General features: G+C 33.6%; 11 protein-coding genes across 14 annotated transcripts; 7 read left to right on the forward strand and 4 right to left on the reverse strand.

Annotated features, from left to right (window-relative positions):
• Positions 1-3,423: 3,423 nt before the first annotated feature.
• LOC121249381 (E3 ubiquitin-protein ligase MBR2-like) lies at positions 3,424-12,682 on the forward strand. Of its 3 annotated transcripts, XM_041148094.1 has the most exons (7): positions 3,424-3,885; positions 8,054-8,240; positions 8,682-10,452; positions 11,361-11,411; positions 11,689-11,793; positions 11,989-12,132; positions 12,394-12,682. In XM_041148094.1, the coding sequence occupies exons 3-7, from the start codon at positions 8,758-8,760 to the stop codon at positions 12,529-12,531; spliced, it is 2,133 nt and encodes a 710-aa protein (XP_041004028.1). In that variant the 5' UTR covers positions 3,424-3,885; positions 8,054-8,240; positions 8,682-8,757; the 3' UTR covers positions 12,532-12,682. The 3 variants fall into 3 exon arrangements, with proteins under 3 accessions (XP_041004028.1, XP_041004024.1, XP_041004033.1); XM_041148090.1 differs by lacking the exon at positions 8,054-8,240; XM_041148099.1 differs by lacking the exon at positions 8,054-8,240 and having other exon boundaries at positions 3,424-3,837.
• Positions 12,683-22,091: 9,409 nt separating this feature from the next.
• LOC121249601 (transcription factor SPATULA-like) lies at positions 22,092-26,741 on the forward strand. 2 transcript variants are annotated; one of them, XM_041148330.1, is made up of 9 exons: positions 22,092-22,639; positions 23,118-23,222; positions 24,037-24,102; positions 24,193-24,258; positions 25,636-25,729; positions 25,910-25,953; positions 26,030-26,099; positions 26,261-26,426; positions 26,506-26,741. In XM_041148330.1, the coding sequence occupies exons 1-9, from the start codon at positions 22,253-22,255 to the stop codon at positions 26,564-26,566; spliced, it is 1,059 nt and encodes a 352-aa protein (XP_041004264.1). In that variant the 5' UTR covers positions 22,092-22,252; the 3' UTR covers positions 26,567-26,741. The 2 variants fall into 2 exon arrangements, with proteins under 2 accessions (XP_041004264.1, XP_041004256.1); XM_041148322.1 differs by having other exon boundaries at positions 22,096-22,639; positions 25,636-25,953; positions 26,506-26,688.
• A 1,879-nt stretch (positions 26,742-28,620) lies between these two features.
• LOC121249452 (nicotinate phosphoribosyltransferase 1) lies at positions 28,621-37,618 on the forward strand. The gene is made up of 15 exons (XM_041148164.1): positions 28,621-29,101; positions 29,664-29,811; positions 30,627-30,746; positions 30,976-31,110; positions 31,191-31,252; positions 31,993-32,068; positions 32,243-32,344; positions 32,904-33,020; positions 33,773-33,831; positions 33,943-34,117; positions 34,901-35,035; positions 35,110-35,208; positions 36,717-36,825; positions 36,909-37,021; positions 37,140-37,618. Exons 1-15 carry the CDS (start codon positions 28,941-28,943, stop codon positions 37,215-37,217), a joined length of 1,689 nt encoding a protein of 562 aa, XP_041004098.1. The 5' UTR covers positions 28,621-28,940; the 3' UTR covers positions 37,218-37,618.
• A 467-nt stretch (positions 37,619-38,085) lies between these two features.
• On the reverse strand, positions 38,086-50,176 carry LOC121249237 (DNA polymerase alpha catalytic subunit). The gene is given in 32 exon segments (XM_041147955.1): positions 38,086-38,442; positions 38,544-38,618; positions 38,851-38,970; positions 39,065-39,118; positions 39,262-39,481; positions 39,726-39,799; positions 39,903-39,992; positions 40,094-40,207; positions 40,341-40,424; positions 40,533-40,646; positions 41,096-41,141; positions 41,277-41,374; positions 41,466-41,588; positions 41,885-41,977; positions 42,127-42,183; positions 42,306-42,378; positions 42,492-42,610; positions 43,109-43,201; positions 43,355-43,678; positions 43,778-43,897; positions 44,423-44,536; positions 44,604-44,783; positions 45,527-45,641; positions 45,755-45,833; positions 45,836-45,917; positions 46,395-46,583; positions 46,717-46,807; positions 47,061-47,125; positions 47,314-47,388; positions 47,532-47,615; positions 48,027-48,197; positions 48,912-50,176. Coding segments are annotated over 32 exon segments (4,674 nt in total). The 5' UTR covers positions 50,103-50,176; the 3' UTR covers positions 38,086-38,295.
• Positions 50,177-52,879: 2,703 nt separating this feature from the next.
• Positions 52,880-56,221, forward strand: LOC121249477 (probable serine/threonine-protein kinase At1g01540). Its single transcript, XM_041148186.1, has 7 exons — positions 52,880-53,681; positions 53,841-53,945; positions 54,130-54,252; positions 54,383-54,553; positions 54,637-54,766; positions 54,889-55,098; positions 55,846-56,221. Exons 1-7 carry the CDS (start codon positions 53,011-53,013, stop codon positions 56,002-56,004), a joined length of 1,569 nt encoding a protein of 522 aa, XP_041004120.1. The 5' UTR covers positions 52,880-53,010; the 3' UTR covers positions 56,005-56,221.
• Positions 56,222-56,390: 169 nt separating this feature from the next.
• LOC121249590 (PI-PLC X domain-containing protein At5g67130) lies at positions 56,391-59,940 on the reverse strand. Its single transcript, XM_041148313.1, has 9 exons — positions 59,796-59,940; positions 59,587-59,667; positions 59,327-59,449; positions 59,110-59,247; positions 58,097-58,195; positions 57,653-57,956; positions 57,110-57,333; positions 56,921-57,007; positions 56,391-56,765 (listed from the first exon to the last, which is right to left on the reverse strand). The coding sequence occupies exons 1-9, from the start codon at positions 59,799-59,801 to the stop codon at positions 56,577-56,579; spliced, it is 1,251 nt and encodes a 416-aa protein (XP_041004247.1). The 5' UTR covers positions 59,802-59,940; the 3' UTR covers positions 56,391-56,576.
• Positions 59,941-62,980: 3,040 nt separating this feature from the next.
• On the forward strand, positions 62,981-65,619 carry LOC121249327 (subtilisin-like protease SBT1.9). Its single transcript, XM_041148037.1, has one exon. The coding sequence runs from the start codon at positions 63,140-63,142 to the stop codon at positions 65,570-65,572; it is 2,433 nt and encodes an 810-aa protein (XP_041003971.1). The 5' UTR covers positions 62,981-63,139; the 3' UTR covers positions 65,573-65,619.
• Positions 65,620-67,910: 2,291 nt separating this feature from the next.
• Positions 67,911-69,433, forward strand: LOC121249822. The gene is made up of 3 exons (XM_041148631.1): positions 67,911-68,688; positions 68,823-69,008; positions 69,109-69,433. The coding sequence occupies exons 1-3, from the start codon at positions 68,203-68,205 to the stop codon at positions 69,391-69,393; spliced, it is 957 nt and encodes a 318-aa protein (XP_041004565.1). The 5' UTR covers positions 67,911-68,202; the 3' UTR covers positions 69,394-69,433.
• A 3,828-nt stretch (positions 69,434-73,261) lies between these two features.
• LOC121249645 (mitogen-activated protein kinase kinase kinase 20-like) lies at positions 73,262-74,684 on the reverse strand. Its single transcript, XM_041148375.1, has one exon. It carries the CDS (start codon positions 74,570-74,572, stop codon positions 73,394-73,396), a length of 1,179 nt encoding a protein of 392 aa, XP_041004309.1. The 5' UTR covers positions 74,573-74,684; the 3' UTR covers positions 73,262-73,393.
• An 11,995-nt stretch (positions 74,685-86,679) lies between these two features.
• LOC121249972 (protein RALF-like 34) lies at positions 86,680-87,614 on the reverse strand. The gene is given in 2 exon segments (XM_041148862.1): positions 86,680-87,206; positions 87,209-87,614. Coding segments are annotated over 2 exon segments (393 nt in total). The 5' UTR covers positions 87,378-87,614; the 3' UTR covers positions 86,680-86,982.
• Positions 87,615-93,458: 5,844 nt separating this feature from the next.
• Positions 93,459-94,682, forward strand: LOC121249847 (transcription factor HEC1). The gene is made up of 2 exons (XM_041148665.1): positions 93,459-93,657; positions 93,690-94,682. The coding sequence occupies exon 2, from the start codon at positions 93,739-93,741 to the stop codon at positions 94,579-94,581; it is 843 nt and encodes a 280-aa protein (XP_041004599.1). The 5' UTR covers positions 93,459-93,657; positions 93,690-93,738; the 3' UTR covers positions 94,582-94,682.
• The last annotated feature ends 10,369 nt before the right edge of the window (positions 94,683-105,051 follow it).

The following is a 105,051-nucleotide window of genomic DNA, read 5'->3' on the forward strand; positions in this document are numbered from 1 at the left end:
ATTCAGCGGGCTCGTTCAATGGACCCGATTAAGTTTTCATCTTTTGGGGTGTGCTTTGGGCCAGTGTTTAATATAGTTTGGCACTAAATTCAGCCGAATTGACGCATCTTCTATTTATTATTTTCTTACCTTTTCGTTTCTCCTAACTAAGCATCTTGGGAAAGAGGTATTAAAAGTCTCTTGCAATCGGTCCAAACCAATAAAATATAGTACAAATCACTTTACTGTGACTTTCAGTCGTAGTATTATAGTTTATTTATCGGACTGTATAATCTTCTTTTTGTAGAATATGGATGAGGGTCAAGTCATTGGCTTTAGATTTTTTTTTTTGTTTTGTTACCTTTGTTGATTTGAGATGAATATTGAAGCCTCTCAACCTGTAATCTATTATATCATGTAATTATTAAAAATATTTATAATATGCTTACTTAAAATAATAATAAAAACAAAAAAAAAAAGGGCGTATAGAGGAGTATGCTAGCCATCATCACGACTCATGGGAATTAATTGTCTAGGGTGTCAACAGGCTAAACTTTGATTGGTACAAGTCCCACCACGTGGCTGCTTCCCCCCACCGCAACCTCTACTACATTCAATCAAGACTTTTTCTACACAGCACTATTACATCGATTTTTATTTTTTATTTATTTATTTTTCAAGTGTGTGATATAAAATTGTTGAATAGAATTCTTTTTCATCAAAATCGGTATTGATGTTGATGTAATTATAAAATAATGTATTTATTAAAATATTAATAATTATAAAATGTTTATTTAAACTTTTAAATGAAACTGTAGATAGATTAATAAAATCGAAACTGATTTTCATAAGCTTCATAAATAGATCCGTAAATAGAGCATTTGGATCAGAAAATTTTAGAGAATATGGAGATCCTTAAGATATGTTTGTGTAATCACTTTACTATTATTTAATATTTTATTATTATTATTTTTTTATTTTTAACCTTTTTATTATTATTTAATATTTTATTGTTATTTTATCACTACTGTTCACAGACTCAATACAGCAAGTTAAATTACTTGAGTTTGGATGTTGTCGCCACGCTCTTGTAACGTATTCATCTTAGAACTGACACCTCACACTTGTAACCCTCCTCTCTTTTCTCGAGAAACTGCCTCTGTCCCCAAAGCAGCCAAACACAATCTAAAATCATTCTCGAGAAAATCACACCTAAGGATTATGCGTTACGAGAGCGTGGCAACAAGACAAAAGTAAATAATCGAAAATGATTTTAACTCATTTTAATTGGACTTTTTTTAAAAAAAATATTTGTTTACATATATATTTTTTTAATATCTTAAGTACATTTTCAATATTAAATATTTATAAAAATAATATCATTTTTACATAAATACATTCGATTTAAAATATGGATATATAGTTGCATAAAATGTTGTACATATATCTATCACTCTTCTATTATTCCTATTCCGTAAAGTGTGGCATAAATTCCGTAAGAAATTAAAAGGTAAATGGTCACACGTTTTAACTGATTATTGTTACTTGATATAAATAAAAAGAAGATGAATTTTGAAAAGAAGGGGGTGACATTCATCATTAATGCTAGCAGGCCTCGTTTATTTTCAGAAAACATCTCATCTCATCTCATCTCATCATTACAATTTTTCCAAATCCCTATACAAAATAAAATAAACAATTCAACCTTTTCAAATTCCAAAACAAAAATAATATTAAAAAATATATTCAAACAATATTTTATTCAACTTTTTAACTTTAATCTCATTTCATCTCATCTCATCTCTGAAAACAAACGAGCCCTTAATTACTTGAGTTTTGACAGAGTTTTAATTGATTATTTATTTGTTTGAATTTGAAAATAACTGTCTCGATGAGATAAGATAATATAAAATAAAAAATAAAAAATAAAATTAAATAAAATATTGTTAGAATATATTTTTTTAATATTATTTTTATTTTAAAATTTAAAAAAATTGAATTGTTTATTTTATTTTATATAAAAATTTGATAAAATTATAATAATTAGATGAAATTAAACAAAATGAATTGAAAAGTTTTATAAAAAAAAACGATATTCTAAAATAGGTCTTTAAATATTGGCTACACAAGTACTTCAATAAATTAGTGGAATGTAATCATAGGGAATTAGTAATGTGAATGCTTTTTATGGAGGGTTATTTTTTTAACTTGATGATGGTATGGAAACTTATTGGTTTTTATAAATTGACATAGAAGACAGACAGTCTATACAACATATAACCACTTTAAGGAATAAGATCCAATAGATTTAGTATAGAGTTGATATTTTAAACCAATCGAAATTGTTGAATAACAAAAGAAAGAAAGATAATACTCATGATTTTATTAATAAACTTTCAGTTATGACGGATGAATACCGTACTTACATTATTTAATAACAACCATAGTTAGACTAAAATAGAGGCACGACCTTAAACTAGAACAACATAGTAACATCCATTTTATCATCGAGTAGAAATATCCTTATAACATATTGAATAACTGTCATCTTCGAGTGATTAGATAACGGTCATCTTTAAATAATAATTTAACTGTCAACTATAAGAGAAATGTTACATACAATTATTTAGTGTACAAGCATCGCATAATCATTTTGAAAAAGAGTGATATATACTATTAAAAAAAATAATACTACGACGTTCCTTCATTTTGTCTCTTTATTTTGATCGCTCATGCATTTTAATTTTTTTTTAATTTTTTTGTATTTACTGATTAAAGAAATGACTATTAGTGTATTGATATTTTAAAAAAAATATTCAAAATATTAAAAAAATATAAATTAAAAAATTAAAAAAAAGAATTTTGCCTATGGGGTATGCCCAGCTGTCACGGCTGGGTGGCACCCTAACAACACTCATTAAAAAATTAATTTTTTATACGAGTCTCATATTTATTATTATTTTTAAATAGATTACGTGACGCTTGTACATTCTACGACCATAAATATCATTTCTTCGACTTAGAATATCATATCATAATCGTCTAATAATCAGGATACTTAATTTGAAACGATATGACAGAGTGTTAAATTCCAACTTATTGGAATAGACCATGAATAATATTTTTGGCACTTAAATTAGTCTAAAGTTATATTTTTTTATTTTCAAGTAAATTTGATTACCCAAAGTTATATCCTACAAGTCTTCAAGGAGAATTTTCTTCGACTGTTTTCAGGCATAAATCACTTTCGATGTTTTATGTATAAATAATATTTATTTCCTGAATCCTAATCCTTTATTTTCCAACATGCAAGTTCAGAAAACCATTCAAGTTTTTAAGGGAAATAAAAACAACAGAATGAAGGAAAAAATAACTTATTAATAATAATCGGACACACGTGTCAGCATACACAAGCGTGTGGAAAGGTTTCCTAAGGGAAGTAAACCCAGATCGGAGTGCAGAGGGAAAGAAACCAAGCAGGAGACACAACTGGGTGTACCAGCAAAATAACGGGGCTGGCTGGAGGCCTGAGTTGTTTCCCATATATTTCACTTTGAGAGAGAGAGAGAGAGTCATGCAGAGCGAAGTGACACGAGGCTTTCTGAATGAGGGTCTGAAATTGAATTTACAACCAATTGGTTTGCAGCCAACAATGCCACCTTACTATCAGAGTTGTCTGTTCTTGAACGAAATAAAGATTCCAGTCTATCCTTGCAGTTTCCGTTTCTCCCTGATTACTATCCCTTTACATATCTCCAAATCCTGCCATTATTGCCCCACCCCATTTCACTCTATATAGCTGCCCTCTTTCTCTTATTTTGTTCATATCGAACCGCGAGGGAAAGACATTGTTTTGAGGTAGCATAGGCTTCAATTATTGCATTCATCAATCCTCATTTCTCTTTGGTATAACCCCTTTCCTTTATAATATCTATATGCGAGATATATGGATGCTAGTATCGTCCATATGCATTTTTTTAACCTCTGCTTGATTTTCAACTTATGGAACTGTTTATTTGGGTCAATCAATTTGATCCGATTATCCTTTCCTGTCTGTTTAAATTCAATTGGCATAAACTGCAATTTATATGTATATAATCACAATTTATATGAATAAAACACAATTTATGTGCACGAATGTGTGTGTGTGTGTGCGCGCGTGTGTGTGCATGTATATAGGGCTGAGTATGTGGATTGAAGATAGTAGTTTATGTCCGGTGACCTTGGGATAAAACTGGTTCTCTGCGGATTCTTCTAATGCAAGATATAATATTTCTTGACTAATTTAACATATTTCTGTTTCAAAGTCGTGAATTACTATAGGGAAAAGCTAGAGCATTGAAACTTCCTTGAAATTTTATTTATAATCTAGGTGTCTTTGTGATCTATGGCCTCTGGGTTCACATGTTACACAGATTACTGGAGTCCTCTCTCTTTAAGAAATTTTCTAATATCTTATCAATTTCATGAATTTTTCAGTTCTGTTGCTTCAATTTAAATACTGCAAATAATTCTCTATACATGCATCAACGGATCTAGTTTCATGCTTTTTTATAGCTTTCTTGTCATGCATGCATCAGTAGTTGTGAGCTACATCTTTTAAAACTAAATGTATAAATTCTCTCTCTCAATGTAACCTCAATTTTGGGACTCTTGTTTTGTAACTCTCCTGGGGCCTATTCACTGATACTACGTATTCTTTTTGAATTGTAGTTTGGTTAGAGGGGTTCCGTTCTTCTTCAATCGTCTCTCTCTCTCTCTCTCTCTCTCTCTCTCTTTAAGTGGCTCTTTTTCTAGGATTTTATTTTCTCCTTAAACAGTATCATATCATTGCAGTTATAAAAAAATGCATTATTGTCTGCATATGTTAGTGGTTTATGGCTAGATCTTTGGATTGATGAGGATTCTACATGATTTATGTCACCTTGATGAATAACCGCCGAGTATCCTTGTTGCATCTATTTAGATCGAGACCAATAGCAGGGAGGTTGATTTATTTATTTGATTTGAAGAGTTTTCTTTGATTTTTTTTTTTTATAAGTAAGAAGTAAGTTTCATTGATATGAATGAAAATAGGTATAGCCCATGTACACAGGAAGTATATAGAAGAAAACACCTAAATACATTCTAAAAGCGCTAAATTAAATATAAGAAATCATGCACATTGTTTCCATTAAGGACAATGGCTGAAAACCATAGGAGTAAAGTGTGTAGAAAAAAATTCTGAAGCTCCGCCATTGTTCTTTCCCTATCTTCGAAGCACTGTGCATTCCTTTCCATCCAAATACACCACATAATGCACAACGGGATCATCTTCCATGTTGCTGCCACCTGGGGACAGCCTTGGATACCCTTCCAGCAAGCAAGCAGGTCAGCCACCTTTGACGGCATAACCCAAGCAACATGAAACTGTTGGATACCCTTCCATCTGCTGTGTAGGGTTGCATACATGAAACTGTTGTATTGACCTTTATGGTATATTTTCTGTTGTAAAATTTGTCTAACGTAGTTATTGTCAATGTCGTTAAATGGCTGCAATAGGCTTTATGTTTGTGATTCATTTTTGATTTCATGATTTTTATTTATTTCATATAATCCCAATCTCCAAGTATTTATAGTTTCATTAACATCAATCACCACCCTTTGTTCTTGCATAATTTAAAGAGTGTAGGGGTTTGATCATGTTTGGACTGATGATTTTGTGGCCAAATTGTTATTGCCCCCGGTTTTCATAAACTTTTGAAGAAAACTTTCCTACTCGTTAGTTAGGGCTGACATCGGGAAAATACTTTTTTCCCTTCCACTCCATTTGATGTAAGTACTTTACAATCTCTTCCTGAGCCTGATGGTCATGACATTTTAGATTCTAGTGTCTAATTGGATGTTTCTCTTTCTCTATTTATGAAAGTGATACAAGTAATTAAATTTATTTGTGCACTTACCCTCAGGGCTGGGAGCATATATATTCCTGCACGTGCATGAGTCTTTTTTGTGATGACTGGTAATTCCTTGGAGATGCTTGTTTTACAGGCAAGAGTTAGATAGTGTTCATCTTTGAAAGTACCATTATTTATTTTTGAGTTGTCCAGTTATCATTTTATGTTTTTTTTTCAGAATATTTTGAATGGGTAGCAGCTTATACTTATTTAACTACCAAGTATAAGTTTGTTTAGCTTTTAATCCTTTTATCTAGATATTATTTTTGCATTTGGTTCAGATCCTTTTGTTTTTTTCTGCTTGTGGAAGTCTTTAGTCTCTTCAACCATCTTCCATTTCTTATATCCCTGATTATACACTTGATTTTGTTCTCCTTTAATACACACTTTTGGTCACAAAAATTGCTAACAATAAAATTGACCTAACTACTGCTACTGCAGTTTTGGGCAGAATGCATTGGATTAGCAGGTTTTGTAGTGGCTTGGCATATTGCATGAAAAATTATTATTACATTTGAACACAGTTGTAGTTGCTGGTGCTCCTGGTTTAATTATTATCAATAACTCACAATTTTCTGCTTTGAATTTATATAATCTTCTTCTAAATTTTTCTTTGTAAATCATTTGGGCATCCTTTCTGAAAATTTAGTCCTCTTTTATTTAGTCTTCTGATATTAATTTCTTGTGTTCCGTATATAACATGCAATTATGTAACTGAATATATTTTCCCCACATTGAGTTAGGCCATGGCTGGATTACGGAAGAAATTGTAGGTGAGGGGCATAAAAAATATTACAAGTGTTGCTTTAGGCTTTTGAGATGTGTATCTTCAATTCTTAATTGTCAGATATTGTACAACGTATAGTGCTATTGCAATCCACTGGTAGTTTCTTGATGTACTTATTGTGAGAACACATATAAAGTCGCCTATAAATGGAAGGTTGATCAAAATACGTCAAGAATGGAATAGAGGGTAACCTTAGTTCATCACATCCTTATATCATTTATGTTAGAAAATATAATTAATTGGTTAATTATAATTTAATGTTATGGTATTTTAGCCACTTTAGCTAATGTGATTTTAATTGTCTGAGGAATTTAATGCATATTACTGTTGATAATGCTGGACTTGAATAAAACGTGTTTTAAGTAATTTGGTCAACATATAGCATGCCATCTTTCTTTAACTCATAGTCCCTAGTCCCATTCATTTTCTACGCTTTTGCTTGAAGTCTAAGGTCCTAGACTTCAATTGGCACATTTAGAGGATACTAGAGCCCTAGTAAGGGAGGGAGGGTACTTCACAACTATTAACTTTCAACTGGGATCCTATTTTAGTTTTATTGGGTGAATATCTGTAAGAAACTGATTTCTTGGTTTAGTTGTGTAAATTTATTATTAATTTTTTTAAAAGAAAAAGAAAAACAGAGCTACATGCTTGGAAGGGAAAAAGTGGTCAATTATAGCTATATTTGGGAACAAATGAGAAAGTTAGTGTTGAATAGCTTGTATCTGAGGCTTGGAAGCTTCAAGCATTCCTTGTGAGAGGAGATGCTCCTAGTCACCAAGTGGTTAGTTCAATTGGTGATTCGAACTGGTTATGGGGAATGAATCTCCATATACTTTTCCATATAGCATAATTATTCTAGGGAAAGAAGATAGAAGGGTTTGTAAGGAGACATCTGCAAGTGAGACTACGTCTTTAGATTATTGATATATAGTGTAGAAAGGGATCTCCACATGGTCCCTATTAATCTAAAAACACCTAATATTGAGATTTATGGATACTAAGGAGTTGAGAACATAAACAAATTTTACGGGATAGTTAAGGGGAGATGCCTGTTGGTGAGTTGACAGACTATCGTTGAGTTAATCTCTACAAGGTGAGACTTCATAGTGGTAACATAGCCTTGTTTGGTTACGCAGTTCAAATTAAATGAGATGAGATGTTTTGTTGAAAGTTGAATAAAATATTATTATAATATTATTTTTGTTTTGGGATTTGAAAAAGTTGAATTGTTTATTATATTTTGTGTGGGAGTTTGAGAAAATTGTAATGATTATATGAGATGAGATGAGATGGGATAGTTTGGTTTTGTGTAACCAGACCAGCCAACCTCTACTATAATTTGGACCAGGAAAGATTGATGACAATGCTACTTTAGTAGGAACACGAAATAAGGTGGCTGGTCACAAGACTAGTAACTTGAAGATCTTCACTTTAGAGAGATCTCTTTCTTGTGCCTTGGTGCAATCCTCCTTGGGTAGAGATAAATAAATAAAGGGATCGGTAGGGCCCAGGGGAAGCAGAAGTGCACTTTGAAGGTTTACTTAACTATTGTGTATTGCTGAGATGAAAGGAAAATAGATTTATTGTTAGCAACTCCAGCTATGATTGAATTTTAAATTGTAGAAAATGGTAGAACACTAACAAACAATATGTTCATATCTAAAGTTAGTTCAAATTTAGATTTGCGGAATATTTCGACGAATGACTAGAGAAATAGTTAGATATCGTTTAAAATGAGTGAATGCAGAAAGTCTTGAAAAATATTATGGTAGGCATTGTTTGTTTCTTGAGTTGCTCTTGACATTTATGAGAAAATTCTCTCTCTCTCTCTCTCTCTCTCTCCAGTTTTATGAATGCGATGCTGTTGCATTAAAATTCTGCTGCTGATATTTTCGTTTTTAGGAAGCTTTGCCGATATGAAAATATTGAATCAAATTATGCCAGATCTTATTATATCAAAGCTGGTGTCATTTCAGGTCTGCCGAGAACTTTTCTGTTTGAATTCCCTCTGGCAAATCTTTTAACCTCTGAAGTGAATATATCTTGGCCAAGATGAACGTTCAAGGTAGCAGCTCCAACTCATTTCCTGAGACCTTTCATGTTGACCATGGGCACAATGTCAACAATCCTGGGTTTTTGCAGAATAATGGAGTTCCAACTAATTCTGCAGTTGATTTTGGCCCTACAGTTATAAGCTGGATGGGTCAATCTAGTTCCTGTGTGAATACCCACAATCAGGCCAATCCTGAGGAGTTATTAGGTGGGCATCGATGGCTTTCTTCCATTGGCGCCCCTGATGGAACTGGTCATATGTTTGAAGTAAGCCATTCTGAGCCAAATATTGCTCCTTTTCAAGAGAACGCTAAGGCAATCCCGATTGATGGTCAAGTCACAAATGGGACATCAATCTTGCATGGGTCCAGTTCTGGTGCTCACAACATAGACTTCAATGCCTTGCATGAGATCGGTAATAGTGATGCCAATCAGGATATGGGGGCAGGTCTAAGCTTGCGTCTATTTAATCCCGATGGACTAGAAGCTAAACAAAATCCACCTACCAGCAATTCTTCTATACGAGTCATGATATCTTCTGGAATAGCAGGATATGAGTTGGAAGAAAATGATGGCAGAGAGGGTCCGTCATCTGATGGTAGGCGGATATCCTGCAAAAGAAGAGCACCTGAAGATGCTCCTGGACTACTGTATCTGGGTGAAAGCTCTAGCACTGGTCAAGAATCTGGAAATTCTGAATGGCAAGCTGTTCTTGCTCAAGAAAAGGTCAATAGCAGCTTGAATTTATCAACTCTGAGTATTCCTCCAAGTGTAAGTCATCCTGATCAGTTGGGGGATAGAATTGGCGTTGGCATGATGGGGGCAGTTTCTAGAATGCACCAAACTTCTAGTGGGGCAGGAGAAGTTGAATGTTCGCAAAGAAATATTCGGCCTAGGAGAGCTACAAATCCACAAGATGTTATACAACTTAGTATGTTGCCAAGTGGGGCCACAAGGAATTCTTATTTACAGTCGCCCATTCAAACAAATATGTTCTCTCCATTTGCTCAATTTCCAAATTCAAGCTTAGCAGAAACATTACCGGTTAATGGAACTGCTCCAGTGCAGGTTTTTTCACAGGTTCAAGATGATTTGCAAAATCTTCGGCCTTCACCATGGTATCATTTGACATGGTCAAGAGCCGGTGGATCTTCTCTTCCTCATGACTCTACTCCTGATCATGCTGTCAATGGTGGCAGTACTTTGCAGCAAGAACAGAATTCAAGGAACACACTGCTTGTTCCCGAAACTGATAGGGAAAATGTGGCACGGTATCCTACAACCTTTAACTTTGTCAATGGGAATTCAAACTCTCCTGGAAACATTTCTTCTAGCTCTCAAGATGGCACTCTTTCGTGTGGTCATTTCATATCTGCTCCTACTCGGGTTTCCGAACCCAACATGACCGAACTATATGGACAGAGATTTTCAGATTTTATCAATCGCTCTATGACCGCATTTAGTGGCTTTGAGTGCAGAGGGTGGGGTACTTACTGCCCACTACATGCAAGGACTTCCGCCGCAGCACGAGAAATGGATCTTTCGGTTAGGGGCGGTATTGTAAGACCCTTTCAGGTATATCCGACGTCGGGATGGATGATAAGTCCTGAGAGACAAGATGGCGGTCATCCTGAAAATCCCTTTGCGTTGGAGTCCATTGTTGCAACTCAGTGGACAAACAGACTGATATCTGAGGTATGCTCAATAGAATACTAACTTCTAATTGTTTACCCACTTCCGTACATGAGTTTATTATTGAAGGCAATCTGATCAAAATCCAGTATTTTTTCAATGTGATCATATGGACAAGATCACATAAAAAAGAAATCGATTAGCATGTAGTAATGGGTAAAGCGAACCCAATTGTAGTTTCTCTGTTTTGATGGGTGTTGGGGAAGCACAAACTTTGCCACCAGAATGTGGTGGTTATATGTGGGAGCTTTGTTTCCTTAGATCTTGCTTAGAAGTAGGGTACTTGCTACCTTTGATTGTCTACCAGTGAACAGCAATGGTTGACAGTGTCTCTAGCTGTTCAAACATTTGCAGTTCAGTTTTTATGGAAGAAGATATTTAATGGCTACGTCTAAGAGTACTTTTTTCTTGTTGTCCTCAATGACAAGGAATCCACAACCTCCTTCTAGAGGGCCTTTTAAATCCTGGATGCACGATGCCACCCATGTTGATAGGCTATTTAAGAAAGCATGAAGCTGTGAGTGAAGGTTTTTGAGAGAAGTGGGTAAAAGTTTATCTGCTGCCTCTCCCACTTATTTCCAAACTACTTATAAACTGTAAACGCATATTTTGTGCAGGAAGACTGGCTTTGCAGTTTATTCTGATAGAAAATTGGTTTTTAAATCAGGGACTGGTCTTATCACGTTCAATACTTTACAAAAAAAAAAAAGTCATTTGACAAATACTTCCCCTCTGCATTTGTCTTGCTGTTTTGATAATTTTGTTTGTGCTTGCACCTACAAGCTTTAGAAATATTTGTTTCTGGTCAGAAGAAAGAAAATATATACACGTAACCCCTAGTCACATTTTATTTGTGATTAGTATGCTATCTCTTCATCAGATGTTTAAGTTTCTTATTTTTTACATAATAGGTCAGAGATGCTGTGGCACTTGTTCGTAGGGGTGGTACTTTACAAATTGAGGTACACTTTAGCTTGATCTTTGCATGTTGCTGTGGAGTTCCATCTCTGCTGTTATAAGCTAAACATCTTTTTTAACTTCCACTTTGAGAATACTAAAATCATTACTGGTGTTTAAAAAAAAAAAAAAAAAAAACTTGATGGGAAAATTGTCATATCTGTGCACTTCCTGAAAATAATTATCTTCGAGTTCTTGCAATAATGGTGTTCAACTATACAAAACAAGCTCCCTTTTGCTTTATTCTCATTAAGATCCTATCTCACTGATGTGGTATTCCAGGATGTTTTGGTTATGGATCCTTCAGTTTTATATGAAATATCTGAGGATGATGAAGTTGAAGTTCCCGACGACATGCACTTTGATGTAGATAGCATGTCTTATGAGGTGCTTTCTTAAACACTTCATAAAAATAGTATGTTGTGTGCTTAGTATTTTTGAAGTGCTTTCTTGCATGTTCTTACAAGTACAGAACTAAAAAATCACTAACCTGAAAGTATCCTAGTGTAAACTATTTTACTTGCCGTTTACTTTTGATCATTCATTATGAAAATTGTTTGAAAATAAAAATTTTGGGCATAGCAATTACTGGCTTTGGAAGAGCACGTAGGGGATGTGTGCATCGGATTGAGTGAAGAAGCTATTGTGGCAAATTTGAGGCAGCAGAAATATAAGCCCCTCATGATAGGATCTCCAGTGAAGGATGAATCGTGCTGCATTTGTCTGGTAAGAGCCATTCTATTTTTTTCCTTCCTACCATAGCCATAATATATAATACTATTATACAGTGTCTTCCATGAAGTTGATATCGAAATTTCTTTTGTGAACAATACATTGTTTTCCTAGTCTGTTATTGTTTTCCTAGTCTGTTATTTCGGTAGCCTGCAACCAAGATTCTTCCATGCAGCTGTTCATTCTATCTCAGTTTTAGTTTCTTTGCTTTAAATGGTCTTTAATCTATCCATTTCTGGAAACACTTATTTGCAGGACGAATACATCGATGGAGATGATCTTGGGAAGCTGGATTGTGGACATAACTTTCACTTCACCTGCATAAAACAGTGGCTAGTGCAGAAGAACTTCTGCCCCATTTGCAAAATGAAGGCCCTGGCTGATAGGGACTGAGGAAATTAGTTTCAGTGCTCCTTTCCAAAATTCTAATTAGATCTGAAACCAGAAAAGTGCTTTCCTTCCCTTGCAGTATCCTCCAGCTAGATGAGATGTGGTATAATTTATGACTTCCAGACCATACTGAGGTTTTGCAACTCTTCTTAAATTTTTTTTTTTTTTTTAAACTCTTTTTAAAATGGCAACTTTTTTCATATCAAGGCTGCTTTGTTGGCTTGTCTCTTATCTATATGTCGGAATGAAACCTTTTGAACTTATTCCTTCAATGATGCAACATAGTTCTTTGGCTAAATTATCTGGTTATGCTGTCTTGCATCCTTTTCTGAGGTTAATTAGTATTTGGTGGGTTGGTAGAGTGATTTTCACATTCTCAGCTTCTCAGAACCTTGATATTCAGATAATTTATTTCCAAACAAATAGGCTAATAGTTATAAAATGGGAATGGTTTTTTCCCTCGGTCTTTATAAAGAAGGTAATGCTTTGTTACTAGGATATTTGTTCCATTCTGTGCTACAAACTTTTATTTAAAACATAGTTACACAAGTAATATTATCATTTTCAATTACGTCTGTTGTTGACATGACATATTTTAAGCGACTTCATTGGAATGGATGTCAAAATCTAAGATGAAAACCACCCAACATTTTTCTTTACCTTATTAACCAGACAGACAGATGTGCATTTAGCTGCATCTCGGCAGCCATTGGAATGGATACAAACTGAGAAACATGTTCTTTTTCCATATTACCGTACCCATAAGAAAAATGTATTGTTTTCTAGAAAATCTAGTTTCTTGATCTATTCATTTCTCCTATACTATTTCTACCCTTGAGCACATGGCCTTGTGTGTGTGTGTGGACCATTGCTGGTTTAACAGTTTGAACCCATTCTTGTGTTTATTACCTTTCACTCTCGTGTACGTTTCTTCATTCCACTATGTTTTACTTGTCTCCCTAAATCACTTCCTTTTCTCGTATCTTCACTGCACAGTGGACAACCCAGAAAAAACATCTCGGTTTGAAACTTCCTTTTATGTGATGCATTGATGTCTCTTATCCTTTTGTCTCTGTTAAAATACGATGAAATGACTGTTACCAAATTATTTGCGGACGGAATGGTATTTTACGTATGAAATCTTACCAAACTTATATGAGGCCCAAAATATTGAAATGATTGTGAACAAATAAAGTAATGTTAGATACAGTCGTTGAGTACGTAAGCGTTACGTAATTTTTTTAAAAAAGAGTGGGATTTACTATTAAAAAATTAATTTTTTATCATATAAGTCTCATATTTACTCATTTTTTTCAAAAGAATTACGCAATACCTGAGCTAATTTTTGGACATTTTCTAAGATTGAAGTTACGTTGAATAGAGGTGACAATTAATTTTGGTTAAAAAAAGCTGTTGTTTGTTGGTTACAAACATCTAAAACCAACGATTTGTTTGAAAATCAAATATTAAAGTTGACCTTATACTTATCCAAAAATTATAGTTGTCAAAAATCGGTTCGTGTTAATGTCACCAAATCAACCAACGTATAAAAAATAAATAATTTAGCCAGATACGCAAAAATAAATATACAAATTGACGTGATTTGATGTAATACGTCCGATTATAAAGTAGATCTAATAGATAATATGAAGTCACATTAATTTATAAAATCTATTTATATCTATATCATTTCTCGATTTAAAATATCTAAAATATTCTTAATTATGGATCTATATGTAATTTGGTTTGATAATTAGTCACAAACACTATTTATCTTCTATTATTAGACATGTCATAGCTTGACGTAGACCTAACCACCTTTACAAAGTGATTAAATCCCCGAGCTAATGTTGAGATGGAGAGATAAGCCAACTTAACCTTTACTAAAACTATCCTCTAGGTGGTTCTTTAGAGGGCAACGGAACAAATCAACCACCTATCCACTTTTGAAATAGTCTCCTCACAAATGATCGGGAAGGTTTGGACAGTGAGTTAAATTAAGATGAAATGATATGAGAGTTAGAAGTTGAATAAAATATTATTAGAATATTTTGTTAATATTATTTTTTGTCTAAGATTTAAAAATATTGAATTGTTTATTACATTTTTATTGAAAGTTTGAAAAAAATTGTAATCATTAGATAATATGAATTGATATAGTTTTTTAATTCAAACAATCAATGAAATGGGGAATAAGAATCTGCCACCTCTTCACTTGTGTGAATATTTGTTAATCTAAAATTTTAAATTGACAAGAATAATTAGATTTTATTATTTATATTTTTAGCAGTTCCTCTCATGTATAGATTAGACTTATCTTAAAAGAGCAAGTTTAATATGTGAAATATTCAATAAATAGGTGAAGAATACAATCAAGATTCAAACTTAGGTTGTTTCTACAGTTTATTTCATTTCATATTATATAATCATTATAACTTTTTTAAATTCTCACACAAAATAAAATAAATAATTTAACTTTTTCAGATCTCAAAATAAAAATAATATTAAAAAAATATATTCTAACAATATTTTATTAAACTTTTTAACTTTAATCTCAATATATCTCATCTCATTTGCGAAAACAAACAGGGCTGCTCTTATTTTCAACACTTAGGTTGGTTTGGTTACATAAAACCAAACTATCTCATCTCATCTTATATAATCATTACAAATTTCTTAAACTCACACATAAAATATAATAAATAATACAAATTTATTAAATTATAAAACAAAAATAATATTAATATTTTATATTATAATAATATTTTATTTAATTTTTAACAAAATATCTAAATTGTGTAACTAAACAATGCCTTGGTTCACTGATAATTTTTTTAGCATTATTAGTTCACAGTTTTTTTTTTTTTTAAATACTTCCCAAGTACTTTAACGAAGCTTAAACGGCTCGGGGGAAAAAAATTAAGGAGACTTGGGACGAAAAAACCTGAAGGAATAAAGTACAAAAAATAAAGATAGATTACATTTTTCTTAAAGGAATAAAAAAATTAGTTCAGAGGTGCTTTTGAATTTAATCATTTAAAAATAAAAAATAAAAATCCACGCGCGCCTGCAACGTCTCAATGGTTCTATATCCCTCGTGACAGTCGGAGTCAAAAGCTATAGAGGGAGGGCCTATAGCCTGTACGCTGAGCGTACGTCCTCCCCTTCTGCTTTTGCCTTTTTTTTGGTTTTTCCCCTCGGGAATATATCTTCATTTTCCTAAAATTCACGGCCCACCAATCAAATCCCTCCCATCAGATTTGACTTTAGAACAATCCTAGACCGTCTGATCAGACATAGGATTTGAAATAAAACGGGGCACATCTCGAGAAAACCAATCATCCTATCCCGTTTCCAGTCCTCCTGTGTATATTACTTGCCGTGTGTGGTCGTTGATGGACGTATGAATGACGTGCGATGATGTTGACACGGATACTATGGTGGTCCCGTCCGTAGGTTGGACAGAAGGAGGGTTGGATACTGAGATCTTATAAACCAATGGGACGGGGACACGTGACTGTACTGATGAAGAACGGTGACCAGAAGATATAATTAATAAATGTGTGTTGGGGAAGACATTAATATTTGGTGTCTGGTTAAGGTGACGTTTTGGTCGGACAAGACAGTGATGGGGTGTGTTGAAGGAAAAAGAGATGATAGATAGGAAGATGGTGAGAGGTCTGATTCTGTCTGACCAATCTTCATCCATTCATAGGGAGTAACTCTAGGGCCCAAGAATAATCACCAGTCCAACCAGAACTTTAACCGGATGTTTGGATCATGATTTTACATTAAAAATAAATAAATAAATAATTAAATATTATTAAAATATATTTTTTTATATTATTATTATTTTGATGTTTAAAAAAGTTAAATTATTTATTATATTTTATGTAAAAATTTGTAAAAAATATAATGATGAAATGAGATAGATTGAGATGGTTTTAATTTACAAACTGAGCCTAAACATTATTTAGATATATTTTTTTAATTTTAAATTTTTTATCTAATTATTACAATTTTTTAAAATCTTTAAACAAAATAAAAAAACAATTCAATTGCTTTAAATTCTAAAGCCAAATTAATATTAAAAAAATTATATTATAAGAAGATTTAAACTTTAGAGTATTTTTATTCAACTTTTTTTTTCTTTTTCAAAATCACATAAAATATATTAACTTAAATTATTTTACTACTATTTACATATTTATCATATCATCTAATCTAATTTGTGTAACCAAATGAGACTTTATTCGTACCCTCACTTAATTTCAAAGATTATTAACTATTGTTGTATTACCATTTAGGATTATTTTAAAATACATACATATATATATATATATATATATATTTATAAGCCTTATTTTTATATACCTTACACACCGTTAATTGAAAATATTAAAAAGATGTTGATGTTTTGACATTTTTTAGGTTGTAATTGATCCCACTATAAATAAGGGATATCTTATTCTGATAAGTGATAAAGGTATATGATGTATGTGATCCCATATCGATTGTGAAAGAAAAATTCATGCTTTTTATAATCTTTTAATAGAGTTCTAATTATATAATTGATTAATTATTTTAAAGTATACACCAATTTGTGTGTAGTAAATCTCTTAATTTTATGGTCTCGTATCGTTTAAGGCTTCATTTGGATCCTTAATTATTCTCAATTCATCTCAAATCATCATTATAATTTTTTCAAATTCCAATACAAAATTTAATAAACAATTCAACTTTTTCAAATCTCAAAATAATAATAATATTAAAAAATAATACTCTAACAATATTTTATCTTCTCAACTCAACTCACTTCAATATCTAAACGCAATTTATAACTTGTACTTTGAGAATTTTTTTATTTTTTTATTTTTAAACTACATGATTGATTTAAAAACCAAAAAAAAAACAAAAAACAAAACAAAAGAGCGTGGTGTATATAATTTTATTTAGTGAATAAATATGGACTCGTCTAATCTATAACAATACATACAGTCAAAAAAAAAAAACAATACATGTGCAAACATCACATCGAAGAGATGGACAAGAGACAGGGGAAGGCGGTCTTATGACTCGGGGAGGTCTACTATTTATTATCATATTTATTTATACATGACAGTTGGCTGGCATTGATGTACAAAAATAATTGGACATAGCAGGTTTGGCAACTAAGATAAAATATAAAATTTTTATCATGTTATTATATTTTTTTTAAATTTTTATATAAAATATAATAAATAATTTAAATTTTTTAAATTTTAATTCAATTTTTTTAAATCTTAAAATAATAGTAATATTAAAAATATTATTTTAAACTTTCATCTAAAATTAAAACTTTTGATCTTACTCTTGTTTGTTTTTATTATGAGATAAGATGATATAATTGAGATTAAAATTAAAAATTAAATAAAATATCATTAGAATATATTTTTTTAATATTATTTTTATTTTAAGATTTGAAAAAAACTGAATTTTTATTTTATTTTATGTAGAAATTTAAAAAAATTATAATAATTAGATGAAATAAGATAAAATGAGTTAAGAAGTTTTGTGAAAACAACTAGGCAAATTATTCTTGGAGAGTGGAATGTGATAAAAATTGTTTATGCCGCTATTTATTTTTAATGCTGATTATGAATATTATTATTTATAATTAAAAATGGAAGATTTTTTTAAAATGATAAAATGAGAAAAAAAATAACTTTCCTTAATTTCTATATAAAATATAATAAATAATTTAATTTTTTCAAATCTTAAAATAAAAATAATATTATAATAATATTTTATTTAACTTTTAATAATATATTCAACTTTATTTAATCTCATCTAAATTACATAAATAAACGAAGTATTTTTCTACTAGACAGGACCAGAATAAAGCCAATTTTTCAGTAATCACAAAAATCTGGGACAGAAATCCCTTTAAGCAATTTGTTGAGAGGGTCAAACCTCGAATATGTTAAAATTACGGACAGGAGAGTAAAAAAGAAAAAGAATAGAAAAGAAAATGTTTAATTGTGCCTCACGTGCGAGGTGGGAGTGGAGGTCACCTGACACAAAAAGAAAAAGCTTTTGATTACTATGCCTGTTTTCCTTTCCTTTTTCTAACATTTTGACAGTCCTCACCATTCCGTAAAAGAGAAATTGTCAGACCTCGGTTATAGATCCGACCAACAATTAAAAAGAAAATAGAGTATTTCTTATAATATTTATCTTATTTATTTTTTCTATTCACTCCGCGTGCAAGGTTGTGAATTTTTTTTATAAAAGTAAATTTTTATATTACAGTCTAACATGGTATATCAAAATAGGTAGATTTATAGATTTATTTTTATATAATTTCATTTATAACCGCTTGGCTTTTATCATTTGTTTTTGGGTATTTGTGTTGTTATTTTCAGTGCACAAGATATTGTTTATATAGAGATGCTATCTAGTATAATCGGTCCGGTTTAATTTTAGATAAAATTTAAGATTGAATTGGTATGTATCGATTTTATATTTTTTAAAATTAATTACGTATCAATTATATTTCTAAATTGGTACTTTCAATTTTATCAATTTCTGATCCAATTCGATTCTATTTTTTTTATTTTTTTAATAAACTCTAGACGTAATGTCTAAAATATGTCAAGTATGGTGAATAAGGAATGCTTGGTTTTCTATGTTTTTTTAATAGCAATTATCTACTTATGCTTTAAGGTGAAGAGCTATAGGTTGAATTCGGATGGTGCTGATGTGGTTTTCCATATGATCGACAGCTATCTTCTCTAGTCCCTCTACATGTTTGGGTCGATGATCTGATGACGGGTTATGTCGCATCTATATTTTGAGTACCGAACATTGTCACACCTGGGAGATATTGTCGTGTATATTTCATTTCAATTTGCATGAAAACCGTAGTGGTGGACATAGGAATCATGCATCTTATTTAAGATTAACATTTTATATTATAATTTATAAATTATAAAATGAATACTCTATAATCAAACATTACTAATATATATAATGTTTGCTGCACTGATATATGATATATAATTATATATTATATATAAAACTTATATATATAATATTTTATATAATATATAAAATTAATTTATATATATATTTTTTTTTCTCTCAACCGGTCTGGTCTAATCCCAAAAACTACGGAATTAAAACTGGACTAAGTCCGGCTAGTTTTCATAATACAGGAACCGGTTTCAGATCGGACCGGTTCAAAACCGAACTAAGGCTAGTTTTCCAGTTTAAATTTATAGTCCTACACACCACACAATTTACATATTTTAAAATTATATTTTATTATGTTATTTTATTTTTATTAAACTAATTGAGTCATTCTGCTTATCATCTATTCACTGCATATTTTTTATAGAAAAAAAAACTTAAAATATATGTGATGTGTAAAGATGATGAGTAAAATTATTCTTTATTTATACAAGCACACAAGTAGTAAAGGATAATGGAGGCATGTCCAGAGATTTGAGGTTATTCTCTAGATCTCTCAGTTGGGACGTTCCCCGCGTGCCATCTTGAGTTTGACTTATTTGTTGTGGGCTTTTGCCTCGAGTTAATTTGTTAGACTTGTTAGTTTGCACTGGATATCACCACTTTCTAATTAGTAAGTGTTAAATTGAAATCCTTGACACTAATTTATGAGTAATATACCATAGGTACCATAGGTCCATAAGATCTGCTATATAGGTTTTGCAAATTGACGTGTCACTGATCACGCTAACTGCAAACTCGATTTGCAAGACTACTAAGTTTAGCATTATCCTTAACTTACATATATAAAAATTATTACATGAGTAAATTGTGATCATGATATATAATTGCATTTCGTATACCTTTGGTGACTTGGATAAAAATTTTAAGGTGTGATTGAGAACAGGTGAATGATGTTTAGAAGTAATTTGTTCCAAAGGTAAAAAATAAATAAAAAAAAATGTCAAAGATAAATGGGCCAAGTTAAACAATGATAAGAGTTCGAGCATTAACGGTTCTCGGTATTATTATTAAAAGACAAATTATATTTGTAATTTTAGAATGTGCAAGTTTCACGTACTCCTTTTAAAAAAAATGAATAAAACATAATTCACGTAAAAATTATTTTTTTAATAATAGATTTCAATTTTTTTCAAATGAATTGCGTAAGGTTTACATATCTTAAGATTGTATCTAACATTACTTTAATTAGAATTGTAAGATAAAGATTTAGGACAATATTGAGTTCTACAACATTTTTGAAACGTTATGTACTATTCTTTAGGTGCCCAACATTTTTGAATCCTCGAACTATGTTTAGATCTTCAAAACATTTGCTCTAAAATTGGACTACAAGAATCTCCATCTCTAATATTCGTTACGAAACTAAAGTAAAAAATAATTGTATTCCTAAAAAGCTCCAAAAAGAGAGGCTTGGGAAAATCATAAGGCTTATTTTGTAAAGAGCAATACAAGTCTTTTTGTTGGGGGCTCTCGTTAGGATTATTTATTTATTTACTTTATAATTAAAAAATATTTTTTAATGATGTTGTAAATTTTTTTATTTTTTAAAAATATTTGAAAATATTAAAAAATGCATGTAAAAAAAGAACAAAAAAAACACATTAAATATACTAGCGGGAGCTTTCGACAGTGGTTCTGTTGTTACTCTTTTGTAAAACCAAATCATTAAATTTTTATCCAATGATAATTTAGGTACTGTTTGGATAGTGAGTTGAGATGAAAATTGAATAAAATAATATTCTAATATTATTTTTTAATATTATTATTATTTTGAGATTTGAAAATTTTGAATTGTTTATTATATTTTGTATAAAAAATTAGAAAAATTATAATAATCAGATGAGATAAAATGAAATAATTCTTATATCCAAACGGAGCCCTAGGCCCTGTTTAGATGTTGAGCCGAGTTTAGATTAGTTGAGTTCTTTATAAACAACAGTAAGTTGAGATGATCGAGTGAGTTTTATAGAGCTCAACTAAGATAAGTTTAGATGTGTTTGGATATTAAGATGAATTTAAATGTATTTATGAAAAATTAAAAAATATTATAGGTCTCGTGTGTAAAGAAGTTTTGAGTTGAGATAAATTTAATAATTTGAGAGTTGGATATATAAATATTAAATCGATCTCGTTTGGATTTAAAACTCATCTCAACTCAACTCATCTTATCTCATTCTTATAATTTTATCAAATTTTCATATAAAATATAATAAATAATTTAATTTTTTCAAATTTTAAAATAATAATAATAATATTAACAAAAAAAATAATATTATTATATTCAACTAATCTAAAATCATCTTAACTGATCTAAATACGGAGTCAGTCCAAATTCCAAACCGACTTAAGTCTCATCATTGTTCATCCAATTGTCGTAGAATAAAGTTCAACGCCATAAAAAAAAACAAAAACAAAAGTTTCGTTAGAATCTTAAAACACCTTTTCTCCTCCCCAGTCGCTGTAATGGCGCGTGGGATTTTTGCTTTCATCTTTTTCGAGTATAAACTCCCCGCCCACAATTTCCGAAGTTATACAAAATCACTCGCGCACACCCTGTTTCTGTCAAGTACATCACTTTCGTTTTATAAAGACAAGCAACAGACGGAACAAATCCAAGAAAACCAAAGCCCATAACCAAAAGAATCTCTCTCAATATCTCTCTCTCTGACTCTGTGTTAGTGAGAACCAAAATACCCAGAAAGTGAAAGTAATGGGGGATATGTATGCGTATGACAAAAATTCACGTTCTTCTTCAACTTCAGCTCCTCAGCCTCATCTGCTTCCTTCGTCATCTTCTCATGCAGGTTCTCCAGACGAAATCTCGCTCTTTCTGCATCAAATCCTTCTACGTTCATCTTCTTCTTCATCTCCTTTTGTGTCCAACACGGGTAAGCAAGCACAGCTCTGCGACTCCGACGTTTTACCGGGAAATCCTGACCGTTCATTGTGCCGATCAGCGCTCGTCCAAGATGGGATCTCGGCTGTTGAGTCTTCTAGTGCCATGAGCACTGGCTCCGGTGTCTTCCTCTCTAATTTGTCGACCTCTTCACTTGGAGCGAGCGAGAATGAGACTGATGAGTATGACTGTGAAAGCGAGGTAATTGTATTTTCTTAAAGTCGGGACTTTTCTGTCTGTTTGCTTGCCGAGAAAGCTGTCGTACAAACATAGTTAAATTTTCGTTTCTCATTCTTTTATAGGCTTGAGAAAAGTGGGATCTTCGTTTAAAGGTGCACTATGCATCTGACTCGGTTGGTAGAGATTCTGAACTTTCTAGGAATACGATGTCGTCGTGGTTTTAGAGTTTGCTTGTCGCCATTGTTCCTTTTGGTGGCAGGGAAAATGTGGGAAAAGCTACGTAATAAAAAAGAAAATGTGGGAAAAGCAGAGAACGAATTGCGATTCTTTATCTTTCCATAATTTGGGACCGGCGATTCTTTATCACAATTGGCTTTTGCCGTCATCTATAGAAATTTGAAACATTATATCAAAATGTTATATATTATAATTTCTAGCTCAAAGCTAGTCTTTTTTTAATTCTTTTTAATTCTAAGTTATTGATGATTTCTGAACCTAGGAGGGTCTTGAAGCGTTGGTGGAAGATATGTCTGAGAAGCCGATCCCTCCTCGTAGTTCATCCAAGAGGAGTAGAGCTGCGGAAGTTCACAACTTGTCTGAAAAGGTTGGCTTGCATTTGTTTTTTTTTTTTTTAAAGGAAAAGGAGGGTACCCAATTTTATTAATTGCTCTCACTTGAGGAATACCATATTACAAACTAACCTTGGGGTTACATTAAAATCCCAAAACCAAGCTTTAAAAATCCTAATTCCAAATTTAAAACCAAGACCTATGTAATTATGTAAACATAGATTTTATACACACCTAACAATATCAGTATCTAGTTACAATAGGTATAGAAAACTATCTACATCTGAAAGATGGGAAATTACATTTATCAAGTACATAAACACCCACCAGTTGTTTTGGAAGCATAGCAACAGAGGTGAAGAACCCATCAACACCCACTGCTCCAACACTAGCAAGGCCATCTGCAAAGAAGTTTCCTTCTATGTATATATGCTTAATAGAAAAATCAAGATGCTCTGAGAACCTGATGATGTCTTCCCAAAGCTCAAAATAAACCCATGGTGGCTGCTTTCTATTGTTAAAACAATTAACAACTAACAAAGAGTCTGTTTCACTTACCAATTAAAGCTGAAATCTCAGCATAAGTATTGGTACCTATACTGACAGGAAAACCATATAGGAAACTCCCTTGAAAGTCACGTATTACTCCACACCGAGCAGGACCAGGATTCCCTTCAGATGCTCCGTCAAGATTCAACTTTAATCTACCTCTTGGAGGGGGCATCCAGGATACTAAGATTGGCTTTCATTTTGAGGCTCTGTTTCTGAATTTATAATGGGGTAGTCTTAAATCTATCCTTTTTACTTTCTTTGTTATGTTTTGGTTTTAATGTTTGGGGTGTTTGGCAGAGAAGGAGGAGCAGGATTAATGAGAAAATGAAGGCATTGCAAAATCTGATTCCAAACTCTAACAAGGTACACAAACACGCGTGCAACCAACTTTGTCCTTTTTAACACTTCAAGATTCATCTTCTATTCAATTGAATGATTTTTAATTTTCGGCAGACAGATAAGGCTTCCATGCTTGATGAAGCAATTGAATACTTAAAGCAGCTTCAGCTTCAAGTTCAGGTTTGTGGCCCTCTGTTAAGAACCGGCTCCTTAATCTACAAAAGTTTTCATTGTGCTTTTCTAGGTTTCTTGTCTCATCTGGTTGAGTTGCTGCTACCAGTCTTTCTTTTCTGATAACAGTACGAATAGTATTCAGGTTAAGCAAGCTCATTGCCCCTATCCCCGTATTGCTGAGAGTTGACTTCTAACGGCTTTAATTAGTATTGTGTGTAACAAACATATAAGAGAAAAAAATCTCCTGTCCTTATACTTTGGAACAGAATGGTGTTGGTGTTGTTGCATACATAGCTTAGAACTCTTGAATAGAATTATTGATTTGGTTTCTACAAGTTTACACTGATTTTTCAGTGGAAAACTTCATAATTCAAGATTTGTGTGCTAAAAAAGTAAATCGATTGTGAAAGCTAGAAGGAAAATTATACAACGACACAGTGATTTGATATATGTGCTTGCCTTTGAAAGTACATCCATGAGAAAGAGTTGAAGGATCCAATAGCCAAATTCTTTCGGAAGGGGTGTTGACTATGGAGTCAACACTTCAAGTTTCCCCCTCCCTCTCTCACAATTCGGATTAAGCTGTGATAATTTAGTCAAGAGGGTTTGACAAGGACAAATATTGCTAGCTAGCGTTGATGAAGCAGGTCAACTTTGAAATTGATGCAATCTCATATATAGTACTTTAAGTAGTGGTTTGAATTCAGAGATGAGTTGAGATGGTTTGTAAATGGTAGAATAAAAATTTAATTGTTTATTATATTTTGTGTGAGAATTTGAGAAAGTTGTTTTGGGATTTGAAAACGTTGAATTGTTTATTATATTTTGTATGGGAATTTGAGAAAGTTGTAATGATAAAATGAGATGAGATGAGTTGAGGTGAGTTTTGAATTCAAACGAGGCCTAAGTCTAATACTCACATTAAAAACACTTAGATAACTGTTTGGGCAGCCTTCGTTATATTAATCTCTCAAGCATAATATAACTGATTACTAGTTATGCCAGTTTGTTTCGTCTGAAGCATCGAGAGATAAGCTGTTGGGTTCTATGTCCTACATGATTCTGTCAATCACTTGCAGATTTCCACGGCCACAATTTCTTTTAGTTTGGAAAACTGCAATAACTAACTGTTGAAGTGAATTATGTCTTGTGTACTTTCCTATGAAATTATACAGTAATTGAAACCAACTGTGAGACAATTTTTGAGAGGAAGCCACTGTAATCTCGAAAAGATTCACATCATTTCTGAACCCTAATCCTGTTTAAGTTCACCGATGTTCCATTTCTCTCCTTTAATGCAAAAATCTGGTGCAATCAATGAGAAATGGATTGGAAGTTCATATATTTGATTCTGATTTGTGTACTTTGTGATCCATGTTTCAGATGTTATCAATGAGAAATGGCTTCAGTTTGCATCCTATGTGCTTACCAGGGGCATTGCAGCCTATCCAATTCTCCCAGATGAGAATGGACTTTGGTGAGGAATATAGGCCCCTGCATCTGAATACTGCTGGCATACATTCTTTGAACAAAGAAACACCGCTGCATGACATGTTCACTCTACCCAACCAACGCATAGTTTCAAACCAGCCATCATCTGCACCTAATATGTCAAGCATAATCAATTCACAAACCTCTTTTGGGTTGGAATCACCAGTCCAGGCTCACTTAGGACCGTTTCAGCTGCATGTGTCTTCTGAGGTAAGGTAGAAGCTTGAATAAAGCATATGATATCAAGGAAATGATACCAGCCAATTTACATTTGTTGGATCTGAAGGAAATCTGCAGGGGAGACGCTTTGCGACATCAGGAACCAAACGTAAACAATCTCGATTCCAATCCATTAGGTTTGTCACCAGGCCTTTCTCCTTTATTTATCCTTTCATTCTTCTTTGTATAACAATATGCTTGCAGCATCCAAGTGCCCGATCCACGGTGCTTGCTGTATTGTTAAGAGCTTGGTCTGACATGTAAACTTTTTGGGTATCTGAAATGTATTTGTTGAAAGAAATGGAGATGGGAGCCACGGCTTCAGTATCACTTCCCTTCAATACACAAGCATCTGAGCTAAAGGACAGTGGCTCTCTTGAAACATGCATTCCAGGAAGAGTCCATTCCGAAGGCGAGCTTCTAAAGAAAACGGAACACAACCTTTTACTGACACCACATATAAGGTGAATAGACTCCAGGCATATTTTCTGATCTTTTGTTCGTGATATGCAACTCTTTTGTCATTCACATGCTTTTTACCAGCATGCACAGAGGAAGAAGTTCCCCCAAGGAAGATGCCAAGATGAAAAAGCCGAATTTTTGAAATTTGTTGAACTTTTACATCATTATTTCACAGTTTGAATATGGTGTAGCTACAACTTCTGCTAGCTTTTGTAACTCTTCATAATAGGAGAACCTCTGATAATTTTAACTCTTCTCAAGATAGAGCTGGGATTGAGCAGAATTTCTCTTCAATACATTGGGCAATGCTTGTAGAACTACTTGTGCAGAATGGGAGATGAGCCTTGTAAACTTTGACAATAGCAGCCAGCATCCTCGTCGATGACATCATGACTGTGTGCAGTATCTGTGATGATATAGGCATACTGTTCACTTAATATATGGAAAGCTTGAGTTCCGTTTAGATAGTGAAAGTGTTTCATCTTATCATTATAATTTTTTTTTTTAAATTTTTATACAAAATATAATAAACAATTCAATTTTTTCAATTCTTAAAATAATAATAATATTAAAAAATAATATTTTAACAATATTTTATTTAATTTTTATCTCAATTTATCTCAACTCACCATCTAAACGCACCTAAAGCTGTGAGTTTCAGCCTTTTAAGATGAAAATGCTGCATGATTAGTTGCCCCATCTATTACCTAACCTGGGTAAACCTGTCAATGAAAATAGCAAAAACAGAACAAGTCATTGCCATAAACTACCCCAATTGCCAGTTGCCATCTTCTACTGGGACGATTTGCTGACTGTCTGTTTGTTGAATATATATATAAAACTAATGTCTTAGGACTTTCTTGTATGTGTTTAGGAATCCTTAGAATTTGTACATCTAATCCTTTCACGTCAAGTTCGAAGAGACAGTGGTTCACTGAGCCTGAATGCAAGCTATGTTACTATGGTTACAGAAATAAATCAAATATAATCAGAGGTTGCCTTGCCAGGTATGGCGAAAAATCATACAAATTTAAAAACGGCACATAATAGATGCTTCGAAATGAAGCCACCGAGGCAGAACAGCAACTTCTGTCACTTTTTGGCATCCTAAACATGTTCATGTTAAATGTTATACTGTAGGCAGGAAAACGGGTCACCTGGACAAGAATAAAGCAGAACAAGACAAAACAATCATAAAAGACTCACTGCATATGACGCGAACCCACCATTGTTTTTCTCAAAATGAAACTAGGTACAGCTCTTGCATATTCCTCCTGACTTTCATATTCTTCATTCAGCGCAGCTTTTAAAAAACGAAAAATGCCACTGGAAATCACAAGGGAAAATAACCAAACTTTTATTAGTCCTTGGCGTGAGGTTCACGGGAAAAGTCTATAAAAACGAAATGTATCAAAATGTTTGAAGTCGGTTCAGTCAAATTCAAAAGAGTGTGAAAATTCTGCATCTCTAATTCAAAAGTTTTGATCTGAAGAATCAGATGAAGAAAATAAAAAGAAAAAGTAAAGTTATTACATGTACGTGAGTTTTGGGCACACCTTTTCAAATGCGTATCCGAAGGACATAAAAGAACACCAATGTCATGCATCAGTAAATATTCATTTTCATACTTTATATCTATAATTTTTTTTATAAGATATGAGGATAACTTTTATAAATTATGAAAATTTTTTTTATAGGATATAGAATAGTAAATAATAACTGATAAGAAGAATTTTTCAACCACTAAATATAGTGCCTGAATTACTCGTCAATAATGTTTTTCCTTATCATAAGAAGAGAAAAACAAAATGCTGATACAAACAAATAAAAACGATCTACGGTTCCTATCCTCATTTAATAATTGACGTGTTGTATTTGAACTCTTTTTTTTTTGGGAAAGTATTATATATTACTTTCTTATCTAATTTTTATCATTTTATAATTATTTTATAACTTGATTGGAAGAGAGCTACGTCATAATTGTGAAATAGTCAAAAAGGAATTGGAGACATATCTTTACTCTATAATGGCATAAAAATAAGATAAATAATGCAATATATAGTTTTTTTTTTTAAATATTGTGAATAAAGAAAATTGCAAGAAATTGTATGGGTCCCGTAAGGATAAGCGTCTGTGTGACGCGTGTGCTTTGCACAAAATAAACTTTGTTCTTCGTTTGCCTTTATTTTTTAAGGATTTTCGCAGGACAAAAAAAAAAAAAAAAAAAAAAAAAAAAGTAAAGAAAAGAAGAAGAAAGAAAGAAGCAGCAGCCTCGGTGTTTAACGGTCTTTCGTTAGTAGTTTCTCCGTGAGCTGTGCTCCAAGAAACAAAACCCTCCCGGTTCTGAACTGCGGTTCTTGTCTTCTCCTTCGTGTCGGTTACGCTTGCCTTTGAAGTCGCGAGTACCTCTATATATTTATGTATCCGTCGTTATAATCGCAGAGCGAAGGAAAACGAAGTACGACGACAAAACAACGACAAGCATACCAAACCCTAGGGATTTGAATTAACAGGGAATGGATGTGAAAGAGAACGTTCCGAATGGGGAGCTTTCTGCTCGGGTCCATGTACTGGACGGGCCAACCAACCCGATGGTTACGCCTCTCCTCACCGATCTCTACCAGTTCACCATGGCATACGCTTACTGGAAAGCCGGAAAACACCGCGAACGAGCCGTGTGAGTTTTTGCGTTATTATTCCTTTCCTCTTCTTTTTCCCCGAACATGTCTTGTTCCCTAGAAAATTGGAAAGAAATTATTGTTTTGTAATTTTGGAAAATAATTTAAGCATTTCTTGACCTATGTTCCCTTACTGCTAAAACCCATGAAGGTGGCATGTAAACCTCCTCATGTAGTTTTCATGTTTTAATAATCACGCATTAATGAAGTTGGTATCGAATGGGTGAATTATGGAACCATGCAATAAATAAGTTCTCGTTTTCCTACTCATTAAAAAAAAAGAAAAGAAAAAAGCGAACAGACAAGGCATGTCTAATCTCTTGCTCAAATAGTCCTTTTAATTCTGTTTAATTCTGGATTGATTTGAATGTGAACCATGTCATTTAATCAACTTGTTATCGTCAATGTTTAAGCCATTACATTCCTAGTAATATCTCATATGTTTTGTCCCTAAGCTGCTCATTCTATTGCTTCTAGATGGTGTTGCTATCTTTTAAGAGATTAGCTTTGATTTCTACTTGCTTAAGAAGTTTCCATTGTCTAATTCATAGTTTCTTTCAGGTTTGATTTATATTTTCGGAAGAACCCCTTTGGTGGTGAATATACTATCTTTGCTGGTTTAGAGGAATGCATAAGATTCATTGCTAATTTCAAGTTAACAGCAGAGGAAATCTCTTTTATTCGTGAATCCTTACCTTCTTCATGTGAGGTAGATCAAACTATTAAGAGTTCATTTTTTAGAAATAATATTCTGATTTTAGTTCAAGAGAAGTAGCGATAAAGCTCTTTAAATAATGAGAACAATTATTGTTATAGACACATTAACCTTTATAATAAATACAAAGGCAGCTTTGCCAATCTTATATCTTGTACATGCTATTAATATACAACAACAATTTGCTGAAAGAATTTTGCTTTTTTTTTTTTTTTTGTCAATTCAGAGGAGATCTGCAAAAGTTATGCGTGAAAAACCTAATTTGCAGATTATTACATGGGTCTTACATACAGTTGTTTGACTTGATGTCTCTCCCAGAATCATATGGGAGAAGGAAGAACACTGTCCTGGTGGTTATAAAAGTTTCTGAATAAGCTTATTTGTTTTTCTTTGCTACTAGGTTATGTTAACTAAGATATGCTAGTTTGTGACATTAATTGCATAATACCTAAGTAGGCACTGCTATTTGGGGGACATGCTTTGGCAGTGCTTTGTAGACCACCAGTTGGTAATGAAAATCAAATGATGGCCAGGAGTAGCTTTACCATGCACTATTTTAATTTTTCAACTGTTTTTTTCTTCACCTTTACCCATAATTTTATTACTTATTAGTTTTTATCCTCTGGATAGTGTGAAATTAGGTGAGTTGGTTTTGAATCTTGTGATAAGAAAATAACTCAAAATGAAATTAAAAGTCATGTTCTTTCTGGATGTAGTTTCAAAGTGCACTTTTGATATTTTCCTTGCTGTGTATATGTGAACCTGAAAAAAGTGGTTGGCTAATCCTTTTTTTTTTTCATAATCTATAGGACGGATTCTACGACTATCTTAGAGGAATCGACTGTTCTGACGTTGAAGTGTACTCTGTTTCGGAGGGATCAGTTGTTTTCCCAAAGGTGCCATTGCTAAGAATTGAGGGGCCGATTGCCGTGAGTACCATGAAACTGGTTTTCTCCCCATTTTTAATTTCTTTACAAAGTTGACGTCTTTGAAATAAAGTTGTTATGTTTCATTGTTGTTGATTGTATGTACGTGTGTGTATTCCTTTTCATTGATATGTACACATGTTATGGTTTCTTGAATACTCATAATAAAAGTCTCATCGTTGATTGTTTTTAAGACTACCTAATAATCATGTTGCAAATATTGCCGTATCAGGTGGTTCAATTGCTGGAAACTCCATTTGTGAATCTTGTTAACTATCCATCATTAGTTGCTACTAATGCTGCAAGGCATCGATTTGTGGCCGGAAAATCTAAAATGCTTCTTGAGTTTGGGCTTCGACGAGCTCAGGTGGCTGATTTGTTTTCTTTATTTTGAAGTGCTTATCTGTGTTTATTTTCATCCACAAGATGTCTTTGTTTTATATTTAGGGACCTGATGGTGGAATAGGGGCATCAAAGTACTGCTACATTGGGGGCTTTGATGCTACGAGGTAGTATTGGTTGAAAGTTTCACTTGTTGCATTTTCAACTGCAATGTTTTTCATCAATATATTTCCCATAGACGGAATTTAGTAGCAATCTGCCCTTTTTGAAAATCTTTTAAAATATATATGATAATGCACTTTTAAGTATTGTTTGTCTATGCTAAGTCTCGTTTGACATGGCACTTCTACATTCTAGATTCATCATCTGGGGCCAAATAACTTGATTTTCTCCCATGAATTATTGCCTTAATGGATCAGTTCAATCCATAACTCAAGATGTATCTTCAAGTCATGAAGACGTATTTGATCAAATTATTTAAAGAAAACTTCGGATTTTGAAGGCTTGCCTTTGGGTTCACATATGCTTGCTGATATGGTAGTTCTTAGAACTCATATGGAAACGTAATTTTTTCCTGTTCGTATGTTAGTTTTATATGTTACTTGTATATAATAAAAATTCAGTTGAAGTTCTGGTTATTAGTGCATCCACATGGTATTGAACATGCATGGTATGCCGAGAAACAAAGGATAAAAAGAATTCAGTTGAACGTAGATCGAGTATTTAATACTTATCAGGATTTGTCTCTTGCAAAAAGAATCTGATACTTTAGATCACCAAAATTCATTCAACTTAAGTCCTTCAGCTTCTGCTGTTGATCTGGTTTAAGGTTTGACACATGAAAAAAAAAAAAAAAAAAGATCTTGGTCAATGTTTGACATAGCTTTTCTTTGTGTTGTACTGACAGCAATGTTGCGGCTGGGAGGTTATTTGGAATACCACTTCGCGGAACACATTCCCATGCCTTCGTTAGCTCATTTATGGTTTGTATTTCTTGCATGGTTTTTCATTCCATCTTTATATGATATTTGATATAATGTACATAAAGTTGATTATAATATGTTTGTGCTCTGTGAATTATGTTTGCTTTGCTATTGACTCATGTCTAACTTTGTGCATGAAGCTAGTCTTTATCTGATTTATTCAGTGATTTGCAGAGCCCTGATGAGATCATAGATAAATCACTTCATAGCAGAGATGGATCAAGTATCTGTGAGGATTTTGTTAGTCTAGTTCAGACATGGTTAAGCAAAATTCAGGTATTGTTTTCAGGCCTTTAATTTTTTTGGCTGTTTATTCTATGGCTTATGAATATGTGTCCACCATGTTATATTCGTGTATTTATTCAAGAGAATTGAATTAACATACTACCATTTTGAACTACCACACAAGCTATTACTTGAAAATGCTTTAAACTAGACATATTCATTTACTTTCCAATACATGCAAATTGAAAAAGTGAAAAGTGGAAATGAAAATTGGTTGTACTGTAAGGTGGTGAGAAAATGCTGGTGAGCTATATTGAATAAAGAATGTGACCCTTGATTAGGATTTCTTGAGCCAGACCCAATGAGATGGAATGTTTTCCTTTGTTGAGCTTAGACCATAAATTCTAGCTTATTTTTTCCATTCTCTTTCTTATCATAAAAAATATGCGACTCAGCTTTTTTAGATACTGCCCCTATTTGCATATGCATGCATGTATTAAGTTGAAATGCATGAATGTTTTACCGACTTATGTGACTGATAAGATTTTTGTTTCACCTTTATGAATTCATTAAAATCACGGCAATACTTAAGCCCATGCATGCTTTGCAGTGGTCAAATTCATTACGCGGCGTGTTCGGTGAAACCAATCAAAGCGAGCTAGCAGCTTTCATGTCATATGCCCTGGCATTCCCTAATACCTTTTTAGCTCTTGTGGACACATATGATGTAAGCGAAAATTTTGCAAATAATCTCAAGATGTTTAAATAATGTGGATAAGACTGATTTACCTCTTTATGTTTGTTAACCAGTGACATCCGGTTTGTTTCCTCATCACGTTTTATCATTTACTTTTACTTAACCTTTCTCCCTCCCTCTCTCTCTCTCTCTCTCTCTATATATATATATATATATATATATATATCATCATATTATGCTTTGTCCGGATGGGCTGCTCAAGCCAATCAATTTCTATTTGAAGATCTAGACTATGTTGCATTTGGCTGTTAGAGGTTAAAAAGCAGACATCAGAAAATGTTCTATTAAGTTAGGCGGGCTTTTGAGGGTGATCTCGAAATGTTTTTGTACTGTACACTAGTGTGATAATTGTGGTGTGAGGGCTTAATGGTCCCCAGGTCATGCATCAACAGCTATTCATTCATTAATAAATAGGTTTCTTTCTGATTTTGAACTTTTTCCATCCCCCAAAAAAAAACAAAAAACAAAAAAATCTGCTCATTGAATTTCTGTATGTGCTTTAAAAAAAAAAAAAAAGTCTGAAGTACCAATGGTGTCAATGCAAGGGGCCCTGTTCATGTAGTTCATGGTTGTGCTTTTTGTGGAGTTCAATGTGTCCTATACTTCCTTTTTTTCATGTCAAGAGATGGTTACCATATTACATTTCTAAGCACACTTCATTTAGGTACAACTTGTATGTATTGCAAGTGTTTAATAGCATCTCATTGACATTTATTGTACAGGTTATCAGGAGTGGAATCCCTAACTTTTGTGCAGTTGCTTTAGCACTTAGTGATTTGGGGTATGTCTAAAGGTTTTTGATTTGCCTTATGTGCATGAAATTTGGAAGACTCTTCACTTCCATAAACTGACCCTTGTAAATTAAACTAAGTGTAGATGATGTGCTGTACAGGTACAAAGCAGTAGGGATCAGGTTGGACTCTGGTGACCTAGCATATTTGTCTTGTGAGGCCCGGAAGTTTTTTTTGGCCATTGAGAAGGAATTTGGAATGTCTGGCTTTGGAAAAATGAGTATCACAGCTAGTAATGACCTTAACGAGGAGACTTTAGATGCTTTAAACAAACAGGTAATGACTTTACACCAAATTTTGTGTATACTATATTGCTTATTGTCGGATTTCTGTACAATGCATTCAAAGCCCCTGGAGACTTTGTCTAATTGAAGTATTAATATAGTCTGCTCCAAGTAGGACAATCAAACAAGATGATTGTATGCCACCAAGTAACAGAGATACCTCTTTGACAGGGTGTTGCCTGGCAGTTATTTCATTCAGCAGCATGCTGAATGAAGATATATTAGCTGTTGTTCTTTAATGATTTCATTTTCATATATTTTTTCATGGCCCTGATTCTCTCAGATGTTGCTTGTTAAGTTGTTATCACATATCTAGTTTTAGTGAAGTTTGATGGGTTTAATCTCTTATTAATTCTAGATTATAGTTACCAAATAAATTGATCTTTTCTTTATTTTGTCAAAAGGCTCTATCGATATAGAAAAACATTGTAGGACAAGTTCTTTTAACTGTGCATCATAAGTCCACATTAATTTCACCTGAATTGGTGGTGACTATGTAATCCCACACCACATTTACTTTCTGACTGTTTGGTTACTTGCTCAGGTGAATGTCATGTATTGAAATTTGTATGTTTGTCTTTTGTTGTCATATCTCCTATCTGGGGATATATTCTCTCATTAATCTTCTGTTTGTTGTTGACTCTCTCTGTCTCTCTCTCTCTCATGTTTCTTCTTAAATTTAAAGCTTAACCACTCGTTCTTTCCTATAAATGTGATACCATATCTAGTTTCAAATTATATCAATTTTTCTATTGAATTTGCTTTTTTTGGGCAGGGTCATGAGGTTGATGCATTTGGAATTGGAACCAATTTGGTTACGTGCTATGCTCAAGCTGCTTTAGGTTGTGTTTTCAAGCTCGTTGAGATAAATAATCAGCCACGCATCAAGCTTTCTGAAGATGTTTCAAAGGTTTGATCATGCTGTCACAAAATCTCAACAAGACATTTTCTATTTGTCTCCTAATATTTTTCCTTTATTTCTAGGTCTCTATTCCATGTAAAAAACGGTGTTACAGGTTGCATGGGAAAGAAGGCTATCCCTTAGTAGACATAATGACTGGGGAAAATGAACCATCTCCAAAGGTATCTTGCATTTCTACTTTCTTAGTGCTCCTATAAGTTCCCAACCTCGGTATATAGATGTGGGCTTTCTCAGCAATATATATCTGTCATTCTATCATTAGTCAAATTATCTACAATTAGGAATACACAGGCTGGCAATGTTTTTTAATCACCATGTCAGCTTGTGGATTTTGGTTGCACCAGGTGTTAAGGAGTAGGAAAATGGTGCCAAGGATACCGTCCTTTTTATATATAAAAAAGAAAAGAATAAGAAAATGGAGTAAAAGAAGAGAGGCCTCTTTTCATTATCCTTTCAAACATGAAATGCGATTTTTAGTTGGTTTGAAAAATAAAATGAAAGACTAGGCTGCCAGGTCTAGGGTAGTTGCTCTTCAAGCACTGTACATATGATTCAATACGTTCTGAACAATCAGGAATCCCAATACTTTGTCATCTGAAAAAAACCAATCGTTCTCTCCTGGCTTTCTGTTGCAATGTAAAATTTAGCCGAGGCCTCTGGTGTTATGTTTAACGTCTTAATTTTTAGACAGCCAATCCAAGCTTTGGATAGAGGAGGCTTGAGTGGTTTAATGCCGCTCTAAAGTCACATCTTATGATGATTTCTGAATAATTTGGGTTAAGGTTTATTTGAGTTGAGAGTTGGATGGTCAGAGTTGCCAAGCCATAGATTGCTCTATATCATTATTATTTTTTGTTAGGTAACAATTTTTATTAATGAAAATAGGCATAGCCCAAGTACACAGAGGGTATAGAAGAGTTTACACCCAGTTAAGAGGAAGAGATTGAAACAAGAAAATCATGAAAATCTAGACCATTGCTATCTACAACATCCACCCATAGGAACAAAGTTTTCACAAAGAACAATCTAATCTCCTCCAATATTTTTGCTACTTATCTTCAAAAGTCCGATCATTTTGTTCCTCCCATAGGCACCAAAGAATGCATATAGGCACCATCTTCCACACAACTGTGATTTGTGGAATTCTGCCCAAATTCTTACAATTGGCCAGGAGCTCAACCACCGTAGCTGGCATAACCTAGGCTACATCCAATCTTCTAAAAACATCAATCCAAAGTGATCTAGCGACCTCACAATGTAGTATAAGATGATCCAGTCTCACTATTTTTCCTGTACATACAACACCAGTCCACAACAATCACTCTGCGTTTCCTTAAGTTATCCATAGTCAAGATCTTGCCCAGCCAAAGATGCTGTCCCAGCAAAAAAAATTGCCTTAGAAGGCACTTTATTTCTCCAAATACTTTTCCATGGAAAGCAATTGTGTTGTGGGTTGATTAGGGTCCCTATAGGAGCGGACAGAAAAAACCCCTTTTTTAGAGGGCATCCACCACAATTTAGCACGCCTATATATTATTAGTGCAAATTTTTTTTTTTTTCCTGTATACCCTTATATTGCTTGCCCTTTGAATCTTACGTGTGAGTTCACTGTTTACCACATATTGAATGGTGTAAGTTTGTATTTGTCATGTCTACTTCTAACGTGCAGGTAGGAGAAAGAATCTTGTGTCGCCACCCTTTCAATGAATCTAAGAGAGCATATGTGGTGCCACAGTGTGTTGAGGAGCTCCTAAAGTGTTACTGGCCTGGAAACTCAGGTTACTTGGAAATAATTTTAATTATGCTTGTGATTGGTTAATCATTTCGCATAGTGGGTAACCTCGAGTTTTATTTCTTGCAGGTAAACCAAGAGAAGATTTACCACCTCTGAAGGAAATCAGGGAACGTTGCATCAAACAACTTGAGCAAATGCGTCCCGACCACATGAGGAGATTGAACCCAACGCCATACAAGGTAATAGATAAATATATCAAGCTCAATAATTTTCTCGTATGTATAAATTTTCAAGTACTGCAATTACAATTGCTCAAAGAGAAACGACTGAAACTTCAATAATATGAATGGTAAACAGGTGAGTGTAAGTGGAAAGCTTTACGACTTTATTCATTTCCTATGGCTCAACGAGGCACCTGTTGGGGAGTTGCAGTAAATAAAGATGTTGGTGGATTGCATGGATTGGAGGGAATAATTGAAGGGCAAAATAATTATTTCAATAAATTTGCGGAAGCTTCAAATAGTCAGCAAATACATCCAAATCATATATATATATATATATATATATATATATATATATATTATATTACATTTAAATTGGATTGACGAATAATCATTTGTTTTCTAGGCTTATAAAAACATTTATAGCTTGTGCCCACATTTCTCATTCATTTGCCCAAATCTGTCTCCTTTTTCCTCCGACCATTAAAGGTTGGCTAAGGTTTTAATTTTGATGGTATGCTTCCTTCAAGTCTATCGAATCTAAGGATTAAATAATTTGTAACCACAAAGTTGATAATTTAATTTATATAAAATGAGTGTGATGAAGATATGTTACATGGGTCCAATATTTAATTGGATTAAAAGCATGTTAAATTTGCATGATATTGGGAATTCGTCATAAAAAAAAATAAAATAAAATAAAAAGGTTTAAGGTCTTTTCCTCAGCGTGAACCCAAAGGTTATTTTGGGTTGAATGTAACTTACAAGAGGAAGGTACAATTCAAAGTGGACCTAGGCCCCGTCATTTCTAGGATCTTGAGTGTAAAAGCCTGGCACACTACGATCTTTTTCGAAGGTCAGCCCAAGTTATCTTAAAACCGAGTCCCAAAGAAGAATTCAAGGATTCTAGAAATATTACATAATGGGAAATCATCAAATAGAGGAAGCAAGTTTATTCACGAGTTGGAAAACGTACCGCAAAGATTAAAATACAGATCAGAAAATCACTTAGTATTAATGATATTTGGGTTGGAATATAACTACAATGCTACTGAGAAAAGGAGACAGAGACAAACTCTAGCTACCTTTAGCTGTGTGGGTTATTATTAATAATATCATGTTCACCACAATGAATCTTGAGACGCCAACTTAACATTACGAGGCACCTCTCTCTCTGATTTTCCGGACGCTATATATATATATATATATATATATATATATATAGAAAAGCAGCAGGGAAAGGAACAATCTAAATGGACATTAAAATGAATCTGCTTCGTTTACCCATTCATTCAAACTGTGATGATAAGATCCTGCAGCTGTACCCATCCAAAGGCACATCGATCCCGTATCCTTTGAACTGTTGATGCAGCCAAATCGATCATTGGCCGGATTTTGGCCAACTCTTTTTCAAGCGGCAATCTATTGCTAGCCTCAACCTGCAATGCCAAACAGCAACAGAAGACTTGACACGTAAATAGATAATTAGACAATAATGTTAAAAAGAGTCCAGAGTGCGAAATGAAGCCAAGGAAACAACCTTTTCTAAGCATCGTACAGTGTCCAAAACATGGCAGAAATATGCGAGCTGCTTGTACAGATCTGCTTCCGTGTACTAGTGAAGGTACATTCCACACCAAACAACACAAAAACAAACATCAAATTGGTAAAGGATCTATTTAGATCATCCGGCAAAAAAAAGTATTGCCAGAGCATCTTTATAGTTATTGGCCAGGACAACTCCGGGGACACAGTTTTTCATTGCACCGGCCATGACAGAATATGCTCTGGAATTTATAATTGCCAAAATTTAAGCAGCATTAGTTGACCAAGTTTATGATGAAAACCTTTCTAACAAGACGCCCGTTGCAGCGTGGATAGTTGGGACAAACTGTTCCTCTCTCAGAATCACCGACAAGCCGGAGGTTGAGACTGCGCGTGGTGTATTTGCAAGTTTCATCATCGCACTGAAAGCAAAAAACAATCGAATTATTCATTACCAACAAAAAATGATATCACTACTTCAGTAGTTTCCGTAGAAGTTTGCAAGCAGGACGCTACCGTCATCAAGCCCCTGTAGTACTTTGACACAAACCCCTCCGCTTGCCTTTTGACCTGTCAATGAAGAACACATTTTCAATCAATATTCCACGACAATCCTCTATCCAAATTCCAAAACCCAAGAATAGGTTTTCCAATCATCGAAAAGTAAGACGAGCATAATCATGTATCTTGGATTCTACAGTTTATGCAAAAACCTGGTTGGCAATCGTTGCTGAAGATATTCTACCCACTGTGCCTTCTTCTGGGCATTTGGGACAACGAAGTTTTTGCCAAAAACTGTTGGTGGATTCCTCTGCCTGTGGCTTTGATGGGTTCTCATTGATTGACTTACAAATGGAACTGAAGACTGCAGGACAGTCAAAAGTACCGGAGCAGCTGGGACACAACAAAGTCAAAGGCTCACAGCCCCTATATCTGCAAGTGAAGTCATCATGAGCATCCCTCCATTATTTTATTTTTCTCAAAAATATTTATAGATTAAATTCTGGTATTTTATGAATTAATCTAGAAATAGGAAAATATCATTAAGGTTAGGGAAACTGTGGATGAAAATCTCAATATGATTTGGAATAATTAGCCACTAGAAAAAAAAGGAAGGGTCAGAGTGGGTTATTACACAACATGCATTGAGAAAAACTAGTGGGAAATCATCGCACACCTCTCATCATCTGTAGCAAACAAGAGCGAACTGGAAGGCTCATTGCTGACAGCTTCACTTGATTTGTTTTGGAACTAGAAGCAACCATAATTTACAATGTCAGGAATAGAATCTAAAGGAAAAAGAACCACTGGATATCAGTCTGCCGGGGAAGGGAAGGGTGGGGAACCAGTTTACCTTAGATGAGTCAAGCCCCAAGCAATCAGCCAGGCGTTCTGGGCTTGTGCCTTGAATTGAAGCACAAAGACGTGATACCACAGGATGAATCTGCAAGGGGAAACCATACTTCAATGGAGCCACAGCATGGAAGTAACAAATGACCATAATTATTCAACAATTTAATTAGGATTCTGGAAAGAAAACAGCACCTGCTGTGACAAGTAGTAATCAATGTCAATCATCCATTTCCCATCTTCTCTTTTCAATTCATCAGGATGTCTAGCACGCTGAGCAATCGCTGTTGAACTACTTGAACTAGTTCCCTATCCATGAAAAGGGAAAAATGAAACAAGGAGACAATTATAGAAACATAATATCACAAATACAAAAGCACTGTATGTTAAGAGGTCAGCTACCAATAATTCAACAAGAAAGAGAAATGAATGCATATCAAACCTGTTCACAGCATATAATGTAAGGGATCGTATCACCAACATTGCAACCAGTAGAATAACCACTTTGTTTCAATCGTTGTGCCACCTAGAATTGATTGGCAGAAGAAATATTATACAAAAGATCAGATGGATAGAATGCATTAAATATATAAGGTCAACTTTCATCTAATTGTAGAAGTCAGACTGAACTCACTTGAACATGTGGTTGATTTTTGGCATCTGGGTAAGCTTCGGGAGGTTTAGTCAATGTCTTTGTGATGATGTATTTCTCAAGTGACACTTGTCCACTCCTCATATCTTCTTGTACCTGTTTAATATGCAACTTAACTAATTTCCCATTGACAATAACTTCAAGCCATGAAACATTTGTGAGCTCAATCAAACAATTTTCAGTTGAAAATAGGATAACTTCACTAGAACCAAACTCCTTAATAATTTCATGCACGTCAACCACAATCAAATGCACATGAGCCAAAATGTAAAAGGGAGTTTATTTCCTAAACAAAATATCATGGTGAAAGTCTCTGTTCCGATACAATTAATGATGGACATGTCCTCAAATTTACCGGGTTGGACCTGTCTACTTAAAAAACTTGAACTGGTTCCTCAAGTTTTAGCAGTGTACTGAATGAACAACATCCTAGACCTATGCCGAAGTAACATAAAAATGGCAAACATTGCCACTACCTTCCCCGTCTCCCAAAATATTTATCAGACAGAAATGTTGACAATAATGAGAGAAGAAAATGACTTCACCTTCATGAGAGAGTTATGTATCGATTCAACAACATCCTCGCATGACCTGATGAGCATAAGAGCGATAGATGTGACAAGACAAGTAACTCAGCTGTTTAGCTTAGATTGCCAGCTTAGAAAAAAAAAAAATCAAAGTCACATTGTTGAAGAAAGATAAAAAAAAGGAGTTGAAACAATGTACCCTCCCGACAAAATTTGACTCAGGCAGAAATCTCCCAGCTCCTTTGATATTAAGCTCCAGTCACGACGAACCATATCAAGACCCTTGCGTTCAATGACCTGCACCAAGAATATAAACCCGGTAAATCCACTGTCCTTTCTTCTAGCAATGGAATGACTAACTAGAAGTGTTTTTTTTCCTTTATATGACCTCATAAGGTGTCCCATCCTTGAATTGTACTTTGACGGCTGCATATTTCTTTTTCTTCAGAAGCAGCATTCTCTTGTACAAACCGTCAAGATCAATTTCTAAACACCTGTACTTCTTGTTAACCTACAAACCACCAAGATGGAACTAAAGCAGGCTACCTTTATGACAAAAGAATAATCACATATCAACAATCAATACTCTTGATCATCCAACCATAATTAGCCATAGTCATTTGCACAAGAATCAAATATATATCATTAATGTCAGATATAAAGATGCTGCTTCTAAATTTGCTATCCAGTCAGTTGGTCAGAAGACATTCCCAACGAAATACTTGAATAATAATTGTAAGTTTTTACACCATAGGATTCTAAGTTATTCTCCTCATACAAATACCACGTTCAGAAGCATAACCTAACCTCTTGAATGACTTTCCCTGCAATTGCTTTTGCTTTTGCAATATCATCGAGTCCACTGTAGATCATAATTGAATCTGTATCACCATAGATTACCTGCAGGATACAAAGCAATGCTTCTTCTACTAGGTAAGATTAGCCTTCAATAGAAAAAATACAGAAGAAAACATTAAGTGAATAGTCCAAATTTATTTTTCTTTTACTTTTCTCATAGAACAACTTCCAAATTCAATATCAGAAATTACCTCTAAGTTTAAATTATTCCGAACAAGATCAACAGTACTCTGTAGAATCTCTCTCCCCTGCACAACAATTATGTCTGGCTCAATACTTATATAGAAGCATCCAATATAAATTACAGCATTTCTGTTAAGAGCAAGACATTTTTTGCAATTTAAGCATTAGTTATACATATTTCTCTTACTTGTAGTGTTATCAGCTCTGCTAGCGGCTTTGCATAAAATCGTGAATTGGAAAACCCCAGGCATCCATACATACTGCATTACCAAACAGAATAGAGCATATAAACAAAGAACCATGGAAAAGAATTTTAAAACCTAAAGTAATGAATGGAGAATTACAAATGAAAAGGAGCAGCAAAAATACAAACCTGTTTGCGGTGAGCTTTAGTGCTTGCTGCTGAATGTCTAGTTGCTGGACTTTGAGACCAGATGCAGTCTTCATCCATGACTTCACCATTCTCCGCCTTTGAACCAGGTTTTTTAGCAACTAGAAAAGAACATGTGAGAATAAAAAACTGCACCTCCTTATTAGCTAATAAAAGGAAGCAAAGTATAGTGCACAAAACTCCATACTATTTCAACATGGATATAATCATATAAAGGACATTGGGATCATTTGACAAATGTCATTGAGACTGGATAGAAGTTCTAGAAAAGGGGTGTAAAGCAACCACTCTACTTTCCTGTTACATCTTCAGAAGTTCAATAATTCTTTCTATATTCTGAAAACCCCAAAATGATGGTAAAACGGGTTCTTTCCCTACTTAAATCAGGCTGGCCACATACAACCAATCACCTAATCTCGTTTTTCTAACTGTCAAAAGCAAGCAGGATGCATGACAGGTGGTAGATCAGTCTGGCTACTGATATCTAGACCATGCTTGCATATAGCCTCCTAATCCAGTAAGTGAACTGGCATCATCATGAAAGTTCAACTGTGCTGAAAAAGAAAAGAACAAAGGATTCATTGCTGAGGTGATTTTACCTCCGGAAGAACTCCTGGTGTTTTACTAGATGGTAAGAGGGGAGCTAATCCATCTGGAGATCTTTCAACTGTTGTGAAGCAGATATTGTACTCCTGTAATATATCAGTTAAGCATTACTGCTTAATAATTATCCATAAATGGAATCATCACTTTGCATGGGAGGAGAGACTTGAAAATATAATAAAAGAACAGGAAATTTGAGGGAGTATCACCCAGGGGGAGTGGGCAAGAACATTGTTACAAACCTGAATGATAGAAGGGTAAAGACTATTGAAATCCAACAGTAATATATACTTGTCGTATAAACCTTTCTTTGGCTCCAACACCAATCCACCTGCATAGGCAGGACCCTTTTTGCCTTTTCCACGATCACTATGAGAAGCTTCATTATCCAAATTCGCATCATCCATATCCAATTCGTCAACATTTCTATCCTCAACACCATGATTTATTCTCCGTTTCGCCAATTTCGTTTCCTTCATATGAAATGACATCTTGTCTGGAACAATATATTTCTTTGCATGAAATGCATGCAATAAAAGGTACTCGACTCTCTGGGCCCTAGCACCCTGAAAAGGCATATGCAAGATGTGAAGTGTAGATCGAATTTGCCTATCACGAAATTTTAATTCTCAGATTGTGCAAGGAAACATATTGCAAGGACTCACTTGGAGTGTTTTCCCCCAGAGATTACCACTAATATTAGTCAACTGACGTGTGAGAGGCAGAACACTCAAATGAAACATGAGTTCCATGGACAACCATGCATCTGTCTCACCATACTCAACCTGGATAAATGAGGGGAAGTAACATTACTTTGAGAACCATAGTTTGCTGACCCACAAAGTGGTCATGATTTTCCAATTCTAGAAGGCAAAGTTATAATGTTGAACCACCATTTGCATCATAAAAGAACTCATCTGACTTTGCAGGCTTTAAGGTATGACTCAGTCAAATCTAGAAACTGAGACATACATACACAATCATTTCTTTCTTTCTTTCTTTCTTTCTTTTGATAAGAACACACAATCATTATGGTTTGTCAAAAGCTGGTAGTGGTGCACAACATATACAGGAAGAGTAAATGCAATCAAACTCATCATTATAATTACTTCAGTGTTTTTCACAACCACGAATCCCATCATATTTACAAAACAGTCACTAACTGACAGGCAATGTGGTCAACCTACAACCCTGACCAACCCATTACTAACAACACTGTTCTTTTTTCCAAAGAAAAGGTAATTATCAATCTTGATGTTTAATTAAACAAGAAAACCAGAACAAGAATTAAAGTAAAAATTAGAACATACAAGTTCCATGAGGGATTCTGAAGTTTGAAACATTCTAGGAATATCATGTGGAGTGATCTCCTTCCGGTCTTTGTTAAGCTGAGTCTTTGCGAGTTGCGTCAAAGAATAACTGACCTGGAAAAATCAGTTGCATATATGAGCTAAACATCATTAACACATGTTATCCAGACAAGTGTTCTACCTCTTTTAATAGATCTCGGGAACACAGATATGTATCACATAGGAGTCGACCAGCAATGCAAGACATCATGCCTTGACTTGCTCCAGACCCAAAGATGGAGCTTCCTTTTGCAAGCTTAGGCATTACAGACCGCTTCAGTCGACCTATTTTGGACCACATACTGCTTGGCACTCGGCAAACCTGTATCATTCAAATATGCAAGCATTTTTTGAGGGCAGCTCAGTATACATGCATCCAATGGGCACAGCAGAACTTGCATTTAAAAAATAAATAAATATTGGCAGCATCTTCAGCTGATGGTAAACTTAGGAGATAAAGATATTTTGGAGATGATGCCAGCTACCTATATGCACATCTGATGGATACAAAAAACAGAAGAATGTACGTTGAACAATTCAAGATAAATTTTTGGAATGACTTAGTAATTCAAGAACTAGAGATTGGCAAAACAAATTCCCAAGAAGGTATTAGTATCTTGCTTTCATTGGCTTTGAAACTATTTTTTCCATCTGATTAATAAAAGAGATGCATAAGCTAGACCAAATCACATTTACTAAGAGGAAACTGCATCTGGCTTGTAGTCAGATTTCATTTCGGCTTCGACTATCATATTTATTCCTATAAATACAAAACAAACCACCGTTTCTCTTATAGCCAACCTAGTTTGGATGTCAAGGTATTCTCAGGTATTCTAAGAATACCTCACTACTATTTATTATTTTATTATTACTTTTCACTTACTTTTACTACTATTCACTACTATTCAATATTCTATCATTACTTTTTCACTTCACAGAATACCTCACTTCCTAAACTCAACCAAACATCCATACAAGATAACTTATCATGGATATGCTTAAATTCTTTTTGATAATAAAAAAATAAAAAAATAAATAAATAAAGCATTACAAATGTGTTCCCACCTGGGCTCTGTGGAGAAGAACATCGAGGTCAAATCCAGATATATTATGCCCAACAAGAACATCACTATCCAACTTGTACAATTCAATCATTAGACGATTTAGCAAAGCCCTCTCACTGCAACACAAAGATCAAAATAGAAATAAAAGATTATTATATCAAAATACCATACTTTCTGAGAGGATTAAGAAGAAAAAAAATTGAATACATATCAGGCAGTTTAAACCTACCTGCTTTCAAAGCTTAAAACATTTGATCCAGCCTTTGAGTTTCTATCAGTAGCTTCTTTAGTGAATCCCATTGGAAATATGCCCCATCAAGCTTGCGGACAACAGTAAAATGGCTCAATATACGAGGTCTCTTCCATTCTGAAGCCATCATGGGAGTATCAATCTGAAAGGTCAAACAGCATAAGATGTATTACTGGAGCATGGCGTAATAGCTTATATCAGAAAAATTGGTAAACACAGGAATCGACATGCGTATGTTTCTTTATTCAGACATTTCGCCACTCAGCTAAACTTACAACACCGACTACTTGTATAAAGAAAAAAGAAAAGCAAAGTTAATGCCAGCCACTCCATGACACATGGAGTGAGTGTTATATTCACATCAGTTGTAAGACCAAATTCTCAGAAGAAATGCTAGGCTCTAGCTGAAACTAATATTTGACAATTCTTTGCCAAATTAAAAGTCTAATTATCATATCAACAAACATAAACCATAATGCAACCTAATTATACTATATCTAAGGATAAGAATATACAGATCAGGGGCTAACAATTACAAACACAATAAAAGTTGCACATCCTAAGAAAGTAAAATAATCATAGTGAAATCAGCATTACCAACAAGGGCTCTAGAACAAACCTTGGCCTTGTGACAGCAAAAGATGGATGCAGCAACAATTTCATTCATGTTCTGCTTCTCATCGATAACAGTTTTCAAATTTACTGCCGTAACAACCACTGGAGGAATGTCTACTGTGTTCTTTGATGAAGGTGAAATTCGTATGTCTTTTGGTGAGTCAACAGTCACCTCAAATTTGCACCAGCTCACCTGCATGAGTTTAAAACCAACCTATTAAAGCTGAAATTGAAAACGAGAGGTAAGGAGGGTGGGGAGAGAGAGAGAGCTCTAAGATTAATTGAACTTACAAATGAAAAAAGTACCCTGACAAAGAATATCTCACCCGTTGCAGAGCTTGGCACGTAGAAAATTTTGAAATTGACAGCCAGGTAGGTCCCTTTATCTTCCTTTTAATAAGAAAAAGCTCCAAAGCACTGTATTTAGTGAAATCATCAGTTCTCCGCTATATCTTGGCTGAAGTCTTAAGTAGTTCACCAAATAATGATAAATATAATAATAGATGAAGCTTGGCAAAAATACTGCAGATAATATATGATCAACTTAATTCATTGTTAGTAGCAAACTTTGAGGTAACTACTTGTCACAATACATCAAAGAAAGCAACTCATGTAGACAAATATATATATGAAACAATGAAAACGAAGAACCAGTTGCCGGTACTCAAACCTGCAATGAGTTCCCAACAGAGCACAGAAAGATTCTCCATTTAAATCCGCTGGAAGTGGTGGGTCCTGAGACAATATAATCATCCTAAGTACTTCCAAAATGCAACTATAAATTCCAGAGTCCCATGTTCTTTAAAATGAAAAAAAAAAAAAAAAAAAAAAAGTGCATATATAGTTGACATACGAAAATTTTGAACATGCATTTCAATTTTCTAACCCAACCTGCTATTCAATTCACAGGTTTAGTAATATACCTTGAATGGATAATTGATCTTAAGTACATAATTCTCCCCTACTGGTATGTCAGCTCGCTCAAATGCATATCTCCTCTGTGACACGTTTATAGGATACAAAATAAGCAAAAAAGTGGAATGAAGAACACTAAAAACAAATGAAAAGTGGTACAACAAAATTGTAATATATAAGTTAGACAATGCACAGCTGAAACATCTGGATGATTCAATCAGCAGACCTTAACTGGTGCCATACTAAAAGTTGGCACATTCATAACTAATAACCGCTTTGCGACTTCAGTCTTCAATCCTGAAGCCAAATCCTGCAATAAGAAAAACAAACAAAAAAATAAATAATTACATCAATAGTAGCAACCTAGGACAACTAAAGAAATCGAGATAAAATATAGGATAAAATACACTTTACCCCCTCCAGCCATTATATATGTGATTTGCAACTCAAAATACCAAAATTGACACATTGCACCATTAAGCTACCAAAATGTTACAATTTTCACACTCTGTTAAGATCTGAATGTCAATATTGTGCCATGGCACCTATTTCTCATACAGAAACAGCTAGAATTGGACAATAGTGCAATTTATCGGTTTTTGGTAGTTGGAGAGTGCAATTTGTCAGTTTTAACAGTTGAAGGTGCAGAGTGTAAAATGTTTGCCAGTCAGAGTACAAACTGTGTTTTCCTTAGAAATACATTTACAGAAATATAACTTACTTGCAGCTTGGAAAGGAAAGCTGTGCGAGAAATATGTGATTGTTCAACCTCTTTCTCAAGATTCATCATCTCTTCACTGCGAAACACAGAACCATTTGGGATCGCATAGACACATCTTTGCATGTTTTTTACCACCACACAGCAACTATGGTATGTACTTCCTGCTTTGACCTAAGTAGCAATGACAGAGGTTGACAGTGAAGTTCAGTTCACTGAAGCAACAAAACTCTCACATGACAAGATGCTTGAATGGGAAAAAGGTCAAATAAGCTATCAAGTGCTAGAATGCTACTGCTGATTGGATGCGTTAACAATTTCTCAAGCTTTCAAGTATGAAAAAAAGAAACTTCTTCAAGGAACAAGCAGCACTCTTTGTTGACCTTAAGGCATAATGAAACAACATATGCCAAAATTCAAGCTTATAAAAGATATATCAATTTGCAATAATAACATAATACAGCAAACAACAAATGGTAAACCATGTCAATTAAACAATTAGGGAAGGAAAAAATGAAATGTTCAAAAATAAAAGCTAATGTTTTCCAGCATCTGTGCCTCTATGCATTTCAAAACTGAAATATAAATTTGCACCACTTGCCTTGGAATCAAACTCATTAATCGTATTTATCAAAAATAAAACTCACGAATCCCGTGGGAGAACACTTTTTTATGAGGAAACGGAAAGAATCCCGTGGGAGAATACTTGAAAGAGACTTTCAACAAAACCAATTTACGAGAATTACAAAAAACAATGAAGTCTTTGCCATTTTTGGCTTACTTTGTTCTTCGGTGACCCATAATTTACGTACAGCACCTATATTACATAATTCGCATACAAAGCGCTTCCTTTAAAATATGCAATCGTATCAATATAACCCCACTTACCTTCCCAAACAGGTAGAGGTTGCCCGTATTAACACCATAAAACTCCTCATGTGCATCAAGGATGTAAAAAGGCAGCGACCCATCCGATTCCACATCAAAGTCCAACTTTTCTTCAATACTCGTACCGTTGCTGACTTCCTTTGCAACACCACCAATACTCCCATTCCCTCCACTCCTCACTTCCTGCCATCCCGCAGTAGCAGCGCTCAATGCAGGGTCTTTCTCTTCTTGAATCTTCGCATTCAGAGCAAAACCCTCTTCCTTCTTCACCACTGGCTCCACTTTCACTTCCACAACATTCACTATCTTCTCCTCGACCACGCCTCTTTGGGCTGTTGAAAAATCATCTAATCCCGAAATGACGTCCTTACCCATCTCAGATTTTAATCCTCCCCGGCCTTCAGATTCCTTATTCGAACCCTTCTCCTCCACCTGCACACAATTTCTCTCCGAACCCAACCCAGAATAACCACCATTTGTCGCAACCCCAGTTGCCAATTCGCTCCTATCCATCAAATCATCTCCCGCAACAGATAAACTCTCGCTCATAACATTATCAATTGGCATGAAACTCTTGGAAACCGACGCCGAACCCGGCTGCCCCCTTCTTCGCCTCTCTCTATCAGCTTCGTCCGGCGCAAACTCCGCAATCACATCATCGACAATACTATCACATGCCAGCCCTTTGGCCTTATCATCCTTACTCTTCTTGAAAAACACCGACGAAGTGAACATCGATGAAAGCCTCTGCTTCCCCATCATTGCCGCGGCCGCAGATAGCGAAGAAGAAGAAGCGGAGGGCTTCTTTAGCTGTGGGTCCCTCTTCTTCCTCTTCGGTCTCTCTTGTTCGCCGCCATCGGACTCTTCATCTGACGAGAAAGGGACCCCCGACTTGGACCAGTCCTCCTCCTCGCCCTCGTCGCCATACCCGAGGCCATCGTCGTCGACGATAAATCCCCGGACCTCCTCGCGGCGCTTAGCGACAAGAGCATCGTACTCTTCCTCACCAACGGTGTCGTAGATCGGGGTCTCGAGCTTGATCTGGAATCCGCCGCCGCCGCCGCCTCCGACCTCAGATCGTCGGCCTCCTCTGCGAAGGGCTTTCAGGCGCTCGAGTGCTTCGGCCCGAGCCGCCGCCTCCGTGCCTCGGCTCCTGCGCCTGCCTGAGACTAGTGACTGCTCGTCCTCCATGTCTATTCTCTATCCCGCTATTCCCCAACCTAGAGACAAGAAAGATCACCGTGAAGGGGCAAAGTGGGAAATTAGTTTAGGCAGTCGTAAAATGGCGGGAAGGTTTTGGCGCGGAAGTTATAGTGTGCTATTGGGTCGGATAGGTCTACATCATAGAACAATGGCCCATGGGCCAATAGATAGGCCCGTTTCGATATTGTGACAATTTGAATTACATGTCATTTTGTGGCATCATAGTTTGCAGGAAAGCTTTGTTATTCATTGATTGGAAAACCAAAGGCAAAGGATGCAATTTTACAAATGCAACATGTAAATTAAATGCAATTATAAATCAAAGGGAGCGTCTTAGAAAAGTGTTTTTACACTTATAGGTGAGTAGAAATTACTAGGGTGGTTTTTATATTTATAGGAAAATTAATGTTAGATACAGTTTTAAGTTACACGAGTCCTGTGCACTTTTATTTGAAAAAAGTGTAGCTCATATTTAAAAAATTAATTTTTTTTATTTAAATATCAAATTTGTCTACATTTTTTCTTCTTATATGTTTGAATTATTGTGAATTTTTTTGATAACTTCTATACTTCTTTGGATCATTTTTTTTTTTTTCTGAGTTTAATTTTCCAATCCAAGAAAGCAATACCGATCTCCCAAGGAACGCATCTAATAAAGCAGAGAATTGGGTTTGGATACAGTGTAAAAGTGCTATAATAGTATAATATTAGAATGCCAGCAGGGCATGGGCTATCATAAAAAGTTGGTGCTTTCCCTCCTGCCTGTCAGAGGCTGATTTAGGAGATATACGTTTCATGTTCTAATCAGTGCACTCAATGCCTGTGAATGGGTGGGTGCAACTCTTTTTATCAAATAAGCTGACTTTTCTGGTAAAAAATAATAATAATAATAATAATTTTGTTATCTTAGCCGGAAGAAAAAACAAATTATTGTGATTATTTATAATATATATAATTTGCAAAATAAAAGTTTTACCTCATGTTAAGCCATAGCCATTCAATTTTTATGTTGAGACGGAAAATCTGTGAATAATATGTTAATAGTAATAAAATGGTCTTGTGAAATTTTAGAAAATAAAAAAGAAAAAATTGAATAAAAAAACTATAATATTATTTTTATTTTTGGAATTCAAAAAATTTGTTTTTTTTATTTTTTTTATAAATTTGAAAATATTATAATAATTATATAATGATTAGATGAAAAAGTTAAAAAATATTTATATTTGAGTGATATTTAGATGTTGAGATGAAATGAGATAAGTTGAGACCATTTCAACATCGAAATGGTGTCTTAGACTAGTGAGGTGATCTCAGATAATATGTGAATAGTAGTAACAAATTATGAAAAAATAATGATTCAATATTGAATATTAATAAATAGTAATAAAAAATAAATAAAAAGTAATGATAAAATATTGAATAATAGTAGCGTAATTTATTACAATTAATTAACTCATATTACTCTACGACAAATCGGGTGTCGCAAAAGGACACGACTAGTCGGATAGTAGCAAGTAAGAATGTGACACCCACTATAAGTTCATATTATTGTGAGACGAGAAACACTCTTTACACTCTTTGTTGGATTCCTTTGCTATGAATAACACAAAGTGCATGGTGCCAAAATCTAACCACCACAAGAATAAAAAAGAAGTCGGAGAAACCCATGCATCATACTTGCGTGTGTCTAGGGTCCATATATATTTACTTTTGCTTTCTTTTCAATCACAATTTCACAAATATATAGGATTAAGATAAGACATATTTGATGGTGTATAGGATTAAGACTGATCAGGGCTTTGATGGTGCACTAACAGGACAATGGCTATATCAACACATGCATGATACTCAAGTGCTGATAGTCATGAGATGGGGGATGAATGGTTTTGAAAGAACAAGAGCCAAAGAGTTTATTGGAGTGGCACATATTCACCTGTCTGTCATGGATTGAGTTTGGTTGGAGAGAAAAATTATAAGTTTTAGAACTCATTTTTTCAATATAAAATACTTTAGTCACATATGAATTATATAAAAGTAAATTCACAAATTGACGTGACTTGATTGTAAAATTATTTTTATTATAAAATAAATATAATGAATTTATTTGTAAATTTACTTTCATTTAATTATTTTGTGTCGACGACATTTATCTTTTTCAATAGTTCGAGAAAAAGAGAAGGGAATAAATTTAATCCAAGATAAAAATATTTTAAGATAGACTATTTTATTTATTATAAATATAACTTATCTTATATAGAGAGGAGTAATGATAACCACATAACATGTTTTATATAATTATTAGTAATATCATATATTTTATATATGGTTAATGATTTATTATTTATTATTAATTGATAAGATATATTATTTTATATTTTATATGATTAATGATAATAAATTAAATAAAAATTATATATTTACAGTAAATATTATACAATCAGCACGTGCAATAAATTTTTGTTACATCTAATGCTGTTGGTGGATTGAAGGGAGTGATCGATAAATTTTGAAAGTAAGTGAATTTACTTTAATGTAATTACTAATTTTGAAAGTACAATATAAATTGAGTAAAATTTGGAGAGAATAAAATTAATCCTTATATTTTTCTACAGAAAAACCATTGACAAGAGAAAATATAGAAGAGAATGTAATAATTTGTCAGTACTTACCGCTGGGAGAAGTACCATCAATGCCAACTGCTGTCTCCTCCATCACTCCCTCGCTCACTGACCCACTTAAATTCACACTGTCAGAGATTTAAAGTTCTTGTCAACTGTATTTTACACACATCGATCCACTTTCAGTGCATGTATAGGCGTCAAACCAGCTCTCCCGGTTTTTAGTTTCCCTTCGATACACAAAAAGAGGATCAGACAAAGCAGACAAAAGACTTCCAATGTCTGATAACAAAGCAGGCCACATGAACGACCAGCTATCAAACCCGACCTCAATCTTTGGCCTTAAACTGTGGGTGGTTCTTGGGGTTTGTGTTGGAGCTGCCTTTGTCCTCCTTCTCTTTCTCATCTCTCTCTGCTGGCTTGCCTCGAAGCGCTCCAAAGCCAAGGCCTCTCCCCGACCCACAATCCCACTTGTCTCCAAAGAGATCCAAGAGATCAGAGTCGACCATTCCCAGACCCAAAAGCACCACCACCATGAGACCAAGCCAAGCGGGACTCAAATCCAGGCCGTCCCATTTTCTGAACCAGACCCAGTTCCCGGAATCGAAAGGCAGGCCTTGCTGCTGCCACCTCCGGAGGAAGAGAGCCCAGTGGGGTACCAGAGAATTCTTATTGAGATTGGGAAGGGTCATCGGATTTCTTACCCTGAGCGGTTTTGTAGGTCTTCTTCTGGGAGTGGGGAGGGTCGTGGTTTTGATCAGGTGCCTATGGTGGTTCCTGAAGTTTCACACTTGGGGTGGGGGCATTGGTATACTTTGAGAGAGCTTGAGGCCTCCACCAATGACTTCGCTGACGAGAATGTCATCGGCCAAGGTGGGTACGGGATTGTTTATCATGGTGTTTTGGAGGACAACAATCAGATTGCTGTCAAGAATTTGCTCAATAATAGGTGCTCTCTTGCTATTATTATTATTTTCATGTGTTTTTGAGATGTTATGTGCTACAATATCCTGTTATTAAAATTTATCATTCAGTTCGTCTTCAATTAGTATTGAACCAATTGGTTATTGTTAAAGAATTAATGAATTAGAGTTTTGTTATCCATTAGGGGACAAGCTGAGAGGGAGTTTAAAGTTGAAGTTGAGGCAATTGGCCGGGTTCGGCATAAGAATTTGGTGAGACTGCTTGGTTTCTGCGCTGAAGGAGCTCATAGGTACTCAATTATTGCCTAATTACCACAACTTCCTAAAGTGAGCATTTAGTCTTTGGTATTGCACGCTAGAGTTGATTAATGCTTCAATGGAGATGATACTGAGCTGCTTTATACTTTCTTAAATGGTGTTTGATAGATTATCTTCAAGTCACCAGGGATAACTGCTTGTTTCCTTCTATGATAGGATGCTTGTCTATGAGTATGTAAACAATGGGAATTTGGAACAGTGGCTTCATGGGGATGTAGGGCCTTGCAGCCCTCTTACTTGGGAGATTCGGATGAATATCATACGTGGAACAGCAAAAGGGTATGATCCAAATTGGTCACATCTGAGCTTTATTACTTTTTCTGCTTCTCATCCATGACATCAGTATATTGGCCACTTGAATAACATACTTAATTTATTGGTCATAGCTGTAACTTAACTAATCTTGTAGGCTAACTTACCTTCATGAGGGGTTGGAACCCAAAGTTGTCCACCGCGATATAAAATCAAGCAACATTTTAGTTGACAAACAATGGAATCCAAAGGTTTCAGATTTTGGCCTCGCCAAGCTCCTTGGCTCCGAGAGTAGCTACATAACAACCCGTGTCATGGGGACATTTGGGTATGTATAGCTCTGGATGTTTATGTATCTGTGTCTGGGTGAATGCAAAAGAGATCACAACAGTCTTGTTTCTATTTTTGTAGCTATGTAGCACCCGAATATGCAAGCACAGGCATGCTGAATGAAAGAAGTGATGTGTATAGTTTTGGTATTCTTATAATGGAAATAATTTCCGGGAGGAACCCAGTTGATTATAGCCGACCTCCCGACGAGGTTTGTACTATATCACTTTGCTTCAAAGATACATGAAAAGGCTAACAAATATTCTTCTAGGTTTGCCTTTTGTCATCTCTCCTCTTCCCTGTTTCTTTTGATTGAAAAGCCAATAATTTCAGGTCAACTTAGTTGAGTGGCTTAAGAATATGGTCGCTAACAGGAATGCGGAAGGAGTATTGGATCCAAAACTACTTGAGAAGCCTACTTCAAGGGCATTGAAGCGGGCTCTTCTTGTTGCTTTGCGTTGTGTAGACCCTAATGCACAGAAGAGACCAAAAATGGGACACGTTATACACATGCTTGAAGCTGAAGATGCACCCTTCAAAGAAGTACGTATGCACTTGAAATTCTGCTAGAAAGTTCAGTTCAAGTTCAAATTAGCACACAAACAGTTCATCATTTTTCTTTTTTTAAATACAAGTCCTAGTAGTGTCCTACTGTCAAAAAGCAAGGTATGCCAGCTCTGTTGAGAACAAATATCTTGTGCTGATGTTTAGGAAACTGAGAAGTGGAAGAAAATGAGGCATTGCTTCCAGCTGTACCATAATTGGCCATGCCATTTGCATTTAGTCCCGTTAACGATTATATATGTTTAAGCAGGTTAGGTAGGAAATGGAGCTTAAATCATCGAAAAATTTCAAGTTATATGATCGATAAGAATTTCTCTTTTTTTCTTTTCTTTTTTCTTTTTTCCTTTTCAAGAAGGTGTAATCTATTACTGTTATCACAATATCCATCCTAACAAGCAGGATTGATAGTTCGAAATTTAGGAACACAAACTGTATAGTTTGGTAATTATGGCACTAGGATTAGTTCACATTCCTTCCTTTGGCATAACATTTATTGAGTTCTCTTTGTTTATTTTCATGAACTGTTTAATTGCTACTTCCTCTTCCTCCACTCTGCTCTTCTAGTGAGGTTAGGTTGGAACTTGTTACTATCAGCATGAGATGCAAAATTTTATCAGGTCGTTTTTGTTTTGTAATTAATTGAGTAAAACGCATGACTTTTTATGCCTTTGTTATCTTTCTTTCTTGTAACTGTCTACTGATCAGGTTCTGATTGTCTTGTTTTAGGATCGTAAAGTAGGAAGGGACAGAGGAGACTCAGGTGGCGACACTGCAAGGGATGGGTTGAAAGAGAACGATTGTGAACACGGAAGTGGGGCGCATGCCAATGAGGCAAGATGGCAAAATCAAGAAGAAAATCTGAAGGTCCCTACGCCTGTTTTGTAAGTATTATAAGTATTGCTCACCTGTGTATGGCCCCCAACCTAGTTGGCAAAAGTAGCCATGTGACAGTAATATGATTATTTCTGTTCAGGAAGCCATTAGCAATGTTCTTGCTTTAAAATTGCCAATGTGATCAAGAAATATTTGGAATTATGTCTGAATTTAAAAATGCATCAGATGAAAATATATTGGTCAAAAGAAAAAATACCAAATTCTCTTATTTTATATAACCGTTGTAGTGTTTGACTAATTTTATAAAAGTGGGTGGGGAAGTTTCCATTGACCTGCATCACCGATACTGACAAGTTTGCGAAGGGGGCTAGCTTTTGGAATTTAAATACACGACAAAGAGGTGAGGTTAGAAAGAAAGAAGAAAAAAGAACAGACAATGCAGCATATAAGCAAAACTCAATTGATCAAAGCACACAACAATCCCAGCAAGCCTTATGGTTTGTATCTATTTCACCCTTAATTACATCGAATCCGAGATGACAAAACCATAAATTTCATTTCAAAAAATGCTCAGTGTCGCTTAAAGAAGAGAAGAGGAAGATAACCAGCAAGATGGGTATAAATTACAACCATATGAAGACAGTAGTAACAAATGTTGCCCCAAACAACCACCGAAGTTGCACTGGTCTACTGTCCAAGTAAGCAGCGTCGGAAGGAACGTCGGATGATGGTGTTGTGGATCCTCCTCCGGCAGCAGCAGGGGGAGGGGGAGCAATGGGAGGGACATCACATGTACCGGATGTAGCATTTGCCTGCTCATATATAACGAGTGTCAAATTACAGGTCACACTTTAGAGCCTTCCCCTTATGTTCAAATCTTTGCTAAAATTCTTTTGTTGCACCAGAATAACCTAGTTTTGAAATGCCATATAATAAACAAACTGTGGGAAAAGTAATGGTTGCAAACCTTGCAGTAGGCAATGTTGTCACATCCACAAGTCAGATGACCATTGGCTTCATCTACGGCTTCAGGGGCTCCTCCACCATCACTCCTCTGCCACAAATATGTGAATATTTTCAGAAAATATTCCTCAAATTCTGTTTCTTTTCTTAAACTACACACAAAGAATGCACATAAAGCAGAAAAAGCCAATACCTGGTAAAAATCAACAGCAATGAAGTTTGGCCACCGTTTGGCGCTTGCTTCATAACATGTTGTCATCATGCTGATTAATGGAGCTGAATTGTCCGCGCAAGCATTACTTTGGTTGGGATTTGTAGAAAAATAGTTCTGAAGAACCAGGGATTTTGACAATGTTTCCATGGGAGAGGATTCAGCACGACTTGGACAGGAACCAGCTACCATCCCATCATTTCCATCTGATATCCCAGTACACCATCAAAACTGATTCTTTACCTCTAGTTAAAGTAATTTTTTTATAAATAGTGTGACAAGCACAGTGTTTGTTCTAGCTTAACTTAGCTGTCAAGCAGAAACCGTGGAAGAAGAACTTGATGGATGCAAACAGTATCCAGAAAACAAAATTATTAGGACAAATATATGATCTGGGGCCATCAAATTTTTTTAATTCCTTGAGCTAGATTAATCTTTAATTTAGTGAATCTCTGGTCGGTAGGACATAAACTATTCAGCAAGTAAACACTGAAACAGGCTTTGTCAAGAAAAGTTAAAACTCACACTGATTTTCTACAACATAGTTCCACTGATAAGCAATCCCCTCAGTTGCCTCCTTGGATGATTTTGAAGTAAAGACCACCAACCGCTGATTCTTCTCCACCATGTCGTCGACTGTCGGCCAATTGCCGCCATTCTTGGGCATCCGCGATAACGGGAACAGGTACTTACTAAGGCCAGATGCATTAAAGACCTTTGTCAAGCCCTGTGAAGATGTCACATAATCCTCAATAAAAATGGTGACAATCTCAGTCGTGTTTGCTTCCAAGAACGTTTGGATCTCTTTCAGCACGTTAATGGCCGGTTGCTGGAAATAGGCAAAGTAAGTTCACGATCGATCAAAACAAAAGCATAAATAATAATTTAACATGGAATTAGAGTAGATGATTTGAAGTCCAAATCTTTACTCATTCTACAAAATTAAGCATAATTGAAAGACCTACTTACAAATGATGTGTAGTTGTAACATTGGCCGTTAAAAGAGTGACATAACCAGATGTCATTCTGGAAGTCGTACATATCTAACATAAGCCCTCGAACGCCATTCTACAAGGGGATAAGACAGACACATTATGTTAGGAAAATTATTTCACCTAATCAATACAATAATTCAAAGACTACACCGGCCTAGCTAGGCACCAAAATTAATGTGGTTGGTTCCCACCGATCGAGCATAATTGAATGAAAAACAGCCATGTTAGTTTGAATAATGCACGTCAAACTTCAAAGAATACGTTTAATTATATAGTTCAGATGAGATATTTTGTTAAAAATTAAATAAAATATTATTATAATATAATTTTTATTTTGAGATTTAAAAAAAATTAAATTATTTATTATATTTTGTATGAGAGTTTGAAAAAATTATAATAATCATATGAAATGAGATAGTTTGATTTTATGTAACCAAACCAACCCGAATATTGTAATTATTACACGAGATTTACAGCTCTTTATCTTATATTATATGATATGTGTATCAACATTCAGCCATTCAGCTTGTTGATGCTCAAACTGCTCAAGACCAGACTCTTGTCCCTGTTGTTATCTGTTCGGTTCACCGGCATAGTAAAGTGGCAGCCCCTTCATGAATACGTTTCCAAACGTAAATTATAACAGATGGCAAGTACGTGGTCTTCGCCTAAATATGGACCGAAAAAAAAAAAATGGACCTCCACTTCTAGCCAATAAGCAATTGCCACGTCATCAACACTACGAATGTTAATTGTGTCAAGCAGACCGTCGTTTCGTCTCAATATTGTTGAATATGTTTCAAAGAATATGAACAATGAAATGAAATGCTGTCTAGAAGTAAATTCTTATTTCCGTCTAAAAATGGTGTCTAGAAATCAATCCTTGAAAACAGAACTATGCTTAGAATTTGAGACGAAGCGCTCGCATGCAGCAGAAATAATTACGGGAGGAAAGCCCAGAAAAGAAAATATTGTAGAGAAACTCACATTGAGTTGGCTGGTAACCGAGTCTTCCTGATTGGTGGGTGAGAGTAGAGCCGCACCTGTCGCAGACTTTGCACCGGACAGAGCGTACGCGTTGTGAGTTGTCAGCCATGAATACTGGTTAAATGGCAGACCTTTCACCTGATCCAAATGCTTTTTTAATCAGAAAGTAAAGCCACCAACAGACAAAAAAGCAAACAAACAAATGAAAAGGGCTCACTTTTGATGTGGGGTTCAGTGGTTGGATCCGGACACATCTCGAACGGGTGTTCCCGTTCGCAGCGCACGTTTCGCAGCGTAAGCCGGTGTCGCATTCCCCGTCGGCAGAGCATGTCTCTCCGATCTGGGTGGGATAAGGACACGAGGAATCATATCATAATTAGAATTAACATTGCATATAATTATAGCTAAACGGTTTATTTATACATATAATTAAGAATGAAACAGGATTCATGCAGGCAGCGGAGATAAAGGAGACACCGTGAGACCGGAGGAACAGACGAAGAGACAAACTGCGATGAACAAACATCGAATTTGGAGATTGAAGACGGAGTTTATTCTCTGCAACATTAAAAAAAAAAAAAAGCAAAAAACAGAGTTAGGAACTTATGGCTTATTGTGTCGTCTGAATCATCAGAACATCAGAAGAAGAACGTAAGAACGAGATGAATTAAGGAGATTGGATATGCCTTCATTGTGAAATTTGGGTTTGTACGAGAGGGAGCCTCTCTCTCTTTCTCTCTGTTTATATCTGAGTATTTTAAGCGAAAGATCAAGGAGTGGTTCAGGAATTGACTTCGGCTATGTCGTAAGGAAGGTGAAATGAGAACGCAGATTACTATTTTGGAAAATTCTGATTCCGCCATTAATATTAAAATTAATAGTAAATGTAAGACATTGGTTTAATAAAATAATACAAATTAAGAATGAAACAGAAGACTTTATATTCTTCTCTCAAAAAAATTTTTCTTTTATTTTTTTATAATAAAAAAAATTATGTAAGTACTGATACGAGTTTAGCACGCTAAACCTCTTATATCTATCAACTCCCGCTTTGAACGACGAAATCATAATATTTCTGGAAAAAAAAAAGATTTATTTATGATAGAATGAATGTTTTAGGACAATCAAATAATCTTTGTATTTTTTTTTTCAAATGAGTACGTGAGAATAAAATCGGAACTATTATCTCTATGAGTATATTGGCACTAGTTTTATTTTTATTTTAATTTTCCTTGGCCGTCGCTGCAATAAACAAGATCTACTAGGCTTCTAGAAAACAATGGTACTGACCGGTTCTCGGATTCTATGAGGTTACGTGTGAATATGTTACGACGACCAAAACAAATTGACAAATAAAACAGAAAAAAGGAACAGAAATCCGTCATGTGACCTCGAATTTGCAGCCTTCGGGGACTTTAATTCTAACTTTTCATCTTCGGATCTTAGTCAACAGAAAACACAGAATTATATATAATTATGATTTTATAATCTCAAAATAATAAATAGAACAAATATTTAGATATTAATTAAAGAAATAATGAAAAGAATTAACAAGAATCTGTCAAACGCATCTGATTTTTTATTCTGCATGACTTTCAATTTCCTATTTGCCTAAGTTTCCTTAATGTTCTGGAAACTCCAACCTAAAATGACTCAGTCTCGGCCCTAGAAGGAAAGAGATAATATATAAAGTGACCATCACAATATTTATTTAGTATTTAATAGTGTATAAAAAAAATTAACTCCCTAAATCATGATCAACACGAAGAACATCAGCTATTACTCTTATGGTGGACTAATACCATAGAGACAAAGAACATCAACTATTTGTATATGCATGGTGTAGCCGTTGCATCGTGTGGATTGACTTCCTCGATCTCTTTTTAGGCTACATTTTGATAGTGAGGTGATCTCAAATAATATGTAAATAGTTGTTAAAAAATAATGATAAAATATTAAATAGTCATGAATAGTTACTCACTCCAAGGTTGGTATTTACAAATTCAACCCCCAAGTATATTAATTTTTGTACCAACATAGATCTTCTCAAAGAGCCCAACTTAATCATGAAAGCTTTGTAGAAAGCTGTGTGTGATGAAGCGTAAGCTCTACAAGAAAATAATATTCGGATCCTTGTTCCTTCTAATTCTCATGTAAATATCATCGGTTGCAAATGGGCCTTTAAAACCAACCAAGATATTAATAGCACTCTTGATCAACTTAAAATCTGGCTTGTTTTGAAGGATTTCCACCAAATTGATGGTATTAATTAGAATAAGAAGTTATCTCCCCTTATCAAACTTGACAATATTCAAAGAGAAACTCTTTATATAACCGTCACGTGCAACCGCGGGGTAGTCGCCACATCATTTAAAATGAAACTCACCGTTTTATTTAAAGTTTTCAATGGGTTGGGAGATGAAAATCATAGATTCACACGCATGAAAATTTCATCCATGTGTTTCATTTAAAGTCATCTAATTTGGGGCTTCTCCTTCCGTGCGTCACTTCTCCCAAACTCTAACCTTTCCTAACCCAAAGACCTATGTCAATGCATAGAGCAGTTGTTGAAAATTCCTTTGTCCAGAATTGTTATTGAACCGGAATCCCACTTACAGATGATAATAGGCCTGTGAATCAAACCAATTAATCCAATTAGTTAAGAAAATAAAAATAAAAATCAATAGCTATCACATTAACCCAAAAATCTATTTCCCCCTATTTTTGTTTTGAGTTAACAAAGTAAATTGGTAAAGTAGGTAAAAGAACGAAGAAGGAAGACATACCGAGTAAAAACATCAAAATTCTTGAGAAGAACCTTGAAAAAATTGGCAGTCCCAGATCCCATTTCACTCTCAGACCCCTCAACACGTTATCTATGTCTTCTTCTTTGGTTCTGGTCTCAAATCACTCTCAAAAGTAGCTTAGCCTAGTGAAGACTGCTTCTATCTACTTTCAGGTGAGAGAAAGAGAGAGAGAGAGTGTCTGAAGTGTCAAAAATAGGAGCAAACAAATGCATCAGAAGTAGTGCCATGCGCTTCTCTCGATTTTCATTGCATTTTTTTTTTTTTTTTTTAAATTTATGTCAGATGATGTCAATCGGTTGCAATTTGGTTCCGCATGGCCGGTTGTACTTTGCAGAATTCTTCGTTGGTCGTGGTATGGGCGGACATGGGAAGAAAATGGCTCCACGCTTCTTTCAGAGTAGGGTCCGGATCAAATCGGCCCATACATGAGGCCTTCAAGTTCTAGTTAGAGTTTATTGGTATTAGGCCCAATAATTTTTCTTTTAAAATGATGATTTTCCAATTTTTTTGAATGAACTTACTCATGGCGGAGTAAGGTCGAGTTTGATTGATTGAATATATTGAAATCAATTCAGCTCAGTCTAACTTTAAATTGAATGTAATATTTAAATATTAATTTTCAAGTTACTAAACTCATCTTAACTCTAAACTTCTTTACACGTGGGACCTATAATCTTTATTAACTCAACACCTCTTTATACGCGCAACCCACAACCTTTTTCAAATTTTCATAAATATATCTAAACTTATTTTAACATCAAAATACATCTAAATGCATCTTAAGTAGGCCCCACAAAACTTACTATATTATCTCAATTCATTACTATTCATAAATAATTCAACTCAACTCAACATTTAAATGCAGTCTAAAATAATTTTTACAATAATGTTTCAAAAACCCCAAATCAAAGTCTTTTTCCTACTAAAACTCAACAAAATTCTATCAAAAACCACACTTCAAAAACTATTTAAAAATCTCAGAACAGTACAGCCTACCTTTTCCGAGAACAGCCTACTTTTTAAACACCTTAAGAAGCTGTATTCTATCTTTATGTACTCCAATTGAGTCTCATGTTGTTCTGGAGGGCGAAAGCTGTGGCTGATGTGATGCATGGGGAATAAATGAACGTTAAAATTGACTAGAGGAGGTGGACAATCTAGTAATATTTTCCTGCTTTTCCCCTCCTTCTTTAACCAAAATAAGTGAAAAAAGGAAGCAAAGTATGACAAGTAATATGTGGGAACATCTTTTCCTATTAACAAGTAATCATAGTTTTGCCACTTTAGTTTTGTGGACCAGACATCAAAAGGGAATATTTTGTGTATTTCTAGGTCAAGTTTGTTCTAAGTCTGCAACTTCTCCCATGGCTACTCTAACTCTGCAACTTCTTTGTTCCATTCTATTTTCTGTCTCCTACCTTTGCTCCAGTTTGGCACAATCCCACACCTATATTATTCACATGGATTCATCATCCATTCCCAAAGCCTTCTCTGGCCATCAGAGCTGGTACTTGGCCACCCTTTCTTCTATAGCAGACAATTCTGAAGAAACTCCAACCACTGCCGCCTCTAGACTTATCTACACTTACACTAGCTCTATTCACGGCTTTAGTGCATCTCTCTCTCTTTCTGAGCTTGAGGCCTTACAAAAGTCCACTGGCTATGTTTCCTATACCCGAGATCGTCCTCTTACCATGCACACAACTCACACTTCTCAATTCCTTGGTCTGACTTCTGCTTCTGGTGTATGGCCAGCTTCCAATTATGGCCAGGATGTCATAATTGGTTTAGTTGACACTGGAATTTGGCCAGAGAGTGAGAGCTTCAAAGATGATGGAATGACTCAGATTCCCTCTAGATGGAAAGGCAAATGCATCTCTGGCACCCAATTCAATGCTTCATCTTGCAACAAGAAACTTATTGGAGCTGGGTTTTACAACAAGGGTCTACTTTCCAACAATCCCCACTTAAAGATTTCCATGAAATCTCCCCGTGATACAAGTGGGCATGGAACACATACCTCATCCATAGCTGCAGGCAACTATGTAAAAGGCGCATCCTATTTCGGTTATGCCAATGGTACCGCAAGGGGCATGGCACCAAGGGCTAGAATAGCTATGTACAAAGCAGCTTGGAGATATGGGGTCTTCTCATCGGATGTTCTTGCTGCAATAGACCAGGCAATTCAAGATGGGGTGGATATATTGTCTCTGTCCTTGGGTTTTGCCTTGGATGGCAATTTCTTGGAAGATGATCCTATTGCAATTGCCACTTTTGCAGCCATGGAAAAGGGTGTACTGGTTGTTGCTTCTGCAGGAAATGATGGACCTTTGTATGGTACCTTAATCAATGGAGCTCCATGGGTACTAACCACCGGTGCCGGGACTATTGATCGTGAGTTTGACGGAGTCTTATATTTAGGAAATGGTATGCAAATCACCTTTGTATCCTTGTATCCAGGGAATTATTCTCTAAGACAACTGCCTCTTGTTTTCATGTACGGCTGCCGAAGTGTGGAGGAGATGAAGAAAAATAGAAACAAGATAGTTGTGTGCAAAGACGATCTTAGTATAAGCACTCAGGTTGAAAATGCCGAGGTTGCAAGAGTTTATGGAGCCATCTTCATCGCCAATTATTCTCTATCCGAACTCTACACAAGAAGCTCGTTTCCAACAGCATTTATGGGTCTGCGAGATGGCCAAACAGTAATAGACTACATAAAGAAGAACAGCAATCCAAGAGGAAGCTTGAAATATCAAAAGACAGTAACTGGTACAAAGCCAGCACCACTGGTGGATGGCTATAGCTCCAGAGGGCCATTTCTAAGCTGCCCCAGAGTCCTAAAGCCAGACCTTCTGGGCCCTGGATCCTTAGTCCTCGGGTCATGGTCTCCAACTACTTCAGTTGCTGTAGTTCAATCACGTCCTTTATACAGCAACTTCAATCTTGAGTCGGGCACCTCAATGGCTGCCCCTCATGTTGCTGGAGTAGCTGCACTTATAAAAGAAGTGCACCCAGATTGGAGCCCTGCGGCCATTCGGTCTGCCCTGATGACTACAGCAAGCTCTTTAGACAACACCTTTGGCCCCATAAAAGACAAAGCAAACAATGAGCTGCCAGCCAGCCCTCTAGACATAGGAGCTGGACACCTCAATCCCAACAAGGCACTTGATCCTGGACTTGTCTACGATGCAACAGTGGAGGACTACGTAAAGCTTCTCTGTGCAATGAATTACACGGCAACCCAAATCAAAATCATTACAAGGTCCACGCACAACTGTCTGAACTCGTCTTTGGATCTTAATTACCCATCTTTCATAGCCTTCTTCAATGATTATGATTCGGGTTCGGACACAAAAGTTGTGCGAGAATTTCGGAGGACAGTGACTAATGTCAGAGAGGGGAGATCGAGTTTTAATGCAAAGTTAACAGCAATGAGTGGTTTAAAGGTGAAGGTGGAGCCAGAGAAGCTGGTATTTAAGCAGAAGTATGAGAAGCAAAGCTATAAGCTCAGTTTGGAGGGGCCAAAAGTTTTGCAGGAGGTGGTGATCCATGGCTCTCTTAGTTGGGTGGATGATCTTCGTCAATATGTGGTGAGGAGTCCAATAGTGGCGACGAGTCTGGTTCCGGAAACACTTTCGAAGAAAAAGCTATAATTATTCTGAATAATGCATATATTATATATATAAAGTTCTTTTCCCCATTTTTTGGCTTTTCACTTCTTACTCCTCTTTATAGCTTTTCTATCTTTCCATTGTCAGAGGAGTATACGACCTTAACAGTCAGGATGTTTTAGTGATTGAAAACTGCGAATCTCGATGAAGCAATGACCAATGATAGCTGTGATGAGTCAATAAATTAAAGTAGAATTATACAAAGAAATAGCTTCAAAGTGTTAAAAAAAAATCTTTTTTTTTTTTTGGGTTTTTTGGGGTAAGTCACGATATAAAACTGTGAATCTGGAAAGACAAAGCCCAAAACTCAAAATACAATTATGCCTCAAATGCAGAACCAATTGCATCATACCAGCACTTCCATATAAACATCAACACAAGAACATGGAACAGTGGCGAACAGAGGAAATTCAATTCATTGCAGCAATCAAAGCAACATGTAACAATTGAGATCATCAACATCCACCTCAAACAAAAAAAAAAAGTTGTGATAGAGACGCGGCAGCACCAAAGCTACCACCAAGAGTGGCAATGACATTTCCCACTTATCCCAACAACTACACAAATGCACAAACCAGGGGCTAAACCAATGCAAACAAAAGAAGGTTCACATGTGCAGCAAATACACGAGTGCAGCGAGTTAATTAACATTATAGCTAGAGGCCCACCACTGCAGCCATTTCCACCACTAAAACAAGACAAAACTCATTGGGTGAGTAAGTAGAACACAAAGCAGATATCTGCAAGCAAAGTGAGGGACAACAACACACAACAGCCAAAAAAGGTGAGTAACTCAATTCCTTCAACCCAACACAGTAGTTACATAGCCACCCCATACAGAAAAGAACGAATAACCAACACGGTGTCAGATCACACAAATACATCATCTTCTGGAGAAATTGTTCACAAATTAAACTGGTCAAACCAAAGGCAAATGGGTCTCCCATCATCCATGGGGAATTGCATTCTACCCCGAGCAGATTCCCCAAGTTGTAGAATTTTTCTCCATATCCAAGAACCATCACCTGAAATTATAAGATATCAGAAGCTTCGATTTTAAATGAACTAGCGCAGCTAGACCAAACTGACTGATCGCTATGAGTGCATATATTCCATAGTAGTCTAAGCAAGGCCACTTGATTTCAAGTATCCAAATTCCTGACACCATCAGCATATCAAACAATATTTTAAGAAACCCCAGTGCCCTCTATTTTCAGCTCACTTTCCTTTCGTATAAAAGCCACAAGTGTTTGCTCCACTTGCGGCCTGATGATTAATATATGATAGAAAAAAAGGTGATAGAAAAAAAGGATAGAGTTGATGACTTGAAGCCTGCCAATAAAGGGTAACACCGTACAAGTCCAAAGTCTCGGCCTTTGTCATAATTTTCTCCGTAAGTGCATAACAATCTGGTTTTTGCAATCAAGAAGAGATTAACGACACAGTACCGAGGTACCGACATGAAGTTCATCCTCCTTGAATCCTAAAATATTCAGGATGTGGTCCATCCCAGGCACAGCCGTAGAAACCCCACGAGTTCAGATATGATACAGCACTTATATATCCCAATCCGGAAACAACTTTGACATATTATGGAAGTTTGTCAGGCACTCCTTTTATATTGAACATCTACCCAATATCACCGTTAATTACTGAAAATAAGTAGATCATCCGCAAAGCAGATGTGGGGAATTCCCTCCTTGTTGAAAATCTATAGGTATTTTAAAGGTCCCCTAATTAACCACCATATTATTCAGTAATGCAGAGAAAGCTAGCTTCCAAACAACTTTTTTTGTGCAAAACTTCACGGATTGATCTTTAAGTATTCGATTCGGTACTGCATCTTCACGTGCTCTTAAATCTAGCTAATTGTGTTTTCACAACTGTGATGATCCGTCTTAAGAGTATGTGCCCTTGGAATCCAAATTTGGTGTCATTATGAGGGAGATTGTGATGGCAGCTTATATATATTAATTATTATTCAGACTCTTGGCGCCTACTTTCTATGTGGCAAGACCCGGACAACCCATACCACAACCTAGTCTGCTCTTGCTTTAACAAGAGCCGAAAAATAAGGTGGAGTTTTGACCATGTTGCTCGTGTGGTAGATCCATGGACAGTAGCAGCCACTTGTACGGCCGGATGACCTAGATGGTATGGGCTACGTGCTTCTATCATGCAGGAGTAAAATTCCTACACAATCCAAGCCCCATTCTAGAGACCTATTATTCGAATCAGACGTATATGTAGGTAGATAATATAATAAACCAAAATCAGCAACGCGAGACAACTGCAATGGTTCCTGGCCTGTGTGCAGAGATCCACCTTGTGGTATTAAGTACCTTCATACACAAGACTTCGTAAACAATAAAGAAAGCTAAAACATAGCGTGCTGTACCCATGACGTGCGTTCTGGAGATTCTATAACTGTCCAAGAATTTAATTATATTCAATAAAAAATCAAACAGTCAATGCTCTCTTTATACTTTCACTCCTCCTCCCACGATCCTCTTCCATCTATCTAACCCTTTGGCTCTCGAGTTAGCTGTGCATGTTAGCCTGACCACCACCACCACCTCCATTAACGCCAGCACCATACCTTCAACAAAACAATGTCAATGCTGGCCAAGACCGATTCCGAGGTGAGCAGCCTGTCCCAGTCGTCTCCTGCGCGGTCCCCTCGCCGGCCCGTCTACTATGTCCAGAGCCCTTCCAGGGACTCCCATGATGAGAAGACGACCAACTCCTTCCACTCCAGCCCAGTGCTCAGCCCCATGGGTTCCCCTCCCCACTCCCACTCCAACTCCTCTCTCGGCCCCCACTCTCGGGAGTCCTCCTCCACTCGCTTCTCCGCCTCCCTCAAGCCCGGCTCTCGCTCCAAGAACCACAACTCCCAAAGGAAGGGTTGGAAGGCCTGGAAGGAGTTCGATGCCATTGAAGAAGAAGGCCTTCTTAACGATGATGATGGGAACCCACATGGCCTCACTCGCCGCTGCTACTTTCTCTCTTTCGTTGTCGGCTTCTTTGTGCTTTTCTCTTTCTTTTCTTTGATCCTCTGGGGTGCAAGCCGTCCCCAGAAACCCGTTATTACTATGAAGGTGTGCATCGATCTTCCAATTACCATACCATTAATTTCTTGTTTATCTGTACATTCAATGAGAATTAATTGAACAGAAAGCAGCATACTTTTTTGTGATCACGAGGGTGTTGATTTGTTTGTGCATGATTGCAGAGCATTTTATTCGACCAGTTTGTGATTCAAGCGGGTGCAGATTTCTCAGGAGTAGCCACAAACATGGTGTCCATGAATTCCACAGTGAAGCTTACATTTCGAAACACAGCAACATTTTTCGGGGTCCATGTCGCATCAATGCCTTTAGATCTCTCATATTCTCAACTCACTGTAGCCTCTGGAACCGTAAGCCATCCAAGTTTCTTTCCATTCATTTTACTCGAAAATCTTCATTTCATTCTGATAATAAAAATTTATTCAATATATGGGTGTTGATAATTTTCAGGTACATAAGTTTTATCAATCAAGAAAGAGTCAGAGATCAGTATCTGTGATCCTGAAAGGAAGCAATATCCCATTGTATGGAGGGGGAGCAAGCTTGAGCAGCTTGAATGGTGCACCAATTCGGCCAGTGCCACTGACTTTGAAGTTCATGGTTCGATCGAAAGCGTATGTTTTGGGTAAACTGGTGAAGCCCAGGTTCTACAAGAGGGTTGAGTGCTCAGTTATAATGGATCCAAAGAAAATGAGCAAGGCCATTTCGCTCAAGAACAAGTGCACTCACCAGTGAAAGAAAAATAATACCCCTGATGAATATATTTATCATGTATTTTGTTGTTGATTATTTCTTATGGAAACTAGTTTTTTTTTTTTTTTTTTTTTTTGAACTTTTTTTGGAATAATTTATTTAAGCATTAAATAGTTGGGGAAATAATTACCAGAAATGCAGCCGTTTCGGCTTAGAAGCAGGAGTTGACTGCAGGGGTTCCGGATCTCATTGCTGACTGACCTGAAGAATCCAGAGGATTTCAGGGAAAGGGTAACGATAGATTTATTATTTTTTACTATTCTTTTATTATTCTCTTTATGTTTTTTAATTTATTATTATTATTTATTTGATGGTTAAGAAAGTTACTATTAATAAAATTGTATATATTTTTTAATTTTTTTTAATGATTAAAAATGTTAAGCAAATACTTAAAATAAAATAATAAAAAATTTTAAATAAACTATGAATGATAGAAAATAGTAAACCTATTATTATCGGGGAGGAAAATTTATTTTGCTTGCGATTAATAATGTTTTAAAGTTTTTGTTTGGATTTTAAGGGGAAAAAAATGAGAAAATACATAGATATGAAGTGAGGAGTTGGTCGGTGGAATGAACTGTTATTGTTATTGTTATTATTATTATTATTATTATTACAATTTTCACTTGCAACTTATTGACCGATTGATCAAAATTTCTTAATTGGTGCGTTTGGATAGCTAGATTTAGCAAGGAGCACTTCGATGTGGGCCTTTAAAATCCAAATCCCCTGTTTGGATCATATATTAAAAGTTAAAACTTAGATTTGAATTTGTATTAAAGCCTTTTTTATTATATATATGATATGAGATAAGATGAAAAATTTATAAATAGTAGTGAAATAGTTTAAGTTAAGATTTTTATAGAGTTTTGAGAAAAGAGAGAGAAAATATTGAATAAAAAAATATAAAGCTAAAAGAAGGTTATAATATAGTTTTTTAATATTATTTTTATTTTGAGATTTGAAACTGTTATTTTATTTTTAATTTGTAAGTTTGAAAAATTTGTAATGATTAAGTAATGATTAGATGAGAAAATTTAAAATTTAAAATTTAAAATTTAAAAATATTTGTATTTAAAGGATGTTTTGATGTTGAGATGAGATAATTTCAAAAGTTTGTAAAACCAAACCAAAAATCGATTTTTAATTATTATAAATCTTGGAGAATTAAAATCCAAATCTTTGAAGGCTAAATGCAACTTAATGTTTTTGTACCGATTTAAAGCGGGAGTAAGAGAAAAATAGACACATTGCACACCTCTATATCTCTCCTATTTAAATTTTGAGAAATAATATTTACAATCATATAATATTTAAGTGTCGTGCACACATTTTGAAAAAAAATTAAAAAGTGAATAAATATAGGATATATATGAAAAAATTATTTTTTTTATCTCATTTTATCTCAATATCCAAACACCATTTAAATACAAACACTTTTCGATTTCAAACTTTTAGAATTTTCATCTAATCATTATTTAATCATTATAACTTTTCTAAACTTACAAATAGAACAAAAAAAAAATCTTTTTTTCCAAATCTCTAAATAAAAATAATATTCTAACAATATTTTAATTTGATAATATTTTTATTCAAAATTTTCTTTTTCCTTTCCCAAAACATTCCCCTAAAACTTATTAATTCAAATTATTTCACTCCTATTTATAAATTATCTCACTATTATTTACAAATTAAGGTATTGTTTGGATAATGAATTGAGATGAGATGAATTGAGATTAAAATTGAATAAAATATTATTAGAATATTATTTTTAAGTATTATTATTGTTTTGAATTTAAAAATTTTAAATTATTTATTATATTTTATATAAAAATTATAAAAATAAAATAAGATTAAATGAAACATTTTGAGAACTATAATATGAAGGCGGAACCGATAGACTGACGTTTCCTTCACATTGAGGTAGTGGCCTCGTCGGCGGGGGAAAGAACACGTGGGCCTTGAAATTTTATTTCAGATCCAACACTATCGTACTTAGGAACCCAAGTCCACTTATATTCAGCCTCCAAAGGAACCGAATTTCATGACTTTTATCTATCTTGTTTTATCTCATAATATTAATATGATATTGCATATTAATTTTTAATATTAAATTCTTATTTTTTGTAGCTTTAATATTTAGGAACCCAAATCCACTTTATATTCAGCCTCCAAAGGAATCGAACCACCGTTCCTTGCCTCCAACTGTATTGGATTTTTTTTTTCCTCCTTCCGAGAGATGCGTCAAAAAAATTTTTTCTTAAAAATAAATTACGTAACTTGATGTAGTACATCAAATTATGAAATTAATTTATTTTGTAGCTTTTTTTATTTAGAGGGATGCTATATATTAGATTTACATCTATCTTATTCGTATCTTATAATATTAATATGATATTGTATATTATTATATTTTTTATTTCATGAAAATCAGTTCTAATGGTACATGAGCTTATGTTGCTATAGAGTTCATAATTCTTCTAGCAGCCTTCTTTTTTTTTTTTTTTTTCTTAAACTACTAAGATGTTTTGGTGCACCGAAATGATTCTTGTTTGTTAAATTGTCTGAACAACCTAACCTCGAATAATTTGGTATAACTTGGACGACAAGCTTGATCCTACCCCACAAAAATACCAATTCTGGTCAACTCAATGCTAATCTTAATCACACCATACTTCAACTATACAAGTCAGTCCCTCAGATACCACATACCTCTTTGGATTTCTTTCCTCCTTTCTTTCTATATAAGAAAGTGATGAAATCATCACTCCATTAAGAGAATAATTTGTTAGGGATTTTGCGTTGGTTTTACAAAGTCTAGTCAGGGTTTATTCTGTACCTCATTGATAATTTATTCTGTAACCGGATATTTAGTAACTTTGATGCTTGAGTTTTGGTTTTTTTGCTTATAATGTATCCTCTAGGTGTCTTGTTGTAACTACAGGTTTCTTCCATCACAAATGAGGGTTATCAATAAAATTAGGATTCTGTTCTCTTCTTAAAAAAAAAAAAAAAAAAAAAAAAAAAAGAATGACTTCCTATTTAGAACCAAGTATATAAGGTATCATGCTGAAAATTATACAAAGAAGGATCTAATGTATAAGAAAATATCTCAAAAGATTATCTTTTTACTCCAACATGGTGGGTGGAGGATAAACAAACAAAACCAACCACAAATTCAGTCCCAAATTGCATATTTTGAAACTGGGAGAATTGGCTGTACTGCTCTGCTGCTTTGTAACTTTTCTTGCTACCCATTATTTAAAGCCCAAACCCTTTGAAATGCCTTCCAATGGAGAATATTCCCAAATAACATCAACTTCATTTACCAATTGCAGCCACACTTGCTTGGGTTGATGGCCACCTCTCTCCTGTTGAGAAAATCCAATTTCTTTTGCCAAACATTCAAAGGAAGACCTACTGACCTAAGACACCACTTGACCATTTTGAGTCTTGACTACACCCACTACAATTATTATTATTATTATTATTTTTTTTTTGCAATAAGATTTATTAAACATTGAGAAAAAAGAAAACCACAAATGCTAAAGGCTTTAGTTTGACCAAATAATGAAGTCTTTTCCAAATATTAAACTCTGAAAACAGGATTAACACATTGAGGCATATCTTCTCCAAAATCTCAGATTGTATTGGAAAATTTTTTATTTATTTTTATAGATGAGATTAGTTGAAATAAAAGTTAAATAAAATATTATTAAAATATATTTTTTAATATTATTCTTATTTTTCAATTTAAAAAATTTATTTTATTTTATATATAAATTTAAAAAAATTATAATAATGCGACGAAAGAGAGTGATTTTCGAAACAAACGAACTTTATTTCTTGCAAAACTTTAAACTCAATAAAAGATTTTCTGTACAAAGCCGAGGGGCCAATCAGAATCGAGTAGAGTCAGACTGTTAAAACACATCTCTATCTCTATCTCTCCCCTAATATTTACAATCAAAAAGATCACAATCTAATCAGAACCGTTAGATGTGATGAAACTCTTCCCAAAATTACTTGCCACTTTTTCTTCCCTTCTCTGCTCTAAATCACCCGGTTCTGAACCCCTCACCGGGAACCAACTATCGGAAAAGGACCAATTGGGTGCCTCGTCGGTCACCAGCTGCCGGAGTCGATCCGTCGGAGAAGAAAAACTTGACAAGAATGACGAACTGAAACCAGAATTTACTTTCCATTCAAACAATTTACCGGACTCCGGTGAAGATTCCGGCGAAACTACAACCGAAGATTGCACTGAAACCCATTCTGGAAAATTGAAAGGACTTCTCGGAGATGTTGATGTTTTTAATTTATCGGTGTCCTCCAATGGAACAGCGTCATGATCGTTATTATCGTCAGCAACAACGAAGGGATGGTCCAGAAGCATTTCAGCCGTCCACCGATTTCTTGGATCCTTCACGAAACACTTGCCGAGAAAATCTCTCCCTTCGAAAGACAATTCCTTTGGGACTTGTGGCACTTCATCACTATCCCCAATTCGAAGCAAAAGTTTCCACATATTCACCTCGGGACCACAGTCCCACGCCGGCTTCCCTGTGAGCATCTCCACCAACGCGCACCCAAGAGCCCAAATATCCGCAGGTGATTCGTACTCGTTGCAGTTAACTGATTCCGGCGACATATTCATAGGAGTTCCTCTGATCTCGGCCCTGCTCTGTTGTTGCTCTGCTTTCTTTGCCAGTCCAAAATCCGCGATTTTGATTGCTCCATTGGCAAACACAAGGATGTTCTGAAGCTTTATGTCGCAGTGAACGAATCCTTTCGCGTGAACATCACGAAGCCCTTTGAGTATCGACTTCGCGTATCGCCGAACATCGGATTCTGGTAACAAGCCGCCACGACTATTAACCTGATCGGCCAAACTCCCATTAGAGGCGTACTCCAAGAACAGATTATAGAACTCCTCGCCTTTCTCGACGCTGATATCGTTTCCAAAGCATCGAATGACTTCGGGGCAAGTCGAAAGCTGATGGAGCACTTGTTTCTCGTTCCTTAGCGAGGCGGAGTTGGATGATTCAGAAGATTTGACGACCATTACCGGATGAGCTTGAGCGGAACTGTTTCTGGGTATGGCCAAACTCACGGTTGCGAAACTTCCATGACCGATTGGGTCTCCTCGAACCCACTCCATGGTCGCTCTCAAAAAAGGTTTCTTGCTCTGGTTTTCTTTGTCAGGGGAAGAGAGAAACGTAGGCGGCAACTGAACTCTGTTTTCCTCAACTTGGACGATAAGAGCCTAAAAGCATGGATGTCCTTTTATATCAAGGAATAAGATTTCTTTCCTTAATTTTGTTATATTTTTTTTGTTCAAGGATTAATATTAAAGCCATGATTTAAGCACGTGATATGCGAGGATATTCTTGGCTTCTAAATTGAATATTATATATATATATATAGAGAGAGAGAGAGAGAGAGAGAGAGAGAGAGAGAGGAGGGTGATGTTGATAGCAATGGTAGATGGATGATCCATGCAATGCATCCTTTTGAGATATTATTTTTTACTGAAATCATAAGCGGATTGGATTTGAATTTAGATTGTGATGGTTAAATATTAGTTTTTATTTTGGTGCGGAAATCTGAGGAGTTAATGCTAGTTTTGTGGTTGTATACATCTATGATCTACTAAAATATAATCAAATCTCTCATGCACAAGTTAACATTATTTGTTTTAATGTCATCTATATCTAATATCTAGTTAGCATCACAAAAACGCACACCTCTAATTACTATCATTAACCTTATCAATTATCATTAATTACGTTCAAACCTATCATCGGATTGGTTTGTTTTCCCATGCCATAAAACTATCATCACCACTAATCACATTAAATTAGAAAGATAAATACTTTAATCACAAAAAAATTATATGAAAGTAAATCAACAAAATGACGTGATTTGATAGGATTCTTTAAATAGTATTATGAAATTATGTTATTTTGTGAGTTTACTTTTATTTTATCTATTTGTATCTGTATCAATTTACAATTGAAAATATATAAGATAATTCTATCTAAACAAATGATAATCTCTCTTTGAAAGTCTCTAAATTTAAATTGACCTTTGACATTAATGAGGGGTCGATCGTGCTTCAAGTTAAGGGGCTAGTTTGATTATACAAAACTAAATGATTTTATCTCATCTCATCTCATATAATTATTACGATTTTACCAAACTCCTCTACAAAATATAATAAATAATTTAATTTTTTTAAATCTCAAAATAAAAATTATATTATAACAATATTTTATTTAATTTTTAACAAAACATCTCATCTCATTTTATCGAAACTGCGTAACATCACGAGTAATTACATTAAATTAGAAAGATAAATACTTTTGTCGTAAAAAATTATATTAGTATCGTGAAATTATGTTATTTTATAAATTTACTTTTATTTAATCTATTTTTATCTGTATCAATTTTCAATTAGAAATATATAAGATAGTTATACCTAAACAAATGGTAATCTCTTTCTTTGAAAGTCTCTAAATTTAAATTACCTTTTACACTAATGAGGAGTCGATGGTGCTTCAAGTTAAAGGGATAGTTTGATTACACAAAATTAAACTATCTCTTCTCATCGTTTTATTTAAACAGCATGACGACCGTCAGACTCATTAATATTAAGCATGTTGTAACTACAAGTTTGAAAAATAGGAAATGAAATAGTGATTAATAATGATCACTATCATTATCATTATTAAATTGGGTATATTGGTTCCAATGATTGAGGTCAGTATGACACTGATAAGTGACCAGCCATCCGCCCAAAACACTCGCTTTTCGATTGGTAACTTTCAATATTGCTTAATTAGAATTTCCCAATTAGGTTTGGTCCGCATGCAATAGCTTTATTTTCCATCAAATTAATTAGTTTCTTCAAAAACAATAATGTTTAGCGTACTTGTAAAGGAAATTAAAATAAGAACTATCATGTATATATACACACTACTTTTATTAGCATATGATCAATATATATATATATATATATATATCTATGAATAATGTCAATTATAATTTTAAAATGTATAAGTTACGTGCATTTTTATTAAAAAAAAATGAAGTCTATTATTAAAAATTAATTTTTTAAAATAAATCTTATATATTATCGATTTTTTTAAAAGAAAATGCATAAGACTATATATATATAATTGGTAATCAGATTTTTTGATTAGGTAGCCCGACATGCACAGAGCATCCGATCTTTATATCATTGTCTGTACTGCAAACATAAATAATAACCTATATATATGTTCAAATATATAGAAGGTGAGGTGGTTAGGAAATTAAGTTATATAATTAATTTATTTATGTTTTACATGAGATATATCCAAACAAACAAAAATAATTTCCCACGAGTTTCATAACCGACACTTTGTAAACGCGTGTGTAAAAACAAAAAATGTCAGTCCCCTCTCTTTTTCAACACTCATTGTCAAATAGGGAGAGAGAGACTCGTACGTGGTTGTTTGTTACTTGAAGAAATAGAAACGAAATATAAATTATAAAGTCTTGGATCGTCCATTATTTATATATATATATATATATATAATTCTAATTAATTACCATGCATGCATGCATAAATAGTATACAAGCTGTAACAAAGTCATGTTTCTCTTGCGTAATTGTGACCAGAAGGTAGGGAATTAACCTTATCATTAATATGTGAAATTAGATTACTTTATCATGTACAACGTGGTCACTGGCTCACGGATCAATTCAAAAGGCGTGTATATAATCATGTATATCGATGGAAATGCATGCCCCGCAATTTTGAAAAATGTTGCCTAATGGGTTTTGTATAATAAAAGTTTTTTTTTAATAATTAGATCGCACTTAAAATTACCTTTCGTAATTACTAATACCACATAAATTAATTTGCATGAGATGTTTTAAAACGTTAAATTACATATATATTAACAATGTGGAAATTGTATTAACTATTACTGCTAGCTTCCAAATAAAACTATATATATATATATGTGTGTGTGTGTGTGTGAGTTGACTGAATATATAAAAGACTAATTAAAAAGTAGAGAAAAGCTTGTATGCCGCCTATACTTGACCGCTACAGTGTACTGTTTGATAATTTTTTTTTATTTAGTAATTAAGGAAGTAATTTTAAGTGTATTGGTATATTTTTAAAAAATATATATTTAAAAATATTCAAAAATGTGAAAAGAAAAATAAAAAAAAAAAAACATAAAAAGTAACTACCGGTGCTACTCAGGCGGCAGAGTAGCACTGCTCTAAAAAGTAATGAGTACAAATTTCAAATAGACAAGTCTCGTACAAATTCTTAGTAAAAAAGTAGCTCTCATTAATAAATAAATAGTTTTTTTTCACACTTTTAAGATTTGATCCAATTTTTTATAAAGACTTGCACGAAATTTATTTATTTAAAACTTGTACAAATCATTTCTCAAGACTAAAGACTAAGTATATACGAACGCTCTCTGCTAGTGACCAGAAACTGAGTCACACATTTATTCAAATGGGTAAAAAAAAAAAAAAGAATAAATATAGATAGAAGTCACTGTTGGGAGCAACCATTTTGCACACATGATGTGACATCATTTAGACCACACATCTCTTAAGTCTAAAATAAAAAAGTAGAGAACTAAAAGCAGCCATGTAGTGAGTGCATAGTATGTACTGCTACAGTGACTTCTCTCTAGCATTACTCTTTTTTTCGAAAAAACTAATTAATTGTTTGTAGTGTGGGGTAGTGGTTATAATTCTTGTATCAATATTCCAAGGGTTGTGGGGTTTGATTCAAAATAGGGGCGAGATCATGATCTTGTGGCCGGGAGTAGTAAGGGTTTTTCTATTGCATTCTTGCAATTCATTTTAAGAATCTCTAAAAAAAATATCTGATAATTAATCAGATTTACAATACTCATAGCACTGGAGTATATTTTGTTTGTTTTTTCTCGTCACTAATGATCGTGGGTGGTGCTGGTGAGCGTAGTGGGGCCAAAAGCTAGCAATGGTGATGATGATAATGAGATCAAGACTTGATCATTAATATCAAGTGTATATATATATATATTGAAATTTGAAAGTTTGAAATCTCTTATATATATATATATATATATATATATATATATTCTATCATATTTAAATAATTTTTCTACTCAGCAGTCCTACGCTACAAACCTGTTTAGAAATAAAAATAAATAAAAAATAAAAGTAAGTGTATGGCATAGAGCTACTGAATATAATTTTTCTATTTAAATTACTAGCTACTTACAATTTGGATGAAATATATCTGTTGGAAAATTTTGAATTTTCAAAAATTAAACAACTTTTTGAAATAAATACCATCATCTAATTAATCCAAACAAATTAAAGGAAATCAACACTGAAATTCTCCAAAGTAAAACAACCTAGTCCAACCCAAATCCTTCATCCATACACATGATTAGCGTCATGTGTTGATAATCATGGATTATTACTCATAGAGCTATATATAACTTGTTCTATATTTTGAGAAATAAAATAGTTATCCTTTTTATTTGCTTGTGCTTGCAAGGGTCGGCCTGCCACGTTACAAAATGGATGCATGCATGATGTACTGTTGCATTACTTTCAAGTATATGATTGATGATGCTCTGCTGATGAGAGCGAGAGATCAGAGAGAGAGAGAGAGATCGTAAAAATTGAATTAAGCACGTTAGAATGCTATTATAGTAATAATTTGTCTGGCACATGATCAGTACAAGAGATATATAATTTACGGTGACAAAGATATTTACGTAATTAATTTATAACCAATCAATATGATATTGCTACTTAATTAACTAAAAAAAAACTATTTCTTATATGAGTTTGATATATATGTTATGTAACCACCCATTAAAGAAATGCATAAATCTGTCATCCACATTAAAAAATATTTTTACTAATGAACATTATATTTTTCTAAAAGAAATACTCGAGTATTGTATTTAGTAAAACCCTTTAACTTTTAAAACAAATAATAATTTAATTTTATATTAAAGTTGAAAATTAAATAGAATATTATTTTTTTAATAATATTATTATTTTAAAATTTAAAAAAATTAAGTTATTTATTATATTTTATGTGCAATTTTAAAAAAAAATTATAAGAAAATACTTTTTATATTCCAACCTAGGGTTAATTTCTTTACGGCACAAAGGTAGATTGATTTGCTCGAATTTCAAAAAAGAAAAGAGAGAAGATTGAGATAAATACGCAAACGCAAGTTGGAAAAGGAATATTAACGCACTGATCTCATCAATTTTGACTCATATAATAACTTGAGTCCTGGATTGGATACGACACCCCCCACCCGCGGTGAATTCTCGCTTTTTCGGGTCTGCATGCAAAAGCTCTTAAGCATCACGTCTTTCTGTTTCCCCGTGTTTCCAGCCTTTCCTTCTTTGCCGACCCAACCGACCGACCAATTTATCTGTCTTCCCACGTAATTATATGTTTTTTTTAATTTTATTTTAAAAACTGATATAATTTTGACATAAAATTATTTTTATTATAAACAAATATAATATTTTTTATCAAATTATATATGTTTATAAATTTATGTTTATAAGTTCTTTTGTACAATTCCCACTTTTTTTTTATTTTATAAAATAATTTCTAATGATAGATATAAGTTTAGATAAATGTTTTAATTACAAAAAGATTTCATAAATATAAACTCTCAAATTAACATATGGTACGTTATATTATAAAGATAATTTCATTATAAAGTAAATATAACGTATCATATGAAGTCAAGTCAGTCTGTAGATTTATTTTTCTTCTTGCATAATCGAAAAGAAAATTAGTCAATTTTTATAAAATTAAATTTATTTTTATTTAAATTATATAATTACGTTGATTGATTGAATTTATTTTTTGAATTATATATAAAATTTAGATTATGAAATTTTTAATCTAAATTAAAATAGTAAAAAGAAAAGAAAAACTAAATAATAAAAACAATAATAAAGGAGAGATAAGAGGAGCTGAGAGTATCCTCAATAGATTAGCCAGAGTTAAATGATATTTTTTATGAATGTGAGAGAAATTTGACGTTTGACTATTCTATTTATATAAATCTCTATAATGAAATAACTATTTTTTCATTATATAACAATAAAATAATGTAAGATGAATTTAGTTTTAGTTATTCACATTAAATCTTCGTATTGAATTATCTATTTATTTATTATATAGTAATGAGTAATTAATAATTTTAAAAATATTTAATTTTTATTATTATTAATTTATTTAATTTTATCAGATTTTACTATTCTTAATAATTATATTCTAATTAAATTAATATATCATTAACTCAAATTATAAATTATGTAATAGAAAGAAAGAGAGAGAAAAATAATTGATAAAATATATATTTAATGTATATATAGTAATCTTTAAATTTTAAAGAATTTTTGAAAATTACTGTAGTAAAATTCAAATTATTTAAAAATTAACTAATTTATTATGGATATATTTTATTATCTAATAATTAAATATTAAATAAATTTAACTTTTAATTAATCGATTCAGATGTTCTGAGAAAGTCAGGAAGCAGAATGGCAGCTGCCAGCAGCCGTTTTCAGTTAAAAAGTGGGAGAACCAAAGCCTGCCTCACGTGCTCCTAATTTAAAAATAAATATTTAGTTGAAACGCCGCCCGCCCACTTGGGACCTGCAAGTCTGCGGTCTTTAATTAGTATGACTTCAAATGAAGACAACCTCGATGTGGGGGCCAAGCACAACCCCTTGATTAATGTCTTTATTTTCAAGCCACGCAAAACAACCTCACACTACTCAAATACAAATACGAAACAGAGAAGCTTACGTGAAATGTCGTGATGGGGACGGCATAATTTTTGGTACTCATCTCTCCAATTTGCATGCCCATCCCTTGAAATACATAGACTTCTCAGTAGTCGGGGGAGGCAACAAACACATAACTCAGTAGGAAAAAGTTACTTTATCTCTTTATTTTGACCGTTTTATTAAATTTTTATTTATTTATTAATTAAAAAAATAATTTTAAATATATTTATATATTTTTTTATTTTTTAAAAATATTTAAATATATTAAAAATATAAAAAAAAAATATTAGGCGGCACCCAACGATAAGAGTGGGGCCACTCATCTCAGTAATGGCAGTTCGAGTAGTACTTCTACTCTTTCTAGCCCTCAAATTAAACTATATATTTAGGATGTGTTTGGTTACCAAACTCACATCAACTCATTTCAACTCATCATTACAATTTTTTTAAATCTCAATACAAAATATAATAAACAATTTAACTTTTTCAAATTTTAAAATAATAATAATATTAAAAAATAATATTCTAACAATATTTTATCATCGTAACTCAACTCAACTCAACTCACTTCAACATCCACACACACAAGATAAAATTCATGAGTTTATTCCTCAAAATAAAAAGGCTGTAAAATAGTTTTCTTTTTTATGTTCACATGGAAATATTATAATAACATCTTGGATATCGTTCAAGTTATTTGATTTTTTAGAATTTTAAAACTTGTAATTTCTACGCATTTATTTAAAAAAAATAGTGTTATGTCACAAATAAATCTCATTAAAATAAAATTAATATATAGTTTTATATTATACATTAAATCTAATTCACAATTAAGATAATTTTATAATTTAACGTATCACATTGAATTATATCATTGTAAATTTAATTTTTATAGAAATTTTTTGTTGTTAAAATATTTATCTTCAAATTTGATACATGTATAAAAAATTTCATTTTTTAATATAAGTCTTACCATTTTTTAAAATGAGTGCATGAAATTTATATATCTTAGAACTTTAAATTATATTTAACATTACCATTTACGCTAAATATTACTTTTATCTCACCCTACAATATCTCAAAAAAATTAAAAAATGAAATAAAAAAATATGAAAACCGTGTCGCACTGAGGTTTCGTTTGTTTTCATAATTATTATCATATCATTTCATAATTATAATTTTTTTAAATTTTTATATAAAATAAAATAAAAAATTCAACTTGTTCAATATTTAAAAAAAATTAATATTAAAAAAATATATTCTAATAATATTATATTTAATTTTTAACTTTTATCTCATCTCATCTCATCTCATCTCATCCCATCTGATCTGTTAAATCACAGGAGGCGTAAATGTTACTTTTCATATCTTCGTCCATGCATGTACGAGTTTGGTGTGTCATTAAACCTAAATCGTTAACGTGGAGATATGATTCTCTCTTAACGGTCACTTCTTACCAACATTGTGATGAGTTGTGACAAGTACCTTAATTCCTACCCCTCTTGCTTTATTCTTAAACACGACTACCTTCATGAACCGTTACTAATGTTGCAAACTTGACAAAAATTCCTTGTTTGGACGTCAAATGAAAAGGATACCTTGGGCTACTTTTCACAATTACTTGTCTTGTCTCTCCAACGTACGATATGAATTGAATCACATTTTTAAATTATCATTTGGAGAAAGAATGAATTCGCGATTTGAATTTAGAACTTTTGTTTTATTTTGACATCACGTCAAATTATTATTTTTCCAAAAAACTGATGAAAGAAATTTATTCTGGTAATATATATATATATATAATATAATTATCTTAATTAATTTCATAAGATGGTATTAATCATAGAAGAAAATGACACAAACATACACAAATCTTTGAATAAATATTGTTCTTTAACTCAAATCCAACAAATTCAAACAAAATCTAAAAGATTAAAAAAAATATTTAATTAGATAGTTATGTAAAATAATTCAGTCTATATTATAAAAAATTACTTTTCAAGTTCTTGTATTTTGAAACTTTTGTTTAAACTGTTACATGTGATTTAAATAGTTTGACACTCATATCTAAAGTGAAAGAAAAATAATAAACACACGTTACTTTCACAACATTTTACACAATAATGTTTTAAAATAATGATTATTTTTGTAAATTAACTTATAAAAGTAACATCATTTTATCAAAATATCCTTATTTTTCAACATTTGCTGTGTAAATATCATTACTCATCACTTTATAACAAATTATAAGAGGACACGTGTGATATATATATATATTACAAGTTTAAATTAAAAAAATTATGCATGACATATACCATATATGTACCACTTCGGCATTTTTCATTACTAGATTAATGAAATTTGGGCAGAAATATCTTTTTAAGACAAACAAATAACTCAAGAATTAATTTAAAAAAATTTTAAATTACACGTAGCATTTAAAAATAAATAAAAAATCCAAGCCTCCGTTTTTTTATTCTTACAAGTTGAACCCCAGAAAATGGGGCGGGCGTCAAATTTGCTTGGGGACTGACTACATGAGAGTTATATAATATGGTGGGATTTTGTGGGTTGTGGTCGAATGCGCGCAGACAACGGTGGCGGTCCAAATTAACTATCGAAACACATGCATGAACCTACGCTTCACAACAAAGAAAACGAGCCGCTTATGGGGGTTCCACCAACAGTGTGAGCGAGGGTCTGTGACTCTATGTACAATGTGAGCGGGTCCCACCGTCCCAGTCCTCAGGCTCAGGCTCATGTGGGCGGGCTTCAAAGATCTGAGTGGTGGCCCACTTTGCAGCCGTTTTTGATTTCGGACCCCCACGATTTCAATTCTTCTTTGCTTTCGGCTTTAATCCGAGCAAAATGCTAAGCTGCATGGACCGGTGGGACCCACAGTCAAGTTGATTTCCTTTCATTTTGGTTGATGAATAAAAAATAAAAAATAAAAAGAAAGCAAAATGTGTTGAAATTGATGCAGCCGTCCGTTGGATTAGGTCATGGTGGCTCGTGACATGAGGGAAATGAAGAAATTGGTCCAGGTTAACTTTACAGCCAATATCTGGAAACTGTTCAAATGAGTCCAAATTCATTGCCCAGATTTCGCAGGAAGGTGAAGGAAGCATCGTTCGGAGAGAACCATATGATATTCCTCTTTCTTCTGTACGTCATGTGTGTAGCTAAGGAGATCATCGTATAAACATCGATCCGTCAATATAAGTCAACACTCAGAGCTCAAGTGTTGTGTTGTGTTGTGTTTATCCCTTCAGTTTTTTTTTTTTTTTCCTAATTCTAATGATTATAAAATAGAGAAGAAATATCTTCTCCTACGTCATCCAGGAGTGGTATGTGCGTCATTTATAGGGGATATGATTAATAAAACTAAATAAATGCTTAAGGAGCTGTTTGACATTTCATCTGGTTGTTCTTTTTTTGGTCTGTATCAACTAATTTGTTAACCAATCTCAACTTCCTTATTTTCTTTTCTTTTTTTCAAAAAGAAAAAAAAAATACCCTTTTTTACTATTCAATTCTTTTTTATAAAATATGTATACACAATCGTGGAAACAATTATGAGATTTTAAGAACAAAATAGGCCAACATATCATATAAAGGTATTAATTTCTTTAGAAAAAGCTACGAAGTCTGACTAAGAAGCAGATAATAATATCAAACCAAGAATTTGATTTCATTATTATTCTAATATAACTTTCATAATTATCAAGTGATTTGATTTGATTAATAACCTTAAAGTTTTTCTTCCTTCTTTATGTTCTTTTTTATTATATTATATTTTCTATCAAAATCGACCATTCATTCATTTGGACCAAAGATTTTGAAATGAGATGAAATAATTTTAAAATAAAATTAAATAAAATATTATTTTTTACTATTATTATTATTTTGATATTAAAAAAAATAAATTATTTATTATATTTTGCGTAAAAATTTGAAAAAATTGTAATAATAAAATAAGATTGAATGATTCTTGAAACCGAACCTGGCCTAGCCGTTCTCTTGCCAGAAGAAAGCTGGAGAAAGGATCCGAACTTTTGCCACATCTAGTTGTTAATCGAAAGCATGCATTCGAATATCTACCAAGATGATTATCCACTCACCAATAGATGATTGATAAGAATGGGGCTTCAATTATGCTTTGGATGATTTTTCAAAACAAAATGATAAAGCTATCAAAACGGCAAGCAAATTTATAATAGTGAGTATTGGTGAAGTGTGCAGCACCTCAATTTGGAGCAAGAAACATAGAGCCTATTTACTAAGATCAGCATATGAACAAAATGGTGAATCAAGCCTCAAGCTACACAGGAAAAGAATATCAATAACTTCTGCAAGACTCAAAGTTGCTTGCATGCCACACTGCCTATTTACTAAGATCTGCACGAATTATTAATGTGCGCATTGTATTCTATTGTTGCTCAAATATTTGACACTGGCACAACCCATAGCATTTAGGTAAATACCATTCATTATAATTTTAATCATCATCTCTTGATGTGCATCAAATGCTCAGAGACAAGCAAGTAAAAGATAAAAAATTTAGTTTTTCAATTATTTGATACACCATCAAGAAAGAGATAATGAAATGATGATGGTCTTTAGCAATTGCTGTTTAAATAATGGATTTTTCAAACAAAATTAAATGCTCAATAAATGTTGTGAGATCTACACTACATGTCTATCCCTCTCTCACTTTAAGCTCTAGAGGCCAAGGATTCAAAAGAGAAAAGAACAACTTAAAAGCTAATGGACCCCCTTCCTCACTTCAACATAGCTCATGGGTTGTTCCTAAAATAAATTAGGAAGGTAGACCAAAATATGGGAGTTGGACCAAAGAATCCTAAATAAAATTCAAAAACACCACCGAGATTCGGGACTCAGTGCTAAACCTTTATTTTTATAACTAAAGCATTAGAGTAACAAAATGTTTCAGAACAAAAAGAACTTGAACTATTATGCAATTGAGTTCTATCCAGAAAAAGCTCTAAGAATTAGAGATATCTTGGGGCTAGCAGGTGCACCATGTAAACATACTACTCTAAAAAAAATAGAAATTTAGGATTGCTCTCCAGCCAGAAAAATCTTCATGAATGAATGTAGGTGACAGTCCTAGTAAGTTGTTGGAGAGTAGTTGGGATAGTTGGAAGCCATCTGGAATGATACCTTTACCATTAATCGTATTTATCTGCCCAGGGACTAGTGCTCATGTTAACATACAATAAAAATGCATAAAAACAAACATATTTACAATAAAAAGACTCTTGGCCAACAAAATACCTCAATGAACCGAGCAATTATCTGCACCACGTCTAGCGGTCAACACAACAGAGATATCAGATGCTACTTAACCACTCAGTTACAAAAATTATACATATAATCCCCAATTATTAGCACAGATGGATTAAACGAAAATGCCTCAATTTATAAGCAATAATCAGGTTTAATTTCCATACACATTCAAGCGTCTAAGCACATAGACTTACACACTCTGGAGAATAATACAAATGCATATATATATGGTCCCGAAGCATCGAACCCATGCCATCAACAAACTCACCTAGTAAATACCCAAAGCTCACACTACTCTAACTGCTAAATCAACATTCGCAGCCCAACCCCAGAAACAAAAACTCACATAACCATGAACATAAATAGAATCCATAATTAATTAAGCATTTTAGCACCCAAATATACCTCATCGATCACTCATCTCCTGCAGCGGGTAATTCTAGAGCAGCCTCGGGTGTAAGGGTGAACAGGGCCCCTGGCCTTGAAGCAGTCGTGGGTGTAGTAGGATCTCCCAGAGCGGGGTGGGCATGGGATTCTGTCGGCGGAGAGCGCGCCGTACGAAATGTAGTACTTCATAACTCTCCGCCAGAACAGAGACCTACGGCCAGACAACCCACTGTCCATGCCGTCCTCATCATCCCCTCGTCTTCGAACTCGTCGTAGAGTGATGGCATTGTCGTCGGCCACTCAAACGCGTCCGTCATCAGCTTCAAGCTCGTCTCCTCGAGCTGAGCCCGAGCAGAGGGACCCAAATTGACCAGAACAAAGAGTAAGAAGAGAATGAGAAGTTTGGGAAGACTTGAGGACGCCATGGATATCCACAGGGAAAGAGGAAGAGGGGGGTGAGAGAGAGAGTGGATGGAGAAGCATGCGTCGGTAGAAGGAGATCAGAGAGAATGGAGGAGGGGACAAAGGGATCAGTCACATGCAGCTGTGAGGGAAAGGTAAGGGAAATTGATTAGGCTACAGCTGTGCGTCATCAATGCTGCGGATATGGCGCGTTGTTTACCTCGTTCACCGTGAAATCTTTGTTTCTCTCTTCTCTTGACACGTCCGATCCGATTAGGGAACGTCCCACTCCATTTACTTTTAGGATTAGAGCTTTTATTTTATGAAATAATATAGAGAGTAGCCAGCTATTTTGTAACATCATTTAAATCACATATCTTATATATTTTAAACTCAAAATTAGTAGACAGAGAATTATGTGAGAGAGAGAGCAGGCGAGGCAGGAGAGAGAAAGAGTCGAGGAGAGAGACAAAGAGAGAGACGAGATGAGAGAGCCAGCGAATGAGAGAGATTATGGAGTCTACATTTAAAAAAAAAAAAAAAAAGAGAAGCAACCATATAGTGTGTAATATGTACATAGTTACAGTGATCGTTCTCTAGCACTATTCTTATTTTATTACTGTAAATATTATTTTTTAATAATATATTTGATTCTCATGCCTTGTGGTCATGGTAATGAATTGCATAAATTACCACTAGGAAATAGGGATATTCTCAGTCGTAAGTCTTTGTTTGTTGTATGTCTAATGCCAGATATAGTGTACAATTGTCGCATACTAATTAAGAAAAAAAAGTATAATTTATTATTAAAAAAATAATTTTTTCATGTAAATTCAAAATTTATTGATTTTTTCTTACCAAATATGATTTGTCTTAATTAATAGATGACACCCTTTAACAAGCATCTTTGCATTGCATTCGACTAATTCCATAGCTCCTCGTTAGTTTTATGCTTATTTTTTTGTTATAAGCACGGTACAATTTTACTAAAAAAAAGGAAATAGGAAATCATAGAGTTTTATTTAGAGAGATTATTAAGCAAAAGAAAATTAGAATGAGCCCAATGCAAATGGGCCAACTGTTTAGACATGCAGCTGTTGGAACCTGACAGATTAGACAAAGTAGTTTTGAACCGAGCTCTTTTTGCAACCTGTCTGATTGGAGTTTGGACCTTCGGTTCAGGAACTTGGGCAATCTGTACACATATTCGAGATGGATTTCTGTACTTGGTTTTGAGCTTTGGGCAAGTCTGATCTCAGCCCAAAATGCTTAATTCTTAAAGGGCTCCTTAGGTTGGGCTGAAGTGTCGGGCACGATATACTTAGGGAAGAGAGATTTGACTTCCGCTTGACATAGTTTTGTGTTTACTGTTCACTTTTATCAGTACTGAGAGGAACATAGCCCACATAGGTCTGCTCTTTAATTTATCTTTGTAGGCGCCAAGAGAACAATGCAAGACACTTTTCGTTGTGAAAACAAAAGTAAAAGTAAACAAATAAAATAATTACACGACACAAAAATTTACATAATTCGACAACGTACTTCTACCCACGTGCAAAAATGAAGATGATTTTATTATCTTGAAGAATGTCAAAATATACTTTGGGAGTGAAAACATACTGTTCTAGACATTCATACTATTCATTAAGTAAATATTTATATTTTATAGGATTGTATTACGGAAATCCTAATTTCACAATTTCTGGATTATTTGCTCGAGCGAACTCCTTATTTGAAGTTTGCTAGAGTGACTTGTCACGCGAACTCTCTGCCTGACTTTGGTCCAGCGACCTATTGCGTAGGTGTGCAATCGTCGAGCGAACTCTCTACTTGGCAATTCTTGAGTCACAAACAGGATAAAAAAAAAAAATTTCGGCCCAAGCCTGCAGCACTCCATGGCCCAAGCAACATTGAAAATGTGCAAAAAAAAGATTACACATCCTTGTCAAGCTGAGTCATCAAATTGAGCTGCCACAAGAATAGACCAAGATTCACAAATCCAACACTTTGGTTAAAAATCTAACAAAGTTCAATTCCCCGAGGCTTGGACATATATTTAACTTGCAAAGCATAAAAGGTGAAGAGTTTAGGACATGCCAAAGAAAGGGAGCTAGCATTCGACGACCTTATTATAGGGAAAAGTTTTATTGTAAGCGAGTTTGCGCACCAAATCGCACACCAATACTAACATGTAAGGCATTCGTTTAATGAAACGGTACGAATTGAAGACGGAAATTATTTTCATGAGATATATGATCTTTTCTTCTCTTAAAATTTTTCTCCTCTAAAAAGCCTGGCGGGTGTGACTTGATCATGAGTTTATATATATGGTTCATAGTTGAAAGGTTTCTGCTGAGAAAATAAGGCATTTGGAGTCCTTTATTAGTAATGCCATTTTCGTGCCTATCAGTGCCATCGCTTTTATTAAAAGATAATGACAACTAGTACTGTCATATATAGATCGAGGCAATATAGATCATGTATAGACCCCAAGGCAATCATCATGGGCCATGGCTCCAGATTAGCACAACTTCAAGCTGTTGTGGTCCAGTTTTTGGTTGTTCTTATTTGTCTCAGATTCCCAGTACTATATATCCCTTGTATGCATTGCATGGGGTTCATGGCACAAAGTCATAAAGGTTTTGGCCCTGCAAGCCATATTATTAGTGCAATCTCTACAACGAGAAGCCGACCGGATCTAAATTAACTTTATCCTAGCCATTAGACTTGATAGAATAACGTGAGAATTAAAGATAAGTGTTAAAGTTCACAAAGTGTCAAAGATGATTATAAAAGAAAGACCCACAAGCTAACCTAACAGGCTTGATATGATGTCATGTCATGCATACCTTATAATTAGTGCTAAAAAAAATTATTTATTTATTATCAATTATTTTTTATAAAAATAATTATTTTTTATTAAAATAAATCTATTCTCGTTACAAATTATCATTTTCATCGCAAATAACTTTTTATAAATACTTAAATTTTTTTTTGTAGCGAGTAAAAATAGTTTTATAATTTAATATAATAGACAATTGAACCATGACGTCATGAATTTCTATAATATATAACTCTTTGCAGTTCTGTTCGTATACAAAACATTAATTCGATTTTGTTGTGGTCAATTTCTCGTGTTCCTCTTTTAGCCAAACGGTATTAAAAGAGGGAAAATGGGTGCACGGTGAACCTGTAACAAATTTGGCTATCTATCGACCGACGCAAGCTAGCTGCGACGATAATTATTAATTTCTTGAGCTATATATATAGTTTAGTTTTAATTGGTGAAAGATCACTGACTGCACCGCCAACCATTAAATTTGCAGAGTTGACTCTGCGCATTCGTTGAAATTAAGAGCTAGCTAGCATTGATCAATATATAATTATGATCTTCCATTTTAGTGCTTCCTAGAGTTAAATTTTAGAGATTTGGGTACGTACGCGTACATGACTACTACTCATGTGGAACACGTACATTAATTTCAAAGCTATATATATATATATATATATATATATAAAATGACTGAGTAATGTTATATACTATATTTTTATCTTATTATGATCATACTAAATAATATGCTATACATTCATTATTATTAAATAATAAAAAAATATATAATAAATAATTATTTAATAATAATAAATATGTAATAAAGTTGCTTTAGCTCTGATCGATGATATTACTATCATGCAAACCAAAGCATGCAACGCTGTCTGAAAGGGAAGTAATTAATATTGGTTAAACGAAAGCCGATCGAAAGGCATATATATATATATATATATATATGCAGACAATCTGAAGATTGGATTCTCTTTTTTGCTGTTGGCTTGTGCAAGTAGCAGTACAAGATCAGAGGTAAATTAAAGAAAAGAAAAACCAACCAATTGGAATAATTGAAGATTGAAGAATATGAGATAACTGGGACCACCCTCTGAGCTTGCAGCTTTGCATTTATCTCTTGCTTGTGCTTCCCGATCATTATTCATTATAGGATTCTATAAAATTTTAAAGCTTTTCTTTCATTTTCATATGGGGGCCGGGCGGGGGGGTCCCTGAGCAGATCGAGGGTGAGAATTATTTTGGTCATCTTCTGTGCTGATCAGTCCTCCATGTGCGCTTCAAATCATGTACTTTGTCGAGGTTTGGCTATTATGGCTTTGATTTTTCGTTTTGGTTTCCTTTGGAGCTTGCTGTTATAGCAGATCAGTTGTTGCGGTATACTTGCCTTCATAGAAAACTGATATTATATGGAGAAAAAGGATCTGATTTCCCATGCTTGTTCTTCAAGTACACTTGGGGGAATGCATTGCTCATTAGTATATGAGTTGTAACAAGAATATAATTTATTTTGGAGAGGCGCAATGTTCATCATCAATATAAATTAAATAATAAAATTTACATCTTTTCATCAGTTTAAACTTTTGAGATAAATAATAATTTCAAATAGTATCAAAAAAGAAATTTTGAGTTTAAACCCTTTAATTAAAATATTCTGCATGTTTAGCTCACTCATTGAGTGAGAGTCTAACTCAGATGTGAGTTTGAGTATTAACATATAATAAATTAAGAGTAATGCTAGATATAATCATGACTTGTACTAGCGCCACATACTTATTTTGAGAAAAAGTGAGGTCTATCATTAAAAAATTAATTTTTTCATGTGAGTTCTATATTACTTATTGTTTTTTCAATAAATTAATTTTATTCTATATTACTCATAAATTGAAGAATAAAATTTACCTCGTTCCATCCCTTTAAGTTTTTAGACAAGTAGTAATTTAACATATATAAATTAATTACATGTTCACAAGTCCTTAATTTGTTTTTTTTTTCTTAAAAAAAATATCATTCTCTCTTGATGTGTTTTCACCAAGATTGATCATGAAAATTAGACCAATATTGTAAACTTTCTTTACCATTAATTACTTGGTAAGAAAATTTTGCAGTAGTAATGATTTGTTATATAATATATAATTATATATAAAATAATTTTATATTATATGATAAATTATTAATAAATATAATATTTAATTTTAAAATCCTATATAAATAATTATATATTATCATTATAATTTATTGTATTAGTAGTTATACTAATATTATATCACTATATATTATAATATATCATTATAGTTTATAATATAATTATAATATATATACTATATTATATATACTATATAATATATAAAAAAAAATAAAATCTAAACCGATAAAATCAGAAGTAGTGATTTAAAGATACAACCTGTGCAATATCAATATTTCAAATCTCAAAATTAGTATTATGACCGATTTCATCCGGTCAAAACTGATCAAAAGAAATTTTGTAGAGGCTAGGGGGCCGGTCAGCATCACCGCCAGCTCCTAATCCACATCGAGAAACGTGCCAATGGAGCAATGAGATAATCAAACGTGATAGTGACTAGTGAGTTCATCATTGGGATCTAACCAAAGCTGGAATAATACTTGATGTATGTTTGGTCCCCGACCTCCACTTCTTCACTATGTATCCCATAAAGCCACTGACCCGCCGGAATATCTCACCGCCGGCAGCAATAGCTTTGGTGGAGGTGGATCTGACAAATGCCATGTGATTGTGGGGTTGCATGCATGTTCTTTTTATGATCAGAAAGTAAAATTTCAAGGCAAATCAAATATAAAGTTTCGGTCAAAAGAATCATACCGCGTAGCTTTGATGACAAGTGGTTCATGCACCTATTCATTCATCTACTCCCTCAGTGATTTGAATATCTAATTTGTTATTTTCACCTATTTAAATTTTAGAATAAATAGTAATTTCACATTATATTAGAGTTATATATATAAGTATAAGAAAGGTCTTAAATTCAAACTTTGACTCTAAAATATTTTATTTGATTTAATTAAATATTTAATATGTTGAAACTACTCATTAAAAAAAATCTAAACCACACTTAAACTTTTAAAATAAATAATAATTTAACAGCATGATATCCAATATGAACATTTAGAATTGAGATAATAGTGATTAGAGGCCGCCCCACAACGATGGGCGGTCCTTATCAGAGATCATAAATACATTCTTAAATGAATTCGAGACTTTTCAACGTTTCCATTGGTAAAATACTGGTCACAACTTGCTATATAAAGCCCTTCCACTTACAGCGAGCGGCCTCCTAGATTGGTGGTCGGTTCCGGATCGAGATAATCCCATACTTTCTATATATTACTATTTTATTCGTTCCTGCTCCTTATCTCTGTATATAACAGATAAAACCCTAACTCTCTTGCAGGCCATTCTCCTAGTGCACCCCATACCTCTGTAGCTCTCTCTCTCTCTCTCTCTCTCTCTCTCTCTCTCTCTCTCTCTCTGTTCGGTGCACAAAAGGGCGTGTGAGAAATTAACCATGGATGTTGACATGCTAAGATCATCGGCAGGGGATCACATGGACATGATGACAATGATGATGCAAATGGAAAAGCTTCCCGAGTTCTGCGACGCTTTCCATGACACTCCCACATACCCAGCTGAAATCGAATTCTCCGATGGAAGCACCAGCAGCGTTGCCACCACGCCACCCGTTTTTCACAGCTCCCCAAATAATATGGCTCCACCCACATTGGAAAACCCACCTGCATCCCTACCATTCGTGGGAAGTCCAACCATCCACGAGCCCCTGAGTCTGAGACCACCTATTCAAACCCATGTAGTGCCCGATCAGAGATTCAGGAACAATATTGCTTCTTCCGGTACTGCATTGTCGCTTCCGAATAATTCATATCATGATCAGAAGAACTCGTCAATGATAGCAATGAGAGAGATGATTTTCCGGATAGCAGCGATGCAACCTATTCACATAGACCCAGAATCGATAAAGCCGCCTAAGCGCAGGAACGTGAAGATCTCTAAGGATCCACAGAGCGTGGCAGCGAGGCACAGAAGGGAAAGGATAAGCGAGAGGATAAGGATTCTGCAAAGACTGGTTCCTGGAGGAACAAAGATGGATACGGCTTCGATGTTGGATGAAGCCATACATTACGTGAAGTTCTTGAAGAAACAAGTGCAAACGTTGGAACAAGCCGGGACAAAAAGGACAGTACTGGGTGTTGGTTTTCCAGTTGGAACGAAGAATGCCAATGTTGTGAGTTACTCTAGTTTGGCGAAAGCAGCCTGCTCAAATGGTGCTGGGGTACTCTATCCAAATGCCCAGCAGCTCGGTCATGAGAGGGACTTGGTGGGATTCATGTAAAGAAAGTACTGTTGGTTTCTTCCTAATTATATTCTTACTTATTACTGTATCAAAGAGCATTAATATAATATTCTCTAATGAATGCATGGTTGTTGATCATCGTTAATTAATCTCAGCTTTAAATTCTTGATGAGGAGTAGTACTACGTGATCAGTTAAATTATCATCCTCAAATGCATGGCGCATGGAAATTAACATGCTAGTTTCATAGAACTACGAGAAATGATAGTTACAATTTTAGGGTGCTTAAATATTTTTGCCGACTTATTTTGAAAAAAAAGTGGATAAATTTCAAACTCACATGAAAAATCATTTTTTAAATAATAGACTTCAATTTTTTTCAAATGGAATATGCGAGACTTGCACACCTTATCATGACTAGATCTAGGATTACTTCAATAATTATAGAAGCTAAAAAGGATCATTAATGGGACCTTTTCATTAGAAAAAAAAAAAAAAACTAACAACCATGCATTCACTTATTTTTTATTTTTATTCCTAAATTTATATATATATATATATGAGTAATGATATATACCACACTAGCTACCATCTTACTTTCATTCTACTATATAAGATGTATCACATTTAATACTATTAGATGATAAAAAATAATCAAATAAAGAATCATCTAATGGTGAGAAATATGTCACATCTTATATAATAGAATAAAAATGTGATAGTAGTGTACTGGTGTATAGAATTTTCCTATATATATAGAAAAATGCTACAAAGCACGCCGGCCATTAGACACGAAACACACACCCTCCATGTCATCAATAATAAAATGTCCATTTTACCCTTACTTAATTGAATCATTTGCTGTCGTTTTGCGCCACCAGAGACTACCTGATTTCTGTGCATTTCATTCTTTCTCCATGGCTGAACGCAGCACGATACCAGGTGCGGGAAGGAGCTGAAACTAGTTTGACAGAAACCGTTCTGAAACCCATACAATTGGACTATGTAGAAGATGCTCCACAATTGATAAGATGTCTGAAATAAATTCTTGTGGGAAAATTCTAGTTCAACACAAAACGATATCCTTCTAGAATCTCCCCAAGTTTCCCACTAATGCTAGTTAACTGTTTTTTTTTTTCAAGAGTCTGGAAGCATGGTGCCTTTTCAACTCATGCATCCTATCAATTACAAATTACAGCCAACATCGAACATGAAAATAAACACGTGATAACAAATTATTTTAATTTTACAGAGACAATAATGGCAATTGTTGGATACCCTGCTTTGTAAATGCCAGTATCAGGATATGTTCCCTTTCTGTTTTAATTGTTTTTAGGCTTTAGGTAGTTGTTTGATTTCATAAGCACGCGGATGGTTTTAGGATTCTTATTGGTTTTCCAATTTTTTAAAAGTTATCTTTCACATTTGTGAAGTGTTTCCTATAGTTTGTTGAACCGTGTCCATTTAGCATTTTTGGGTTTGAAATGGTTTTGTTAATTTGAGAGAGAGAGGGAGAGGGGGAGGGAGCTAATTACCTTTCCTGGGCTTCTTAGTACAACGGAAGGAGGGCAGCGCGAATGAGTACTGATGCGCGATTTCTTAAGGCAATGGGTTTCTTAGGAAAAGAAAGTGATTTGTCAGAGAGGAGGGCAGCAAAAATCTAGAGAGCTGTGTTTTACAGTTTTAATTCTTTTTTGAACCCCACTTATCCACGTAGACGTTTCGCGCATTTCGTGAGCTATAAGGGGTTTCTCTGTAGTACTGCTCACATATATATATATATATATATACACATTAATTTAGCTTTTTTCTTTGGTACCTTTCGATTGCTTAATTTTTTTATTTTTCCATCTCATTCTGATACTGGGGCTGGGAGAGGTAGGTTGGCTCCCGAGGCAGGGTCGGATAACATAAGTGTTCATATGTCTCAAGGGATCATGCATGCCTAGCTGATCATTAATTACCAATTACAGCTAGCCACTATTCTGAAATATCCTCCAAAACAATCAAAACATAAGAAGAATAAAATATAAAATAAAATTATGGTCAAACCCAATCTAGCACAAATAAAAGACTATATCATGACATACATATCTCACTTCTTAGTCTCAAGTATGCACATATACGTACCCAAAGATCAAAGCTTTGATTATAATTAGGTGCTAGACGGTCTATGCCCGAACTGTCAAAATAAAAGCGGGTTGAACCCGTATGACCCGACTAATAGACTTTAAAAAAAAAAATGGAAATACTCCCTCTTTCTTCTTCATCGGTAGAGGAATTGAAGCTAGAATTTGATATTCTCAAAAGAAATAATTAAAAAGAGCCCAATTAAACGACAATCGTTGAAGTTAATAGTATTTGGCTGGAGGGAAAACATGGGCTTCGTAGAAACTCTTCAGCACTGTCATCTCTTTCTTACTCCCAAGTTCATCCTCCAAAACCACGAATTTTGATGGCTTGCTTGAACCAAGAATAGCGAAGTGCGTGAGAGTTGAGAGTTGGCAGATCTGAAGTCCCAACTCAAAACCTTAATCCAATCCCAGCTTAGAATCCCCGTCCAAGACCATACTCTCTCAACTAATCATAATCTCCTCTTGGCCAAAACCCCTGCCGATCTTCTCAAATTCACCGACATGTCCAACCTCTTGCAGTACCATGCTCTGCTCGAGGAAGCCCAAAAACCTTGCCCACATCCTTGACCACCAACAAATTGTTGAGCTTGACCTGGGTGAGATTCATTAGGGACTTGAGGGCATCGGAGTAGTTGGAGAAGGTGTAGTTATTGCTGGAGATGCATGCGTATGTACGGTACAGAAATGGCTTTTGGCATTTGAGGGCGGTTGAGGAAATAGATAAAGTCGGACCGTCGGTTTCGACCAATGTTAGGTTGTAACAAACCCGGTATTGGGTTTCATTCGATGAAACCGACTTTAGTCGGGTGGGCCCATATCGGGCCTTTCGGATTGATCGGGGCGAGGCCTTTTTTGCACAGCCCTAGCTAGACCTCCTCTACTGTATATTCACATGAGCAACGCTAATACTCTTACTCTTATCGTAATCTTATCTTATTATATGATGATCATAATACATTATTTACCAAATATTAAATTTATCAATCTAAAAATTAGGAGTTGATCTAATCATTGGTGAATATTATTGTCGATCGCATAAACACATTTGGTGGGATGAAAATAGAAGAGTTTTGCTAGTTACTCATTATCTTCACACATCACATATTATACTTTTTTTTTTTATTGTTCTTAAACTAATTAATTTATTATACTTTTCTTTCATATACTATACAGTTGATAAGAAAAAAAATATAAAAATATAAAATTAATTATGCATGTATGGTGTGTGATGTGAGGATGATAAATAAAATTCTTTTCAAAATATAATCATCACGAGGATGTATAACACCTACATAATATAACATTTTCATGAATCTTTATATATATATATATATATATATATATATATATTTTTTTTTTTTTTTATTGTTGCTACGTTCATAATAAATCTCTATATATATAATATGACACGCATGCAGTTGCCTATCATATATTATGGTCTCTCAAGTCGGCAAGTTCATACAGTAAAAAAAAAAAAAAAGTCGGCAAGTTCATTAATTGTCTACTTCTTTACTGACACCTATCCGCATGGACCGCATCTATTTCTCTTCTTTTATGACTGATTGGATAAAATAATTCTCAAATTGATGCCTTTGTGAATAATTAAAAAGGATTTATTATTAATTTTTTCACATCTCGATTGTTGAGTACGACTTACTTGCCCCGTTTGGTTTTTAAATTTATTTGAGTTTAATTTAGTTTAATTTAATTTTAAATTAAATGTAATATTTAATATTTAACTCTTAAATTATTAAATTCAAACTTCATAATACGTAGGGCTCACAATCTTTTTCAATTCAATATTTCTTCACACGTGGGACTCATAATTTTTTTTAACTTTCTATAAATACATCTAAATTCATCTTAACATCCAAACACATTTAAACTCATCTTAGGTGGGCTCCATAAAATTTACTCTACCATCTCAACTTATTACTATTTATAAAGAATTCAACTCAATTCAATATTCAAATGCAGCCTAGTGGCTTAATTAGTCATCCTAGTCCTGATCATCATGATCAACACAAAATTAATTATGACATGTTTTGAGTTTAATTAAACCAACAGGAATTAATTGATGATTGTGAATTTAACTTAAAAATGAATGAGTCCCTGAATATATCATCATCAAATCATCAAATATCGCCTAAAAAGCTTAAGCTCACAAAATCAATATTAGTGGATATATATTAAATTGATATAAGTTTTTTTTTCTTGTTCTTTTTTTATGTGATCGATCGGTATGTGAAGGAGAAGATATAACATCATGATGTCCAGGAAGCTTCACAACATGATACTGACCTGATCTTTTTCGCCCTTGGCTAAGAAAAAAGTGAAATAAAATGAAGATAGCTGTGGGGTAGGATGGAGCAATCGACTATTATATATATATATATATATATATATATATATTAATATTTTGACAAGAGTTCACATTTGTGTCAATTATCATTTTATTGCATTTTTCTTACTAGTTTGAATTAAACTATTTTATTCTAATTGTTTTTTTTTTCTCTCTCGTTTATTTACTGAATAAGAGTTTATACAGGTTTCATCATCTTTAATTTTTTTTTTAATTAGGATTTAAAGGTATGGAAATTCGAAGACATGTCTCGTGAGAGAGTGGACATGAAATCCCACCACTATAAAACGACATTTCATTTTATTTTATTTTTTTCTGTTGTAATGGGCCCTAATAGCAGCCCATGGATCATGCAAGGTTCTGTAATTTGTATATGCAAAATCAGAGGAGCTGCCCAACCTATATATACCCAACCCACATTAGGATGGGCTCCATCGTTTCACGCCTTCTCGACCCAAACTCAAACTGAATAGACCAGATGGAGCTTCGGTCCATAGTGGAATGTGCTGTATGATTTTCGGCCCAATGGTGGCCCATAATTACAAAACAACAATACAAAGGCAGATCAGAAGCTGCAGTAACATGCCTGTACGAGTACGACCAATTCAAAATTTACAACAGAAAAAAAAAAAAATCTCTAAAGTGCGGGTAAAAATCAACACATTTCATCTCATCTCAACTTATCATTATAATTTTCACATAAAATATAATAAACAATTCAATTTTTTTAAATCTTAAAACAATAATAATATTAAAAAAAATATTTTAATAATATTTTATTCAACTTTTAATTTAAACCATCTTATCTCATCTAATTGTCCAAAGACTGCCTAAGAGTAGTACTACATTAACGGATAATTCAACCAAGATTTCAATGCAAATATACTTTTTTTTTTCTTTTTTTAATCATTTTTATATATCCTTAAACATTTTTAAAAAATAAAAAAAAATTAATTCATTAATATTCACTTTCTTAATCATTAAATAAAAAAATTAAAATTAAAAAATTAATCAATCATTTTTATAGGTTTAACTAACATTTTTCCTAACAACAATCAGAGATATAACATTTTTTTATGACATATTTTCGACAAAACTAAGGTTCTGTTTGGAATTTGGATTGAATTGAGATCAACTCAGTTTAGTCCAACTTAATTTTAAACTGAGTCTAACATCCAAACATCCAACTCATCTCAACTCAAAACCTATTTACATTTGGGATTCATAATTTTTTATAACTCAATACCTATTTATATACGGGATACATTACATTTTTTAACTTTCTATAAGTAAATATAAAATCATCTTAATATTAAAATACATCTAAATTTATTTTAAATAATCCCTACAAAACTTATTCTACCATCTCAACTCACTCGTATTCATAAAAAATTCGATTCATTTCAAACTCAACCTCAAAAGGAGCCTAAAAGAGTATAAAGTCGCACAGATTTCATACTAAAAAAATTAATGGAATTAATAATTTATAGATAAAATTGAAAATATTATCAGATTTAGGTTACGTTTAAATGTTGAATTGAGTTGAGTTGAATTGAGTTGATATTGTAAAATATTGTTATAATATTATTTTTTAATATTATTATTATTTTAAGATTTGAAAAAGTTGAATTAAGAATATTTTTGTTTTTGATAGAAAAATTGGTCGTTAGAATATTTTATTGTTTTTATTTTTGTTTTTGTCCAATATCGAGTTGGATTATCATCTTTATGTCTAGTCAGTACCCCAACAACTTTGACTATGATATTCTTTTTATTTATTCTTCTTCCACATGACTTTTATTTATTCTTATTCCACATGACATGACCAATGACTATTCCTCACAACATACAGTTGAAAGCTGAACTATTGCTTTCATTTATGATCAAATTATTTCAGATCTTTTAATAAAATAGTTTAAATTTTTATCTTGTTCTTTTATCATATTTAATATATGGATTGATATAATACATTTTAAATAATTTATAACTTAATTATAGTAATATGCTTTATTAAAAATTATGATATTAAATTAAAAAAAATAAAATTTAATATAGAAACCATTTCAAGTATTTTTCAGACCCATGTTTTTCACGACTATTGGTGGGTCAATAATTTGAGCAAACGAACGACATTAGAGGACAAGTTAGGGAACATTAATGATGAAAGAAATTAAGGGCGGGAATTACTATTCAAACATATAATTAATAACGTTGATCGGGACACGTACATGATGTTTGGTCCATAATTTTCTCTCGTTCCTGATTGATGTCTGTGATCTATCAATTATTTAATTGCACTCTTTTGACTTAAAAAGATAAAAAGTATCTATTTGTTTGGATATATATATTTTTAACGTGAGTAATTCTATATATAATAATGAAGTATATAAATACTAGGTAATTATTTTTAAAAACAATAAGATTTACTATTAAAAAATTAATTATTTTCATGTGTGTCTTATATTTTATTTATCTTTTTCAAAACGATTACGCGATGGTTGTATAATTTACGGTTGCAAGTATCTTCTCTCTTAAAATATATAGATTTGATATTTTAAATTATTATCTTATGCTTGTTTTAAATATGAAAATTAATATAATTTATCATTTATGACGAAAATTAAAATTAATTCAAACACTTAAAAAGGGGCCACGTACAAAACTTCGTTAAAAATCTCTATGTCTGATCTGTTTTTTTTTTTTTTTTTTTGTTTATATTCATAATTATCGATTCGTTCCATTATTTTTGAATAATGCTAATCATAACTCTATTTTCTCGCCCTTTAAAATTCTTCCAGAAAATAATGACGAAGGACTCCGACCTCAGATCACATCATGGATGAAAGCTAAACATCATTTTATAAGCACTGAATATATGTAGGACCAATCACATGGACACGAAATGTTAATTGGAAATTAGCAAGATGATCATTAACGTCTTTTCCTACCTAATGGCCGGCGCATGTATAAGAAATTGTGAAAGATGTTGACATCATTTATTTTTTCCCAAGATATTATACAGTACATTAAATACATGATGATTATCCTCAATGTACATAAGAACCTACTTTTTTAATTTGGGAATTGGAATTAAGGATTTCAAAAACCAAAGAAAAAATAAAAAAGTTTGGGAAAATTAATTGCCTCATTTGGATACAGAAACTATCTTACCTTATTATTATAATTTTTTTAAATTTTTACACAAAATATAATAAATAATTCAATTGTTTTAAATCTCAAAACAATAATACTATTAAAAAATAATATTCTGATAATATTTTATTCAACTCATCTAAAACTATCTCATCTCACTATCCAAACAAACATAGAGTTTATAAATTGGATTTAGCCTCTATATATTTAGTAGAATAATATATAATCTGATACATATATAATAAGTTTGGTTTATATATATATGGGAAATTTTTTCTATGTTCTGAAAAATGTGACAAAGATAGATCATATATAATTTCCTGAAAAATATATGTATTATTTTGAGAATTCTTGCAAGTTCTTATTTTAATATTATTTGTTCTCTAGCTCGCTAATGTAAAGATAAATACAAATTAATTGAAGAATTAACTAAGAACTTCCACTAATTTGAGAATTCTTGAGCGCATCTTTGGGACTATTTTTTTTTTAAAATAAGATATTTAAAATTGGGACGCGGGTATTATTAATACGAGAACAAAAGGAGATCACTTTATTAATTGTATGAATGGCCTAAACGACAATGAGTCCAAAACAGAACAGAATAAATTATAAAAAGGCGAGATCAACTAAATATAAATGGATATAACCCTACAGATTTTTTCAAAACTTTAAAATTGGAAATCTATTTAAATATTGGAATCCATATTATCTTTGCACTTCAAACTTTAAAGCCCTGTGATTAGGTCAAGTACTACTGATCATACTCCTAAGAGACTATAAAAGATAGTTTTTTAAGGAAGCTATATAAAAGATATAGCCAATAGCAAAAAGATTAAAAAAAGTGTTTAAAAAAAACTAAAATATTGGTGTTTTTATATATATAATTAAATGACCATAACTTTAAGTATTTTTCACCGTGCGCTATATATGGTTAATTATCATCTTGTATTTTGTTGGTACATATATCATTTTTGGAACATATGGAGGCTATATGTATTTCAAAGCCCAACAATATTTAAGTTAAACAAATAACAATCAAATTAAGGTTTTTTTTTTCGCAGATAAAATGAAATGATTTGAAATTAAAGTTAAAATTTAAATAAAATATTATTAAAATATATTTTTTAATATTATTTTGTTTTAAAATTTAAAAAAATTAAATTATTTATTTTATTTTATATAAAAATTTTAAAAAATTATAATAATTAAATGAGATAAGTTCATAAGATTAGTTGAGAGAAATTATGAAAAGAAAACATGCAAGTTATTTAAGTTGTACGTGCTACATTGTCTATACCTTGAATACTGCATGTCGTACGTTCAACATAAATACGTATACATTCACATAGAGATGTATGATGGTGGAGCAATGTTATACAATCTTCTCAACTTTCATATATTATATTTTTTAAAATTTTTAAGTTTTTTAATAGTTTTGTTTTATAATTTATTTTTTAAAAAATTAATTTAATTAATTTATTTATTATTCATATATTAAATATTTAATAAAAAAAATAAAAATTAAAAAAAATGTGATGTGTGAAACAGATTCATTTTAAAAAGTAAGATTTTTTCATCATGTTGACCTTAAGAAAGATCGATGGACAGGACTTCAACAATAATTACGATCCTCGCGTGGATGCTTTACTGATCATTGACTTACCTCGGGAAACAAAAGACACGTTTTCCACGTTTGGCGTCCATCTGGACAATATCTGAGAAAACCAGAAGAAACTTGAATGAATGTAATATTTGAAAATTGTCAGTGTAGCCCTTATAAGAGCATTTTCATTTGATTAACTAAATGCTAAGCGTTCCGTTCTTGGCTTCTGCTGAGAGCTATCGCTTATATTAGTGTGTATCTTTTAATGTATTTTTATTTAGTTTTTTTTTTTATATAGATTTTGTTAATAATTTTAAATATTTAAAAAAATAAAAAAATTCATAATATTATTAAAAAATACTTTCTTAATTATGAAGTCAAATATTACCTCATGACTAAGAAAGTATTTTTTATTTTACTTTATGATTAAGAAAGTATTTTTTAATGATTTTTTTTTTTTTTACTTTCTGATTAAAGAAGTGGTTTTTAATAATTTTTTAAATTTATTTTATTTTTTAAAAATATGTAAAAATGTTAAAAAATCTATATAATAAATAACTTTTAGAAAAACACTTGAAAGAACAATGCTAGACTCCAGCGGGAGCCCCAGCTGGGGTTGTAGCATTGTCCTTAACTAAAAGTTAAATTCAATGAGTATTTAGCTATTAGAGAGTAAAATATGCTCACATTGGATTAGCCAAATTTCAAATATTTGAAATTTAGTTACAGTGACTTTCAAAAATTTTTTCAAATTTGAAGGTTACTGTACATACATCAAATACATATTTTATTAATTATTTCTTTCTTTCTTTCTTTCTATCACATATTTTATCAAAATTGATATATTAATTTGAGTTAGTGATATATTAATTTAATAAGAATATGATTATTAATTAATATATAATAGGTAGAATAGTAAAATATGATAAAATAAAAAAATTAATAATTAAAAAAATTAAATATTTTTAAAATTATTTGTTATTCATTACTATATAATGAATAAATGTATAATTTAATGTGAAGATTTGATGTGAATAACCAAAACTAAATTCATCTTATATTATTTTATTATTATATAATGAAAAAATAACTATTCTAATGTGGAGATTTATGTAAATGGAATAGCTAAAAGTCAAATTTCTTACATTCATAAAAAATGTCCTTTAATTTTAACTAATTCAATGAGAATGCTCTAAGTCACTACAAATAAAATTATAATTTTTTATTATTATTAATTATTAAGAATGTTAAAAATAT

Source organism: Juglans microcarpa x Juglans regia, chromosome 1D (assembly GCF_004785595.1).
Source record: "Juglans microcarpa x Juglans regia isolate MS1-56 chromosome 1D, Jm3101_v1.0, whole genome shotgun sequence".
Taxonomy (NCBI): Eukaryota; Viridiplantae; Streptophyta; class Magnoliopsida; order Fagales; family Juglandaceae; genus Juglans; species Juglans microcarpa x Juglans regia.

Coding starts and splice junctions, on each gene's coding strand:
- LOC121249847 (XM_041148665.1), top strand. CDS start 93,739: ATGGATGTTGACATGCTAAGATCATCGGCAGGGGATCACATGGACATG.
- LOC121249645 (XM_041148375.1), bottom strand. CDS start 74,572: ATGGAGTGGGTTCGAGGAGACCCAATCGGTCATGGAAGTTTCGCAACC.
- LOC121249590 (XM_041148313.1), bottom strand. Junction 58,196..59,109: donor CGGTTACCAGCCAACTCAAT/GTGAGTTTCTCT, acceptor ATCCCCTTGTAG/AATGGCGTTCGAGGGCTTAT. Junction 57,008..57,109: donor TTGCTGTTGATTTTTACCAG/GTATTGGCTTTT, acceptor TATTTGTGGCAG/AGGAGTGATGGTGGAGGAGC.
- LOC121249601 (XM_041148322.1), top strand. CDS start 22,253: ATGGGGGATATGTATGCGTATGACAAAAATTCACGTTCTTCTTCAACT. Junction 23,223..24,036: donor TTCACAACTTGTCTGAAAAG/GTTGGCTTGCAT, acceptor GGTGTTTGGCAG/AGAAGGAGGAGCAGGATTAA. Junction 24,259..25,635: donor AGCTTCAGCTTCAAGTTCAG/GTTTGTGGCCCT, acceptor TCCATGTTTCAG/ATGTTATCAATGAGAAATGG.
- LOC121249327 (XM_041148037.1), top strand. CDS start 63,140: ATGACAAGTAATATGTGGGAACATCTTTTCCTATTAACAAGTAATCAT.
- LOC121249381 (XM_041148094.1), top strand. CDS start 8,758: ATGAACGTTCAAGGTAGCAGCTCCAACTCATTTCCTGAGACCTTTCAT. Junction 10,453..11,360: donor CAAACAGACTGATATCTGAG/GTATGCTCAATA, acceptor TTTACATAATAG/GTCAGAGATGCTGTGGCACT. Junction 11,412..11,688: donor GTGGTACTTTACAAATTGAG/GTACACTTTAGC, acceptor GTGGTATTCCAG/GATGTTTTGGTTATGGATCC.
- LOC121249822 (XM_041148631.1), top strand. CDS start 68,203: ATGTCAATGCTGGCCAAGACCGATTCCGAGGTGAGCAGCCTGTCCCAG. Junction 68,689..68,822: donor AACCCGTTATTACTATGAAG/GTGTGCATCGAT, acceptor GCATGATTGCAG/AGCATTTTATTCGACCAGTT. Junction 69,009..69,108: donor TCACTGTAGCCTCTGGAACC/GTAAGCCATCCA, acceptor GATAATTTTCAG/GTACATAAGTTTTATCAATC.
- LOC121249452 (XM_041148164.1), top strand. CDS start 28,941: ATGGATGTGAAAGAGAACGTTCCGAATGGGGAGCTTTCTGCTCGGGTC. Junction 29,102..29,663: donor AAACACCGCGAACGAGCCGT/GTGAGTTTTTGC, acceptor AGTTTCTTTCAG/GTTTGATTTATATTTTCGGA. Junction 31,253..31,992: donor GGGGGCTTTGATGCTACGAG/GTAGTATTGGTT, acceptor TTGTACTGACAG/CAATGTTGCGGCTGGGAGGT.
- LOC121249477 (XM_041148186.1), top strand. CDS start 53,011: ATGTCTGATAACAAAGCAGGCCACATGAACGACCAGCTATCAAACCCG. Junction 54,253..54,382: donor ATACGTGGAACAGCAAAAGG/GTATGATCCAAA, acceptor CTAATCTTGTAG/GCTAACTTACCTTCATGAGG. Junction 54,554..54,636: donor CGTGTCATGGGGACATTTGG/GTATGTATAGCT, acceptor CTATTTTTGTAG/CTATGTAGCACCCGAATATG.